The sequence below is a fragment of the Ammospiza nelsoni genome, chromosome 2, assembly GCF_027579445.1.
Source record: "Ammospiza nelsoni isolate bAmmNel1 chromosome 2, bAmmNel1.pri, whole genome shotgun sequence".
Classification (NCBI taxonomy): Eukaryota; Metazoa; Chordata; class Aves; order Passeriformes; family Passerellidae; genus Ammospiza; species Ammospiza nelsoni.
In genome coordinates this window covers 111,950,472-112,090,099 of record NC_080634.1, presented here as the reverse complement: position 1 = coordinate 112,090,099, position 139,628 = coordinate 111,950,472, and the positions used below count along the sequence as shown (strand labels likewise).

The 139,628-nt window shown below is 53.5% G+C and overlaps 2 protein-coding genes across 4 annotated transcripts; one reads left to right on the top strand and one right to left on the bottom strand.

The window, feature by feature from the left end:
* Positions 1–38,718: 38,718 nt before the first annotated feature.
* Positions 38,719–43,275, bottom strand: LOC132087619 (basic proline-rich protein-like). Its single transcript, XM_059493977.1, has 6 exons — positions 43,051–43,275; positions 41,504–41,797; positions 40,490–40,773; positions 40,148–40,354; positions 39,642–39,938; positions 38,719–38,992 (listed from the first exon to the last, which is right to left on the bottom strand). The coding sequence occupies exons 1-6, from the start codon at positions 43,273–43,275 to the stop codon at positions 38,719–38,721; spliced, it is 1,581 nt and encodes a 526-aa protein (XP_059349960.1).
* Positions 39,608–98,094, top strand: BCOR (BCL6 corepressor). 3 transcript variants are annotated; one of them, XM_059466462.1, is made up of 15 exons: positions 39,608–40,118; positions 58,674–58,803; positions 60,284–60,362; positions 61,279–64,110; positions 64,802–64,855; positions 65,326–65,509; positions 73,384–73,665; positions 74,055–74,408; positions 80,041–80,369; positions 80,700–80,963; positions 87,051–87,217; positions 94,082–94,227; positions 95,348–95,425; positions 95,638–95,788; positions 96,956–98,094. In XM_059466462.1, the coding sequence occupies exons 2-15, from the start codon at positions 58,718–58,720 to the stop codon at positions 97,248–97,250; spliced, it is 5,301 nt and encodes a 1,766-aa protein (XP_059322445.1). In that variant the 5' UTR covers positions 39,608–40,118; positions 58,674–58,717; the 3' UTR covers positions 97,251–98,094. The 3 variants fall into 3 exon arrangements, with proteins under 3 accessions (XP_059322445.1, XP_059322447.1, XP_059322446.1); XM_059466463.1 differs by lacking the exon at positions 39,608–40,118 and adding an exon at positions 55,621–55,697; XM_059466464.1 differs by lacking the exon at positions 74,055–74,408.
* Positions 98,095–139,628: the final 41,534 nt, after the last annotated feature.

Sequence of the window (139,628 nt, the reverse complement as noted above, 5' to 3'; positions counted from 1 at the left end):
CGCCGAGCCCCGCTGTGCCCGCGGCTTGGCACGGGCAGGCAGCGCCGGCTGCCAGCGCTGCGCCGCCCTCCGCGGGCTGCGATCGCGGCTTCGCAGGGCAGCGGCTGCACCGCGGGGATGGCCAAGGGTGGCCCGGGAGCCGGGCGGGGGCCGAGCCCCGCTGGGGACGCCTGGCAGGGCCCGGGGGCCGCGGCCGTGCGCCGGGAGGGGGCGGAAAGCGGCCGCATCCCGCGGGGCCGCCGCGCTCCGCCGGCTGCGAGGGAAACAGGATCCCGCTGCCGTGCGCCGCACGGGAGCCTGCTCCTGGCAGCCGCCGGCTTCCCGGTGCCTCCAAGGAAGAGGATACAAGTTGAATATTGTTTGTGCGGCCGGGACAAAATATCCAGGGCTGACGAGGAAAGGGGAAGGGGGGAGGGATTGTGTTCGTCCGCCCATGATGAATAATCCGGGCCGGCCTCCCGGCTGTGGCGGCCAAATCGCTCTTGGATCTGCCAAGAGATCAGCCGCTGCCTCTGCCCGCGCCTCGGGCGCCGTTGGCCTTTCCCCGGCTGGCTCTGGCAGCACGCACGGCGCTGCCTCGGCCGGGGGCCGGGCCGCAGCCCCGGCATCAGCCCGGGACGGAGGATGGGGACGGGCGTATCAAGCGCGGTTTGGGGAGGAGTGGGGGTTTCCCCGGCCTGGGGATGCCCGCAGCAGGTGGAGGCTGCCCGGGGCGGGGGGCGCTGCGGGGAGCGGAGCCCCGGGCGGCGCCGTGCGGGACCTGCTGACCCTTCCTCCCCCCGCCCGCCCGCCCGGCCGTCTGGTGGGAACAAACACAAGCTGTTCCGGACCGGGGCCGCGCAGCTGGCTCGGCGGTGGCGGCGGAGCGCTGCCAAAGAGGCCGCAGGGAAGGTCCTCGGGTTTCCCGCAAGCGCACACACGCGGCCGCCCGGGCGCGGCGCCGGGACCGCTCCCAGCGGGCGCCGTGTGTGTGTGTGTGTGTGTGTGTGTGTGTGTCTGTGTGTGTGTGTGTGTGTGTGCGCGTGTCTGTGTGTGTGTGTGTGTCCCGGGGGGGATCGGGCGTGTGTGTGTGGGTGACGTGCCCGGAGAGCAGCCGGGGACGGCGGGCGTGTGGAATTGTGTGTGGAATTGTGAAGCGGCGAGTGCCTGCGAGACGATGTGCGTGGGGAGCGGGAGCGCGCTGCGGGGGCGCGCGTGTGCCTGCGTGGGAATCCCTGCGCTGGTGCGTGTGCGGGTCAGCGTGAGCGTGTGTGGCTGTGTGACAGCCCGGGTGTGAGAAAGGGAGCGTGAGAGCTCCTCGGCGTACGTCCCAGCTGAGAGATGCAGAGAATGTGTGAGAGCTGCCGTGCTTTCCCCGGGGGATGCGGTGCCCGTGCGGGAGGGCCATCGAGTGTGCGTGGGAATAAATGCGCGTGTGCCACGGAACGTGAGTGTGCCACGGAACGTGTGCGTGACACGGCACGATCCAGAAGCGGCACTGTGTGTGCCACACGGAGCGTGTGCGTGACACGGTGTGCGAGAGGCGGCGTGCCCGTGTGACTCAGCGTGCGACCGTGCGAGTGCACGCGTGGGCGAGAGCTGCCGAGCCGCTCGGGGGGCGGACGCGCTGCGAGGCCGAGGGAGCCGGGCACAAACTGCTCCGCTGCCGCTCTGACGCCCTGCCCGCGCCCTGCCCGGGCGGCCCCCGCTGCCGGGAGTTTTATTTGCCACCGGCGGTGCCGTCCCTCGGCCGGCCGGAGCCCCCGGGCCCATCCGCCCCCGCGCTGTGCGGCGCCCGCCGGAGGAGGGAGCTCCCGGGGCAAGAGCGGCGGCTGGGCGGGCAGCGGGCCATGGAGGAGGGACCCCACGCCCCTCCCCTCCCGCTCAGCGCCGAGGGCCGTTGTGCCCGTCCCCACCTTGTTTATGTGCGGCAGGAACTGGGATTTTCCATCTGCCTGCTCCGCTGGTCGTGACCTCCGCGCAGAGCTCGCAGGCACCGCGCTGGGGAGCGGGCCCGGCCCGCGGGGGCGGCGGGAGGAGGACGCTCATCCTCGCACGGGCTCCCGGTGTGAAAAGAGGAGGGGGGAAGGGATGGAGGCGGCGGTGGGAGGCCCTGGAGACCTGCCCTTCCCGGGGAGCCCTGCCAGTCCTGTCCTGCCTCTGCACGTCCAACCACCTCGGCACAAGTTCGCCTTTTCCCGCCCCGGCCCGATCCCTCCTGCCAGGGACAACACAGGCCCTTAGAGGGGTTTCGGGGGCAGGGAATCCCCAGCTTACTTCCACCACAGGGAGCAGAGAACCCCGCTGCGGCTGCTGAAGCGCTGACGAGAGCAAGGCCCTCAGTGCAGCGCGGAAATCTGCTCCGCTGGATCCCAGAAACACGGGGAGCTGCCTGGGAAAGATGCTGCGCCAGTACGGGCGGTGTTCCCACTTGCGGTGGTGTGACTCCTGCCCGAAAGGGCTGGAGCGAGGGTGGGACGCGGACATCGCTCCTGCTTGCCCTGGCAGGGAGGGGAGAGGGAACGCCGAGTAGCCGCGGAGCCCCGGCCGTGTCCGGCTCTCGGATCCGCTCGCCCTCGGCCGCTCCCGGGCACGGCTTGCGGGCGCTCCCCGCCGCTGGGATCAGCCCCGAGGGACAGGAGGGGCCGCGGGCTCCGCAGGGAGGCTGCACGGAAGCAGCGCTGCGAGGGAGCGATGACTTCTCTCCTCCTGCGCTATAGAGCAGGGCTGGCTCTGTCTGAGCAGCCAGCAGTGATAAGAGCTGATTTACAGGTAGGGGTGAAACGTGCTCTGAAAATCTCGTGACACTTTCCTCCGGTGGATTCAAATATAAAGACCGTGAGGTGGCGATCTCCCGGGTAGCTCCTAGGATGTGTGGCGTTGTTGTTAACACGTGTTTCAATTTTGGATTGAGACTGTCAATTACCCGCTGAGCTGTGAGTCTTAGCCTCAGGCGGGCTGGGGAGAGGGGACGGGTGTATTTATTAACCTCTCAAGCCTGGCGAAGATGCGCTTCCAGCCTCTCGCTCGGCCTTTCTCGCACCTTCCCTCCGACCCTGCAGGTGCCACCGGGCTGCCCCGGCGGCTTCCTCTGCCCGTGGCAGCCGTGCTCTGCCTCCTCCGGCCCCTGCAGAGGCTCTGAGTCCTCCCATGGGCACAGCACCGCAGCTGAGAAGGAGGAGGCGGTTCGCCCCGGCTGTCTTGGCCAGAACAACCCCGGACGGAGCGGGGAAATGCACGGACAGCCTTTCCCCTTGCTTCCCAAATACATTCCCAAATAGATTCTCTTGCTCGGTCGGAAAAACAGGCCAGCTCTCCCCGGCGCAGTCGATTGGGTTTAAGGTTTTTATCCCGGAGCGGAAGAGATCCCCACGTCCCCGGGAGCATAAGCAAACAGCTCCGAGAGCCCGCTCCCGAGGCTGAAGCGGAAGGGCTGACAATTAACATTTCCTCCGGTAGCAGAGATCTGCAGGCAGATCGCTCGGGAGCGCATCGCCCCCTCCCGCGGCGTCCCCTCGCCGCATCGCGCGGTGCCTGCTAAGCGCTGTGCGCTGTTTGCAGAGCAGAATTCCTTCGGGAACAGCCCGCCCGCTGCCCCGGCCCTGCCCCGCATCACCCCGGGCACGCTGCGCTGGAGCAGCCCGGGAAGCCCCCCAGCACCGCCGTTTGCCCTTTGGCTTTCCCCCTTCTCCTACAACCACCTGAAAACAAGCCACCCTGACTCGCTCAGCGCAGCGCCTCTGCCGCTTGCTCTTCCTTTTCCTTTCCCCTTTTCCTCCCCGCCCTGACCTCCCAAACTTCGCTGGTCGGGCCCGAGTGGAGCCCCGCGACCCCCGACCGGCCCGTTCGCCTCTGTGTGTGCTGGGAGCCGCGAGTGCGCCTCTCCGCACCAAGCCTCCGTGACGAGAAAGGCATCGTAGGCAGCCTATAAATAATTTCCATTATGTTCAGCTGACAGCGCGAGGCGATTAATTTTAATAGCTGTATATTTGCCTGTTTCTCCTAATGCTCTGTAATGAGATGAGAAGCCATCCAACCCCAGATGGCTCCAGCCGCCTCGTTATTTATTTATTTTGTGTGTGCGTGTGTGCAAAAGAGGGGCGAGGGGAGGGGGGTGGCGGTTCCTGCGGGACCGGCAGCCCCCCCCGGAGCTGTCCCCTGTCCCCGCCGCTCCCGGTGTCACCCCCGGGACCGTCCGCGGGCCGCAGGAGCCATCGTGACACTGCACATTCGGCCGCCGGGGCTCCGCCACTCCTGCGCGGGGCAGGACCGGGGCCACCACCGGCTGGGTGTTTGGGGAATATTTATTTTATTTATTTATTCTCTCCGGTCGCGCAGAGAGCGGCTGCGGGAGCGCCGGGGGCCGATGGGCGCGGGAGTAAATGCGGCGGATCGATGTCGTTCGGGGTGAGGGGCGGGCGAAGGGGACCACGGATCAAAGCCCATCCTATTAACCTAAATTTCGGCTCTGCGTGGCCTGCGGTCCGGGGGCCGGCGGGAGGGGAGCGCTTTGTGGGAGCCGGGAAAGCGACCGCGCCGCCCGCCGCCGGCACCAGCCAGCGACGTGGTGGTGGTGGCGGTGTGTGTGTGTGTGTGTGGCGGTGTGACAAAGCCTCGCCGCGCTGAGCAAGCTGTCCCTCAGCCCAGGCGGCTGAAGGGCGGGGGAAGGGAGGGCGAGGGGAGGTTTCGACATGCAGGAACGGCGGAGCGAGTCCCAGATTTGGGGACTCCAAAGCGGGGGAGCGGGGGACGGGGCATTCCCTGGTAGGACGAGGCTGCTTAACCAGGTGGAACACTAGCGAGGCGAGCACCTGTGTCTTTTTCTAAAAGGCGTGTACTGATAATTAAGAGAGTTAATTGCATTGCTTTGAAGGTCATTTGAAGTTACGGGGCTGTGTTGGGTTGTTTTTTTTTTTTAGGCTAGCAGACAATGCCCGTGCACTGTTTTAAATGTAAATCAGAGGGTATCCGCATAAACCTGTATTGTAGGATCGAGGCGTAATGGATTCACTCCGGCTGTGCCTGAGCTCGCCACAATACAGCTGAGCAGCCGAGCTGCGAGCGCGCCGGGGTTTCTCTGCGGAAACGCAGTTGCCGAAGAACATGAAAAGCATTAAATCGTGACGGGAAGGGGGCGGCGGGGGCGGGGGGATGCATTTACGGTGCGTGGGGGGGAATCTCGGCACCGAAGGATGCGTACCAGCGGCGCAGCCACCCGTCGCTAGCAGCCAGGAAGTTTCTCACCCCGGAGAGACACGGGGCTGGCGTGTCACGCACCGTGGCACCGGCGGGGAGGGCCCTGGCATCGCTCCTCCCGCGGGCGTGGAGAGGCATCCGCGTCTCCTGTTCCCTGGCATGCCCCACCTGGGGCACGGCCGTTCCCGAAGGCTGCTCGCTCATGCGGAGGGCCGGGGGGAGAAGGGCTGAGGGAGAAGGGCTGGTCCCCCCCAGGCCTGGAGGACTTTATTCTCACCCTCCCCTGTGTGCGGCAAGTTCCGGCCCGGCCCGATCCAGAGGAATGTGGCATAAGGGAGACTGGCCCTTAGCCCATCCCCACTGCCTCTGAGCCCTCATTAATCGCAGCGCCCGGGGCCGAGGCGCACCGCCGAGCCGGCCTGCCGGGAGATTAGCCCTGCGCCCCGGGGTACGGCTCTTCCCGGCGGCGCTGACAGGCAGCCCGGCCCCGCTGCCCCGGCACCTGCGAGCAGCTCCGCCGGAGGCGAGGACGTGCGCAGGAGTCCGCGGAGAGCCTTTCTTCTCTCCCCCTTTCCCCACTAATAACAGGGCACCGCTCGCAAGGCGGCCGCGCCGCACGGAACCAGCGTTCATTGATTTCCACCGCGGGGCTGCCGGGGGGACGCGGGGCGCCGTGCCGCGCTCCCGGCCCGAGGGGGGCACCGACCGGGCAGGGACCCCCCCTCCGCATCCCAGATGGGAGGGAGTGTGCACATCCGCGGGGCCGCCCGTAGGGGAAGGCGTTCCTCTCCTTAAGAATGTGCCGGAGGTTCGGACGAGCGGAGGGGCCGCGGAAGGTGCGGCGTGTCCCTTGCCGCGATGCCGGGCCACCCTCATGCAGATCGCGCCGTGTCACCTCCCTGATGGCAACCACCACCCGCCTCCCCAGAAAAGTCGTCAGCCCGGTACCGCCGCTTCCCCCGTTGTCCACGGCAACCGGCGTATCTGATTGAACCTCGTTGTAGGCAGTGACACCCGCGTAATGGATCATCCTGTCAGTGCTTTTTTATCACAGGCATTTATTTTGGTCACGGCTGGTGATAACTTTGGTGTTTATCCCTTGTGTCGTTACGGGCCCTGCCGCGATCTCCCTGCCGCCCTCCCTCCCTCCTTCCCTCCCCGGCGGGCGGGCTGCTCTGGGACGGCGGCTCCCCCCGCCCGTCCGGGGGTGCCCCGATCCCCCTGGGCTACCGGTACCCCCCAGTACCGCCCTGGGCTGCCGTGGCCTCGGCCGGGGACGGATCGATCTGCTTGGTTTGGTTTGGTTAAGCGCCCTCCCCCGATCGCCCTGGCCTCTCCGGGGCCAGGTTATCTTGGGTCACGCTGGCGCGGAGCGCCGGGTGCGGTAAGAGGCTCCGGCGGAGCCCTGGTGCAGGAGGGAACCGGGGGAAGAAAGTGCCGTTCGCAGTTCTCCATCAATCCAGACACTTCAAAAGTAAATAAAGCAGGGCAGGGAAGGGCCTCCAGGGAGGGGAGAGACGAGGCCTCTGACAGGCGATTGTCCAGGGCGGAGCCAGGGCTATTTCCAGCCCGGGAATAACAACGCTTGGGCTGCGGTGGCTCCGACCCGCGTGTCCAGGAAAGACCGGATCGGGGTGTTTGTTTAGCTTTTAATTATTATTTTGACGGCGGGCTGACGCAGCGCAGGCAAACAATAACCCCGAGCCGTCCGAAAGGGGCACCGGGGAGCAGCGCCGCCCCAGCCGGGAGGGAGCGAGCGCAGCGAGGGGGCGGGCGCGGGGCCAGGTTCGCTGCCTCCCGCGGGGTCGGGCCGGAGCCACGGGGCCGGAGGAGCCACGGGGCTGGGGCTGGGGCGGCCGGGGACGGCCCCGCGGGGGGCAGGGGGACCGGGGAGAGCAGGACCGGGGCCCCCGGCGCGCTTGCGGGCGGGGTGTGGGGAGAGGCCGCCGCTCTTATCTGGGTCACTGGGGTTAGAGGGAGCAGCTGATAGAAACAGAGGAGCTGAGCTCCCGCTGCTGCAGAGATAGAGCCGCGATATGGGCCAAGCAGGCACCGAGCTGGAGGAAGGGCGGGAGGGAGGGAAAGAGGGAGGAGGAGGCGGCGGCTCGTTCCGGCTCCCGAGCCGAGCCCAGGTGCGCTGTGGTTTCCCTGCGCTCAGCGCTGCGCTCGGCGGCCCCCCTTCCCTCGCTCCCCATCCCCCGTCCTCCTCCCCGGCTCCCTCCAACGTTTAACCCTTTCCCACCTCCGCGGGCCTGGAGGCTGAGGCGTGCGCTGGCCCGGCCGCGTCCCCTGCGGTTCCCCACTCCCTCCGTGGCAGAGAATGATCGCGGCGGGGGAGAAGCGGGGGGGCCGGGGGGTTTGGCCTTGTGCTGCCGAGCACCGCCCTCGGGCAGCTCCCGGGACCCGGCTTTGTACACACACACACACACACACACACACACACACACACCCAGCTGCGCTGAGCCGAGCCAGCCCCGGGCCAGCCCCCGCCTGCCGCCGCCGCCGCTACCCGTGCGGCCGATCTCGGTTACAGCCAGCCGCCCAGCGGGGCTGGCTGCTGCAGCCGCCGCCTTCCTCCTCCTCCTCCCCGGTCCCCGCCGCCCTTTTCCTTCCTGCTCGGGCTGAGCTGCCCCGGAGCTGCCCCGGCTCGCCGGCGGCGGTCAGTCCCCGCTGCCGGGCCGCTGCCGGCGGGGAGGCGGATGCGGAGCGCCCGGCTAAGGGAAGGGCTCTCCGAGCGCCCCCATCTCGCGCCCAGCCCTTTAATCAATTTCACCCTATTAATTATTAATTTTACGCCAGTCAAGCTTGCCCAAGAGGAGCGGGGAGGGGGAGGGGAGGCTGATGTCAGTGGAGGCGGCGGCGGGGCCGTGTGCCAGGCTCCGCGCTCAGCCCCGGCCCTGCAAGTTTCGGCTCCGCTGGCTCGGGCAGCTCCGCTCGCCGGCAACCGGGGGAGGCGGCGATCCCCGTGCCGGGGAATGATGCGGTCCCCCCCTCGCACACACATCCCCACACGCTCTCCCTCTCTCCTTTCCGCTCCCTCCCCTTCTCTCCCCGCCCGCCCCCCGTGTAGACACATCCATACAAGGGCCCATTGCATCGTAGCGATGATGGATCGTGCCTAGCGGGGGTGATTTGGTGTTGATCGCATATTATCACGGGCAGGTTGGACTGGTTGCTGATGGACGGCTTTCTAGCAAGCCGCTCCTTCCGACGCTCGGGGAAGCAGCTCGATCGAAAAAGCAGCTTGCTTTTAACTCCTTCTCTCACCAGCACGCGTAGGGCAAAGCTGAGCATCTGTCACAACAGCTCTCCGGATAGCACTTTTCCCTCCTCCCGCTCCGTTTTCCGGCTGGCTCTCCCCGGCACCGGGACGAGCACCGGGCAGGTCGGGGGGGCTGCCGAGGAGGGAGGGATACCCCGGCTCCTCCACGGGCCTGCCGGGCGGCGCAATGCCCTGGCAAGGAGAGAGATGTACCTGGGGGTCCCCACACCCGCCCGCAGAGAGCTGCTCTCTGTCCCTCTCCTCCTCCTCGCCTGTTTTTTACGTAAGTTCCCGCAGATACAAAGGCAGTTTCGTAATGCCTCCCGTCTGCGAGGAGCGGGGACCTTGGCTAACCCTTGGAAAAACTGATTGCGAGTGCCGGGTGGCACCGCGCTGGCAGCACGGGGCACCGGGACAGGCTCGGCGTTTCGGTGGCAGCACCGAGGTAGCCATGGATCCTCTCCTGCGAGAGGCCTGCTCGCAGCCTGCCTCCTCAGAAACGCTTCGTGCGAACGCTTATTCTCTGGCGAGAGAGGAGGGCGGTGGAGGGGAGGCTTAACCCTTTCGCTCCGCGCCGCCAGCCGCGTCCCAGCCGCCCGCCCGCTCCGAGCCGAGCCGAGCCGAGCCGAGCCGTGCTGGTCAGCCCGGGGCATCTCCGCCAGGACCAGGTCGGGCAATGCCCCGGGATAAGCTGCCTCTTCTCCTCGTGATGGTGCAGGACAGGGAGCCACGAATTGTATTTTTATTTGTCTATTATTTATTTAAATTTATTTTTATTTATTTTAATTTTTCCTCTTTTTTCCCTTGTTTTTTTCTTTATTTTTTAACCACAGAACTCGAAAGCGATGGTGCAGCGAGCTGCCTCCTTATCTCGCTCTTCGCTGCTACTTTAACTCCTTCCGCCAGGCCCAGCGCAGGTTCCTCGGGCCGGGGATTGTTTTCTGTTTGGAAACTGGAGAAGGGGGGAGGCTATCGGCAGGAAAGCAATAGCTCGCTCTCTCTGGAGAGCTGCTCTCCAACAGGCAGCGCCTTGAAATCTATTTAAAGAGAGGGAAAGGCGGGGGGGGGGGGGGGAAGAACAAAGGGGGAGGAGGAGGAGGCCGAACTAGAGCCAGGCAGAGAGGGAGAAAGCGATGGATCAGCCGGTTTGCAGCGTACATCAAGCTATCACATCTGTATATGCTCCGATCGATGAAAAGGATGGATAATATTTGTCAGCTGTAGACCTTTTTCTTCTCACTTCCCAAAGAAAGGACGGGGGCTGGGGGAAGAGAAGTAATAGGGAGTTTCAAGGCCAGAGGCACTTTCTGGTACAGCCAAATAGGAAAAAAAAAAAAAAAAAGGCTGGGGATTATTATTAATTATTTTTATTATTCTTCAGCCGTCCAAAGGACGATCAGGGGACCGTGCAGCCCTCTCAGCCTGCTTCTTCACTCTCTCACTCCTTCCCCCACTCCCGCCTTTTTATTTCTTTTTTTTCCCCCTTTTTTTTTTTTTTAACTCTTGTTCCTTGCAGAGCTCCAAAGATTTAACCCTTTGCTTGAGGGTTAAGAGGCTTGAGGTGGGTGAGGCACAAAAGCAGACCGTGAAAGCCTTGGACTGAAAAAAAAAAAAAAAAAAAAAAAAAACAACAAAAAACGCACCCCAACACAAGCTCAGCGAGAAGTCAGTAAAACGCACCGTTACACACACAGCGACGTGGTTTGGCTTTAGGGAAGACAAGGGGGGGAGGAAGAGCGAGAGAGACGCAGCCTCGCTCTCCACCGCCCCCCGGCTCTGCCAGCCCCTCGCCTGGTGCCTGCAGTTGCACTCTGAGTAAATAGTTCCCACACATGGTCCACATTTTGCACAGCAGCAGCGTGTTTCCTCTCGGTCTCTCGTTGCTGCTCTCCGAGCAAAGGAAATAAAAAGAGAGGGAGAGAGCTTTAGAGGAAGTTAAAAATCAGACGAGCTGAGAAGAGGCTCTGTGTCACACACATCCTGAACGAAAGCGAAAGCCCAGCATTTCGGCCCGGTGAGGGCCAAGCTCTCACCTCCAGCGTACGCGTCGGACACACCGCAGTTCATCGCTCACACCCGGCCAGACGGGCTCACAGTAGCCGCGCTGGCCGCGGAGCCCTGCGGAGGAGCCGCTGCCCCATCACCTCCTGCTCGCTCCCCGAGGCAGCTGCACGCAGGGAGCGCCCCGGGTGAGCCGGGCTCCTGCCCCGCCACGGGGGGGTTCTTCTCCCCTGGAAATGGGAGTGCCCGGCAGCTCAGCCGTGTGTGCAGAAGCGGCGATGTCCTGCCCTCCTGGAGGGGCACATCCCTGGAGGGGCAGTGGGACCGGGAGGGTTTGGGATGGGGATGCTGGGTGTGCTGGGTGAGCTCCAAGGAAGGTCACCACTGTGAGAGACAACCCCACGGTTCCCTGCGCTGGGGTGCACCCCGGGCCTGCGAGGCGCTGCTCTCTCTCCCCTTGCTTGGGGAGCTGGTACAGGGCGCAGAGCGGAGCGCGCTGCCGGGAAACCATTATCCGGCGTTCTCCTTTTCTTCTCCCTCCAGGCCCTGGCCCCGTCCCCGCCCGCCCCTGAGCCGGGATCGGCCGGATGATCCTCCGGCCGTCGGCCGAGTGGCAGCCGCTCCGTGGGTAGCATTAGGGCTCGGCCACTCCGCGCTCCCGTGACCCCGCCGCTTCTCTCTGCCTCCATCGCAGCCTCTCCCGAAGCCCCGTACCCCATCAGCTCTCGCTGTGTGATATTTAAAAGAAGGGTTGCATTCTCCCCAATAGAAGCCCACTCGTTTCCTTGTTGCCAGGAACAAAGCGTACATTCAGAGGGGTGGCTGTTGACGGCTCCCTCTGTATAGCACTGGAAAGCGGGTGGCCTTTGGTTACTGGCAAGGAAAATTCTAATCAGGGTGCTTGTAAGCGGGGCTTTATAGAAGCTTAGTTACAAAAGGCTTACACCAGAGTAATGCAATAACTATAATAACAGCCAGGGAGCCCTAAAGAGGGTGGAATGTGCTTGTGTCTGGATGATTTTCCCCGCTCGCACAGAGAGGGACTGTTTACCGCGAGTGCCATTAAGTATCGCTGGAAACTCACCAACCGCAGACTTATTTCAATATACTTTATTGTTGTATCTGCTCTAAAAGCGACTTGCTTTGGACGACTTCTAGATCGTCCTAGAGGAGAAGAGAGGCCGCCCCCGGGTGTTGGAGGAGGCTCTGAGCACAGGGGTAGTGCCAAGGGTGAGGGAGCTGCGAGCCGCGGCCCGGCCGGGTCGGGCAGCGCCGCCGCCGAGCAAAGTGGGGAGGAGAAAAGGCCCCCGAGCCCAGCGGCACAAAAGCTGTCGGGTCCTGTCCCCGGAGGTGTGTACGCTGCCACGACTCCTCCGCGGGCCTCCTCGGCTGTCTCGGCCGATAAGGGCGTGGGGACCCCGAGGGACACGGGGGGAAGGAGGGGCGGGATCCAGCATGGCCCTCCCGCCGCTCGGTTCGGCGCCCCGGGGCGCCCCTGGCAGCGGTGACCCCGCTGTTCCGGCTCAGCCTCTCCGGCTTGACGAGGCTAATGGGATCAGCCGCTGCCCTCGGCCGCCGCTGCCGCGTGTTGATTTTTCCAACCTCTCCGCCCAGCCCCGATGCCCGCCGTCCCCTAGCCAGACCCAGCTACTGCTTGGCCGCCGGCGAGGGGCCGCGGCTGCGGAGGGCAGGAAATGGCTTGGCCGGGGAGCCGGGGCGGTCACCCCGCCCGGCCGCGATCCCGGCGTGCGGCGGGGGCTGAGCCGGGAGGCGCCCCGGGGACCGCAGTGGCCCCGGGAGGGACGCGTGAAGCGGGCAGAGCTCCACAGCCCCTCTCCCCCCCATTACCAGCCTCACCCGGCACCCCCGAGCAGACTTTGCAGCGCTTTATTTTAACGAAAAAACAGAGCGCGGCGAGCAAACTGCTGCTCCGCGCAGGGCAAGAGAAATGGGTTTTTAATAGGCAAGGTCGGCGTGCTTGGCAGCCGGCCACCGCGGCCGGGGAAATAAACAAACAGAGGAGCTGCAACTTCAGGTCGGAGCAGAAGTTGCGCTCCCGGCGAGACGAGCCCGCGGGGCGAGCGAGCGGCCCCGGAGGGAGCGGCCCCGGAGAGCACCCCCGGCCCCTGACCCCTCAGCTGCCCCCGGGAGCGGAGCGGGGCCGGGGCAGGCAAGCCCCGTGCGGTGCCAGGCGCGGTGCCCGCGGGCTGGCAGCGGGCGGAGGGCAGATGGCCACCCTTGTTTATCGCGTTCCGGCGGTGCTGCACGGCACGAAGCACTGCTGTGCGGCACGGCCGGCCCCGGAGAGGCGGGAAGGGAGAGCCGGAGGGAGCGGGAGCGGAGCCTCCCGATCGCGAAGCGGCCGCACGGCGTCTGCCGGAGGGTTTGCAGCCGTGCCCGGGGGTTCCCGCTCCCTCCAGCGCCGGGGCTCGACCGTGCCGGCCCCGCCGGCCGCACCGCGGGGGCGCCGCGCTCCCGCTCTGGCGGCGCGTTCCGGGCTCGGTGCCGAGCGAGCACTCCCGGCTGCCGCGCATCAGCCTCCCGCTGCCGCCTGCTCACTGCCGGCTCTGCAGGCGGCAGGGCAGAGCTGATCCCGCGGCTCCTCCAGTGGCGCTGCCCCCCGAGTGGCCTTCGGGTCCTCCCCGAGGAGCGAGCCTCCGGGGGTCCGCTCCTCCGATCGCTCTTCCCGAGCCTTTCTGCAGCGTCGGCCGCCGCAGGCCCACACGGGGGGAGAGCGGCCCCCGCCTGAGCAGGGCTTGTGCAGCCCCTCTGCTCGCGGAGGGCTCGGAGGGGACATCGCCTTTGCATCCAGTCGCTGACAGGGCCAGAAAAGCCTCAACGCTCTCGGGGTGAGGAAGGGACCCTGCCTGCCCGCAGCAGAGGAGGACGAAAGGAGCCGTGTCAGGAGAGCCGGGAGCGAAGTCCAAGCCTGGGGAAGCCGGACGAGAGCTCGAGAAGAGGCCGGCAGCACTCGCCCCGGCGGTCACAGACCTCTCCCTCCCGGCTTGGCGGTGTCAGGAGACGACCTCTTGCCGCTGCCATGGTTCCCAGCGCAGCAGCACGGCCCGAGCTGGGGCCTCGGCACGCCGGGGGGGAGAACGGAGCGAGCCGCGCCCCTCGGGTTCCCACGGAGCCGCGGCCTGGGCTCCCGGGGGGGCTGCAAGGCCACCAGCATCGCTCAGCCACATCACGGCACAGGGAGAATCCCCCCGGTGCCGCCACCCCACACCACTCCTGGCAGCTGGAGACAACCGGGGCTGCCACCGGGACGGGCACCGGGCAGAGCGGCGCTCCCGCTCCTCACTGCCCGGGCAGCTGCCCGGTTTCTGGCAGATCGCTCTGCAGGCGGCTCCCAAGGACTCCTGCAAGGGCTGCGATGGGGAATAGCTGATTAGTGCGATAGGCCGGGCTAAGCACGGCAGGGAGAGCGGGGACAGGCCAGGGCGGAGGAAAGGGAGAGGGGCAAAGGCCCGGGGTGAGGGGGTGGCAGGCAGAGGCACCAGCCTGCAAAACGCTGAGCTGGCATCTGCCCAGGAGCTGGGCAGCGCTGCAGCCCCGACAGCCAGGGCAAGGGGACACGAAGGAGCAGCGTGACTGTTTCTTACAGACCTGGTGTGACCTATCGTTTAAAAAATCTGGTTCCCCTTCTAGTGCCAGGGTGTACCTGCAGGGGAGTCTCTGCCTTTCTGTCTCTCGTCCCATTATTCCACTACACTCGAATCCTTCTGTTGTGACCTACAGCAGCGCTCTGATTTATTTTTAATGCGTTCCGATTCCTGTTCCGTTGTCAAGAGATGCATTGAGATTCATTTTCCATCCCCTGTTTTTCATACTTCTGTTCTGCTGGAGGGACCCGCCAATAGAGTTTAATTCGATTTGATATGATTTAATGAACACCTTTATCTTTTGTTTTTAGCAGAAGGATAAATAATACAACTGCATTCAGCTTTTGCTAAATCAGACATGTTTCCCACCAAAATCCTATCTGGTGACACACACTCACTGTAACATTTCATTAACAACCTCCCTGATTTATTGATTTTTAATATTTGTATTAAATGTTGTGTAAAATTGAACTCAGGCGTTAGAAGAGATTGTGCACGTCACAAGACATGACTCCTACTTAATTGTTATTTTTTTTTCTCCGGCCCTGGAACAACAGTTGGAAAGAGGCCAGCAGGAGGGAAAAAAATTAAAAATAAATTATAAAGGGCAGTGCCCGGGAGAGTGTGGGGGAGCTGGAGAGAAAGCGCAGCCCTGAGGGAGGGAGGGAGGGCATCAGGGCCTGGCTGAGCCCCCTCTGCCGAGCCCCCCAGGCCCCTCGGGGGCCGCCCCCTCCCGCCCCAGCGCCCCGGGCCGGAGCGGCCACCCGGCTCCCACTGCGTCCCTGCTCTCCCAGCTCGCTCGTTCCGTGTCGCCTCCCTCCCTCCCTCCCTCCCTCCTGCTCCATATGGTTTCTCCCCTCCTCCTCCTCTCCCCGCTCCACGCTGTCTCCGTGACGCTCCCCACTCCACGCTACTTCTCCCTTTCCCGGGGGAGTTTCCCCGCAGAGCGGCCCGGCCCGGCCGCAGGGTCAGAGGGGCTCAGCCGGGCCAGCGCGCAGCGTGGAGGGGCGAGTGGAACAGCAGGGGAGCCTGGGGGTCAGGAGAGGGCCGTGAGCAGGGGTGGAAGCCAAAACTCCCGGCCGAAATGTTTCCCGGGTGTGCGGTAGAGGAGCCTGAAGAAGTTCATCTCCCCCACACTCTCCTTCTTGTTTTCTTTTTCTCTGCTCCCCTTCTCCCCCCCGCCACCCCCCCGGCTGCCACCAGGAATACGAGGCATTCAGAGATCAACATAATTCACCTGCATCAAAAAAAACCTCGCGAGCTATAAACTAGCGGCTGATCCTCCGCTTAGACTAGTGTTTAGCCGTTCATGCATCATGAGTGTCAAATAAATGCCTGATTGAGGCCCTCAGCGGAGGAATTAGCTTTCCTTGTGCTGGAAATGCATAATAGAGAAAGTGCTGAGGCATCCTCCCCGGAGTTAGCTCGGGCTCCGCTCCCTGCTCTCCTCGTTTCGGGAGTTTTCCCTCCCTCATTCCGGGTCCGTCCCCCTCCCCACCCTCCAGCCCCTTTATCGCTCTCCCTTATCAGCACGCCCGGCTGGCCAGAGGCGAGGGAAGCCCTCCGGTGTGTCCCGGGCCGAGCATCGCCGCTGTGGCCCCGCGGGGAGCGCGGCCTCGCCCGCCCGAGGGCGGAGACGTGGGCGGGGGGAGCGGGAGCGGCGGGGGGACCCTTCAGCGGGCTCCGTGCCGCTTGGCCGCTCTTCCGCGCCGGGGGCCTCATCCTGCCGCCGGCTGCGACCCGGCCCCGCCGTTCGGTGGCGAAGGGGGCGGGGGAGAGGCTGGCGAAGCGCTCAGCCCCGCCGCAGCTCCGCAGCTCCGCGCCGGGCTCGCTGCCCAGCGGGTCCCGAGTCCCTGCGGGCAGGGCAGGGCAGGGCAGGCGGCCGAGGCACACAGGGGTTAACCGGGAGGAGCATTAAAGAGCACGGGCTTGCAGATGCTTTTCAGGCCTCGATGTCTACCGTTTTAAATTAAAAAAAATGCACCCGGCCCGACCATGCACCAGTGACCTGCAATTTCCCCTTCTTTTCAAACTGAAATATGGCCAAACTATCTTCAAGTTAACTTAGGGGCTGGGGACGGGGGTGGGGGAGGTGGGAATAGGGGGGGGGGGGGAGGAGGAAATCGCTCTGGGTTGAGATCTCTGTGTCAAGTTTCATCCCCTCCTGACATGTCTGGCTCCGTGCCAAAGTCCTGAAAATGGAAAATTGGGGAAGGGCGGGCTGTGAGGGGTGGGTGGAGGAGCGGGGGGGGGGTGGGGGAGCGGGCCGGAGCTCTCGGCGGAGCGGCAGTAGCGAGAGGCTCCGGCCAAGAGGGATGCATGAACGAGCCCGTGTGAGCGGAGCGCGGCGGCATCTTCCGCCATCCATTCCGCCGCCCAGGCGCGTGGAAAGCCGCCGGCCGCTGCCATTGTTACCGGCGGGCGATGCGGGGACCGGAGCCGCCGCTCCAGCGAGAGATAAATAGCCCCTGACAGCGCCTCTCCGCACCCACAGCTCGGCGGATCGCACTCGGTGGACGGCCGCAGGTCTGTGTCGCTCCCTTCGCGGGAGTTCCTTTAAATCACGGCTCCACTCCCCCCTCCGCTCTCGCGGGGGATGTTCCCGACCGTCCCCCCGCAGCAGCCCCGCCGCCCTCCCCTGCTCGCTCCCCCTCCCGCGGGCGGCCCCGGCGCGGAGCTCCGCCGGGGGAGGGGGAAAACTCCCCGGTGAAACACTTTGGGCACGCCGCGACTTTGCCAGGAGGGGTCTTGGCGTCGGATCTTTTGTCTCGGGGACTTCGGCTCCGTGCCCCGGAGTGGCTGGCGGCTCTCCCGGGAAGAGACTCTGGGCAAAGCGCCGGGGAGTCCCGGGCTGCCGCCGCGGGCAGCCGTGCCCCGGGCCCCGCTGCCAGCGCCCGGCCGGCACTGCTGCAGGCTCGCCCGCCTCCCGGCTCCCCTTTCCCGCCGCAGGAACCGCGGGGCTGGGGCTGGGACCGGCCCTCCGGAGCCCACGGGTGGTGACCGTGACCGTGTCCCCACGCGGGGGCTTGGGGGGCGTGTGTCCCTCACCATCCCGCAAAGAGGAGCAGGGCACAACTCCGGTAGCCAGGGCGCTCCTTTCCAGCTGCTGCCCTCCCTGCGCCCGGCGGCCGGGAGCGAGCGCTCCGGAGCCCCTGGCACCTCCGGGCTGCCTTCCCCGGGCACACCGGGCAGTGCCACACGAGCGGCTCGGCGTGAGGCGAGCCCGCACTTTATTATTTTCCATCATCACTTTCCTCCCCCGCGCCCCAGCCGGAGACGAGCCGGTGTGCGTGTGTGCAAGACGAGGTTATCGCCAGCTCCAGTCATTATTTCCAGGCCGAGCGCCGCGGGAGTCGCTCCCCGGTGGGGCCGGTGTGGGCGGCCGGTGCCCGGGCAGACAAAGGCCGGAGCTCCCGGTGCCACCGGAGCCCCGCTGCGCCGACAAGTGCGGGCCCGGCCGGTCCCGGGCCGGGGGGGCTGCCGGGACCGCGGGGCGCTGCCGCCGCCCCCGGGAGCGCGGACTGGGTTTTCCGAGCTCCATTTGTTACATTTCCGAGCTATATTTTCAGTTCTACGGAATCTACTTTTAGGCGATTGTTTTCCCTTTCCACTTGTTTGTCTCCTGCTAGCCTCGTAAACTGCCTCATGATTTATTACCTAGGCTAAGTGCTTAATTTGTGAATATGAAACAGATTAAAAGGAGATCGGCGTATTTTAGCAGTCAGGCCGGAGCAGAGCCCGGCAGCTGTTTCGAGTTTGTAGGCATCTCCAGCCTCGTGTAAGCAGCCCGCTCTGCGCTCTGCGAGTGATCAAGGGGTATCCCCGGGCTGTCTCCGAGAGGCCCCAGCGCCGCTGGCTGCCCGTGCGTGCTGCTGGAGCCCAGACCGCCGCGGGATGGCCGCTGTTGGGCTTTTTGGGGGGGACGAACAGGAGTGATGCCGTCCAAAGAGAGAAACGCGCGGCTCCGGGGTTCAGGAGCGGCTGCGGCCCCGCCACAGGCGGGCTCTGCCGGCGCAGGGCCCAGCAGGCACGCAGGGGGTTAACGACGGCGCTGCCCTCTCCTTCAAAGGACTCACTCGAGATAGAGTAAATACGGTCGGGGCGGGGGGGATGTGTGTGTGTGTGTGTGTGCCGCTCGGGCCACATGATGCAAAAGTAAGACAAGCACACTCCGGAGAACAAAGGCTTCCTACCCCCTTCCTCCCCCTCCCCCCGCAAATCTGCCTTAATTCTGCAAGTAAACTTGAGCGGCTATAAAACAAAGGCGAACGATGAAAGTTGTAACCAAGGGACAATCAAAATAAATACCTTTGATGCAGTCCAAGCACGCACTTGGTGTTTTCTGGAGCTCCCTGCTACCCCAGGCAGCCGGGGTAGGGACGGCTCTTCCTAGGACAGGGGTGACTGGCACGGCGGGGTTTTGCCGCGGGCTGGTGCAGGCCACGTTCCTCAGCCCAGAAATCCGCCCTGGGCGAGGCAGGCAGGGGCTAGGGCAGGGGATGGCAGCAGCGGGACAGGGCTCCTCCGGGTGTCCCCCCGAGCTAAGCTGGCCGGGAGGAGTGCGGGGCCGAGAGAGGTCCCGGTGAGACGTGCCCGGCTCCCCGAGGAGGATGTGGGGCTGGCAGCGGTGTCTGAGCTGTGTCCCTGCCCCCGGGAGCCCCAGGGAGCCGGGCCAGGGCAGTTTGTCCCCCCGGCCCGGTGATGGCCCCGGCCCCAGGTCACGCAAGCGACACCTCCCGCTCCCGACTGCCTTGTGCTGGCAGAGCTGGCCCGCCGCCTTCGGGCTCGTCACCAGCACCCTGGAGCGATGCCCATCCCGCGCACCTCTGCCTTCTCCCTCTGCTCCCCTCCACCCCCGGCCTCTGGGGGAAGTTTTAACGCTTCAGGGATGGCAGAGGAAGTGGAGGGGCACAGCAGCTGCCTGTGCAGCCCCACAAGCAGAGGTGCTGCTGCTGAGCCCAGAAGTCAGAGAGAGACAGAAATCTGTAACCTGCTCTGTACCCCTGAGCACCGCTTAAGGAGCAGGAGCGAGAGCACCGTGCCACTCCTGCTGGAGCACAGCACAGAGGGCTGGCTGGGAGGTAAAAAAATGATTCAGGTGCCCTTGCTGCACCTGAGCAGTCGCTCTGGTCCTCCAGAAGTGGCTGGTGTTGGCACAGTGGAAGGTGCAGGAAATGGGGGCAGACTCTGGGCAGACCATGGGGAAGAGGTGTGGTGTGGCACATGCCTGGACAGGCTGAGCCCTGGTCTGCCCGGGAGCAGGAGAGGAGCAAAAGATTATGCATACGGTATTCAGAGAGATCTGTGTGTGTGTGTGTGTGTATGTGTGTGTGGAGATGTCAGAGTAACTCTTGTCTGGGGAAAACTGAATATAAACTGTATTTGGGAAGCAGGTACATGTGAATGAGGCTTGGGGATATCTTCTCCCATGGCAAGGAAGCACCTGAAAGAAGATTGCAAGAATGAGACAACAGCAGATAGGTGTGTGTCAATGCAACTCTTTCAGGCTGGCTTGAGACAAGGTCCTTCTTCTGTATCTGAGAAAAGTTTTGGGGCAAACCAACACTAAAATTCATTTCCCAGGGGCCTGATGGGGTTTGGGTGTAGTTGATTGGTCCCTGCCTTGTGAGGGGAGAGAGATTGCACAGTTTTTATACACCACTACTCTTTCTAGCCCTGAGCCTTGCCGTTCACTGTCTGAAGGCAGGGCTGAAAATGTTGAGCAACCTGAAGAGCTGTAGGCAAGAACAGCCCAGGGTCTCTGCATCTCCCTGTAGGTTCTGCATGGAGCTGCTCTCTGACTAGGAACACCCAGCATTTTAGAAGGGAAAGAAAACACAGGCTTGTGTCCTGATGGTAACATACATCCCTCTTCAAGCAGTATGCTTGAATCAAGAAGCTGGAAAACCAGACAGCAGCAATGAAAAAGGAAAACAATCCTTTCCAACTTGTTGGCTTGGCCTCTGCAGCCATCCCTACCTCAGGGAGGGCTGTGGTCACAGTGCTAAGCCCTGGTTATGCAGCTGAAATTCACCATGCTGAAAGTCACCTGGTCCCTTGAGCGCTCTTGTGAAGCACTCCAAGGTCCCATAGAAAATGGCTTGTGTGTGCTTGAAACTATGTGGATTTGCTCCCAACAGCACATTATGCCACTCTCAGCCTGATCCTGTCTGGCTTCCACTGAATTAATGCCTGGATGGATCCAAGTCCCAGCCTCTCAGACCAAGGTGGTTCCAACAGTGTTCCCACTGCTGTCCCCTTGCAGCTCCAAAGGGAACTTAAATCCCCTTGGAAGTGCTGTTACATGGTGATGGCAAAGCCTCAGGAGCAAAGCAGTGGAGAACACTGCTAAAGCAGAGTGGGCAAACCCCAGTGGCCTGGAGCAGTTGTTTGGTACACCAAAGGGTGTGAAAGCTGCTTCAGTTTGGGTCACAGGTGTACCCAGGCCCCTCTTCCATCCCCAGCCCTTTGCTGCCTGTTGTAATGCTGCAAGAAAAGCAGCAGGCTGCAGGCACCCAGCCCCACCAGGCTGCAGGCCTTCTTGCAGCCAGGCTTACACCTTTGATGCTCTCCCAGTTACAGTTTGTCAAGTCTTGTCTCTCTTTTTCACTGCTTTGACATCTCACCACCCTCAGAACACTTGTGAGAAGGGGAAAAATGATTTCAAAAGTCCTGTCATCGAAAGTTCTCAAAGACCACTACATGACCACCTAAGTGATGCCTTCATATTCTTAGAAATTCTGTTTTTGCAGCCTGTCTTGTTTCTTTGGGGTAGATTCTGCCTTGCATCATCTAATATACTGTTCCTATTATCAAAATAGAACACAGTGAGGAGAGGTTTTGGACTAGGGTAAGGCTCAGGACACACAGAGATAAATAGGGGGATGAACATATGCTAAATTTGAGTAGTATTTCATCTTTCCAGCTTCACAAATGTTGTGTTATGTGCCAGGAACTTTAGGGTGCTGCACACTCTGTAGACACAGAGGACAGATTGCTCCTGCCTGCCCCAAAAATGGAAGAAAAACTGTAAAGTCTGTAGAGGCAGATGACCACAAGTGCTGTGCTGGTGGTACAGGGAGGCAGGTGAGCTCCTGGGCTTGGTCATGGGCTCCTTTGCCATGTCTCAGCAAGGCCACCACTCCCAAAGTCTGTGTGCTGTGCTTAGAAGGGAACAGTGCGTGTTTGTGTGTGTGTGCTCATGTGAATGTAATTGTGTTTCCACATAATGTGGATTATCTTTCTTTTGGCAGCAAAGCTGTCCAGGGGTTTAGATAAAAAAGATAAATCCTGCAGCCATTCCCTCCCTGGGAAAGGGCATGTCTTCCATCACTTTCTCTGCTCCCTCTTCTGAGCCATCCCCAAACACACTTTTTCCTAGCTCAGCATCTGACATCACCCTGACAGCCTGCTCTCTGTCTCAGCATGAGACTCCCACATCAGGAATGGGGGAAAATGCAAGGAATAAGGCACAGCAGGTGCCGTGTTGCTTGGATGAATGGGAAGAGAGAGGAACTGGGGTACAGGGGGTAGAGGGATCCCCCAGCAGCATTGCCCCACGTGGTGCTGATGTGAGGGTGACACTCCCACAGCTCCCCAGGAAACTCTCCTGGCAGGGGGATCAGGTGTGCCATGGGTGCAGGACACCCGATGGTCTCCCTTCTTTGGAACCCGGGTAGGGCTGCTTGGCTTGGTGTGAAGACAACCTTGTCAGGAAAGAGAGCTCCATTGATTTAAATGCAAAATTACCCTCCTGCAGTTCTAATTTCCCAGGCGAGGGCCACACAGGCTCTGAAAACATGAAAGTTGTTGATGTATTGGTTCAATTAATTTTTAAAATAAGTTTGAATGCCATTTGTTTCAAATTTGATAGGAAAGCGCTGTAGATTTTTGCAAGCAGAGAGTGAGGTGAGCGTGGATGGGTTGTGTATTTTGCATGGCCTTGAGAACAGGGCTCAAACGATGCATTCATTCAGTAGCAGACCTCTGCACAGGGATAAGTGCTGAAAGAAAAGGACCTGAACATCTGTATTTGCTGAGTGGCACCAGCAGCAGCAGCCAGCTCACAGGGAAGGGCAGGCAGACGGGTGTGGGGCCCAGCTGAGACTGCTGGGTCCCTGGTGCTTTTAAAAGGAAATAATAGCTGGTGGGGGAACCCTTTCTGGTGGCCTTGGCTCCCGTGACCCCCCTCTGATGTATGATATTTAAACAAGAAAATGTCAACATTGGTTTTTACACAGACGGCCTCGTCCTGCTCTTCATGAAAACCACTGGCAAACCCCTGAGAGAAGTGGAGGGGAGCAGACCCCAAAAGGGCACTTAGACCCCAAAAGAGCCACTCAGACCCCAAAAGAGTCACTCAGACCCCAAAAGAGTCACTCAGACCCTAAAAGAGTCCCTCAGACCCAAACATTGTTGGCTGCAGCCTGGCAAGAAGCAAGTGCAGGTTGTCATGAGTGGCTGGGTGATGTGTGCAGGTAAATTAGAGAGAAGAGAAGCAATCCCATCCTGCAGTGTGCAGTGCTTCAAAGCTGCAGGTCCAAAGCTTTGAATTTTTTTTTTTTTATTGCTTTTTAAAATTATAAATTGCATTTTTTGTAGAGCAAGCAAGGAAAATGTGCTGCTTACTAAAATGAAGTGCAACTTAAGGGTGTTTTGTTATAACAAAGGTGACTTTTCTGTACTCCCCTTTTCACAGCTGGGTGTAATGGAGAGGTTGATCTGAACCCCATGGCTATCCAGCAGTGGTTCTGGAAAGGAGTAATGCCCATTGTATGAGAGGATATCCATAAACTGGGCCATCAGTGTGTCCTCTGATATATGTGTCCTCTGAGGTAGGAAAGTGTAAGTCAGAGGAAGAGAGGGCAACTGTGGCTGACTCATAGTAAAACGTGGAAAGTACAAACCAAGGGAGAGCTGCTGCCAGTAGGATTTGAAGTGCTGTGTGTCATGTGAAATATAATTTAAGCTCATGGATAATTTATGATTAAAGGGGCAGATGTGGTGCAACTGCATGGTGCAAAATGTGAGATGGGGCATAAGAATAAAAGAAACTTAACCCTTGATCACTGTGCTGTCCCTGTCTTGGTGTTGGTTTGGCCCAGGCTGGGCCTTCACAGGTGTTGCAGTAGCAGCCTCTAGGTTCTGTAATGTAATGTGAGCTTCATCACAGATCACCTCAGCATAAAAAGTGTAATTACACTGGCTTTATGCTCTGCCACCACATTCCAGAGGTAGTGGCAGAATAAGTGGCATGCACGTCCCTTGAGCAGCTCTGTGCAAATGGAGAATCATTCCTGCATGGGGACCAGCCTTCCTGGGCAGGTCACAGCTGCTGTCCCACGGGGAGTGACCCTGGGGCAGGCACACTGAGCTCACCCATCTCCAGCATGTGCCACGACCTCTGCTAGGGCACAGAGCTCAGCAAGGACAGCCTGGCAAACCAGTCTGATACCAGTCCGATTGCCCTTGGTAGGAAAAGCACCTTTGGGCTGATGTGTGACCATGACCAACCTGAATCTCCAGCAGGAACCATGAAAAAAGACCCATAATTTGGGAGGGAAATAAATAAAGGAGTGTTGCTCAGGTGTGAGTCCTGCTAGGAAGCACAGAGATAGTGTAGGAAGCTGAGACTCAGCCATTTCCTAGAATGTGTCTATCCTACGTGGTTTTCTGCTTTTGAGGATACAAACAATATACAAAGAGATTGTTGGGTCAGAATATTTCATCCTTGCTGTACAAAGCCCGGGACAATGCAATCCCAGCTACTTCTGAGGCTTTTGGGAGCCTGTCTCACTCAAAAAATCCAGGGCATTTTGGCTTCAACTCAGGCCACCTCTCATGCAGAACAGAGTCCAGGCTTGCAGCACCTGATGCAATGTCACTCACAGTCTTATCATGCTCCATGTCCATCTTTTGGAGCAGATGTTCATGAGAAGGTGGATGGGCAATGGGCTGAGGTGTGAAAGCAGACCCTTTGACATGGTTGAAAAAGCCTTCATGGAATGTCTCTGTGAGCTACCTGAGGAGGAATGTCCCAAAACTGAGCCCCATCACTGGGGCACTGAAAGGACTGAACTACCCCAAGTCTTGGTGCAATTAATGAAGGCTTTGGTACCACAAGAGAGGAACAGGGAAAAGAGGGAATGGTGCAGTGAAGCTCTGCCCATGCTTCTCTGTCACTGTACATCCAGGGCTAGTGCCACTGTAAGAATATACAACAGTTGCTTCTTACAGACAAAAGAAAAAAATATGAAGCCCTGCTGAAGGCTAGGACTGATGGAGCACTGAAAAAGCCTCAGCCAGAAAATCTAAGGTAGCTCTGCACTTTGGTCAAGCTATGCTCAGCACTGTGATTGTGATGAACAGCACCAGTCTGCATGAGGACAGGTGACTTTTTAAATGGGGTTTTAATAAAGTCAGTATTGCTAAAGCTATCTATAAAAGTAATCTGCATAGGGTTTTAAACAAGTAAACTTAATTATGCCATTAGTGCTTGCGACATGAATGGGGCTGGGCTGCAGTACTGTGTCCGGCTCTGTTGTGGTGTTTGCATGTTAAAAGTGCATTGGCAAATTAATATGGGATCAGAAGAGAGCTGGAAGAGTGATTCAAGGTCTGGGAATCGCATCCTATTGCAAAAGACTAAAGAAATCCCATCTATTAATTTATCCAAGAGGAGGCTATGACTTGGTTTGATCATAGTCTTTAAGTGCCCTAAGTGTCTCTATGGGGAGATTTGTGATAGTCAAGATCTCTTTAATGTGGCAGACAAAGGCATAATGAGATCCTATGTTGGAAAATGAAGCTCTATGAATTCTGAGCACAAATAGGCACTTTTTAGGAAAAAAAAAACAGTGAGGGGACATAACCACTGGAAGAACTGAGGCAAGCAGTGGTTTTTCCTGTTACTTAAAAGTCTTCAGAGCAAGATTGGATGCCAAGTTAAAAGCTCAGCAGAATTTATGGGTCTGATACAAGAACGTCTGGCTGAAATTCACTGGCCCATGATATGTGGCAGGTCAGACCAGCTGATCATAACAGTCCGTTCTTGGTTTAAAAAATCTATGAATTAGGTATTTCCAGTCCCCTGAGTCCTAATATTACTGGCGGTCTCAGAGGAATGCATTATAAGCTGTCATCATTTAATTGTAAGCAAGCAGGGGCATTGCCTTTTTCTTTTTTTATTAATAAACTTATTTTCCAAGAGCTTGTTAGGCACTGGAGTTAAGCAGCTGTTAACAAACATGACAACATTTTAGAAACAGTTCAAATAATTCTCCTTCTCCCGTTTGCTCAGCTTTGTTTTGCAGCAGCACAATTTCACTCGTGCCACATCTACCAGTGCTTTTCTAGATGAAATAGCAAATTCCAGCAAAATGGAAAATGCAACCTCCATGCTTAGGGTGGGCTTCTTACACCCTCTCCCCTTTCATGTGCATCCCTTAGATACACTGCAGGGTTTCTCTCAGCACGGTGTAGGAGCAGAACAGGGGAGAAGTCCATCAGTTTTCTGGTGCAGGCCCCTCAGATAGGAGGATTCAGGTAGGAATCCATTGTCTGTCACAGTGCCTGGCCTCCAGAGCTCCTGGTTTGTCTGAGTAAATGGCAGAGAATGAGAAGAAGGCATTAAGGAGAGACCTGGTATTCCTGAAATTATGCAAGCTATTAACCTCCTTGAGGTTTCATAAAATGGCCTCCGGCAAATGGTCAGAATGTTTTTCTTACGGAGGAGTAGTTTTCAAGACAGCATAAACTTTCTTAATATCCTTTCAAAGGAAAAAAAAAAAAGAAAGAAAGAAAAAAAGAGAAGAGAGAAAATAAGATAACAGAAAATCCCAGCCACGGCTCCTGGGAGTCTTGAAAACAATATCCACAGTTGCGTAGACATTCTAAACCTCGGATACATTCAGTGCCTCGTTAGCCTCAGCCATCAAAACTGGAAGGGGAGGCGGTGAGGAGCGCAGCAGAAGATGGAGTTTGAAGTCGCTCGAGGACTGCTCTCCCGCTGCCGGGAGCCCTCAGCCGCCTCCCTCCGCCCGCCCCCCCGAGCCCCGGGGCGTTCGATAAGCGGGCAGTGAGTCAGAGGGACGGGGCCGCTCCGCCGGGCCGGGCCGGGCCGGGGCCGCCGCTCGGCTCCCGGGGCGCGGGCGGGGAGCGGAGCAGCCGCGGGGGGAAAGGTGAAGCCGGAGCCGAGCGGGGCACAAACCCATTAGTCGCACATAACTTGGGAAGACGCTTGGCCTCGCCATGACAACCGGCGGCCCGGGCTGCTCGCACGTCCCGCCGCCTCCCCCGGGAGCCCCTTTCCGTGCGCTTTGCCGGCGCTTGGGGAATGCGGGGCCGCAGAGACGGGCCCGGTGCGGGTAACAAAAGGGAATGAAAGGAGCTCTGTAGCTCACTTTACACGTCCGAGAGGCATTTTCATGCCCCGTAATGAGAAGGGATCGTTCCGAGGAAGTTCAGATCAAAGGGGAGAGCGTCCGGGACATTTGCATAATTGCCGGATTTCGGAGCACGGGCTGCAACCTGGGCACCTCACCGGGGCTGCCCCTCGCTCGCCAGGGAGCTCCGGACAGAGGGGAGGCTGCAGACCGTGCTCCGCGGGGACAGGAGAGAGGCCTGCCCCGGGAACGAGATACGGAGACACGGAGGCGGCCGGGCCCCGGGCGGGGTGCTGGACACGGCTGCGGTGCCCGACGGCAGGGAACCCTCGGGGCTCCGCAGGGTGCGGACCCTCCGGTGCTCGGGCAAGCGGTGCCCGGGGGCTGCTGCCGTGGTGGATGGAGGTGGTGCCGCTGGGGATCGGCTCCCGGCTCCCACCCGGCGACATCTGCGGCGCCGAGCCAGCACGCTGCCTCCCCGGTGGCTCCCGGCCCGGCGGCTCGCTCCGCCACCAGCGAGCGCGGATAAAGGGATTAAACGGCACGCTCGTTCCGCCGGGCGGGGCGGGGCGGGGCGGGGGGGGCCTGGCCGGCTCCGGGCTCCCGTTGCCCCCGAAGGCCTCCCCCGGCCCCGCGGCGCTGCCCCCGGCCGGCCCCGGCGGCGCGGAGGCACCGGGCGCGCCCGCGGCCGCTCATTGTTCCCGTAGCCAAGCGGGGCCGCCCGCGGTGCTCGGGGCGCGGGGTTCGCCGCTGCTGCTGCTACGGGGAAGGGGATGCCCGGGGACACCCTTTTCAGCCATTTTATAACAGCAAAGCTGGCGTCTCGCCGCGGGTGCCCCGTTCCCCCCCCCCCCCCTCCTGGAAGCCCGTTCTACGATCCTGACGGAGATGCGGGGGTTCCCCCCGCCCTGAAGTCAGCACCACCCGCGTACGCCCCGCACCTGCGGGCCCCGAGCGAAACTCCACCCTGCGGCGGGGACATCGCGATCTTCCGGAGCCCTGTCCCGGGGATGTGGCCAGTCCTGGCCCCTGCTCCCGCCCCCGGGCAGCCAATTCCCCAAACCGGGATGCAGGCGGACGCCTCCCAGCTCTGGCTTGGGCTGCTGCCAGCCCCAGGACGGGCTGCAGCCTCCCCACGGGAGTCGCGGCTTCTCCCTGCACGGCCGGGCCGGGGCGGGCTGGCGGGGCGCCAGGGAGGTGAGGTTAGCCTCGGAGCTGGCTGGCGGATGGCATGTTATTGTGAGAAGCGAAAAGCGAGCGGGGAAGGCAAATAGGAGCATGGCACCGTATAGGCTCGCCACGTGATCGAAATGTGTTTATCTCGCCCCGGAGAAGCCGGGCTGCCTGCGGAGGCAAACCCTGCCTTCATGGCACAGGCACAACTCCCGTGGCCGCGGACGGTTCTGGGCCCTGCGAGAGACCACTTCTGTTTGCTTTTGCTGTCGCTTCGGCTCTTATCATTTGCCTTGTCATTCATCATCAACCTCTCCCGGGCTCCCTCCCCCTTGCTCCCCCCCACCGCCTCCCCCAGGGTCAGTCGGGAAAAAGCTGAGAATCCATCTGAGGAGTGAGACGCGGGAAGAAGGGTTGGATGGTGATGTGGCTGGGTGGAGGGCCTCTGTGTGTGTGTGTGTGTGTGTGTGTGTGTAAAAGCAGCTGCATGCAGAACAAAGCTGCTGGGGGGTGGCTTTTGGTGCTGGAGCAGAACCTCGTAAATGGGAGATTTCCGTTCGCAAGACTCCGCTTGCACAGTTTCTGTCCTGCCCTTGAACTGACAAGTGTGTATCTGCATCGCAACTAGAAAGTAAATCACACCGCGCCTGGCTCGGGGAGGGCGCGCACGACGCCTCAGTCTGTTGCTAAGTGCGAAAAAGTGGAAGATCTCAGCTCCCCAGCGCAGCCCCGCTTCTCCGACACACTATTTACTTTGGGCGCCCGGCGAAACGCGCTCAGTGTTTATTACGGAGAGCGCCGGGGCAAGCTCGCATTTGCGTGATTAGGAGCAAGCGGAGGAGCGGCCGTGGCGCGGAATATCAAAGCGAGCCCGCCTTGGCAGGGCTCCCAGGCAGGGCTTTACTGGCACCCGCGGGATTCCGCGGGGCAGGGCGAGCGCGGCCCGGGCGGCGGCGGCGAGCGGGGAGCGGCGGCCGCCGCCGGGGCATGGGGGGAGCCGCCGGCGCTTCGCGGGAGGCCGGCAGCGAGCGTCGTTCGTGGCCCGGGCTCCGCGCTAACGAGGCGCGTTGGCCGGGCCGGGCCGGGCTCTGCCCGCCCGCTCGGCGCTTCCCGGCCCCAGGCGCGGCCGGCCGGCCGGTAATCTCATTAGCGCCGTCGCGTTTGGGGAGCAAAGCGCCCGGCGTCCCCGCCCGGCCTCGGGAGAGCAGACAAAGGTCTGCGGAGCAAGGCCCTGCGGCCGCGCCGCGCCGGCCGGCCCTGTTAATGTTCAATCGGAGCCGGAGAGCGCGGCCGCTCCGTGCCGGGGGGCGCCGATCCCCGCCCGCCGCTGCCGGGCAGCCCCCGACGAGGCCGCTCCAACGCCGCCTTGCCGCGACGGGATATTTTCTCCATGGAAGTTATGCTAAAATAACATTTGTGTGCACGTTAATGATTTATTTATGTGGCTAATAACGCTCACATTCTCGCTGATATTTGTCTAGGCGAAGGACCAGCTGCGAAATGCCCCGCAGCTGTAGCCAGAGCTAGAACAGAGTGCCTTGGAACCAGAAATCAATGCTCCTGAAATGAACAAGTGGACAACTTATTAGGCTCAGTCACTCCACGCGCCGTCCCCTGATAACGAATAGATGAAGTAGACGCCGGAGAAGGGACATGCCGGGGAGGGCTGCACATGCCGGAGTGGCTGGGTGACACCGCGGGGCACAGCCAGCCGCACGGACATCCCCGGGCAGGACAGGGGCCGTGACACGGCCCTCGCGGGCTGCCTAGGGTTAGATGGCGATAAGTCCAGCGAACGCCCGGCAGAACGGCTTCGGGGGTCACTGATAAAGGTGTCCGGTTTCCCTGCTGCTCCAGAGAGCACAACCGACAGGTTCAGCGAGATCACGTAGTCGTGGCTTCTCTGCCTGGAAACAGTCACGCTAATTTTGCATTTTTACCATCCACAGGGAGGAAAAATACCTGTCGTCCCGCAATGCAAATCCTTACGCAAATAGATCTGCGGGTGCACAGGGAGCTGCTGGCAGCCTGACCTGCCAGCCCAGAGTCGCTGGCCCCGAGTTTAGAGGTGCCGGCCGGCAGCGGCACGCCCCGAAAGCACACGGGATATTGAAGACTCCCTGTTAGTCCCTCGGAACTTGCTGCTGCCTCGGAAAAGTCCGAGAAAGAGTCTGCGGTTAATCTCCGAGGCCTTCTTACATCCCTGGCGAGCAGCGCCCCAGCGCTAAGTGCAATTAACATAACAGACACTAAAATAGGAGAGCGGCGCTGAATTTAATTTGCAGGCTTAGAGAAAAAAAAAAAAGATAAAGAAAAAAAAACCTTAGCACTTAGAGCGGTCTGGTGATGAACGCAAGAAGTGATGGGGAAGGCGGCAGAGTAGCCCTCCTGCCTCGGAGCGGGGCCGTGGCCAGTTCCAAGGATCCCCTCCGGGAGCCGGGCCCACCCTGGTGCGCGCAGGTTTCCAGGCAGGTAAACTCCTCCAGCGGAGCTGCCTCCCTCCCTTGCATCGCTCCAGCGCCGCTCGCCCCTCGGGCAGCGCTCCCGAGGCCACCAGGTCACCCGCAGCGCGACCAGGTCGCCAGCGCGGGCAGGCATCTCCCAGAGCCTCCCCGCTGCCCGCCCCGACACCCACGCACCGAGAGCCGGCTGCTTTCCTGCCCCCGGGGACCGGGAGGACATGGATGGGGGGCAGAAGCGACGGGATAACCCCCTCCCCGCTTTTTCTTCGCCCCTTCCCCCCCGCCTCCTGCAAACTGCCGCTGAAGTTCACAAAAGAGCGAGACATAAAGAGATCGAGGTTTCCGAGAAAAGGGAGAGGCGAAAATAGCGAGGTAAAGAAAAAAAGGAAAAAAAAAATATCGTCGCAACAGAGGGACCCACCGACCGGCTGGGAAGCTGGTGGTATCCGGCCGGGAGAGACGGGGGGGAAGGAAGGAGCAAAGAGGGCTTTAAAAAACTGGAAGGCAAAAGCTGTTGGGGAGGAAGTGTAAACCGAGAGGGAGGCTGGGGGAGGGGAGAGAGCGCCATCTTTTCATGTCACAGTCACAGAGACAGCGCTGGGCTCGGCCACAGTGTCTCGGTTTCTTTTTAACAGCGGAAAACGTGCGATTAGCAGGCAGACGGGCGGAGACTAGCAGCCCTGCGCGCACACACAGCCCGCAGCTCTGTCTCCGCGCCGTGTAATCCCAGCGCTCAGCCCTTCTGCACCCCCTCATTAAAAACCCGGAGATTTCCTCCTCCTCCTCCGCTCTCCGAGGAAAACAACGCCTGCCACCGCCTGAACCCTGGCAGCGCCGCCCGCCCCGCACCGGCCGCCCGGAGGCCGCCCAGGGGCCCCGCGCTCCCCGGCGCCCTGCACGCCGAGCTGCGCTCCCCGGCGCTCGGCCCCCGCTTCCTCTCGGGAGCCTGATTATCGCCCCCCATCGCAAAGGGCCGCCCCCGATGGGGCGCACAGCGGAGGCTGGGGGGATGTGGGGAAAGCTGGCTGCGGTCCCCTCTACCCCCCGTTTCCCGTCCCCAGGGGCTGCCGCTCCCCCGCTGCCAGGGCGGCTGCTCGGTTCCCCCCCACGCCCTCCCTTTATCCATCCCGAGGGCGAGGGTGGGGTGCTCCGAGCCGGAGCTCCCCGCACTGGGGCTGGCGGCGGGGAGCAGCGCCGAGATCGTCCGGGAGCCCGCGGTGGAGCCGGGCACCGCCGCCCACGGCCCCATGAACAGCGCTTTATTCCGCAGCGCTCAAACCCCTCATTGTGTTTGGCAGAATCACCTGCCTCCTCCGGAGCCGAGCGATTAATTTAATGCGATACAGAGTGCGCTCCCTCCCGGCCCCTCCTCAGCGGGGAGATCTCCGCTGGGCGCTCCGTGCCGCGGAGGAGGGGCACGGCACGGCACGGCAGAGCGGGCTGGCATCCTCCGAGCACCGGCTCTCCCGGCGGCGCCCGGGGAAACATTCCCCGCCCGGTAGCGGCGGAGCGTCAGCTCCAGTCGGAGTCGCACACAAGCATCCGCCGCGCAGACCTGCTCGGTGCCCGGGGGGGCTGCGAGGCGGGCGGGGGCCGAGCCGTGCCTGGCCAGGGGATTTGATGGGTCGTTGGCTGCGCCTGGGGAAAGGCGGGCGGAGGGGGGGGCGGTTGGCTGCGCCTGGCGATGGGGGATTTGAGAGGAAAGGGGAGGGGGGCTGAGCTCGGTGGAGGGGGTGCTGACTGCCGCGACTGCCGGGGACGGCGGCTGTTATTATTGTTATTACTGTTATTGTTATTTTTAGGGGGCGGCGGTGGTGGGAGCTCGGGGGGGGATGGGGCTGTCCGCGCTCGGCGGGGGGCGACGTGGTAGGGGGGCCGCCGGCTGCGCCCGCGGAGGGGGCATGAGGTGAGGGCGGTGGGAGGGAGAAGCGTCTCCTCTGTTTCTAATAAAGGAAACGACTTTTATTGAACGATAAATGCAGGGGAACGAAAGTCGTGTGGGTGCGCCTGGTGGGGGCGATTGATTTGGCAGGGGAGGGGTGGTGGCTGCCCGTGCCGGCGCGGGCTCCTCGGGGCGGGAGGGGCCGCCCGGCCTCGGCTGCTCCGGCTCGGCAGGGATCACGGGGAGGGGTGGCGGCCGCCCCGGTGGCAGGGACGGGGGCTGCCCCTGTTCTTTGGGGGGGCTGAAGCGGGGGAGTGCGGGATGCTCGTGGTGGGGGGTCGGTGGGCCATGGGGTGGTGCCGCCTGCCCCTCTCGGGCAGGGGGGGGCTGAGGGGGAGGTGTCGGCTGCGCCTTGCCAGTTGGGATTTGATAGGGGCGGTAGGAGACACGTCTCCTGTTTCTAATAAAGGAATCGGCTTTTATTGAAGGATAAATGCAGAGAACCAAAGTCGTGTGGGCTGCAGCCGCCGAGCTTCGTTAGCTGCCGATGTGACTGTGAAGATAAAACGCTCCACAATAACTCGAGCGCGAACAGCGCCGGGGATGGGGACGCGCATTCCCCGATGGCCTTGGCCTCCCGGGCCCCTCAGCCCCGGCCCCTCGGCCCCGGCCCGGCGGCGGAAGGTGCCCGGGGAGCCTCAGACCGTGTTAACGGCTCGGCCTTGGGACTTCGCCAAGTTTCTCTGACTTAGGGGAACTCTGGGGATGAGTAATCGCGCCAGGCTGGGGTTTGGGAGGGAGTTTTTTTCGCTCGCTCGCTCTCTCGCTCTCTTCTTTTTTCCCCTTGTCATCAGCTGCTGACCCACTCACTTCGAGAGCACGGCACCGACGGGTTTCTGAGAACGGCGGCGGGAGCAGATCGGGGCTGTGGCGAGCCTGGGGAAGCCCCCCCACAGTCTTGGCTCTCCGCCGAGCCACCCCTGCTCTGCTCCGGCCTTGAGCACATGGGGCAGCGCGGGGTCGCTGCTATCGCGTTTCCCCTGTGGTGCCCTCGATGTGTCTTTGCCAGGGGACAAGGGGACGCGCACAGCCCCACGCCACACACACTCCGCTGCCTCGCTTGGAGGTTTCCCAGGGCAGCGAGGACGCGGCGCTGCCGCTCCTTGCCCTCGGGAAGGGGTCGGGAAGCCTTTTCGACTCGGCATCTCGATTTATCGCAGGACGGGAGGGGGAAACTCCGGGCCTAGGGGGAGGCCCCTGGGGATTGGGAAGCAGCGCGGATCCCCGGCCGTGGCAGGCGCGCCGGGCCGGGGCGGAACAGCGCCCGCATCCTGCCCGCGGGCCCCGGGGCGGGCACGGCGAGGCCTTGCCCGGTGCCGCAGAGGGCAGGGCCACCGCCGAGGGCAGGGCCACCGCCGTGTGCACCGGGCACCCTGCCCGGACACGGCCTCCGCCTGAGCCTGCCGGGCAGCGGAGCGCGGGGGAGCCCAGAGGCTCCGAATCAGAACCGGCCCGATGCCGCCGGGCACGGCCCGCCCCCAGCGGATCCTGCAGGGGAACAGGCTCGGAGGGGGAGTGTCGCCGTCGGGGATGCTGCGGAGAAACGAACTGGGCAAGGCAGCCCGGTCTCGCTTTGCCTCAGCCCGCGGGGCTTTCCCCAGCGCGGGTCTGTGCCCGCTCTCCGGGCAGCGAGGGGCCGGGTCCCCCGCCCGCGATGGGCACGGCCGGGCAGCGGCGGGGAGCCACTAATCTCGGCGCCTGACAGGTTTCGGTCCTCTGATTACCTGCGTGATTTGGCTTCCGAGAGGCGCTCCATGAAGCGGCTGCTGCCCTTGTTTGGGTACCGTGATGGCGAGGGGGGGCGCGGGGGAACGACGATGTAGAGAGATGAAGTGAGGACGGGGTTTTAAATGGCACTTCTGAACGGAAAATACTTTTATTTTCCCTCGGATTTTTGAAGCTGTTTTCGAAATGAACATTTTCCGAGATAAGAGGTGACCGATCAGAATCGCTGGGGGGAGGTTGTAAGCAGACGTTTTGCCCCAGCTTACTGTTATCTTATCTTTCACACTTGCAGGGCGAAAAAGTGGCTTATCTTTATACCCACCCCCCTCTCGCCTTAATTGCTAAAAACACTGTGAAGTGTTAAGTACAGGACTAAAGAATCTCTCCGCGTGTCTGCCATGCGAGTGAAGGGGCGGGAGGGGGGGTTGGTGTCCGATTTTAAAAATTAGGGGCTTTTCTCTGGAAAGGTACACACATGTACGCACGGAGAGCCCCTCCCTGCCTCCGCTCTGCTGCTGCTTTGATGTTGCAGGCTCTCATTTCATATGTATGCACCCCAACGAGCTACCGCCGCTGCCGGGCTTCCAGCCGGGGCGCAAATCCCGCTCGGCACGCCGGCGAGCCCGGGGGCCGCGCTGCGGGGCGCGGGCGCGGAGGGCGGCGGAGGCCTCCGCTGTCACCTCTGGGGCGGAGTGAATAACCCCAGTGTTTATGAACCCGGGCTCGGAATTGGTATTCAGCGCCGAGCCACCGTCTCCTCGCTTTCTCTCCCCACCCCCTTCGAAACAAAACACAACACAAAAACAAAACCAGAAGGAGGACGGAGGTGATTCATCGACTGTATCCAATTATTAACATACAAGCTGTAGTCGGCACAAACACACCTTCAAACCATGGCGGTTCCCCCGGCCGCCGTATTATGTTTAAACTCGGGAGCACGGTGGCTTCTGTTCCTCCGCCAAGTCACCGCTCGCTACCGCTCCTCGCCAGGCCGCCGAGAGACGGGGACGGGCCGCAGCCCGCGCCTCCCGGGGCTCAGGGACCCCCACCGGGAAAAGGGCTCGTAGCCTCCAGCTCCCGCGCATCGCCTTCAAAGACGAAGGCTCAACCTCGTCCGCCTCTCGTTCCGCCGGGCCGGGGTTTTGTCTGGCTCCCGTTCCCGTTCGCCCCCCGAGCCCTGCACGCCGCCGTCCCGCCGAGCCCCACCGCTGCGCCCCGCTGGGCTGGGGGGAGGCGGGCAGAGCGACAACCTCGCCGCCGCTATTTTTACTCCTCTCCAGACTTGTGCGGCGCACGCCCCCTCCCCTGCAGGGCCTTGCCTAGCGGCTGCATCTCTCCGCTCTCAGCAGCGGCCGGGGCCGCCCGCCTTTCACCTCCGCCCGCCCCGCCGGCCCCACCGCCGGCCCGGCCCGGCCCCCGCGCCCGGGGCAGCGCCCGCAGCGGCCCGAGGGGACACGGCGGGGGCGGGGGACACGCACACGGGCGCGCCGCAAGCAGACAAAATGGCCGTGGTATGCAAGTGGGAGAGGTGGAGGGGGCAGCTCGCAGCCAGCCTGCCCTCCTCTCGCAGCTGGGCTGCCGCCCCCTTCCCCACACCGGGCCCGGGCCGCGCATCGAACCCCGGTGGGCTCCGCGCTGCGAGCTCCGACCTCTGCCCGGGCCCGGCGAGAGCTTCCCCGGCCGCGGCGCGGCAGGCCGAGCTCCCCGGCTGGGGGCAGGCCCACAGTGCGAGTGTTTGTCTGTGTGTCCCTGCCGGGCTGTCCCCTCCGGGCGCCGAGCGGGGACCGCAGGATCGCGGGCATCTCCGCTGTAAGGGATGCGGAGCGAGGCAAACGCAACCGGAGCGATTTGTCATTCGCCTTTGTAAGAAAGATAGCGGCGCTTAGTCCGTGAACCGAGCGCGTTTCGGGCTCTTCTGGGGAGACGGAAAGAAAATTATGGATCTCCTGTCAACGGAGTAGCCCTGAACTACGAAGTGAAATTATAGTACTTCTGCTATGCAAAAGCCCTTTGATTGCACGGGGAGTTTGCATGGCGGTGTTACAATATGCTGACGCCGTGTCAGGTCTGAAAGCGCTGCAGACCCTGTATAACGCCAATTGAGGCTTGTCTTGTTTTGTTATTCAGATTTCTACACTTCCATTAAAAACAGCCTTACAATAACCAATGATAAAGGTCTGATTTAAGACACACTCAACCAGGGCAATTCAGAGCTTAGGACAGTGATCTGTTATTTATAGGCTTTTCCTAGCACTCATCACCAGGCTGTCTGAGCACCTCGCTCGCATTAATTCATTCTACCTTCGCAGCAGCGCCCATCTCCCCTCTGTCTCATTTCCCGTGACCGAAGGACTCGCGTGCTCCGGTTGCCGTTTGGGGATCGGGCCGTGGAAGGGCCAGGGCCCGGCCTCGCCACTCCTGCGGTTTAACCCTCAACTTTCTGAGGTGCGCGGGCCGGGGGCGCGGGGAAGCTTCCAATTAGAGGCGGCGCTGAGGTAAATGAGAGCCGGCATAAAGCCATCCCACTTGGAAGCCTCCTGCGAGAAGCCTATTCTGCCATTAACAATGGATTTGTCTTTACGAGGAGGTTAAGTACTTAGCATTATCGGAGCAGCCGCTTTCGCGAGCGCATCCTCGCCCCGCTCCTCGGCGGCCGCAGCAGCAGCGACAGAGCGGAGCCCCCCTCCCCTCCCGGGGAGAGAGCAGTGTGCAGCGGCCTGACCCGGGGGTCAGCTCCCTCCGGGGCGTGTGGGAGGGGGGAGGCCGCCCGGTAATCCGCAAGGCAAGAGCATGCTTTGAATTTTCCGGGGTTAGCTCGGCGGCGTCCGGCGGAGCCGCGCTGGGGAAGGCGGCGGGGCGCGCAGCCGGCCGGGGCAGGCCGCGGGACGAGCGAACTGAAGCCCCAATGTGTTCTCTTCGGGAGCCGCCAGCCTCCCGCGGCAAAGCTCGGGGGCCCGGGGAACAAAACAGGCACAGAGGCGAACAAGCTCGGGTCTGTTCCTCCCCGCCACGAAGGAAGCTGCGTTCACAAAGAAAGTTTACGGTTAAAAATAAAAGCGGAGCAAGTTTACCCCGAGATAACTTTTAAGTCATTAGTGAAAAACAAAAACAAAAAAAAAAAAAAAACAAAACCCAACCACCCCTGCCCCAAGGATCCAGCCCCAGGCTGTAGGCACACAGTTGTGATCTGGACTTCGCAGCCAGGGGGAAGGGAAGCGGGCGACTTTTGTGATGCAAGTGCGGGCCGCTGGCACCGCAGATCCAGACCTGTGGGGAGAGACAAAGCCCAGATCAATGAAGCCGGGAAGCTGCGGCCACCTCTCCAGGAAACGCGCTAGTTCTGCTTTCATATAGAAAGAAGCAATTTTAATGAGGTTTTCCTAGGAAAGGGGAAAAAAAAATCCAACAGAGGCCTCCCCTCCAGCTGTGTGCCTGTAACTCACGTGTGTTCAATCTAATAACTTTTAATGTCTAGCCCTAAAACATCTTTATAAAAAATAGCTTTACAGCGTAATAGGCCAGGTGTCCTTCTGCTTGTTACTGGAGATTAAAAAAACGTGTGGGAGCCTTTTCAGATGCGTGGCCCGCCGCACCAGGATCAAACCCGGCTGCTGCTCGGGGCAGTGCTCCCCGTCGGCCAGCACGGTGGGACCGCTGCCCGTTCCCCATCCTCGGCGGCTTCCAGGGCTCCCCTGCGAGGAAGCCGAGCGGTTTCGGGTTTCATTCAGATGGTGGATATTTCACTTCTGCTTTGAGACGGGCGAGTTTTTTTGAGAGACGCAGTGAAACTCCAAAGCCCGTGATGGCAGTTTCATGAAATGCCAACCCTCTGGCCATGACCCGGCTGCGTGTGTGTATGTGAGGGGTGTGTGTGCTTTTCTGTGGACTCTGTGTCCTTTCCCCGTGCATTGGGCGACCCCCACTTTTTTTTTTTTTTTTTTCTCCAGATGTAGTGTATCTTCTCTATTATACGCTTCTGGATTTGGGAGGGGGGGAGCTTTAGTAGGGACAACTTCGGAGAACTCTCATGTTTCCACCTTCAGAGATAAGCAGCGGCGCAGAGCAGGCAGGCAGCCCGGGCCGTCCTGCTCCGCCGTTGAATTCCCATCGCCCCGCTTGCTGCTCCGGCGCCCTCGGCGAGGGAAGATTTGCAGCTCTGAGCGTCTCTCCAGTCTTTTCGCGCAGGGTCCTGAACGAAGCGATTAAAAATCCCCCCTGGGGCAAACTGTCCGCGTTAATCGCCTGGTGTTTGGCTGGCAGTCGCTCCCACACGGAGCGGCGGCGAGAAGGGCTCGGTGCGGCGCCGGCGGCGCTGAGGTGGCACAACTCCCGTTCCCGGGAAGGCGCCGGGAGGTGCGGGGGAGCGGAGGGGCCGAGAGCCCGCCCGGCCCTGGGGCCGCCCCGGGAGCTTCCACGCCGCGGGCTCTGCGGGACCGAACCTGGGAGTATCAGCGGGGATGGGCGTTATGAACGTGATATTTACGAGTGGAGCTCGCCGAGCCAAAAGTTGCCTTGCCAAAGTAAATAGATGCAGCCGATAACTACCAACCCGGAGATTAAAGGGCTCCACGATCCGGGCAGAAATCTTAAAGCAGCCCTAGAAATGCCAGCGAGGGAAACGGCGCTTCAGTCGTGACCCCACCCCGGGTTGCCACACTGCTCACACCGGGTAAAAAGCGCGTTAAGGGCTGCCAAAGCCGGATCAGGCGAAAACGCGCTTTAATAAGGTCCCCCTCGGCCCCCCCGCCCCCCGCAATGCAGACGTTGACAAACGAGTGGCTTTTTTTCCCCATCCCGATTCAGAGCTCGCAGAAGAGGACCGGTGGGAAGCGCGGAAATCAGCGCGGCCGAGCCGCGGACCACGCGAAGTTGGGGGCGGCGGGTGGGACCCAGAGAGGAGCGCCGGCATCGGGGGGAGACACATCCCCCTCCGCGAGTGTGAGAGGCCGCGGCCCAAAGGCTCCGCTCGTGCTGTGACCCCTGCGGGGGGTTACGACGGCTGCGAGCCCTCGGCGGGTCCTGGGGGAGCGGGGATGCCTCTGCGCGACGGGGGAACCCCGGAGCCGGCGGGTGTGACTGCGGGCGCGGGTTGCATCGCCGGGGGGTATTCCAGGCGCCGCCGGGATCGCGGGGAAAGCGGGCTGGGGGGGCCCGGCGGAGAGCCCGGGGGCGAACGGGGTGGCGGGGGGTGGCAGCGCGGCGCGACCCGCCGCGGAGGCTCGCAGCGATGTCTGGCAGCGCCGCCGCCGCCGGGGTTTTGACAGCTTGGCGGAGCGGAGTGAACGGAGCTTTATGGTAATTGCGGTTCTCCACTGGCCTTCTGGGTAGCGAGAGAGGGGAGTATCGGCGGGGCGGGGGGGGGGGCGGCTTTCCCCTCCTGCCTGCCGGGGAGCGCGGGAGCGCGGAGTCCCCCCCCGGGCGCCGCAGCTTGGCAGCGACCTGTGCCAGCCGGGGGGAGCGGGCGGGCGAGGGGCTGGCGGCGCGGCGAGGGGGGCAAATCAATTAGTCAGGGCAAGGGGGGGAGCGGGCGAGCGGCCGGGCGAGCCCTGCCTGTGCAGGGAAACGCAGCCAGGGGAGGGGGAAACTTGCTGAGGGAAAAAGCGGTGGCGGCGCTGCTGCCGCTGCTGCTGCTGGCGGCGGCTCCCTCGGTGCAGCGCCTGCCCGGGGGGAGGGGAAGGGAGGGGAGGCGACGGCTGGAGGAGGAGGAGGAGGAGGAGGGAGAGAGGGAGGGGGGATGCGAGGGGAGCGCAGCGTGCAGCAGACGGAGCCCGGTCTCCCAGCGGCAAGGTGAGGAAGAGCGGCTTTCCCGGCGGACTAAAGAGGGGAGGGGGGGGGCGAGAGGAAGAAAAAGAGAGAGAGAGAGAGGAGGAGAAGAGGAGGAGGAGAATTAAATCCCCAGCCACACACACACACAAAGCCGCGGCGGCCAGGGCACGGGAGACGGCGGCGCGGGCGAGATGTGGGGAGCGCCGCGCTCGCCAGCGCAGGAACTTCGCCCGGAGCAAGCCAGCAACATGGCGCTGCCAAACCAGAGCCGGCAGCCGGAATGAGCATCGCGGGCTGCCGCTCCCACTCCCGCTGCTGAGCCCGGTCGAGCCGAGGAGCAAAGCCCTTCCCGCGGGCACCTGCCCCGGGGGCGCAGAGGGCGGCCACGCTCCCGCGCCCCGCAGCTCCCTGGTCTTTCCGCGCCCCTTCCCCGACCCGCCCGCGCTGGGGCAAGCCGCGACACACGCACCCACGGAGAGGGGGAATCGGATCGTGAAACTTTTCTCGTCTCTTCTTCCCACCCCCGACGGGGCTGCCCTTCAGGGAGAGCAGCAGGGCCAGGCGACGGTGTGGGGACCCGCGTCTCGGACCGCGCACGGCATAGCCCCGCGGCGCCGTAGGAAGGTCAGTGCTCCGCTCCGCGAACAGCTCACGTGCGGAAGCGCCGCCGCCGAGTCCCGCCGTGCCGGGGCGGCTGCGGGCTCCCCTCGGCCGGCCGCGGGCAAGGCAGAGCGGCGGCGGGGCAGAAAGTTACGGCGCGGGGCTCGGGCAGGAGCGGCGGGGGCAGGAGGGTCTCGCGGAGCGCCTCCGGGGCTGCGCTGTCGGAGGGGAAGTTTGGACGCAGTTGCTGGTGAAGATGCCTGTTTGGGGCAGCGGAGGCGGGGGGAAGCACCGCATCGCGGTGTCGGCTCCGGTGCGCCCGTGTGGGGAGTGGTGGCGGTGTTCCCGTCGTCTCGCACTTTGTGACTGGGAAGGCGCCGGAGCAGCGGCGTTACGGGGGCTCCCGCGGGACGGGGCGAGCAAGGAGCGGCACTGCCGGCTCGCGGAGCGGGGAGAGCTCCCGCGCCGGGCGGGCCGGGCTCCGCGCTCCCCGCCCCGAGCAACGCGCGGTCCGGGGCGGCGGGCAGGTGAGCGGCGGGGAGAGCCCGCTGCCGGCCGCCTCCCGCCCGCCGGGAGAGCCCGAGGCGCTGCTCCCCCCTGTCCCTCCGCCCCGGCGGGGCGGGCGCCGCGGCGCACGTGGGACAGGGCGGCCCGGGGCTTTCCCGTGCGCCGAGCGGTGCTGGCGTGAGGTCCGGAGTGACACGGAAGTTTAGTCAGCCCGAAAATGTAGTTTGGAGTTGGGAGAGCGAGCCAGAGGGAGGCTCGGGGCTTGCCATCAATGGGGCGGCCGGAGGGGGACGGCCAGGCGGGGAGGCAGCGGAGGCTGCTTTGTGAAGGCAGGGCCAAGTGGGGCGGCTCTGCGCAGCATATGAGGCATGCATTTGATGTTCGCGGAGCGAGTCCGGGGGCGAGGGCTGCGGAGCGTTCACGTTCCTCTTTCTTTCTCGGTGTATGTATGTTGGGTGGTTTGTTTGTTGTGTTTATTTTTTTTTTCTTTCCCCTTCCTCCTTCCTCCCTCCCTCCCTCCCTCTCATTTCCGCGATGTCTGTCGGATCCCGGGTTTGGCGATCGCAGAGGGGGCGCGGGGAAGGCGAAGAGCACCTCCCCCATTTACCCCGACAAGAAAAAAAAAAACCGCCCCGACCATAGCGAGCGGTGTAAAACTGACAAGGTGTGGGGACTGACTTTAATGGTATCGCCTCGGAGCTCCTCACAGCATTAATTCCCACTAATGAATCTTTTCCAGAAACTCCGTTCATTGCTTTCATCTGCTCTTTAGAGCCCGCAGCTTTTGTATTCGTGTTTGCATTAAAAAGGGGGGGGGCGGGGGGAGCCCAACCCGCACCACGTAGCCAAGCTCGGATTTTCCAAAGGTTTCTATTAACTTTTTTTTTTTTTTTTTTCCCCGCCCCCTCCCCGTGGCCCTGCCGCGGGGGGCGGCCGGGAAGAGCAATGCCCCGCCAGAGCCACTTGGGAACAAAGCTGGGGGCGAGGGCGGGCGGTGCGGGCTCCGGGTGCCCCGGGCAGCGCCCGCTCCCCGCCGGTGGCTCCGCCGCTCCCGGGGCACCGCCGCCCGCCCGCGCTCCGCCCGCGGCCCCGTGCGCCGACACCGGCGTTCCGCTTCCTCCGGCCGCCGCTCTCGCCGACTTTCGTCCCCGAGGTGCTGAGGCTTGCCTGTCTGTCTGGAGCCCGGTGCTGTCGCCCTTGCGACACGCCGATTCATTTCCTTTCGGTTCTGCTGTTGGAGCCGCTGGGTGGTTTTTTTTTTTTCCTTTTTTTTTTTTTTTTTCCCTTCCCGAGAGGTAGCCAGCGCAGCGCTCACCCTAATTGCTTTTAGGAGGATTAGGAGCAAATTCCTCCTCCCCCAGCGCCCCCCCCTCCCGCCGCCTCCTCCCTCCGCCCCCCCCCCCCCCCCCCGCCGGGTTGCCTTCGCACGCCGGGGTTGCAGTTTATCCCTGGTGCAGTTCTTTGAATTGCTGTCACAAATAGGTGACTCAGAGTTAATTAGGAAGTATGCACCGGATCAATGGGCTGCACAGCTCATTAGTTATTCCCCAGCCTTTTGCAGCGTTGGACCTCCGGCTCCTCGCCCCGTATATACCTCTTTAATACGCAACCTGGAGGGCTGGCAGGGCCCAGGGAGTACTTCGGGTGAGGGGGGCCGGGTGCGAAGGGGGCGTGATGAATGCGGATATTGAAGCTTCCAGGGTGGGAGGTTGCATGTGGACACGAGTGACCGGGACCCCTCCTGCCTCCCCCAGTCCCTCCTGCCCCCGCTATCGAACCTGCCGTCACGCACGGGCGTGGTGGGCCCTCGCCCGCCCCGGGATCGGAGGGACGAGCCCGGAATGTTACCAAAAACAAACAGACACACACACAAAAAAAAAAAAAAAAAAAAAAAGAAAAAAAAAAGTGTGTGTGTTTATTGGAGCGTACGTTGAGAGAGCAGACAAAATCTCATTTGTCAGGCATGAAGGTGGGCTGTGTGGAAGGCTATAAATATACCGGGGAGGATTGTATCGCGGTCACTTTTCTGTTCTTCGCCATTTCTAAGGTGAGTGGCGGAGGCTGAGGGACCGGGCAGGGGCTTCTCCTGGTATTGTTTGTCCGTCTGTGATAGATCGGTCTAGACAGCCGCTCAGGCTCCCTGCGAGCTCAGGAACCGGAGCCTGAAAGAGAGAGTGGGGGAGACGGAAAAGGTCACCGCGATATTTTTTCTTTTTTTTCCTCCCTCTTTTCTTCCTTCCTTTTTTTTTTTTTTTTTTTTTTTTTTTTTTTTTTTTTTTTTTTTTTTTTGCGTTGGTGGTGATGGTTGTTAACCCTTCACGCCAGAGGGGATCGGGGCTGGCTATCCCGGCCTGGAAAGATGCGGCAGCGAAAGCAGGGATGATGTCGGAGCGGGGGGAGGCACAGGGTAGCGCGCCTCCGGGCCCCGGCGCTGCCCCGTCCATCTCACGGCTTTATACGAGATGTTTCCCACAACAGGAAAAGAGTTCACGAGGCGAGTGCCAGATGATTTCGTTCCCAGGAGTTTCCTCTCTGGAAACTCCGAGGAGGAGCGCTTGGAGCGGGAGCCAGGCAGCCCCAGGGCCGGGGCAGCCTCCGCAGCCCCGGGGGCTCGGGGGTGTCCCCGGGGCTCTCCGCCCCTCGCCGCCCCGCCGTGCGCTGGAAATCCCGGCATGGAGGTTCCCGGCCCGCGGGGGGAGCGACTTTCCGTGGCCGCCTTCAGGTTCCGTCAACTTCTCCCCCGGCAGCAGCTCAGCGCCCTTCGCCCCACGGGGCCGCATCTGTGCTCTGCTCGCAGCGTGGGGCAGCCCTCGGCCCGTGTGGGTGCGGGCAGGAGCCGGCCGAACCCGCCCCGGGCTCTCGGGAAGCCCACGGGAGCGAGCACACCTCGTGGAACGCAAGGGCAGGTGGGGAGCTGCCGTGCAGCTCGGGTGGGTCGGGGGCTGTTCGCAGCTCCTCCGTGCGTGTGTGTGCTTCCTTCCTTTTGTGCTTGAGACGTCCTCGGTGGATGAGATGCGATCCTGGCGTGCAAGCCTGGGCGGTACAGATTAAAAGCAGTTAAGGCTTTAGAGCGATAGATAAAAGCTGGTTTTGTTGGATTCGCCTGCAGCGCAGACCATTCCCATCCCTCTTTGTCTGAGCCCTGGTTCCGGGCGCTACAGCCTTATTGGAAATGCTCCCGAGCAGTCCACGCAGCCAGGGCAGCAGGCAGCTCAGCGCTTATTTACACGTCACATCTAAATACATCTCTAATTAGATAGAAGCAGCGCCGGAAATGGCAGATTTGTTGCATATCTAATAGAGACCAGTGCAAACAGACTCAGCAGGGTTTCCCTCTCTTCTCCCCCCACAAAAAACCCCCCCACCACCAAGACCAAGCCAGTAATGTGAGAGCGAACAGAAATGACTTCTCCCATTTGAGTGCGTTATGAACCACATTGGCGAATGTCTCTAATATTTAAAGCAATACTTGGGATGTGTGAGCTGAATGCCCAAATATGGACTGGGTCTTGAAACAATACTGGTGCCTTGGCTTTATTCCTGTGCTGGTGGACAATCCAGGCTCCGTGTCACACACTGTATTTGCCTTTACCAGAATGTGCCAAGAGCTTCTCAGGCAGTTCAGAATTGTCATCTCTCTTCCCTCCTCTTCCTTCACCCCCTGATAATACACGTTTTTGAAGACTGATGAGGAGGCCAGAGTCCCCTAACAGTGACTGAGCTACAGGGGTGCCCGTACAGTCCATGCAAGCAAACTTTCTGGATCTGTGCAGCTGGGAGAGTGCACAAAGTTGTTGGCATGTTTTTGTGTCTCCGTTTGTGGAGAAAACGGACCCAGGTCACCAAGGCCCAAAATAATGAGTTCTGCACATACCAAAGTAGCTTTGGCAATGTGTGGCTGTGGTTTACAGGGTCTCTCAACTTTGACCGATGAGTGGCCCCTGCAAAGACAGGCAGAGGGCCTGCTGCAGTTCAGGTCGTAGCTAAGCAGCCACGTTGCCCTCAGATTAAATATGGCTTGGAGTAATTCAGTGCTTAGTGTGGAGGACAAGTGATCTCCGATTTCCGCATGTCTGGGCAGAGGCCTGTGCTCTTGCTGGGACCCTGCAGCACAGTTGGGTTGCACAGGTGATGTGCGATGCGCTGCCTTTCCCCCGAACGCTGCAATACATCACATTTTAGTGCAGACTTAAAGCAGCGTGAAGCCAAGTTTAATACTTCCTCCTTAGGCTGGTGTTGCTTTAGAAATAATTGATGGCTGGAGCGGGGCTGCTCCCCTCTTCCTTGGTTTTGCAGAGAGCTGAGCAGTGGCACGGAGAGCCGGGCTTGCCCCTTTGGAACACGCTGGCTGCACGGCGTGTGCGAGCCGGAGGCAGCGCGGAGGCCCGGGCTGCAGGCAGGGGGAGTTCCCCTGGCTGTGAGCAGATCCCCGTAATCCTCTGGCCTTTCAGGGAACCGGCTTACAGCAGTCGCTGCTCCGGAGCGACCTTTCCCTCCGACCTGACCTGCCCAGGTCCCCGGGCTGTGCCAGGAGAGCGCATCCTTCCTCGGCTTTCTCTGGAGCACGATGCCAGAGCTCCAGCAGAATGAGGTGGGGATGGAAAGGAGGAGGCCAAGAACTCTCTGCAAATGAGGCTTTTGGAAAGTTCTGCTGCTTTACAGCAGGGAATTCATTTTTCCTTGTTTGCTGGACAGCAGTTCTTGGCTAAGGGGAGATTATTTTCCCCTCCTCTCTTCCATTGCTGGAAAAGTTAGCGAGTGAGAGCATCACTCTGTACCAGCCTGCCTGTTTTCCAGAATTGTTGTCTGAATGATTTGGGACTCTTCCTTCACTCTCTGCACCCCAAAACTACCTCATGAGCTGGTAGATTTGGTGCCATGTGATTAGACATGCAAGGAAGTCCTCTTGGAGAAGATCCTGACAGCATGAAATATAATTTGTGATCTGAAAGACAGTTTCCAGTATAATCTCATTATGCACCACAGACTCCCGGTGTTATTTTGTAGAAGGCGGACAATGATCAATTTACATTGACCTAGGGCTGGGTGAGCTTTTAGATGGTAATTGCCATATTGATTTGCATGCAAAAAGAAGACCTGCTAAAATTAAAGACCGGAAGCTAAATTAAACTAAATTTATTGTCTAGGTGCAAACTAAAAGACTTGTTAAAGTCTACGATAGACTTGGAAAGCTATGATATTGAGAGAAACATGATTCTCACCCTGATAACTCTGTATAAAATGAATCTACATGACGGGACAAGGGGCAGCAAAGCACCCATTGTGAGTGGAGGCACACAAGCCGGGGCTGTTCCGTGTAAGCCCCGGCTCCCTAAACAATCAGAGAATAAAATATCTCCTCTGTCCAATGAAAATCTCGGTCTGAATGTTGGGATTGTCGTGCTAAGGAAAACAAAGCTTTATTTGGATAAGACAATTAAAGTGGAAAGCGCAGAATCCACCAGCCACACTGGGAACAGCTCGTATAAAGAGCTAAGTGTGTTCAGCAGAGCACAGGGGAAAGGGAGGCTTGGGGCTGTGCTGTGGCTGAGCCTGCATCAGGAAAGCCTGTCATTGTGCTTCCTCTGCTTCCTTCTCAGAGTGCTCCCAGCCTTGGTGCTCTCCTTTCTGTGGCTCCTGCTGCCTTTGGAGTAATCTCCCACATCCATGAGCTGCAGCAGCTTGGTGCTGTGGTGGGCTCCTTCCCCGTGCACCCCTGGACAGCCCATGGTGGGTTGCAGTCTGCCAGCTCATTTTTTCTCACAGTGTGGTTTGCTTTTCGTTTTCAGCTGGAGCAGCTCTTGGTCTTACCCCAGTACCTCACCTGGGGGCCTTGTGTGCCTTTCAGTATTTGCATATTACAAAACATTTGGGCCTGTAGTGTCAGTTATAAAAGTGAAAATTCCACATTTGGGAGTACTGGAGTAGCTGGCACTTGGCACAGTTGACAGCAGAGGGAAGTACACCTGTACCTGCACAGACTGCATGCTTGGGGCAGCCTGGTTGGTGTCCTTGTCCCCGTGTGAACAGGTGCTGTGGGGCTGTCTGTCCCTCTCCCACCGCTGCGTTTCCCCTGTGTTCCCCTGGGGTGGGGTGGCATTGCATCTGGGAGGCTCCTGGAGGGCTCAGACAGCTTTGTGGGGCTGGTTTAGTCATGGTTTGAGTATGGCATTTGTGTACGGTGACAGGTAGGGACAGAGAAGTGAAATCAAAGCTGGAGGGGCGTATTCTCAGCTCTCCTTGAAATTCACAGAGAACTTGTTAATGGCACAAGAAGGGATGGGCTGAGCTCCTCTTTCTAAGTGTAAATTCCCTCCCTGAGCCAAACTTTCTCCATGTGAAAGCTCCTGGCTATGGAGAGATCCTGCAGGGATCTCTGATCCTCGGGCAATCCCCTTTGCTCCCACGCCCTGCCTGGTGTGCTGGGTTGTCCTTTAAGCTTCTCCGACTTGCCCACAGCAGTGGGAGGCTGAGCTGGGTGTTGAGGAAAGCCCTTCCTGCAGCCTGCAGTCCCCCAGGCTCACCTTGCTCTGGCCTGCTCGTGCTCCCCCGTGCAGTGTTTTCCTTTCCTCCTGTTTCGGTAGTCGAGCACAAAGTGGATTAGCAAAGCCCCGTGCAGAATTAAGCAGCCCGGTGTGAAGTTATGTGGATGGAGCTCTGAGGACTGGCCCGCCTTGCCCTGCAGACCTCCTGTGCTGTGCCATGTTGTGCCGTGCCAGGGCAGGGCTGGATGCTTTGCAGGGTGTCCAGGCCTCGCTGGTCAATTAGAGAAATACCTCTGGCTAAAGTTGGGAGCAGCAGGGGAAGCTGGAGCAGCACTTGTGCAAGCAGGAAGTGATCTCCCAGGGTAAACGTTTTAATGGAAGTGTAACCTGGCATTGCACAAAACCCCAACCCAGGGCGGCTGCTGCCAGCTGGGGATGATGCAGGGCTGGAGGAGACGCGTGGGAGGCCGTGCTGTGCCGTGCTGTGCCGTGCCAGGGCACCCACAGCCCAGCCCTGCGTGCCGTGCTGGAGGCGGCTGTGGCGCGGCCTGCCCTGAGCAGGTGGCTGAAGGTTGTCTTATTTTAGCTACAGAAGTATCTCTCTAGATCCATTACTGCGAGATCTCGTTTGCAATAAACTATATTGGCTCCCCTCTTTATACAAATTGCTGGTATGAAAGAAAACCCAGCCTATATGCATGGAGGCAGGCATGAGCTAGTGAGATCAGGTTTCCTACTGAGCTCCCAGAGGAGAAGTCAGCATTTGATTGAAGCTACACTTGGTTCTTGGTTCCCAGGGGACAGCAGCCCTGAAACACGAGAGCCCTCCCTCCTTTTTCCCCCTCTTCTCTCTCTTCTTCCTCTAAAAGCCTTTGTGCTGAAAGAGCCTCAGTAGGCACGAATCGCCTGTCTCTCACAAGACTGTGTTGCAGCCTTTGCTGACATTGTTCTGTTAGCAGTGGTTTTTACCAGGCCAGCAGATTTCTAGCTACGTATAGGCAATGAATAGTCGATGATACTGACCTGTGAATATGTACTGGTGTCTTTGGGTGGTGAATCTGATTCAGAAGTCGATTGGAGACTTACCACATGAGTGTGAAGCACCATACCTGCCGGGGTAGTACTGCCCTTTGGCGAAAGTTAGGCCAACATGGAGACATGCTTCCAATAAAGTCAGCGATTTTTCCTTACTGGTGCTGTCTCCCAAGCTGCGTATAGGTACATAGAAAGTGTTATTTCAGCTCCTGTGGCCTCGTGAAGAGTTTGTGCGGGACACAAATTTCAGAGAAAGTTGCTGTGTCCTGGTTTTCCCTTAAGAGATGCGCAACTTGGGTAATGCCAGGAGTCAGAATGGGCAAGGAAAGGTTTCCTCGAACAGATTTATTTTCCCCATGCTTCTGTAAAGTAAATTCCACGTCTCCTCCAACTTTGCTGCTGATGTAAAAATAAGTAAGGGCAGGGAAGGAGCTATGAGGATTTACACTCAAATTCCAGCTGTGCCCAGCAAAAGGCCCTCTGAGAGTTGGAAGCAAAGGAGTGTGCTGCACACTGGTTGTATCATGAACGAAGCTGGTTATTGGCATTTTTCTTTTCTTGTTCTTTTTTTTCCTCCTTACGGTGGAAAGGAGATGTGGAAAGGAGAAGGTGGCAGCGTGTCTGCCGCCCGGCTGAGCGGAGGGGCCGCGGCTTGCGGGGTCACCGCCCCGGGCAGGGGTGGCGGAGGGGCCCCTCGGCGGGCGGTTCGCTGCCGCAGCAGGTCGGACGCTGCCACAGCAGGTCGGAGGCTGCCGGCGGCGGCCCGGGGCCGGGCAGGGATCGGGGGAAGCCCGGCTTTCCCGGGGCAGGGCTGCTCGGAGGCGCGCCGCGGCGCGGGGGCGAGCTCGCCGTGTGCCGCGGAGCGCTGCGCAGCTGCAGGCGCGGCTTTCCCCGCTACAGCGGGGTTCCCCCTCGCCTTTCCCAAAAGCCAGACCGAGAGCGGAGCTCAACTTGCGATTGTGCAGGCGTTTCGTGGGGCGTGAGTGCTGACTGGAAACGCTTCTGTGCTGTGGGGGAGAGCCCCGCGGCGCTTGGCACCCACCGGCATCGGGCTGGCGGAGCAGCGCCCGCAGCCCCGGCCCGGCCCGCGGAACCCCCCGGGCAGCGCGGCTCCGCCCGGCCAAGCTCCGGGAACGAGCCCGTTTGTGGCCCCGGGGCGGGGGAGGTGGGTAGAGGGTGTTCCTTGTTTCGAGTAAACCAGCTGCAGTAGTTGATGGTAAAGCAATGAAGGCAGACACAATGCTGCTGTTGTTGGTTTGATCTCTAACTGGGGATTGTTAGTCTGGATTTAACTCTGTGGCAAGGGGGGCGGCGGTTTTGAGGGGAGGGGGGAAGGCGAAGGCTGTTTACAGCCAGTGCAAATAATGTGACAGCTGTTGGAGCGCGAAAAGCCCGCGCCTCGCTGGCACTCGCACACAAAAGCTCTCGCTGCGGCCGGAGTGGCCCCGGGGCCGCCCCGCCGCTCCCGGAGGCACCGCCCGGCGCTGCGGGGCCCGGCGGGGCGCCCCGGGGCCCGGCCGCATCCCGGGCGGCGGCGGCGGCGCCCAGCCGCGCTCCCCTGCCGCCCGCCGCGACGCTTCGGCGAACGCCGCTGGCCGGGGAGCAGCGTTCCGCCCCCTCCCCCCGGCCCCTCTTTCCGCCTCCGCTTGATTTACAAGCGCGGGGAGGCAGCTGGAGGAGCGGCCGGCTCCGTGCCCGGCCCCGGCGCTGGGAAATCCCTCCCGGCGGCAGGTTCGCGCCGGCCCCGGGGGCTGTGCGGGCGCGGTGTCCCGGCAGCCCCGAAGCAGGAGAGGGCGGCCCGGCTGCGAGCCCGGCCGGCCCGGGGCACGGCACGGCGCGGTGCGGGGGCTGGCAGCACGTTTCCCTCACAAACACGTGTTGGCAGAGAAGTTGCCGCTTGAGATGGCAGCGTACGACCCCTGATAACCTGGATGTGCAGGGATCCCTGGAGTAGGTCTTCAGTGAAAAACTCCTCGTGCATAAATTCCCCGAGTGGCTATTTTCTGCTCAAAGCCTCCGCATCTAAGGCCCTCGGTGTGTCTTCTGAACGTAGGATATAAAATGCTGTCTGTTCTTGAAGTTTGCTCCGGTACCCAGAGTGATCTCCTGGCCCTTTCAGAAGAGCCTCTGGAAAGTCGAGGAAACTTAGAGAACTGGGTTCCAGCCTATATTTGTACCTGACATAATTTCGCTACCTACGAGAACCGCTGTGTTTTATATAGTAAGTGACCTCCACGTACTATTGTCTTTTTGACTAGGCGTCTCTGGGGTGGAGAGCAGGTAAGAAGGGGGGAGATGCTTATTTCCTCCCTCACCCCCCTTTTAGTCGTTTTGGTCGATGGGTTGTCTTTATCTATTTCTCTCCAGTCAATCTATTATGTTTTTTTTTTTTCTTTTGGCCTTGACTGTCCGTCCCCTTGGTCCTTTATGGATTACACTGTGCTATTAGTGGCAAAAGTACACCAGTAGTCATTCCACAATTTTAGCATCAGTTCCTATAAACTGGTGTTTTATATGACATGTGCCATTTTTCTGCAAGAATACTGCTTGCGAAACTAGTTGCGCCTTGGAGCAAAGGCAGAAAGATAAACAAGCCTGCATAGCCAAAACACTTGCATAGCCAAAACACTGGCAATTGCTGCCTCCTTCCAAATCTTTTAAAGTCACGGAGCAGTGTTTTAAGGATTATGCTGCTGCCTCTGAGGAGGGAATGTCGGCGGCGTTAAAAAAAAAAAAAAAGAAGCTAATGCAAATTAGAGAAAAATAATTTTCTTTCAGCGATATGCAATGTATTAGTCACTTGTTATCATGCTTAGAGGCAGACCTCATTTGCGCGTCTGCCAACTCGTTCACATCTGCTCAGAGCTGTTCAGGGCATTTTAACCTTGGCGGTGTCGTGTCGTAGTCCCACGGATCAAGAACGAGTAATTAAAGCTCTAAGCAGCAGCAAAAAATTCATAGCCGCCCATCTGCATCGCAGTTGATTCGCTGCTTTGTTTCGGTGCGGAGCGCCGGGATGGGAAGGCAGGGCCGGTGGCGGCCTGCACGCTGCCTCCTCTACACCGGGCCACCGCCGCTACCGGCAACTTTATGTCCTTTTAATTTCCTTTTTCTTTTTTTTTCTTTGTAATTTTTGTATTTTTTCACGTGGTTTTGTTTCCTTTTTTTTTTTTTTTTTTTTTTTTTTTTTTTTGCCCCCGGTGAGTTCCGCACGCAGAGTCGGGCGGTGTTTGGCGCTGGCTGTGCCCACCCTGGACTGACCTTTCCTCTGAAGGTGGAGAAGGTGGTGGATGTGAGGTCGGGACACATTGCAGAGATGTTTAGTCGAGGTGCTCGTGATGCAGCTTTCGTAACTGAGGGCTCGCCAGCGCTTTCCAGAAGTGCTCGGGAGAGCGTTTCCCATTAAGGAGAAACGTTAGCGCCATAAACCCGACATAAACTTTGGGGCGAGGCTAATTTTTATGCATTGTTTAGCAGAAACCAGCTTGTTTATTTGTTTGTTGTTAGGAGTAGGAGCAGGGAATTAAAAAAGAAAAAAAAAAAGGAAAACCCCCCAACTTCCCAAGCACTTTTCCTTGCGTGTACTCGCCGAAGGTCCCCGTGCCCCTGCCCTGGCCCTGGCGTGGCTGCGCAGACAAAGCCCTGCGGGAAGCTGGAGGCTTCCATGCTGGCCGCGCTAGGTACAACGAGAGACGGAGGCATCTAAGTTTAATATTTGCCTCTTGTGCGCGGCCATTTGCTGCATGAGGAGCGGAGCCGCCGTCCCCCGGCGGGGCTGGGGGAGCGCAGGGAGCCGCTCCCCATCCATCAGCCCCGCGAAAGCTGTTGCTCCGTAAATGAGGGAACCACAGGCCCTGTCAGCCGCAGTTATGCAAAATGAAGTCGTCCGTGATCAATATCTCCCAACGTCCCCGACGGATGTGTGGGGGGGCCGCCCCCGCCCAGCGTGCCGCGGCGGCTCCGCGCCGGGGAGCGGTGTGCCGGGCTGGCCGGAGGGAAACCAAGGGCGTACGGCCCATTAATCACTCCACCCCCCGGGGGTGCGGCGGGGGCTGGGGGAAGGAAACGGGGGCCGTGCTCCGGTATTTCTGCCAGGATAACGTTGCGGAAGTGAGCGCAGGCCTTCGCCCAACTCTCGCAGGAGCGCTGGGACTTTTGTATTCAATGTGGGGGGGTTCCCCCCTCCCACCCTGCCTCCTAAGTTTCCCGAGCTATTTGGGGCAGGGGAGTGCTCGCCGGAGCCCGGCTAATAGCGAGCCCGTGGCGCTGCGCTCTCTCAGCCTCCCGCGGACGAACAATGGGGGACGAGCGGGGGGAAGGGGCTGGCTCGGTGGTATTTTTCGTTTTTCCCCTTCCTCCCCCCTGTTTTTGCTTTTTCCTTTCTATCCCCCTCCTGGAAAGCAAAAGCCATAGGGAATAAAGGCAACAATGAAGGGTTCCCGGGATGCCGATTGCGCGGCGGCTTAATGGGCTGGTCGGGGCGCAGGCCTGCGCTTTTCCTTCCCTGCGCCGGGAATGCGGCCTTAAATTACCTGAAATGCACATTTCTGCCTGGCTCGCGGTGCGTGGGTGTGTGTGCTTGCGTGTGTGTGTGTGTCCCTCTCTCTCCCACTGCTGCCGCTGCTCCGCCTGCGCAGCCCGGACTCGGCTGCTGCTGCTGCTGCTGCTGCCTGTTGTCTCTGGCAGCGGCAGCGGAAACCTCGCTCCCGTGCGTGCGCGGTGTATGTCTGTACGTGTGTGTGTGTCTGTGTGTGTTGTGTGTGTGTGAGAGTGTGTGTGTCCGCGTGTGTGACTAAAATGGCGCGGCCGGCCTCGGTATAGGGAGATGCCGTGGCGGGTGGGCGACGTAAGGGAGCCCGGGCTCTCTCCTGTCTGCGCGGGGGCCCGGGGGCTCCTGCGGCTGAGCCGGTTTGTGGCTCCCTGCGCCGCCGCCGCCTCCTCCAGCAGTAGTATCCTTGTTTCCCGGCACGGCCGGAGCGGCGGCAGGAATCCCCCGGCCCCCCCGGAGCGCCCGTCCCGCCCGGCCACCGCGGAGAGCGCCTGGGGGGGACGGAGGCATCACCCGCTCCGGGGGAGGGACGGGGGGCCCGGGGGTGGGCGCCGTAGCGGCGGTGCGGGGCTGCCGGTGCGGCGGACGGGGTCGGTGCTTCCCGCGAATCTCTGGGAAATCCTTCGTGCGGTGATGCCTCAAAGTTGGGTACCAGCCGCCTCACCTCCCCCCGCTCTGTGTGTGAGAGAGCCTTTGCAGCCACTCTATCGCACCCCCACCATGTGGTTTAACCAGAGGGAGGGGGGAGACGTGAGTGCCCCCGCCATACGAATGTCCCGTAGCCTTCAGGTATGGGCATCGCCGTGTGCGGAGGCAGCCTTGGCCGCCCCAGGCAGCTTTGGCCTCGGGGAGCGTGTGCCTGGGCGCCCGGGTCTTCCCCCGGGGCTCCGCGGCAGGCAGTGCCGTGTGGGCTCCAGGGGAAGGCAGCCAGGGTTATTTGAAGGATCGCCAGCCATTTTAACTTTCCCTCATTGGCCTCCTCCCCCGCCCCCTTCCCCAGTTCCTAGGCTTATCATTAATTGAAAACTTTTTTTTTCCTCCCCCCTTTTGGCTGTCGCCGGCAGCAGCTGAGAGCGATGCAATGATTCGCCTCGCAGCATATGGGAGAGGGGATCGCGCCGCTGCCGCTCCGGCGCAGCGCCTGTCTGTGCAGGGTCCGAGGCGTGACAGGCGGCGCGGGGCCGCCTCTGCCGGGGGGTGACCCCGCCGGAGCCCCGCCGGAGCCCCGCCGCACCGGGGGTGTCCCCGTGGGGCAGAGCGGCGCTGCCCGGGGAGGGGAGGATGCCCCGCTGGCTCGGCAGCCCCGGGTGCCCCCGGTCGCCTCCGCCGTGCCGTGTTTACACGGCAGCAAGTCCCGGTCGCTGTTGACACGTGACGGTGTGGGAGCCGCGGGAGGGGGGACACGGGGGACACGGGAGCGATGGGGGGTGGCTGCGGCAAGAACCTTAAAATAGGGGCCGACCCCCTCGTGCTGCCTGCACGCTGCCTAAACCGAGATGCACTACTGTCGTGCATGACTCTATATGTATTTTAAAGCGGTTTAGCGATCTCGCTGGCGCATTGTGCTTAGCTTTATGGTTAAATGAAATGCCACACGTCCCGGGTAAAGGTCAAACTTCTTCTCTAATCCGCGGATCCGTGCGGCGGCTACTTAGTCTGCAGCTTCCTCCTCTGGTTTACAAAACGTGTCACTAGCGGTGATGTCGTGTGGAGATTGCTTAAAAAAACCTCACAGTATATTTTATTTTTTCATACATATATATATAAAAAGCGCAGCCAAGCCTATTCTTTTAACACTTGTCTAATATTAGATCGCTGGCTGCTGCCAGAGCTTTATACGGCGCATTGTAAACGGTGCAGCAATACGGTGTCTCTGAAGTCTCCTTTCTAGCCGTGGCACAGGTCGTTGTTCCTATAAGTCGTAAATATATAAGTCGGAGGTACAAGATAAACGAGGTACCTAAACACATTCATAAGCATCAGCCCGTATTTAAGCTTATAAATACCATGCGAGCGCTGCCCTTTAAATCAAGCTCCAGATGATCGGGGCTGAGGGCTAATCGAAGTAGATCACTACAAGTCCCCGATTGCTTTTCACTTCTTTCTCAGGGATTTTCACAAATCTAGAAATGATCCTTCCAGTGGCCTGGAACCGGGCGGCCACAGGGCGGGGGGAAGAGGGCCCGGGGGGGGTGATGTGGGGGAGGGCTCTGAGGCCGGTACTTTATTGCATCGCTTTTAATATCCCAAAGGCTAGGTTGTTTGCCGAAGCTCCCTGCGCTCCGTCGGTGCCATCGGCTCTCGCAGAGGTTTTTTTTTGAACCCCGCGCAGCCCTCCCCGCCGGCTGCCGCTGCTTTTGCTGCTGCCGGCTCCGTGGCTTGTGCAGTGGAAACTGGCAGGCTGCCAGGCGGAGCTCGGAGGTGGAAAAGAGTAAAGGCGCCAAAAGGGAACTCGTGCGCCGCTGCAATTCTCCTCCCGAGCCGCTTCCTGGCTCGCTGCAGCCGCCGGCCCCGCCGGGCTTCCTCCGGGCGCCCCCCCCCCCATCCCCTCCGCCCCTCCACGCCCCTCGCTGGGACTTTCACCTCGCAAACTCGCCGGCAGGCACCCCGGGGTCAGGGGGTGGAGAGGGAGGGGGAAAAGAGCTGGCTGCCCTGTCCCGGGTGGCGCTGCCATCGCCTCCTCTTTTCCCCCGGAGGCACGGAGAAGTGGAGTCTTCCTCTTCCTCCTTCTCCCCCTCCCCGCGGGCATCGGGTTTTTCTCGTTTCCACGCCAGCAGCCTGTTAACAAAACTTTGCTGCTGCTGGCGTCAATGGCTGCCAAAAGTCTGTTGACGTTGCGAGGGAGACCCGAACGTTTCCCTTTTTAATCAGCGGCCCGAGCGGTGCGGTGTGTGCCTGTGCCTGCCTCTGCGGCGCGGGGCCGCCGGGGCGCGGGCAGCCAGGGAGGTGGGTGGGTGTTCCCGGCACGGCTCGGCACGGCTCGGCTCGGCACGCCGGGTCCCCGCTCGGCAGCACGCCGGGAGGCAGGTTAGTGCTTGCAGGCGCTTTTCACAACTGGTTTCACACGGCGGCATCGTTGCGGAACCGTGTGTGCGTTGCGCGTCTCACTCTCTTCCACCCCCCCCACCCCGCGCCTCCCTCCCTCTCTTCCTCCCTCCCTCCCTCCCTCCTCCGTGCATCACCGTCTATATTTAGCCGCAAATGGCTTTATCGGCCAGACACCTCCCGGAGGAAATGCCGTGCGCGCTCCGGCTGCCGAGCCCCGCTCCGCGCCCCGCCGCGCAGCGCAGCGGGGGCGGCCGGGGGGGCTGCGGCGCCCCGGGGCGCGCTGGCGGTGGCCCGGTGGGTGACAGCAGGAGGGAGGGAGGGACAGACGTGTCCTCGGTTTCGTCGGTGCGCTGGGGCGCTCAGCCCGCCGTCGGGGTTGCATAACGGGAGCGGCTGCGCCCACCCCCGCGGAAGCTGGGTGTATAAATAGGTGCGGTGCCCCCCACGCCCCCATCGCTGTCCCCCCCGTCCCCGCAGCGCTGAGCGCTTGTGGCGCTGCCCGCGTTTGGCCGATCCTTTGTGAGCCGGTATCCCCCGACAGGCAGCTGCTGGTGGGGAGGGAGAGGAGGGGGAGGACTTCCCTGGGGTGTGCGAAGAGTTAAAAGTCTGCTGCTTGTTGCAATGAAATTATGGCTGGCAGTGGCGCCGCTGCTCGTTCAGCAGACCTCCACTTTTAAACAGTTCACAAGAAGTTCATCTGGGCGGCGATGATTATAACTGCACACACGCGCGCACCCGGGGCGCACGGCGACAAGGGGTGGCTTTGGGGAGGGGGCTGGCAGCCCTCGGGGCGCGGGCTCTGACCTGCCTGGTGGCCCCGGGACATCCCAGCACGTCCCTGCGGCCGGGCGGGTTTTGCCATTGCTCGGGCGGTGGTGGCTGTGGGACATGGGGCCTCCAGATTACCCGCTCTTGGCTGGCGAAGCTCTCGCTCCCCCCATGCAACTTCAGCATTTCGCTATCTGCACGTGTCAGGGGATTGATGGGCTTCAGTTCAGGCACCTCGCCTTATCTTAATGATACATTTCCAGCGGGGAAAGCAGGCGGGGAGGGCGCAGGCAGCCCCTCGGAGGAGCCTGGCCCCAAAGGGAAGCGGGGCACAGAAATCGGGGCTGTGCCGTCGAGGCCCTTCCCTGCGCCGGTGTCTGTCCCTTGGAGATGAGGCAGCGCACGGGGTGGCTCTAACCTTACGTAAAACCCTAAATCACTCTCTCCATGCTGCTGCTGCCTCTACTGAAAACATTACGAGCGGCGCATCTGGAAACCAGTAAATCTGTCCAGAAAACGTCTTTCCAGCGAAATAACTCCTTTTGAATGATAGCGCGGTAACTAAACCTCCGTGGATTTTTGTTTCCTCGCGGCGATTTGTGCGGACTTCATTAGGAAAAGCTAACCGTTGTGGGGAAAGGAGGGTCAACGCGCCGTTTCATTAATATACATTTGTTCCAGACGTGGAGTTTTGCACAAAAGGCCTCTCTGAGGGGAGAAAAAAGTGTTGGGGAACAAGGCTTTCCTGCCGTTTCAGTTCTTAAACCTCTCTGAACGTGTGTGAAGTATTGTGTTAAAGGCCCAATCTGGGCTTCTTCCCTATTAAATGCCAAAGTGATCATTTGCATATTTTGTAGCCTGACAAAGGAAATGAGTTTGCTGGGGAAGCATGGATGCTTTGGGGGACGTTAGGCATTAAACTCCCAGTGGTCAATCGCCCGTTACTGGCTTGTGTGTGTGTAAAAGGAGTATCATGCCTCCTGCTTAAAGGCTTCTATTTTTGTGAGAGAGGAAGAGCTGAGGGATATCCTGTGCATTAAAGGCTCCCCCTACTTATTAACCCAGCATTTAGCAGCAGGATGCAGGCTGAAGCTCAGTCAAAAGAAACGACTCAACCTCCGAAGAGCAATTAAAATCTTGCACTGGAATAAATCATGCGCCGCGATAATCCTGTTAATAAAACGCAGCTTGTCCTGACACTTCGCTCATGCAGCAAACTAGAATTTAATGCGAGCGGAGGTGGCATTAGGCAAGGTAGAGGGGAGGAAAAGCCTTTCCCTCTGTGCCACTGGACGTGAAAATGTGGTTACCTTTCACCTGCCTCTCTGGCTGCACACAGCGCCGATCCTCTTGGACTGCTAATACTTCTCCAGTGAGCCCGCTAATGATTTCTTTCCCTGGAGTGAGCAGGCATCATTGAATTACTGAAAGCACTCGCAGCAGCAGCAGCAGCAGCAGCAGTGGCAGCAGAAGCGCAGCAGCTCCAATGCAGAAGCCACCAGGGCTCCTCGCTTAATCAAATCAAGGGGTGGGGAGCTCGCCAACCCACTTACTATTTTTAACCCCTTTCTCCAAGTTAGTCATGTGCAGATGCTGAAAGGGAGGGTTTTATTTAGATGCCTTCTGTAGCAGTGTCTCTTCAGTTTTAAGTCCTCGTGTAAAAGCCTTATCAGCAATCAGCGTGGCTAATACACGCGGTATGTGGTTGTTCTTGCCATGCTCTCCTGCTCCTGTGTGTTCCTAATGCAGGGCTTTTGTGAGCTCCTGTGGGTTGTTTAAATGTCCCCCCACGCTCACGGGGTCTCCCTGCTTGGTTCAGTCTATGTGAGACGAAGATTTGGGGACTGGTGCGTACTCGGCCGGCTGAGTCATTTCTTGTGAAAATGAAATGCTGCGGAGAAACTTTTATTTGTCGATAGTCTGGAATGATTCTTAATTTTCTGGATGTGCGCTGGGGAAAAGATCCATCTCCTCTGACCTATAAATGCCCTCAATTTGCTCCTTTATTGCCGGGTATCTCCCTTAGCGGTTAACGTAGGCAGCTCACTCCCCGCACCAATCCTGCATTCATTATTAATTACCCGGAGGGAGGCTGGCTGCTCCGCCGTGATGTTTGCACTTCCTTCTAGACAAATCTGCTCAACTTATTTTTTTTTCTTTTTTCCTTCTTTTCTTTTTTCTTAATAGAATATAAAACCTCGAAGAAAAGCGTTGATTTTTAAGGAGACGTCATGCTTTCTGCAACTCCCCTGTATGGCAACGTTCATAGCTGGATGAGCAATGAAAGGGTCCGCATGTGTGGAATTAATGAAGACAGGTAAATATTTAAGCTTCTGGCGAGTTAAAGCACACTGTGGTTCTGCAGAGCGAGGTCTCGGAGTTTGCTACTTCCCTAACACTGGAGCAGAAAGCTGCCACCTTGAATCGAGATCAGCCCAGCTTGGAGGGAGGGCAAAGGAGAGAGTCAAGACGTGCCTGAGAGCAGTAGAGCAGATGCTGATTTACTATGGAACAGGCAACCTGGGTCAGTGAAGTGGGGACGTACCCAAAACAGCCTTTGAATGTGCTTTTACAATTAATTTATTGTTCTGCATTTGTGAAGGGGGATTAAACCAAATAGTGCACGTTTCCTCTGCAGCAGAGGGGCTCGTGCCTGCAATTTGGTGTTCCTTGCCTGTGGACCAACAGCTTGTCATGTGGAATAGGATCAGTAGTGTCTGTCTCCCACAAGTGAATTTCTCCTCCTCCTCACCTTTTTTCCTGCTGAATATAATTCAATTGATGATCAAAATCACAGTTTTTGATGGGATGACACAAGCACTGGCAGGTGTCCCCTTCCCTTAAATCCCAGCTCTTTAAAAAGCAAAATGATGCTGGACAGAAGCTGCAGATGCGCGTCCAGTTCTCTGTGCCAGTTTTGTGTGGTTTTAGTGCTTTTCTCTCTTCTCATTCTCTGTTCTCACTGTTGTGTGAACAGCCTCCAAAAAGCTGGTGGAAGTTTTTGGTCTTTGCAGGGAATGCTATTTGCAAACATAAACTGAAGGAAAACAGCCAAGCATATCACTTTGCTTTCTCACCCTCCCTTCCCACTTTCCTCCCAGTTGTTCAGGGATAATAACTGCATGTGCTGCTTGCAGGGAAGGTGAATCTTTTAAAAACAAATGGATTAAAATTGCATTTCTGCTTTATGGTGATGATATGCCTTTAAGCACTTCGATTGAAAGGAGTTCTTTTGGGTAATGCTGAAACTTTCCTTCTGCTGCATGTCAGTGATTTTTATCCCTGGGATTTGAAATTTGGCACTAAGGTATATTCTTTATTGGTGATTTCTGTGATAACAAGTCCCAGAGCTGCAACACTGCTATGGCACAGATGTGCAGCTCCCTCTTAAGCATGGAAGAGCTGATGTTCATATGATATTAGCGTGTGTGTTTTAATTTTATCCTCAGCAGTCTTTATGGATGGTATATGAGCAGAGTATGTTTAAAATGGGATATTCTCCCCTTGGAAAAAGGAAAGGGAAAGGAGCAAAAGAGAAGACCTTGACAAAAACTGCTTGCCTTGGAAGAGGTTGCTCTGAGATGTACTTGGTGTGTTCTTGTTGTCAAAGTCCTTTATGCTTATTTTCAAATGGTCCTTGCTTTTCAAAGTAGTCAGCATGTATGGGTAGAGAGAAGGATTAATATGTTATCTCATGGGACTTCCCTAGGGGAATCAAAATATGGAGGTGATCTGATATTGCATTGATCTGAGATGCACAGGATGTTTTCAAATAGTAAGCTTCTGTTTTTCAATAGGAAAATTCCCGTTAACGATGCTGATGCACCGAAAAGCAGACTGGAGTTGAGGGAGGAAAATCACCTGAACCACAGTGTGGTAAGAAGTTACAAGCTTCATGCTGCAGATGAATTTGTGCCTGTCCTCCCCACCACGACTGACTCCTGCTCCTGGCTGTTATTACATGATCCATTTGGAGAAATGATTAAAACACCTTCCTGTTGCAGCCCTAGTGGGCTTGGGCACATTCAGGTTGTTTCTGTGAAACAGTGAAGTTGGGGCTTTATTTATATTGTTAATTTCTTGATGCTTTGTGATGTGTGTTCTTGTATGACTTCAGATTCTTGGTTTTGCTGTTACGTACGAATAATGCCATGCAGAACACCGGCATGTGTGACAAAAATAGTTCATGTAAGCATGAAGAACATCAGTGTTCCAGCAAAGCTGGTGGGGTTTTCCTTTCTTTGAGTCTACATGGGGAGCAGCAGGTGGGAAGGAAATTTGATGGCAGACCTTTCTTCATGCTGCACCCTCAGATGCCTTGCCCCATGAATCATGTGGCAGTGGTGAGCCCCAGAGCAGAGAGAGGTGGAAGGAGAGGTCCTGGAGGAGGATGAGGAGGAGAGGCACTCAGTCCTTCTCTTTCTAGTGTCCATGCCACAGCCCACCTCTTGTTCTGGGAGGGCTGGGACTAAGGGCTGATTGCACAGGAGCAGTGCCTCTGAGCATTGTCTCTGGGCCACTCCTGGCTGCTTGAGTCCTCACACCTTTGTTCTTGGCTGTTTGAATTTTGTATTTGGAGAGAATGGTGTTGATGTTTGTGGTGGTGTTATACATATTACCCTGTAAGTTCCTGTTCTCCCGTTTTCCAGTGTAATCAGCCTCTGTACGTTTTCACAACAAACAGCATGTTTGCATTGTTACTGTTTCTCGTCCAAAATGCTGATCTATGTGTAGCTTGAATGGTAGTCGTGTCAGTGAGATGTGAAAGTAACGTGCTTCTTGTTCTGTAAAGGTGGATGCAACTACAGCACATCGCATCGACAGCCTCGCAGCTCTGAGTATGGACAGGACTGGGCTCATGCGAGAAGGACTCAGAGTGCCCAGCAGCATTGTCTACTCCAGCTTGTGCGGACTTGGCTCGGAAAAATCGCGGGATGCTACGGGTTCCATAGCCAGTCTGGGATTTACTCCTGAAAGAAATCCAGAGATACAGTTTAAGTCTAATCCTCCCGAAGCGGTGGAAAGCGCAGCTGTCTCTGGAAAAGCCCCGAACGGCTTCAGCACTATATACAAAACACCACCTGGAATACAAAAAACCTCTGTCCCCACAGGGGAGACGCTGGGTTTGGACCGAGCTGCAGGTGACAGGCAGAGTCCCCTCGGTGTCAATGGTGCTAGTTACCTAAGGCTCCCCTGGGTAAACCCCTACATGGAGGGTGCAACGCCCACCATATATCCTTTCCTTGACTCACCAAATAAGTATTCGTTGAACATGTACAAGGCATTGCTACCTCAGCAGTCCACCTACAGCTTACCGCAGCACCTGGCTTACTCGCCCGTGTGTACGAACGGTGAACGTTTTTTATACCTGCCTCCCTCCCACTACGTTGCCCCTCACATCCCTTCGTCCCTGGCGTCGCCCATGAGGCTCTCGACTGCTTCAGCCTCTCCAGCAATCCCGCCTTTGGTGCACTGTCCGGATAAGAGCTTGTCGTGGAAGATGGGTGTGAGCCCGGGCACGCCTGTGGACACGCACGCCTACCCCCACATCCAGAGCAGCAAGCAGCCCCGGGTCCCCGCCGCCAAGCCAGCCCCTGCCAACTTGCCAGGAGATCCTGCACTCCTGCTGCCGCACTCGCCCCGGCCATCTCCCCGCCTCCCCCTGCCCGCCCAGGTCGGGGATGCCTATGCTGATTTCCACAAACATTTCCCCAGGATCACCACCTCGCCCTCCTCTGCTGTTACGCTCCCAAAGCCCTACGTGAACATCGGCAGTGAATTTCCACCTGCTCGCCTCTCCAATGGGAAGCTTCCCAAAGGCAGTGATGCTGGGGAGGCACCCCTGCCATCTGCCCCCCATGCACGGAAAGCTGGCCACGACAGGAAGGACAGCAGGTCGCCCCCACTCCTGGAAAAGCAGACTCCGACCAAAGATGTCACCGACAAACCGCTGGACTTGTCGGCGAAAGTGGTCGATGCAGAAACCGCTGGCAAGTCTGACCACAGTAAAAAAATTATGCCAACAGTGCTGGTGCACGGAAGGGCAGGAGGGGGGACACACTTGCCAGGCGGTGACATCGTTCAGAAAGAAACCATTTCTCCCGGGAACAGCTGCCCCATCTACAGGCCTGAAATTATCAGCACGGCGCCATCCTCATGGATTGTACCCGGTCCCAGCCCCAATGAGGAGGCTGGGAAGAATGTCCAACTGAAAAACAAGGCACTGGACTGGGTTATGCCACAGCCACGGAGCTCCTCCTGCCCCAGGATGGGTGGCACGGAGGCTGTGGTTGGCAGCGTTTCGGGGACGGTGTCAGCAGGGGGACGGCCAGCGTCGGCGTCACCAGCTCCCAATGCCAACGTGGACTGCGCCAAGACGGCGCGGAGCTCTGCAGAAAGCACGGCCTCGGTTATCCAGCACGTCGGGCAGCCTGTCGCCGCCCCTGCTGCCAAACACAGCAGTAAGGTGGCCAAGTCCTGTGCTCAGGAAGCCAACTTCAAAGCGACTGAGACTGCCCTGGCCTCCAGCCCCATCTTCCTGCCGCCCAACGAGGCGTTTCGCTCCCCTCCTCTGCCCTACCCCAGGAGCTACCTCCCATATCCAGTGCCGGAGGGGATTGCCATCAGCCCTCTCACCCTCCACGGGAAAGGACATGTCTACCCTCACCCTGTCCTGCTGCCCAATGGCAGCCTCTACCCCACCCACCTGGCTCCCAAACCCGGCCTCCCTTACAGCCTGCCAGCCGGGAGGGGGGAGTTCATGACCTACCAGGATGCTCTGGGAGTGGGAATGGTGCACCCCATGCTGTTGCAGCATTCAGCTCTGGAAATCAATAAGGAGGAGAAGACAGAACGGAGGTCACGGTCTCACGAGAGGGTCCGCTACGAGGACCCGGCTCTGCGGGGCCGATTGCCAGAGCTCCTGGAGAGCGGTGGGAAGATGCATTTCGAAATGCCCAATGACAAGAGCGTGAAATTGCACCAGAACTCTGGCCATAGTAAAAACTCTGCAAAAAGCGACAAACACCTATTCCCGGATCTTCTGCGAGACGAGCAGGAAGCTAAAGGCGAAGCAAACGTAACGAAAGCCAGCTTTGCTACAGAAAGCAGTAATCAGACTAATGACCCTACAAAGCACAAGGTAGAGCAGGCGTCTCAGCACAGAGATTTTATTGTAATGAGAGAGGAGTTTGGAAGAAATAATGATGTTCACGAAACCTATAATTTCAAGCAAGCCCAGAGTTCATCAGTGTTCGGCTTAAGGAAAGAAGATTTATCTGTTAGCCAGCCTAAAGAGAGAGTGGCGGTCCAGCCTTCTCCTGTTTTCTTGGAAGGTGCGCACGAGAGCGATGCTCCGGCTCTGGCTTTTGGCAAGGTGCAGGAGGACGCGAAGCCGTTCTGCATGGGGACCGCACCGCCGAGCATCGATGCCAGCCAGACCTATACCAAAGAGGGAGCCGACGAGGCGGAGTCTGCCGACGGCAAAGCGCTGAAACCCAAGCCGTCCAAACTAGCCAAGAGGATCGCAAACTCTGCCGGTTATGTAGGTGACCGATTCAAGTGTGTGACCACGGAGCTCTACGCCGACTCCAGCCAGCTCAGCCGGGAGCAGCGGGCATTGCAGGTGAGCCCGCGCGGTCCAGCACCCGCTGCGCTTGCTGTCGGTATTTATTTCTCTGTTGCGAGCCACAGTTGAGTTTTTAAAGTTGAGAGAAGCGACGCAGGTGGGGAGACCAGAATGGCTTTTTTGTTGGGGCGTACTGGCCATAAATTGGTTTTAAATAGCAAAGTGAGTTTATTAATGAGAGTGAGGAAATGTAAAGAATATGTGTGGCTTGTAGGTATGTATGGGCTAGCCAGCTTTAAAGGGCTGTTACTAAAATCTGATACAAATGTTAATGCACGTTAATGCAATGTTTGTGCAGTTTTGAGGGGAGTTGGACAGGCATGCATGTTACCTTGGCTGTAATTTCTGAGCTGGCCTGTGGTGCCAGCCAGCACAGCATACCCAGAAGTTTTGATTAGTATGCCAAACGTGCCATTGGATGGTGAGGAGCTGCAGTCATGCATTAGTGGGTCTCAGGCAACGTTGGTTCCAAGTGAGCGCCTAGGGAAGAGTAGGAGTGGTATTGAGGTTGATGCTGAGGGATGATAGACAGATATTGTGTAGGAATATTCTTAGGGTGTTTTACTTTTAATGAAGGGATGAGTTAAGCCAAATTGTTTTGCATTGTTAAGAAAAGAATTGGTTTATGCTTATAAAAATGGATGAAATTATCTAAATGATCCATTGAGTGCCCATTTTAATTACATAGATGGAAGGATTACAAGAGGACAGTATTTTATGTCTACCTGCTGCTTACTGTGAGGTCAGTTCTTCAAATTTTTATTACTAGACTCTTACATAAACCTTTGAGTTAAATTTCATTTCCAATACACAAAGGGAAGTTTGTGGGCCATGGTCGTCTTTTATTCATTGTACGGTTTTGTGTTGTTGTTTTTTTTCCTTTTTAATTTTATTTTATTTCTTTTCGTTTTTGTCTCTTTTTACCTCCAAAATGGAATGTTTTTGTTTTATATATAATATACATTTATATATAATCTTTTATATATATATATATATACTTATATATGAAAGAATTGTGTGGCTATTTGCTTATAAGATGCTAGAACACTTGTTTTACAAGTCAGGTGTGTTAAAATCCTACCCTTAGCTGTTTATATGAAACCCTGGTTTTGAGTCAATTTTTCTTTGGAAATGCTTTCATATAAGGTAAGGTGTAAATGAAGTAGTTTTTATTGCAAGACTTTTTTTTTTTAATATCAATTCTCTTTCTAGCGTGCAATGATGCGCTTCTCAGAGTTGGAGATGAAAGAGAGAGAAGGCCAAACAGCTACCAAAGACTCAGAGGTCTGCAGATTCAGCCAGGCAGATTGGGAAAACTTGAAAGGAAACAGTGAAAAGAAGCCAAAGTCTGTTGCTCTGGAAGATGCCATTGCTGACCAAAATGACAATGACAGATGTAAGCGAATTTAGATGGCTTTCTGAAGCGTGTATGTGTCTCTTTGCCATGGCAGCTTGCAGCAAAGCAAGCAAATCTTCGTGTTCTCGCTGTGTTGCTGGTGAAAGTCACTGACCTCATCCTCTGCAGATGCTGAGTTGCCACGGCTGGTACCCTCTGTGCTTGTCTTGGGGCTTGCAGGTTTCTGGTTGCCATTGCACCTGCTTTTCGGGAGATAGTTAACTGTCTGTCACTGCCTTAGAGAGATCCTCTTTTAACTGAGGGGGTACCACACCAGCCAGTGAAGGCAAAGGCCCGAGGTTATGTTTTAAATACAGAAAGGATATGGGGGAAGACAGGAAAGCAAGGAGGAGTTCAGCTTCCTGAAGTTGCAGTAGCGCTGAGAGATGCCAGTGTTGCAGTCTTCAGAGCAAGGATGGAGGGCAGAAGAGTGAAGGGAAGTGGGGAAGGATGTGATCTGCCAGGCTTATCCATAAAAGCTGGCAGTAACAATTCCAGATGATAAGAAGTTATTTTCCTGGTGACTTCTGCAGTGGCTGGGAGGTGTGTGAGGCACAGGTTCTTGCAGGCAGAGTCTGTCAAACTCCCAGTGATGCTGTCTGTCCCCTCTAGGCTGTTAAAGGGTGTCAGAGGACTATGGAAAATGCAATGTCCTAGAAGTAAGATAAAAACTAAAAAATTATATTAGGGGACTTTTTACTACATGCAAGAGAGATTACTTCTTTTTTGTTTGCACTCTAGGTAAGCATATGGCTTCTGTCAGTTTCCACCTTTTCTTTGTTTTTTTGATTTACGTAGGTATTTAAAGAATGGATCAGTTCCTTCTGTTGTTACTTTGTTTTGAACAACTCAGAAAAAAAGATCGGTGCTGAAAGTATTGCAAAACAAGGGGAATTGTACTGCAGACTGCACTGTGTGTGTGTGTGTGTGGCTGTGTAACTCAGTGGTTAAGTGTGCTCTTTGTTGGTAGGTGGAGATTCATGAGTAGGGCTAGTAGAAAATTTCATTCAGGCAATTTAATAACTTTGAGTTATTGTTCTGGTCTCTGGTTAATGCTTTTGGCAGGGAGCATGCTGGTCAGTCGTACTTGCTTGGTTACTCACCTAAATTAAAGTTACTGTGGCATTGCTATCACTGAAACAGCCTCCACCAAAACTGGCATGGCAAAACAGCAAGGGAAAGTTTTAATTGTGGAAGTGGAGAGGGTAGCAGGGTGGGGAGAGGCAGGCTGAGCCTTTTCCTTCCCCAGGCTGTACCGAGGCAGCTGCGGGGAGGAAGGCACAGCTGCCTGTGCTAAAGCTGAGAGCTGGGCAGGCTGCTGCCCTGGCTGTCCCCCCTGCAGCCTCCCTTGCTCCTCAGGGATGCCCTGGTGGTGCCCTCTGTTAAATCCCACCCTGGGTGTGCAGGAAAGCTAGAAGAGCAGCAGCAGTCCTGCTGGCTGGTTCTGGCTGCAGAGAGGGTTCAGCAGAGGGGGGATGATGGGCTGTGGAGTTGAGAGGGGGCACAGGGGATGAACAGAGGGAGGGAAGGCTGGCTTGCTCAGAGACATGGGACTGTGGAGAGTATGAGTGTTAGAGCACAATTGCATGCTGAAACTCCTCCCCCATCCTTGCAAAAGGCTGATGATATGGTTTGTCTGTAAATTCACCATTTAGTGAGATCTCTGGCACTTGAATCTGCTGGCTAAAATTTGTTTGAGACTGTTAAATAACTGTTGGAAGCAGGGAAAGTATGTTCAGTCTTATGTTAGTTCATTCCTCTCCTCTGCTAATTAGCTCTGACTTAACAGGCTATTTCAGACTTTGGCCAAATGTCCTAACTCCTAAAAGCACGGATCTGTTCTGCTGAGGGAGCTCCTTTTTTTTTTTTGTACGCCCGCCTGGGCAGCAGCAAATACTTACTGGTACAGATTCAGGTCTCAGTAAAAGTTTTTTATCGTGGTGGTTCACCTCCTGCCCCTCGGGATAGCAGCTGATAAATCAGGAAGCCGAGTTTCACACCTCTTGAATGCCTCTACTGTGGTGGCTTGGGCTGTGTGTTGGGGCTTGAGCCACCAGCAGCCTTACTGCATCTCTCACTGAGAGACTGGCAAAGGGGAGATGAGCTCTGGACCTTCCCTTTCCCTGTGCTGGGAGCCAGGGATGCTGATCCTTTGCCTTCCCTTTGCCTTCAATTTCTGACCACGCTGTTGGTGTGTTTGGCTTTAAAGCTCCTGTTGGTTTGCGGCCTCTCGTGTTTCCTTTCTGCCTCCTGTGAGCGATCTTGCTGCTAGAAAAGTTTTCCTGTGTTTGGTGTTTGTCTGGCGCTGGCTTGAAAGCGAAACAGCCGTGCCTTTTCCCGTGTGAGGAGGGAATTTAGGAGTGAAACCGACAGGCTGTTGTGCCTGCACTGGCAGCGCTTCACCTGCCTGATGAAGGAGGAAACTGCATCCAGAGCTGTGATTGTGGCACGCAGCCAGCTCCAGGGCTCCCCTGCTGCCGCCGCGGCCGCGCTTGGCACGGAGCTCCAGCGCCGATCGGGCCTGGCAGCTGCCTGCCCCCTTGGCTCCTCTAAACCTGCCCGTGCAACAAAAGCCTAAACAACACAGGCAGGTGATGCTTACAGAGGCATTGCATGGGATGGAAACTGCTTTTTTTTTTTTTAGCTTGTCCTAGGAATTGCTGGTTTTCCTAGCTGTGTTACACATATACAGACTTTTTTGGAAGCACATGAAGGCACAATATCCGGTTCCTTAAACTTTTCCTCTGACTTGGCAGTGTGTGATTTTCTGTGCTGGGAGTCTCCTTAAGTTTGAGCATTGAGAAGGGTAAAAGAGGTGGGCTTTTGTTTTGTTTAGCTTTTTGTTTTGCCTTTTTTTTTTTTTAAGGCCCAATTTAAGGCAGGTAGCCATGTTAGCTAATTAATGAGCAATTAAAGCCGATCAGTAAATTAGAAGTGCTTCAGTTCTCTCCCATCTCGTCTGGGTTTTGCTGGGCATCTGAGAGCGGGCATCTGAGAGCAGCCGCAAAGCTGCTTTGTTGCCAAGGTGACTTGTAAATGTTGCTGAGGCAATGCTGCTCCAGTGCATTTTCATAGCACAAACATGATAAATTATGGGATGCATATGTCATGAGTCATAGGATTGTTCAGAGATCAAGTGATTTAAGCTATTGGCACGGACACACACATCAATACGGGCATGTGATGATCGCATTTCGGTTCATAACAAAGCTCTTCCAGAGGTTCTGAAAATCATACCCGAGTGTGAAAGAGTGAATGAATTCTACAGACTGTGAATTTCTTGGCTGGGGGAGCATGACTTCACCTGTTTATTTAATTTTTTAGGATGGGAGACAGTGCCTGTTTAAGCCTTAGCTGGTCAAAATCACTCCAATATATTAGAAGCCTGATCTTAAGGCAGGCGTGAGGTCATAAAGAAGAAGTTAAAGCAGTTGGTGTGTGTGAAGGTAAATGGTGCAATGTGCCAAAACACGTTGCACAATTGATCTCAGCATTGTAGTGAGGTACCAGTGTCCCTTTGCATGGTGATGCCCTGCTTTTCTTTTTTCTTGCTGGGCTGTGTGTACCCTGGAACAAATGAAAGATGGAGGCAGTAAACATGTCCTTTGCCCTGGTCAGTTATTACCTTCCTGCCACAGGACGTAAATGGAAGAAAGAAAAAAAGAAGTCTGTGCACTGAGAGTGGTGGTTGCTTGTTTGTGCAGTGTGGTAGGTTTGAGCTGAACGCAACAAATGCAGAAAGTGCCCAAGCAGAGGTACCTGGAGGGAAAAGTGAGATCAACTGGATTCCCTCTGCCCCATGGGATACTCAGAGTTGAATTCTGAGGATCTCTTAGGGAATTTCTTACCGTTGTTGTGATCTCCCTGCTGAATACTGGGTTTTAGCATTTGGATAGTCATTACTGTTCTTGGATGAATAAAGGCTGCCTTGCATGTAAGTGAGCGCAATGAGAGGTTGCTCCAGGGAAGAGGAAAGGCTGTTTTTAGCTGCCATGTTATTTGAACAAAAGAATCTGCAGCTTGAACACTAAGATGTGTTTCCTTGTTTGCATCGAATGGGAGGGTCTGGCCTTGTTGACAGCAGTTGACAGCGACAGGAAGATGGAAAAACGAAAGAAAGTTTTTTGGGTAGTGTGTTTGTGCATGTCTGTAACTGCTGCTTGTGAGATTGTAACCTGTGCACTGAGAAGATGTTGCTTCAGACAGAAACCAGCTGTGAAGAAGCATCTCTCTAAGTCTTCCTTGTTTCTAGGTTGGTAGGACAGTGAGAGATGGTTTGAATTGTTGGTGCTGGTTGTCACAGCTGGTGTGACACTGGCAAATACTGGAGGCTTGAGGAGGGAACACATTTAAGAGTTTAATCTCCTTACTCATAGAGGTGTGTTGCTATGAGAACTCAGCATTTATCCTGTGTTTCTGGCTACCTCACCACTGTTTGAATAATGATGATATGAGAACTCCCAAGTATTTTGTTGTTGTTTTCTTCCTCAGGCAGAGAAAAGGATGTTGTAGATACATGGCACGGGAAGGGGGGTGGTGGGAACAAAAGCAGATAGATTCTCCTCATCCTTGTTGGGCACGCACGTTATGCTTACGTTGCCGTGCTTCTTGTTGACATTTGTATCTTAATTTGGGGAGATGTTGCGTCTGATCCCGGTTGCTTGCAAAACAGTTTGAGGATGGAGCGGAATCCAGTGGTAAAATATTAATAGAGCCTGCTCTCCGTGAGGCAGCCGCAGCTGTGCCAGGGGGGAAAAAGGAAAAACCTCTGGGCTTGAGACGTGTCGGGGCAGGCTGCGAGGAGAGCCTGGCGCCCGTGGGTGTCCCCAGCCGTGAGTGAATGAGTGAGGGAGCGAGGGAGGGAGTGACCTTTGTGCTTTGGCACTGAAATCCGGCTGCGGGAGCGCACAGGCAAGGGCACGTCCCGCGGCTCCTGGGCTGCTCCCGCTCGGAGCAGGGTGGTTACACAACCGGGATTAGTGTGCGGAGATGGAGATGCCGCTTCCCTGATGGCCTTACTGCGGGAGTGGGATTGAACAGCCAAGGGCTGCACAGCCACGGGCTGCACAGCAGGATTGCACAGCAGGATTGCACAGCTGCATGTGCAGTGGGCAGCCCTTGAGAGGGATTTCTGTAGCTCTGTCCCCAGCGCGTCCCTCTAGGATGTCACCCGGCCAAGGTGTCACGGAGCTGCTGGCAGCCGGGGCTTTTTGGATGAGCCGCAGTAGGTGTGTGCTGTTCTTCCCAGCACGTGGAGCCCCGGAGGAAGGCTGGCAATGACAAGCTCTTAGCAAGGGCTCTCCCCTCTTTTATTTTTCAGCGCAGTCTGAGTGAGCGGCGCTCGACATCTCCGTGCCAAGTCCTCTTGCAGATAGAGCAGGAATTAGTCTGCAGCAGGTTGCTTTCGGTGGTGGCAGGCTGGAATTAGCTTGCTGTTTCCTGCAAGCCGTAAAGATTAAGACCATCACCCCCCCTGCCCCCCCCTACAGCCTGCTACTTCCTTTGACCCTGCAAGAGCTTCTCTGGGAATTGGTCAGGATGTGCCTGCCTTTTCTCAGGCCAGACAGTGTTAGGAGCAGGAAAGCTATCCCCAGTGTAGTGACTCTCAGCGTGAACCATGGCGTGTGGCTGTTGGTACTGCTGGAGATGAGAGGGCTCTAAGACAGCAGGGGTGTGGCTGAGAGTGCCCTTACCTGATCTCTTCAGGGAAACTGACCACAGAAGTATAATGTTTCCTTATGAAAGGAAGAAAATAGCAGATTGCATTAAAAATGTAAAATGAAATCCGATAGATGCGTTTATTTCTATTGTGATACTTAAAACGTGGCTGGGCCAGCTGCTTTTATGCTGTGTGAAACAGGACTGCTGGTGCTTTTGGTGTGGTTGTAGGGCACAGCTGTGGGGCGGCGTCCTCGTGCCAGATGTGCGAGCACAGGGTGCTGCCAGATTCATTCTGCTCTGGGGGGACTCTGCCACTCAGAGGCACGGCCACAGTAAGCTGAGATACCTGTTCTCTGGAACATCTCAGCGCTGCTGGCTGGGAGAAGTGTGACAAAGTGCATTTTAAAGTCTTGGAAGGAGCATGTGTTGGCCAGACGGCCTTGTGGAGCATCGCGTCGCTGAGCAGCGGAACAGCCCGCGCCTCCCGCCCGCTCGCCTGCAGAAAATCAGCTTTTGTTTTGATTTTTCTTGGCCCATATCTTGTGCTGTTTTACAAGCAGCCCTGCAGGCAGCTTCCCAAGCAGTGTAGAAATTATGCTGGGGTGTCTTCTGGTGCCGACAAACATTTCCAGAGCCCTTGGTGCTACTTGGAGCCATTTCCAGATTGTGGTGAGGAGAAAACTCATCAGGGAAGCTTCCCCTCGCCACACCCCCAGCCTTCCGTTGCTGACAAAAGGTATTCTGGGGACAGTCACGAAACCAGGAGGGGTTGGCAGAGCTGTAGGAAGGTGCTGTCAACATAAAATGGGACAGTTTGGCTGCCTCCAGATGCTGGCAGTGGTGGGTCTTGGAGGGCACGAGAGGGGAAAAGGGGTTGCAGGGCAGCAATTTCAGCCCTGATAAGGGGGTAGAAAAGTTGAAGGCCAGGCTGGACAGGGCAACTGTAAAAAACTGAGTAAAAGGGAGAGAGGATCTGCAGGAGGGAAGGGCAATGGAGCTATCAGTAGTCCAGGTAGGAAAGCAGCAAATGTGTTTGCAGGAAGGGTGGTGGGAGAAGGAGGAAGGGCGGGAAGGAGGAAGAGGAAAAGGGACAGTGAGCCATGGGGAGGTAGGATGGACCATACAGTTTGCCAAACAGCAGCAGAGGGGTGGAGTGTTGGTCAGCCAGGAGTGCTAAAACGTGAGAACCGCAGCTTGTCTGTGGGAGTTGTAAATAGGAGCCGATTGTCTGTGTTGAAGTCTGTACTGCATCTCTGCCTAACCTTGCCTTTGCTAGCTTGGTTAAACCCAGGAAAATAACGTTACTCAAGATGGTGATTAAGTGTAATTTTAAATCAAGCATCCATTTAAAATTGCATAGGCTGTCTCTGAATTTGAGAAAACAGTATTGGAGGGGAGCTGAAGTTGGTGAGGGCAAGGCAGCATGGGTGTTTTTGTGGCTAATTTGTCAGACTAGTTTCTAGTAAGCTTTTCAGAGCTCACCCTCTTGCTATTGCTGGAAATACTCCTAGAAAAAAGTGAGGTCTGTTTTAAAAGGAGGTGACAGAGATCATGTGAGGTACAGTGACTGGTTGGTTACTTGAAGTGAGGAAGCCTTTTTATAACCTTGGATTCAAGTAGTGCTTTTTTGCAAAATATCACAGCTATTCTTAGTGGTATTTCTGTGTCCGTGTGTGCGTGTTCTGTATACCATTTATATCTCCAGAAAAAGGGATGAATGCTTTTAAGCCAGACTCTGCAATTTGATGGGAGAAGTTAGTGAAAGATTAGGAATTAAGGGAGGACTAATACTTGGTTGTCATCAGAAAGTGTTTTTGAACTGGATTGCTACTTGCCACAGTTTAGGGGGGTGAGGTTGCTTTCTGAAAAGGGTTTGTGCTTTCAGTATCTAAAGATGTTTCTTTATTTAAAAAAGCATATTGTGATGTTTCTATGGATACAAGTATAGTGAATATTGTGCTTCTTAGATTAATGTAAAAACAACACAAAGTAGTGTTCATTTGGGAGTTTTGTGCTTAACTGTTGAGAAAACTGCTGCCTTAGGCTGGGCAGAGGAGACTTGTTCCCAAGTACAATTTTGTGTTTATTTGCATGCCTCATGAGCTGTAATTCACTGGAGATGACATTGAAGAGATCAGAGAGCAAAGCCTTCTCACAGTGAATTGTGTCGTATTTATTAGGTCTTGTGGTATTTGTTTGTTTTTTATTTTTAGGTAACTTTTCTAGTACAGAAAACAACCGAGGTCACTTTCTTGAAACTCCAGAGGAAAAAGATCTCTCAAATGAGAAATGTTATTTAGAGAGACATTCTGTATATGAAAAGGCAGAAGACCAGCCAACAGAAGATTTTGGCCAACATTCATGTCCACGTCTGGACAGGAAACGTAAACACTCTGGTGAGAGAGTGCAAAATGATGGCAGCCAAAATGAAAGCTTTGTGGATGAACTGCAGGACGAAGTTGTATCAAAAGCAAAAAAGAAAAAGAACTCCAAAGGTAAGACAGCATTTTGCTTTGGTTTCTCTCAAGGAATGTCTTGTGAAAGGAACGTCCCTTTGGCTTAATGTGTTTCCATTTTTGAACTTGCTAGTTACTAATGTGAGCACTGTCATTTCACTTTAAATTATATATATGTATATATATGTATGTATATATATGTGTATATATATATGTATATATAAAAAACTTGGAATGTAAGGATAAAGTCATTGGCCCTGTAGCCACAGCAGTGCAAGTTACTGTAGTGCATGTAACCCGTAATGAGCGAAGCTTTAAAATGCATAGTGTGGTGCTAAAGCTGAGACTATATGCCCCGAAAGTGAAATGTAGCTTTTGTTTTAAGTTGAGGGGGCTTTTTGATTAATTTTTAGTTATTTTTCCATTAGATGACTGGCCTGAGAGGGAAATGACAAACAATTCCTCTAACCACTTAGAAGAGCCCAATTGTAATGAGGTGACCAACCTGAAGGTGTGCATTGAATTAACAGGGCTCCATCCCAAAAAGCAGCGTCACCTGCAGCACCTTAGGGAACTATGGGAGCAGCAGGTGTCACCAGAGAGATCCCCGTCCGGCAAGTTGGGCCGGCAAAGCAGGAAAGATTTAGCTGAGGCTGTTCAGCCAGAGGCCACTGCAAAGGTCAAAGACTTCACAGAAGAAAGGCACACCAAGAAAAGGTCAGAGGCCAAAAGCAATAGAAGTTGGTCTGAAGAGTCCCTCAAAACAAGTGACAATGAACAAGGTATGCAGAGACTACTAGGGAAACCAGCTGGCTTTAGCATTTACAGTGACGCATGCTGCCACCGATGTGAAGGAATTGTCGAGAGTTTTTTTTCTTCTTTCTTTTTTTTTTTTAACTATATATATATTTCTGTAGATGTCCATTTTTGTAAGGACTGACACCTCCTCTTTAAGAATTGCACTGTAGCTGATATTTGTCAGACCAGAAAACGTGTTTGTGTATGTGTGTGTAACTCTGTGTTTGTGTGTGTGTGTGCGTGTGTGTTTTGGCTTTAAATATTTTCATAGATGATGTGAAGATGAAGTTTATCTCTAGAGGAGAGCTGGGGAGGGCATAAAATGTGGGCATGCTTTTGGGTGAGAGAGGGAGCAAATGGGCTGCTAGTTGGTGTAAGGGTGTTTAACCACACGTAGGGTTTGAGGGGCTGTGAGCTTCTAAAGCAGCATCAGCACCGCTACAGCTGCACTTGATCTTGGGAACCCAACTCCTCCAGCACCTCAGCACTGCTGCCTTCCCCTGCCTTTCCCAGGCCATATGCTCAAGAGCAGATCTCATCCTCCTCCTGACAAGGATGCTTTGCTGGTTTGTCCTGAGCACATCCTTTAGACCCCTTGCACCCCATTTCCTGGCCCCTTGGCAGAGGTCTTCCAGCAGCTCTCTCCTAAGGGGTTGCTTCCTCAAAGCATATCAGCTTCCCTTGACTTGTTTTTGGCTTCTTCTTTACCTCTCACTCTGCTTCCTCTTTTCCCCATCCTCCCTCCCATTTCTGTTGATTCCCTATCCTGAGGGAAAGGCTGTGGATACAATCTGCCAAATTTTCACTGGGATGTACAGGTCACTCTCCTGTCCTCATTGTTCTCAGCCCCTGGGCACATTTTCTGCTCTGGTGCTATTCTCCTTCTCTGCAACATTTTGCTGCTGTAGCTTGGCTGGAGAACTGATAGGGAATGGAATCACACAGTGCACAGGGCACTTTTCTTTCTCTTTTCCTGCTCTTACCTCTCAGAGCACTCTGCTTGTTTTTGAGGATAGACTGTTTCTGGGAGTGGGAGCTGCATGTATGGCATTTGGGCTCCTTGCTCCTTCACAAACCTGGGAGCTTCATTACCTGGAACACATTCACATTCCAGCTGGCCTAACCTATAGTTCAGCTGAGATCCCCCTGAAAGAGGAGAGTGGATCCTCTTGTCCCATGCCATGGAAAAGACTGAGTCCAGATCGTCCTGTGCCAGTGAAGATTTTCCTTGGTAGTGTCTCTGAAAGTCACAGGCAAAAGTATCAGCTTCCCTTCCGTCCTAAAGCTCCTCATCTGTCCTTCTCCTTGGTAGGATTGTCTGAGGGCAGAAACCCCCAAACTTTGATGCTTACTGATGGGGAAGGATCCATCCAAAAGGATTTGTGCAGTAGGAGAACAAAACTTAGTTTAACAAACCAAGGACAAAAAGGAGCTGTGACTCTTAGTTCCTTTGTTTATGTGCTGCCTTGGTGAGCATGGTATTGACTCAAACACCCCTGCCCCTCACCTTGGTACTTTCAGAGAGAGATACCTTGTAGAGATCAAACCAGGGTCACTAACAAGAGGCTGTATTGTGTAAGGATGCTCTCACTTTGCCCTGGAATCCCTCCCATGCCAGTGACAGGCTCATGGCCTTGGGAAAGAAACAGAGGTGGCTCCCAATTTATGCATTCAGGTTCACTTGCCCTGTGGCTGTGAAAAAACTCTTGGGTTTGGAAGCTACTATAAAACCATAAACTTGATTAAATTGTGCTTTGCTGTTTGTTGTACAAAGACAGTGGATATCATTCAGATAATTTTGCTGGTGCTTCTCCAGGCCTGTTGAAGTGTAAACTTTTGAATTTCCTCGTTCTTAGTAGACTGGGATGAGGACATTTTTCCCCATTGTGTGACAGAGCATCCTCTGCATGACAGTCTCGTGGGGATGGAGACTTCCAACTTGTTTGTCTTGCTCAGGACTAGTCCTCAGACTTTCCTTAAACAAGCAGAGACTAACAATATGAGAATGTACACTGTCACTTGCAGCTTTTTTTTTAGTTTGGGGCTCGGAGCAGCTGTTCTCTGTGCTCAAGCACTGCCTGCAGTTGTGGCAGTCTCTGCTGCTGGGCAGCTGGTTGTATCCCAAGGAGCAGCCTGTAACAGGACATGAGGGTGCCTCTGTGCCTCTGAAGCCTCAGTCTAACATTAGCAGGATGATTTGCCACTCCTGCCTGCAAATCTCTGGGAATGTGGAGGCTTCTGACTTCTGGGTTTGTTACTCCACTTGTGTTTATGCAGAGCAGTGTGGGCAGCAGGTCAGGGGAGGTGATTCTGTCTCTGCTGTGCTCCTGTGAGACCCCACCTGCAGAGCTGTGTCCAGTTGTTGGGCCCCAGCATGGGAAACATGGACCTGCTGGAGCAAGTCCAGAGGAGGCCACAGACATAATCAGGGGGCTGGATCACCTCTGCTGTGAAGACAGGCTGATGGGACTGGGGTTGTTCAGCCCAGAGAAGAGAAGGCTCTGGGGAGACCTCATAACACCTTCCAATACCTAAAAGAGGGCTCTAAGAGAGCTGGGGAGGGACTTTTGACAAGGACATATAGTGATAGGACAGGTGGTAATGGATTTTAAAGGGGGTAGACTTAGATAGGTTATCAGGAAGAAATTCTTGTCTGTGAGAGTGGTGAGGCACTGGAACAGGCTGCGCAGAGAAATTGTGGCTCCCACATCCGTGGAAGTGTTTAGGGCCAGGTTGGATGGGGCTCTGAGCCTCCTGATCAAATGGAATGTGTCCCTGCCAATGGCAGAAGGGTTGGAACTGGATGATCTTTAGGGGATGGTCTCCCTTCCAACCCTGAACCATTCTGTGATTCTGTGATCCTGTTGCAAAGTGATGTTGCTGTGCTGGGGTGCAGCAGGTCCATGAACATGGGGATGCTGCTGCCTCAGGGCACCGCACTGCCTGCCCAGCCCCATGACCAAGGCAGAAGCCAGGGCCTGTGCTGGGGTCCCAGCTGAGCAATAACCCTGCGCTGCTGGAACATCTCCTGATGCTCCCTTGGGAGCCGCAGCCGCTCACGCCGTGTGAGGAGAAAACCAGAGCAGCGCGGAAAGAGCAGCCCTGAGGAGAGGAGCCAGGAGGATCTCACCCTCCGGGAAGCATGTGCCAGCCCCTGGGAGCTGCCTGGGCCTGCAGGCAGCCTGGCTTGGCAGGCAGGAGGAGAGGAGGCAGCTGCCGGGGGAGCTGAATGGACAAGGAGCGTTCAGGTGACGCGGCAGCAGCTGCGGCTCCGCGCGGACCTCGCGGCTCCTGCGGGAAGGGAGACAGGTCCTGCTCTGAGTCAGACTTGCCACAGCCCACATCAGGCAGAGGCCTGAGTTCTTTAGGGATTTTGGTTTGGGTTTTCTTTTTTTCCATGGATGTTTAGGTGTATTCCCACTCACTCTTGTTTTTCTTCTCTCTCTTTGCGTGGTAAGGAAGATGGGGTGGGATTCCAGGATCAGTCACTTGCTGCTTTTCTGCTCTTGCTGTCTTGCATTTCCCAGGCTCATGCTTGGCTTTTTCTGTCTAGTGCTGGTATATTGCAGTGTTACTGATCCTGAAGCTCCTGGGTGCACAGCATAGCTGCTCTCCATCTCTCAGCTCCAGTGCACATTTAGCCTGGTGCCTGCTGTCACCACTGTGGAGGGTCAGAGTGAAGCACAGAGTTGGTGTGGAGTTTGCAGGCAGGAGAACACATTTTCTGTGGTGATTAAACTTCTGCTTTCAATGCCTCGGCATGTCTGCATGGGAAAGCCTGCAGTTCTTTGAGATAAGCTTCCTGTGGTTTTTTTTCCTGCATCCTTTCAGTATCTCTCTCCTTCTCCAGACCTGTGAGTGTTTCATTCTATTGTAGTTTTTCCGCATGCAGCTGTTTGTTCCATTTGCACTCACCAGAGCTCCTCGCTGTTGCTTTCCATCTTTTCCATATTTTTTTCCTTTAGTAAGTGATTAAGTAGGTAATGATGGTACTTCTGTATTGGAATTGGGCTTTTCATATGCTGCTCAATTAGGTTAGTTGGGAACATGAGAATTAAGTACTCCTTACTTTGTGCTATCTACAGAGTTGGAAAGACACCCTTGCATCCATAGGCTCAGCCTACAACTAGGTGCCTTCCTTCAGTATTGCAAAGCCTGAAAAACTTAACATGATTTTTGCTGAACAATCTGCACATCATGTCTCCCATAAATTCCCTGACATCTGCTTGGCAAGCCGTGGTATGTGTCTTTTTCTAGAAAGTGGCTCAAAAGAACTGAGGGATTTCTGTTTTCATCCTTAATCTAGAAAGCCTTCTGTGATTTGCTTTCACAGATCTATTTAAAGGAAGACTAAAGTGTGAAACTGCCCACCAAGAGGATTCTAGATTTTATTTTCTTTTTTACCAACTGGTTCTGGACCGAATCTCTTTAAGTAGGGGTGTCTCTACCCTGAGCACCTGCTTATTGGCTCCTGCCATCTCTTCTGTTCTGAAAGTAGCATCACTTCAGAGATTTCTCAGAGCAAGGGAGCCTCTTTCAAGTCCTCAAAGTTTTTTCCACACCTTCCCTTGGTGGTGTGGTATTATTTGGCTGAAGTGTCCCTTCCTTTCTAGCAGCCTTTAATTTTTCTGCAAGCAGTTGGTTCTGAGGTCACCTCAATTCTCTTCCCAAGGGAAATTCAGGCTATAAAAAGTCAACTTTCCTGTCCTTGTTTTGTTGTAAGCCTGCTTGCACTGCGAAAAAAACCCCAAAACCCCATGCTTTTTGCATGTGGCCCAGGTTGTGGGATCCAGCTTGTTGGAGCTAACCCCCAGAGAAAACCCAGCCCTGCCAGTGTCCTGCCACAGGCAGCAGAGCACTGACCTTACTGCCCCAGTGTCCCAGAAACACTCACTTCTCAATGCAGTTCTTGGGGGAAAGAAACATCTGATTGCTTTTCCTGCAAAATCCCGTGCTTTTTGATGGAGAGGTTGCACAGAGCTTCTGTAGGGACAGCTCCTTGAGTAGTTTTTCTTCTCTTGGCTTGATTTTGAAGTCAAAATGCTGCTGAGGAGGTGTTCCCTGTCTTGGGACTAAGCTCAACATTCCCACCTCTCCCAAAACACCACTTCCATGATGCAAAACCAGCACACTGTCCCAATAAATCTGATCCATGCTCCCCCCTTTCTTCCTGTCCCCTCTTCCCTCGCCATCCCCGTGTCTGCACTGAGACACACCAGGCTGGCCCAGGCTGCTGGAGGAGTTGGTTCCCCTTCAGATCAGGCAGTCCTAGGTTAGGAGGGGAGTTTTTCCCTGCTGCTGTTCCACTCTGCCCGTGGTGGCCGGGCTGTGGCACTGCCAAGCTGGCCTGGCACGCATCCCCACAGCCCTGGCACTGCCCAGCACCTGCGTGGGGCATTTAATTCAGGGGTTTTTATTGTTGCCCAATAACCGCTAGCGCAGCGTCAACGGGCAAGATGCTATTTGCAGTTTGGATGTGGAACGCTTAAAATATTAACGATTTGAAAATGTAATTGTAGATCTCTTAAGCATTGGAGGAGCTTGTGTTAAGTGCTAGCAATGCGTTTTGCTTTTAACGCACCATGCGATGTGTAATGCCTTTCCCTTCCCATTTAGGCTTGCCCGTATTCCCGGTGTCTCCGCACATGAAGAGCCTTTCATCCACCAATGCAAACAGCAAAAGGCAGGCTCAGCCAAGCTGTACTCCAGCCTCGAGGTTGGCTGCCAAACAGCAGAAAATTAAAGAAAGCCGGAAGACAGATGGGCTGTACACAGACGAGGAGGAGGATTTCCAACATGCATCTCTGATGCCGAAATACAGCGAGTGTGAGAAGCCATCAGGGAAACGTCAGTGTAAAACAAAACACTTGGCACTGCAGGAGAGGAGAAGGAGGTCATCTCTGACAGGGGATGACACCACAGATATCGAAAATGCTGAAGATAAGGTATCTTTATTTAGACTTAATTGTCCACCAGCCTCTGAGAAGGCAGAGCCAGCTTGCTTAAAACTAACGCACTGTTGTGCATGCAGGGTAGCGGGGATTGCGTTCGGATTTATCTGTGGATGCTTTGCACATTTTGTGTTTGCTTTTATTAACCTTACTTGAAGGCACTGTTACAAGGGTGAAGCATTTTGTGTTTAAAAGCTGTAGCGGGTCTTCCTTTAAAAATTAAATACCGGTAGAAAAGTCTTAATTCCTCGCTGACAAAACACAGTCCCATCACAGTACTGTGCAAACAAAGATAAAAACCCCCTGGTGTCACGGTTTTGACAGGTACCGGTAACGAGGAAAGTCAGGAAGCGCCCGGAGCCGAGCTCAGACTGCGACTCCTCGCCGGCCAAGCCGTTTGAGCAGAAGGCCTATGAGCGGCTGCCGCAGGTGCCCGCGCTGCTCCCGCAGCCCCCGGCGCTGCCCCTGGCCAGCCCCGGCCCGGAGAGCACCCCCAGCCGGCCCATGCCCCCCGAGGCGCGGCGCCTCATCGTCAACAAGAACGCGGGGGAGACGCTGCTGCAGCGCGCCGCACGCCTGGGCTATGAGGTGAGGCTCCCCCGGCGCCCCGGGATGGGCTCGGCTTTCGGATTCCAAGAGTTAGCGGATCTCGGTTGGGTCGCTGGAAGTTGTAGCCCCCGTTCCCCTGCTGCTTTCCCCTCCCTGGTGTGGGGGTTTGGAGGCAGGTTGATGTGGGAATGACTCCCCAGCACTGCTGGGTCAGCTGGCAGGGGTGCAGGGTGAGCAGCATCCCGCGGGAATGAGCAAGGGTAAAGTTTTATTGGTAACCCTCACTTCCCTTTAGATATAAACCATCTGCAAACAGAACAAATGTCTTTTTTTTTTTTTTTTTTCCTTTTTTCCTCCCAAGTAATCTTTATGGTGATCTTTAATGAGCTGTATGTTTTCTGCTTTTGTTGTTTGTGAAGAGCGCGTAGTTTAGGAGAAGGGCTTTATTTTTGTTCTTCTCTCCAAGGAGTATCTGGTATGTGACACAGGATGTAGCGCTTAGAGTGTCCTCTTGCATGATCAGACACATCATAGGAGCACTCTGCATGCTTTATACTCGGCGTCTGGAGCTGCTTGGTGTAGCTGGAACAATGTTGTCTAATGAAAGGGGCCCCCTGTTGCTACAAAAATCAGAAACCGATGAATCCCTTAGCTGGGCCGTTTTGAAGCGCGCTTTTATTGGGGAAGCGTGGGCATGTAGGTATGAGCGTCGTCGCTGCTCGGTTTCAGATCTGTGCAGAGGTGTTTCATTGCAGAGAGCAAGTGCTGCCCTTGGCATGGCTGTGCTGGGGTTGCTGTGCTGCTGAGGGGGCTGCCTGCACCTTGGAGCTGGGCTTGAGCCCCACGTGGGAAGGTGGCATCAGCCCAGGTCCAGGTGGGGCCTGCCCAGCCTTGGGGATTTGCTGAAACCTTGAAATGCCCTTTGTACAACTGGAGAGAGCTTTGTGTGGAGCAAGGCCTTGTCCAGCTCCGGAAGGCAGAGTTTATTGGGAAGGTTTTGTTTACCTTAGACAAAGGCTTCTGCTAACCCAGGGCACTTCAGCTGTAGCTGGGAGAGGTGGTTGTTACAACACTGCTATGGAATTCTCTGTAATTTAAATGGTTTCATTTTCTGTGGGTCCAGAATCAAAATGTGCTGTAGCATGTGTTCCCAGCTATCAGTGTGTATTTTCTTCCTGAATGGGGTCTCTCAGGGTGAGCATGCTTGGGCACTTGGCTTTCTGTGGCCAGCGCCTCTGCTGAGCACAGCTCAACGGGAGCAGCTCCCAAACTTTGTGATGGGCTGGCATCCTGCTCAAGCAGGGGCCCAGGGTGGTCCATGGAGCTCTCTGCTGTCAAACTGGCTGGTTGCAGATAGCTGGGGATACCCAGGCTCACCAAGGCATAATTGTGGGTAACATTGTGTGCTACCATGCCTTCCCATTATCACCTGGTTGGGGATTTTCATTTTATGGCTTGAATTCACCCAAAAGTTCAAGTGAACACTGTGTTTTTAATAGGTTTAAATATTCAGCTCATTTGATTTGATTGTTCAGGTGGTGTTGACAGTTGGTTCTGTTGCTGGTGGAATGCAGGGCAGGGAAAGAGCCCAGTCCATGCACCCAAACTGCTGCCAGGATCTGATGTTGTCTGTGTTTTCTGAGGCTCGGTGGTGGGTGGCTGTGCCACCCTGTTGGAGCTATGTTTGGCCCATGGTGAGCTGGGATAGTTGGATCATCCATGGAAGCTCCATAGCTGGGGTTTTTTTTCTTAATAGTGATGGGACTACTGCAGTTAGCAGAAAGTTGAATTGAATTTTCTTTGCACAAAGAATGAGAATGATCAAGAAGTAAGACATTCCTCTCTATAAAAGAAAAAAAGGAAGAAAAATCTGATGAGTCAAGGTACCATGCTGGTCTGTGACCTTTGGCAAGTACACAGGTCACTTTGCTGCCACCCCTGTTAGCAGGGCAGCAACCTGTGGTGGGCACATGGGGCTTCCCTGGCTGCTGTGATGGCACAGCTCCGTGGCAGGGGAGGCAGATGAGTTTGCATCATCAGGCACAGCGTGCAGAGGGAGCTGAGTGCTGATTCAGGCCTGGGAGCTGGAAGCGGCTGGCACCGCAGGGCACCGCGGAGCCCTGGCAGGAATGCTGTGCTGCCCTGGGACCGGATGAGCTCGTGCCTGCCCTTGGCAGCCTGCCTGCCTTTGCAGCAGGGATGCCCTGAGGCTGTGCAGAGATCCCACTCCAAAGCCTTCAGCATGCAGAGGTGCTGGCAGAGGCTGTGTGTGTATCACTGCTGGAGCCGTGGGGAGCCCCAGTGCTGCGAGGCCATGAGCGTGTCCTGCTGCCAGTGCCACTGCTCTGTCCTGCTGCCAGTGCCAGTCCCGTGTCCTGCTGCCAGTGCCACTGCTCTGTCCTGCTGCCAGTGCCAGTCCCGTGTCCTGCTGCCAGTGCCAGTGCTCTGTCCTGCTGTCAGTGCCAGTCCCGTGTCCTGCTGACAGTGCCAGTGCTGTGTCCTGCTGTCAGTGCCAGTGCTCTGTCCTGCTGTCCTGGTGCAAATGTGCCCCAGGTCACTGCAGGAAGCAGGACATGATTTTGCGTGTAAAGCTGACCCGAGTGTGAAATGTCGAAGGAGAAGTGTGGCTGGTGTCTGCTCAGATAAATTGCAGGGCTGCAGGCAGCAAGACTCCTTAAAGACAGAGCAGCAAATGGTCTTCAGCCCTGGAAATCCCTGATAAAGCTGGTGGGAAGCTTTGTCTTTCCCTTCCTAGGCTTCTGCATCAGGCCATGCCTCAGCAGGATGTTACCAACTCATCCCAGTGTATGGCCGCTCCAGAATCCCTTCTGTTTTCCCCATTTGAAACAAATGACTTGAGATAATGGTAGTCTTAAAACTGTAATTTACTTTTTGTGAAGAGGGAATTACAGGGAGCGTAGAGTCTTTTTGGGGAAAAAAATGACAAAAGGCTTGTGTAATGAATTTGATGCGAGAAGAAACACTGGCTGTCTTTCTGCCTCATGTTGCTTTTTGGTGTGTGTCTGGATTTGCTGGTTTTGGCTGGGATAGGGTTAATCTTCTTCTCAGTGTGGCTGGTATGGGGCAGTGTTTTGGATTTGTGCTGAACACAGTGATGATAATATAGGGATGTTTTTGTTACTGCTGAGCAGCGTTTACACAGATCCAAGGCCTTTTCTGCTTTTGCTGCTGCCACACTGGTGAGGAGCCTGGTGTGCATGGGAGGCTGGGAGGAGACACAGCCAGGACAGGCGACCCAAACTGACCAAAGGGATATTCCAGACCCTGGGACATCATGGATCAGAGTATAAAGTTGGAGGAGAAGGGGGGGGGACGATTGGAGTGATGTTGTTTGTCTCCCCAAGTCACTGATAAGTGGGATGGGGATCTCTCCTGGAGATGGCTGAACTCCTGCCCAGCCATGGGAAGCAGTGAACGAATTCCTTGTTTTGCTTTGCTTGTGTGCATGGCTTTTGCTTTCCCTATTAAAGTGTCTTCATCCCAGTTCATGAGTTTTCCACCTTTGACCCTTTGTGCTTCTCTGATTCTCACCCTGGTCCTGCTGCTGGGGGAGAGTGAGTGAGTGAGTGAGTGAGTGAGTGAGTGAGTGAGTGAGTGAGTGAGTGAGTGAGTGAGTGAGCCAGCCAGCCAGCCAGCCTGCCTGGGGCTTGGCTGCTGGCTGGGCTGAAACCACCACAGTGGGCTTGGGAAGTTCCCTGTCAGTTTGTTACTAAATCCTTCTGGGAAGGCAGAGAAATTAGCAAAGTGAGTGGTGTATGATAGGGCATTTAAACAGAGGTGAAGGCAGGGCTTACCCAGTGTCACTGCTGCCGGAGCAGGAGCTCCAGAGCCCCATCCTGCCCTGCACAGCTCCTGCAGGGCTCCTGCATCCTGCTCAGGAATGAACACCACTGCAGGGGTCTGGTGTGATGCTGGGGAAGTGTTAAGGCTCAGCATATAATACGTGACCCAAGGGCAGTGTTCTGAGGCTGGGGGTGGGGGAATAGTGCTTCTTGGGGCCTGGGAGATGCTGAGCTCTTCCCCTGGAGAAGGAGGAGTAAATAGGAAGGGCAGCTCATTGCATATGAGGATGGATCATGCATGTGTGCATACTTTGACGTGGCTGTTCGCAGTGTGGCTAAGAAACTGCAAGAAGCAGAGGTGGAGGTGTCTGGTTATGTTCTAGTTTGACTCTTTGGATTAACTGTGAGTGATTTTCAGAATGCTGATTTAAATAGAGCACCTGAAAAGACATTAAATTGCCCTGTGGCACTCTCACAGACTTCCCCAGACCTTAGCGAGAAATGCCTGTGAAACCAAAAGTGCGTTTGTGGCACCACATGTTCCTGTATTTGGCAATGGTGGCAAATTTTTTTGTAAATTGAATAAACCATGTTAAAAAAAAAAAAGTTAATGAGGCATTTAATTAATTAACAATGTAGAGTTTTATGGTCTTTATGGTTACATTTTGTGGTTAATGACATTCTTCTTATAGCCTCTTAACACAGAATTGCCCGACAAAATTAGCTTTTTTGTCCAGTAGTAGGTATTCCACCCTAGGAGGAGTCTTTCCTTTTCACAAAAATAGATGAAACATCCTTTATTTTGAGTTGCAAAGTCTATTTTAAATGGTGACTGCATGCTAAAAGTGGCGCTGAATACAGCAGCTGCTTCTGCTACCTATATCCATCTGCTAATTTGCCTGGCAGGGTGGTCTGCTTTGAAGGAAAATTCATGCCTCCAGAGTATAATTTTGCACAGCCCTTTCTTATGGGCTTGGGCATGTGCAGGGTAAAGAGGATCTGTTCTGGAGTGATTTTTGGCCCTTGGGCTGATTAGCAGGAGTGTTCAGAGCCCCTGTTTGGTGGGAGGTGGGACTGTGGGGGTCCTGTGGGTGCACTGGGGTGGGTGGGTGCATCCCTTGTGGCAGGGGATGCTCTGGAGCCTGGGACAGGCAGCTCATTAGCTCTCAGCTCTAGCCTGGCTGGCGAGGGCCTGCTAAAAGAGCAGCTTCATGCTGTATCCTGGATACCAGCTCTCGAGTCAGGTGTACCCAGAGCACAGATTATTGCGGGCTTTCCGGTTTATTTTGAAACGGGAGGAATAAATGTGCTGCGCCCGACGTCGCTTTATTCTCCTGCTTTGGCAAAACAAGCACTCGCCCCCTCCGTGCCGTTTCTGGCTTTGCAGGAATGTCACTCAAATGCAAAATTAATGGTTTACCACTAATCTGGGAACGTGGGGGCTATGTTATGCACTGAACATCTCTTAGAAATGTGTTTTGTTTTGTTTTGTTTTGCCTCCTTTTGCATCCGGCACGAGTCGAGGAAGACTCTCACCATCCCAAATTTTGGGTTGAGTGATGGAGCAGTCATTGTTCCAAGGCTGCAGGGCAGTGCAGAGCTGAGCCTGGCCCAGGCTCTGGAGCGTGGTGGATTTGACTGCAAGATGAATTGTGTTAAATTCACACGGCTTCCTGCGGCGCCGGGCTCCTTATTGGAACCCAGCTCCTGCCTTTACTTCTGCATGCAGAAAACTGGGGTGGGTGAAAATGGGATTTCCCCAATCTCGATAGAGCCAGGCTGGTTTTTGTTTGCTGATAGCAAACCATCCTTTGTGTGCCTTAAATGTGTTTTGTTTCGGGTCATGCACTTTTTCTTTTAAAATCAAACTGTTGTTGTCTGTGTTGCTGTTGCACTCACAGAATTTTCTGTTTAAAAAATGCAGATGTAAGAGTAACAACCTTCCCACTAGCTTTACATGTAGAAGTTCTCAGAAGTGGAACAGTGTGAGTTTTGTCTGTGAAATTTTTGTGTTCTCCTTGTGTGACAGTTCCTGATGTTGGGGGTTACAGGGTCCTGCAAGGCATGGAGCTCTCAGTGTCACTTTGCCCAAATTAGTCTGCTCGGGGAAGTCTCTGCTGTGTCTCCTGAACAGACAGGACTGTCAACAGCTCCCCCTTTTATTTCCCTTTTGACTGACCCATCTCATAGAGGGTAACTTAACATATCATAGAGATTTTGACTTTAGCATCTTCCCCTCCACATTTCCTTCAAGCAGTGGAATCCGCGTGTTTACGCAGGAACCAATAACTTGATGTTCATCCGTTTTCCTTGCCGTTTGCAGGAGGTGGTTCTGTATTGTTTGGAGAGCAAGGCGTGCGACGTGAACCACCGAGACAACGCGGGGTACTGTGCCCTGCACGAGGCCTGTGCCCGGGGCTGGCTGAGCATCGTGCGGCACCTGCTCGAGTACGGCGCCGATGTCAACTGCAGCGCCCAGGATGGGACCAGGTGAGCAGCACCCCTCGTCTGTCTCTCTGTGCCCCCCTTCCCTCTGATCCTCTCCTTTGTGCTCTCCTTGTCCTGCCTGCCCACCCGAGCAGGGCACACATCATCCTTGCTGCTGCTCCTTGGCCATGCAGGGCTCCGTGACCTGCTCTGCTCCCCGGTTCACAAAGCGCTGGGGACGCGCTGCTGTTGTGGCTCGGGTTCGGGGTAATTTCTTTTCGATTCTGGGAATTTTAATAAGTTGTGCTGTTGGTTGGTTTTTGTTAGTCGGTGGAATTGCCAGCTGCAGGGCAGGAAGGAGTGATGCTTGAGCTGCAGCCCTGCTCGTGTGCCCTGCAGGTCCTTTGAGCTGTGCCAAAAGAGCGGAGTTAGCCTTGTTAGCAGGGTTACTCTGGAGAGCACTCCAGGCTTTTGTGGCCATCGGGTGTGCGAGTCCTGGATGTGCTGTATAAAAATGTTGTTTGCTGAACTGTTAAACAACTGTTAAACTATCTGCTCGTTTGATATTTTGGATTTACCGTTTCTCTTTTTTTCTTCTTTTAATCCTGAATTAGCCTTTTTTTAGTTTCCTTCACAGAATAGTAGGGGTGCTTAGTTCCTGTGCTGGCAGAATAGATAGTGAGCTTTTCTTTTTAGCTTTGTGAAGAAAAAAATGCTGCTCTGGACCTTTTTTAAGCTTCTTGTGTATCTCCTAAAGCACCTCTTTGGCCACCTCTGCGAGGCTGACCTTGGGGTAACTTGTCCTGAGCATATGCAGAGCTGTTATTCAGTCTGTGCATTTTGGGGACAGGTCTTTGTATTCTGGGAATCTCCTGCAGCTTGTTATCTTAAATGGTTTATCGCCTTCCCTATCACCATCCAAATAGCCAGGGAGGTAAAATTAGCGTAACTAAGAGCCTGCTTCTTTTGTTTTTAAGCTCTTTATTTATTAACTTGGGAAGGGAGGAGTCAGGAAAACAAAAAGAGGTCTGGTTAGGATGGTCCATTAAAAGTTCATGATGGTCCATTGTTCCCGGCCCATCACCAGCCCATCACAGCCCAAAGGAAAGCTTTTTGGAGAAACATTAAAACCCCGACTGGATTGTCAGATTCCTCCTCTGTCGCCCACGTCTTTGTAAAGAGTTCTGAGCTCTCCCGGCTGACAAACAGCCTCGCATTTTCTGCTGCCTTCAGCTTTCATATGTGAACTGTGCAACAGCGGTGAGTTGCCGTAAAAAGAACCCTAAATTATTTTTGTCTCACTCGCTGGAACAACCTATATAGAAAATTATCCCTGGGAAGCGTCTGAGCAGTCTTAATCACCCGCCAGTTCAGAGCCCACCTTTGATTTCTAGTCACAGACGGAGCTGATTTTCAAGAAAGAAACTTGGCCAGTGTACCCTGAAAAGTTGTTCTTGGGAAAATGGAATTTAGAAACGAACATAATGATGATCTGATCATAGATGGTAATGTCAGAACTCAGCGTGCTGTTGCCTCTCTTTTCTGAGGGCAGACTTACTCTTCATTTGGAAAGCTGCCCAACAGACAGCAAGGATCCAAAACACAGCTAATACACAGAGGAAAGATGGTCTGAGTTGGGCAGGACAGAGAGCAGAAGTTTGTGTAAGGAACTTTGGAACTGTGTAATGCGTTGCCTTTTGGCAGGGTCAGGCTTCTCTGTTTCTGTAGAGTAAGTCAGGACATTTGTTAAGACATGTCCCATTTCTCTTTTGAAGGTTTTTCTCCTTAAACTTTTAGGAGGAAAGATGACTTCCTCAGCTGTGTTGCTTTTAAAATTAAAATCCAGAATATGTTAAACACGTAAAATACAGTAAAGTCTTAAAAATAACAACAAAAGCCCCCAAAACAATCCCAAAAAGTGCACCATCAGAGACTTGTCCTATTCCCTTGCTTTTTTAATGACTCTGAATTGGCTTTTTATTTTCCCCTCTGCCACCTCACTTATCCAGAGTACTTTTGGTGGTGCTGTGGAAGCTCTCAAGCCTGCAGCCGGTGGCAGTGGATGTGTGTGGTTCTGTTCAGCCTGTTTTAATGCAAAGCAGCACGGAGGAGTGATGTAACTGCGGTGGGTGGATACAGCTGCTGTGCTGTGCGAGCACAGCTGTGCCGGGGAGGCAGCCTGGGGGTCACCTGCAGCCCTGGGCTCTGCTCCTTGTGCCTCTGACATCGGCTTTGTGGAGGGAAAGTTGTGGCTGGTGAGGGTATGGCTTTGGTCTGTGCAGGGTGTCGGTGTGAACGTGAGGGATGCAGGAAAGTTCTGTGAACGTGGAGGATGCAGGAAAGTTCTGTGAACGTGGAGGATGCAGGAAAGTTCTGTGAACATGAGGGATGCAGGAAAGTTCTGTGAACGTGGAAGGTGCAGGAAAGTTCTGTGAATGTGAGGGATGCAGGAAAGTTCTGTGAAGTCTGTGCCTCTCTCAGATGCTGCGGGTGCTCTGATCATGGTGCTGGCTCTGTGTGTGTGTGTTTTGGGATGAGGCAGGTGTCCAGCCTGGTATCAGACATCTCGGTGAAGCCAGAAACAAGCAAAATGCCAGTCTGGTGTAGGGGCAGTGAGGAGACAATGTTTGGGAATGGTGCAGTCCTTCATTCACCCAGCTCGGCACAGGATGTCCCTCTCTGCCCTTTTCACAGCACATCTGGCCAGGCTAAATGTGGTAGGTCTTGGATGTTTTTCCCCTTAAACTCTGTGCTGATGGACCACATGCAGTGCCTGCAGCCCCTGAATACACAAGCACTCTGCTGCTCAATTAGTGCCTAATCAAAGATTATTGTAGAACCCGGAGATCTTTAAGACCTGTCTCCGAGGTGCTGCAGTCACTAAGGGCTCTTAATCGTCTTACCTATAAATAATAATAGACCGTGCTTAAGAGGTGAGAGCTTCCCTTCCCGACAGGACCCCGGTGAGTGCAGAAGCTCCACCAGGGGTGTTGGGGCTGACATTAGCAAGGCTGCTTGCCCCTGTATTTGGCCTTATCTCGCTGTTCTCCTCCTCTTACCTCTGCAGCATGCCCTAGCTGAGCCCTTGCCATTATGGCCACAAAACCACATCCCAAAACTACAGACATCCCCTGACTCCACGTTGCTTGGGAGTTCTCTGGCTAGATCCTCTCTCCGCAGCCAGTTTTGCTGTATCCTTCCCGCTGGCAGCCGATGAGCTCAGCCTTTTTTTATTTTTTTTTTTTTTTTTTTTCCCTGCGAGGACCATGCCAAGATGGCTCTCTTGCTGTGTCCTTTCAGCTGGTCTTGGCACAGCCATACCTTCCAGCAGCTAATTGCGTTCGAGGAGAGGCAGCCCAGCCTGCCCTCCTGCCACCGCTGCCCTGCCCCTGCCCTGCGTAACAGAGCGGCTGGGAATGCAAACAGAGAGCCAAAATATGGCATTGCTCCCTCTCACTGCTGTGGGGAGAGAGCTCTGGTGGTGCCTGAGAGGCTGAGAGCGAACCATGCCTGGTCTAAATAGTTTATAATTTTGGTGGTGGAATGATAAACCCCCAGTGAAATGTTTCCCTAACTCTAGTGGAAGTAAAAATAGTGGGGAGGATTTGGCGGTACACGAGAGAGGGTTTGAGATGTGTGCCTTTTGCAGGATACTGCAGCTCTCCAATGTCCCCCGCTCCTTCTGGGGCCTTTTGAAGGGTTTGTTTTAGAAACGAGCTGTGCTACGCTAACTGTACCATTAGGGATAGAGAGTGTTTATTTCCACGATGCTCAGTGTGGAAGAGATTGTATGGCAGAGCAGCCCAGGAGAGGACTCCCAGGGATCTTCTTTTATTTTCACATCTGAAAAAGTTGCCTATTCCAGTAGTTGCTTTTGCATCCTACAAAGAGGATGGTTAAGCCCTGCCAAGACTGAAGAATGCTCCCTCCTCTACTGGCTCTGCTGGGAGAAGCAAACAAATAGCTGTGCCTTTGCATGGTCTCGCTCGTCAGCTTGCCAAAAGCTGTTCTAGCCAGTAAAAGAGTCTGTTGGTGCTCTGTTTTGGCCTTTTCTCCCTTAACTTATCTATGGGGAATCTCCTTCCCCGCCCACCCCCCCTATCCCCGCCAGTGTTTTCTTTGCTTCCTTCTATTTATTGTTCTTCCTCCTTCCGCACTGCCTTACTACGCCTTTCCTTCCCCGTGCCTCTATAAATTCCCTCTCATGCCCAGGCAGCCTCCTGTGTACTCTGGGATGACAAATCTGGTCCTGCCTGCCTCTGTCTGCAGCCCCACATTGGGCTTGGTGGCCTGCAAAAGGCAGAAGGAGGCTCCATCATGGGGTTACAGCCCGTGTGCTGCAGTTTTGCCTTCCTGGGGAATGCCCAGGCACCCTTTAATAAACTCGTCCGAGTGTCGTTAAATCAATGGGAACACTGGGCCGTGATTTAGATGCTGTTTTTAATAAGTTAAGGGATCATCTTGAATTCATTACTGCTTCAAAAGCCACTTAGGTAAGTCAGATTAAAAAAAAAAAAAAAAACAACCCAAACTCAAACAAGAAAACCCACAAACCAATAATCCCACAACACTCCTCAACCCTCTCCCCAAAACCAGAAAATAGCAATTCTGAAATAAAATTTAAAAAGAGTTCAGAATTAAAGACTCCAGCAAAGCGAGGGAGTGGGGGAGAAAGAGCATTGCCAGCACTTGGCAGCAGCCTCTGATCTGCTCATGCCTGGTGCCAGACTTTGAGCCAGGGATGCTTCATGCCCCGTGGGGGACAGGAGGGTTTGCAGCAGGGCTGACCTTTCCTGCTGCAGATGCTCAGAGTGCCGTGACCCAGCAGCTCAGGCCTCAGATGCTTGCTGACAGCAAGGAACACTCAATATTTCTGCAGCCCCCGTGTCAGCACCCCTGTTATTTGTTGGGTGTCACCTGGGATGTGACACTGTGATGTAGCACTGGCCAGATCCTGGATGTGATGCTTCCCTGTGGGGAAGCGCTGAGTCAGTAGGTGGAGGTGGGAGGGTGAGACTTGCAGGGGAATCCTGGGAATGCTGGCTCCTCCAACACTGTCTGTCTCAAAGGCTGCAGTTTCAGTGTTATTTTAGAGGCATTCCCTCAGAAACTGATAAGGGATATCCTGATGCTTTGCCAGTGATCCTCATGGACCTCTCTGGTCTCAAAATGTGTGAAGGTGGCTTTCCAAAGAGTGGTGTGTTGGGCTTTGAAGGTGTCCACATGTTGTGCTCTCTGCTGGCAAGGGTCTGAGGACTGGCACAAGCTGGGCTGAGGATTGTGCTCAGCAGCTTGAGGACCACCTGTTTCTTCCTCTGTTGGTGGCATGGGGTGTATGGGAGGCAGGCAGCATGGGATGAACCCTCTTTCTGTAGGGAACAAACCACCGTGTCCCCAAGTGCACCTCCTCATGTCAGTGCATTGTGCGCATGTCAAAACTGATAGGACATGCAGCTTTCCAGCAAGGTGGATGCAAGCAAGAGCATCCATGTAGCGGATATTAGTCACCCTAAATCAGAGCCTACTGGAAATTGCTTGGAGCAAATACATCTGGGACATCTTTCTGAGATGTACCACAGTCACCCTCCTCCCTCTCCTACCAGCAGTGCCATGTGATAGATGGGAAAATGGCGGTGTGCCATCCTCTTCTAACTGATCTGATCCTCCCCTCCTCTGTGCTGAGCTTTCGTGTGTGCCAGGTGATGCCAAAGCAGTGGTGACCTTGAGGGGACATTGCCCTGAGAGGCAGCAGTGGTGGGGTGTGCCCTCCTGGCAGCAGGAGGGATTGAAGCCCTGTTTGTCAGCCGAGCGCTGCTTGGCAGATCCGGAGATGGAGCAGAGAGGATCACTTGGCTGTGCTTCCAAACAACTTCCCCTGCTAACATCACTGTGAAAGCTTTCCAGGAAGGCAGTGTGTTGTGTGATCCTGGTGAAAGTCCTTCCTTGCCTCTCCTATTAGCTCCCTTGACAGCCTGGTTGGGGGCAGCAGTGTTGACAGCCCAAAGGAGGAGCAGCGTTGTGCTGGGTTGGGCTGCCATGATCACTGCCCATGCACTGGGCTCTGCTGTTAGTTCCCTGCTCTTGCTGTCTAAGGAAAAGATGGGATTTTAGCACATCTTCATTAGTCTGAAGGGTAATATGTTCTACTTCCAGACAACTCCCCGTTACGTATAATCAATTTTAAAGGCAGAAGTTAATGCGATTTATAATTAGCGATAAGGAATTCTAAACCTGGAATTGCAGGCCTGTGTATTAATGAATAATCCTTCTGAAGGCTCACAAAATCTATGTGGAGCTTGTATGGATTGCTCACGCCGCATGAAATGCTTTAATTTCTGGGTGGACTACAACTTAAAATAACATGTTTTTCTATTCTCTGATTAGAAGGGTTGAATTGTGCTGCAAATATATTTACAAGTACTGTTTAAAGAGGATGTTCTGCACGGAAGTTTAATTCCTAGCAAATTTTCATAACTTATTTCTGTGTACATAATTTAGGAGCTTCGGGTAACTGATTTCCCTGCTTGCCCAGAGGCAGGCTGAATGAGCCTTGCTCCACAACACGCTGTTATATGGCAGAGATTTGGAACGGTAGAGTGACTTGCAGCAAAATGATGTTTGTGAGGCTTCACACAAACTCCTGCTTTCTGTTACAGCAGTGTAATTATTTTACTGTCCCTCCAAAATGTGTACAGCAAGGAGTAGAACGTAACAGAAATATGTGCCCTGAGCAGTCTGACTGTGAACACAGGAGGGGAGGGGGAAGATGTGCAAGTAAAACTGACAACAAGATGATTGGCAGCTGTATTAATAGTGTTACTTTCTATAAATAGCTTTGATCTACAGTCAAGTTTCTTGTAAAAAATATTTGCATAAAACTGTCGAGTCAAAGTGTAACTCTGTGGTTTTTATTTCATTTCACTCCAGACCAATCCACGACGCGGTGGAGAACGACCACTTGGAAATCGTGCGCCTGTTGCTGTCCTATGGTGCTGATCCAACACTTGCAACCTACTCTGGGAGGACCATTGTGAAAATGACCCACAGTGAGCTCATGGAGACCTTCCTCACAGGTCTGTGCCCACCCTGCTTGGGGCTTTTGGTTCTGGCACATGGGGGCTGGTTCCCTGTCCCCCAAATCCCTCCTGCCTGGCAGGGGTGCCTTCATGCCAAGGAGATGTGGGCTGGGATGGGCTGCAGAGCTCTCTCTTTGCCTGCAAAAACACAGAGGTTGCAGGTGGGAAGCACAGCCATGCTCGGGGGCTCCTTCTAATTGAAACTCTTAATAAGTCATAAGGATTATTGCACTGTCAGGTTTGATAGGTGGGTGGGAGGTCAGCGGTGCCTTCAGATTTCTGCTTGAAATGAAAATAAGAAACTTGCCAATTCAAATAGCTGTTTGTTAAACATACTCGTGTTTTCCCATGGTTTTGCTTTTTATCTTGGACTATTTTTGGTTTTGCCAGTTCTGCCTTGTTTTATATCTGAAATACTTTAAAAATACGTTAAAGGCTTTAAACATATCCATGTTATAACATGGTTTCAGGGTTCTTTTTCCTCTTAGTTTTGGATGAAGGCACTTGCACTCCCTAATAACTTACCTCTGAGCATGTTTGCAGTGCTCATAGTCCATGAGTTTAAGAACTCATCTGTTTACCTGTTTAAATGGTGCAGTACAGAAGGCACACAGGTGTTTCAGGACTCCAGTAAAGTCCAGTATCTTTGACTTCTAGCATCCTGGATCCCAGTATCTTTTCACCTATTCAGCTTGTAAATCTCCCATATCATATCTGTAGAAAAGAACTACATCTTCTGAACACACCTGTGTAGAAAAACCTTTTTAATCTATTTATTTGGGGCCACAGATTCACCCTCAAGCTGGTGTCCAGAATAATTGTGAAGGTCAAAAAATGTGGTACACACTATCTCCACAAAAATAAGATATTGCTCTCAGCATCTGAAGCTTAATGTTGGGTGTATCCCTGTTAGACCTTATGTGATTATTTGATGTGGTGGGTCATTATTTGATGTGGGGGAATGGTGTTTATATGCTGCTGTTTGCAGCATGTGTGCCAGGAGAATGGTGTGGGATTTTTTGATGGAAGGTGCTGAGGCTCTGTGACGCGCAGTCTCCTGACTTGCCAGCTTTTTGTTCTCATCAGTGTGTTTTTGTTGTTGTTTTTTCCTCTCCAGAGTATTTAACTGACCTGCAAGGTCGAAGTGTGGATGACCCTGGTTTGTACTGGGATTTCTATGGCAGCTCTGTGTGCGGTGAGCAAATGTTGCCCTTTATTTCTTTGTATGCAGAGACTTTAAAAACATGGGGCACGTGGGGGTGGGGGCTGTTTTGTTCTTGTGGTGGAGGAAGCTGGGAAGGAAGCAAACTGATTTTGTTTACAGATCACGTTATTGGGGGGAAAAAAAGCAAGACCTGCAACAGTCTTTTCCTTGCTGACTTAGCACCTTTATTCAATTTTATTTAGATCCAAAAGATGAATCTGGATTTGATGTCTTGGCAAATCCTCCCGGCCCAGGTGATGAAGATGAAGATGGCTTCAGTGATGTGTTTGAATTTGAATTTTCGGATGAGCCCCCCTTACCGTGTTACAACATCCAAGTGTGTCTCTCTCAGGGGTAAGAACAAATTCAGATTTTGGGGTAAAACCAGCTGGGATGATCTGCTTCGGCTGGTGGCAGTTTGTGTCAATGAGGAAAAGTGTTTGTGTTTATGTAACATAAATGAGAGATCAATACTGTAACTGCTGGTGTTTTTTGGAAATAAACGAATAGCAAGTGAGAGGGGAAAAGGCTGGTTTGTGAGGGCTGAGTTTTTACTGCTGTATTCTAGAGCAGGACAAGTGATGTTTGAGCAGATTCCTTTCCTCATCCCAGACAGGCATCTTGTTTATAACTTCCCAAAATAGAAGTGCTGCTAGCACTTAAATTTGGGTATGATGTTTGTACGGTGTTAATTTTATTCCATGGGTTTTTCTGTTCTGCTGCTGAGTGGACACGCTTTTGTGGATGAGAAAACGACACCATTACTGCTTTTCTAGACTTTGTATCAAAACTGGTTTAGACCTCTGAACTGGAACAAACAAATAAGTATCTTAGGGAAGATCCTATGATACTTACTAATAAGCAAAGACCTGGAAAGTTGTATTATCTATTATATTCAAGATATAAATTAGATTTGTTAGTGGCTGTTGTTTACCATTTGCACCAATTTTGATGACAGCTAGCTTTAAATATTGATCATGCAGGAGTGTGGGTTTTAGTATGCTTTTGTTACATGGGTGATGGATCTAACTTAATTCCCTAAAGTGGACAAGTACAAAGATTGAGTTTTAAAACTGTGTTGTTTATCTGACAAAAAATGAACATACTGTTGACTTCTATTTAATATTGGTCTCTCTGGAAGCCAGGGGTGCTGAATTTTGCGGTTGTAACTATAAGCCATCTCCTTATTAGTGAAATGAAAGTTGGGTTCAGGTGGGCTAACCCTCTGAGCTGGGGTGGCTGCTGGCCCACATGGGCACTGAGGAGCCCAGGTTTGATAGGTCCCAGTGCCCCTACATCCTGGATCTTCTCTTCCCAAAGCTGCAGGTAGCAGTACTCTGAATAAACACACACACACCTGCTCATGTGTTATTTTGGACCCCTGGGCACCAGCCTTGCTTTCGGAGGGATTGTTTGTGGGTGTGGGATCGGGGAGGGTTTGTCACACGGAGATGTGGGGACGAGTCAGCAATCCTGTGTCCTGATGTCAGTTACTGGAGCCTTTCTCCTGTGCTTCCACAGCCCACGGAACTGGCTCCTGCTCTCGGACGTGGTGAAGAGGCTCAAGATGTCCTCACGCATCTTCCGCTGCAACTTCCCCAACCTGGAGGTGGTCACCATCACGGAGGCCGAGTTCTACAAACAGACTTCCCTCAGCCAGTTGTTCTCTTGTGCTACGGACCTCGAGGCTTTTAACCCAGAGAGCAAAGAGCTCTTGGACTTGGTGGAGTTCACGAGTGAGCTCAAGACTCTGCTGGGCTCCGAGCTGCACTGGCTGCACCCGCACGAGGAGCCTCCCTTCGACATCCTCTGGTGAACCGCCAGCCCTTTCATGTACAGCGCTCTGTACAGCTCCTCCTGTATGTATATGTGTTCAAAGGAAATTGTTTCTGTAAAGAAAGGACACTATTAAATATGAAAATATCTTTCCTTTATATAAGAGATCTGAATTCCAGTTGGATGGATTTTGGAAGAATTTTTTTTTTAACTTCAATCAGTTTTTACACAAAAAAAAATTGTTATATAATGTTTCTTTAAATGCACACAGGCTTTGGGATAAGTTTGTTATTACTCTGAACACATTTTTTTTTAAAGAACACATCCACACACATTGACTTTGTTTCATGCAAAGCACTGATTACACAGAACATACTTTTTCTAGGTGATGTGATCAAAGTCGTGTGGCTTGTTTGGGAGATAAAATTTGGTAAGGCACTTGGTGATATTATTTTCGGTTTTTTTGTTTACAGAATTACCTGCTTTGGCCAGGTAAGCACTATTGAATATAATTCAATAGTTTGTAATATAAATTAAACCATATCCATACGCATCAACTAATTGTAAGAACTTTTATATCCTAATTTAAAAGCTGTGAAATTTAGTTTTCACACATCAAACCGGATTGTTTATATATGTTTAAACATTTTATGCTCTTTATTTAAAGAAGACTTTGAACTATTTTTTCTGTACCTTGTAAAATATTGAAAAACTAACATATGTTGAAGTTGCTTGAAACTGTACATAAACTAAATTTTCTGAATTGTGTGTTTATGTTTGAGATCTGTGTTTTAACTTTGTAAGTAAATCTTCTGCCTTTGTATTTATATTTTACAAAAATTTTCTTAAAGGCAATAAAACTGTTGAGAAATGAAGAGGCTAAAGTGACTCCCATTAACTCTGTGCCTGGTTGTGACATGATCTTTATCTCATTAATGTTCATTAAAGAGGGGTGGAGTTTCCAAAGTGGGGCAGGGCTGGTAGAGGTGCAGGCAAGCAGCTGATGAAATGTGGGTTGCACTCTGTGTTGGCTTTCTAAATTCCTTGTTTGCAAGAAAACATCAGGTTTGTGCTTTTGGTGGGACAAGGGTTTAAAAGTGGTGTTGACAATACTTTCTTCACCATCTTTTAAAGAACTGTGAATAGGTTCCATCATTTTCTCTCCTTTGACATCCTTTTAATTTCAATTGGCTGAATTCTCTTTTCAATGGAGTCTGCAGAGTGGAAGTTAATAGTACCAGGGAAAATGCTTTGGTTTTAATGTGAAGCATTAAACCTATGAGCACATTTTGGGAGGATTTAAAGGGACAAGGACCAGAATGTCACTTCTGTGCAGCTCTGGAACTTCTGTCTATGAGACTGGGCTCCCTGGGCTTGGGCAGACCTTCTTGTCTGCCTTCCCCTTGTGGAAGGAAATTCTAGCTGTGAACTCAAACTCCTGAGTTGTAATTAGGGGCTGTTATTAAGAGTACTATGTTTATGACAGCAAATTGCCACTGGGGTGTTTAAACTGCTCTGCTCTTCTGATGGGGGCCAGCACCCAAAGGGTGTTGAGCAGAGCACCTGCTCAGTCTGGGAAAAGCATCTGGGAAGGAGTTTCTGCATTGTCATGAAGGCTGAAGGTAAGGGAGAACATTTCTGAGGGTGTCCTGAAGGCAGAAGGTAAGGGAGAACATTTCTGAGGGTGCCCTGGAGGGGAGGACTCAGAGCTGCTGCCTCTCTGGTGCTGAGTCTTTTGCCGAACATTTGTATTGTGTGGCTTTACAGTGGGGCTGTTCCTGTGGCTTAGGTGATGTTGTAGCTGAGCCAGGAGGTGAGAGAAGGGTCCAAAAGCTGTCTGCTGCTTGATGCTGAAGTCTTATTTTTGCTCAGGACAGGAAATTTTTAGTCCTAGAGCATCTGCCAACCTCCTTTTCCCAGACTAGGGGTAAGGAGGAGGAGGAGGATGGTCTCTCCTGCACAGCTTTTATGTGCACGCTGGATTTCCTTTTCATACTGTCTCCAGCTTTGGAGGGGACTGAATCACAGACACCCCTACTCTGCAGTGCCATCTGCTTGCACCGCCTGATTTTCCCAGAAAGAAGGGGGCCAGAAAATGAAAGGCAAGGCACAACACTAAAAGCAGCTGTTACAGTCACCTTTATCTGTGTGATCCCAGTGCTTGGATGGCTTGAGCTGGGTATAAATCAGCTTGGTGCCACTTCCCGGAATGTGTGGCACACGCTTCATTCTCCCCAGCCCCTTGGGCAAACAAAAGATTGTCACAGCTTCCCCTTTTGGCCAGCTCCTGCTCAAGGAATCCCGAGCAGAGCATCCTTGCTTAGTCAGCTTTCCCTGCTTCCACCGGGTACAGTTGGGATTTCTCCTGCTGGTGCTCAATACAGGAACAGCCTCATGCTGCTGTAATGTGTGTGTGAGCCTGCCCCAGGCGCCTGTGCTCTAAAAATAGGGCCGTGGCAGGGGACACCTGATCCCAGCGCTGTCCCTTGACATAACACAACCCTTTTATACTGTGGGGTGTGCTTTTTTAAAGGGACATCGCTGTGTGAGGGTTCAGAGGAGCAGGAGCCTGGCCTGGCTGTCCCTGTGCTGGGTGCTTTGGGAGAGGTTGTCACAGGAGAGGCTGGATGAAGGTGTGATTTTGCAGGAGGCAAGCCCAGGGAGAGTTATCTTGGGAGAGGAGAGATGGCAGTGTGCCAGCAGGGCATGAATGTGTGACAATGTGGGCAAGGGAGTGAAGCACTGGCCACGCTGGGGCTGTCAGGGTCCTGCAGGGCACAGAGCTGGGGCTGGGTGAGATCCAGCCAGCCTGGGGGCTCTGTTCAGCACTTCAGTGTCTGATCTCACACTGTTCCCCTTTACAGCCCTTTCCTGTGCATCCTGCTTGGGCCAAACGTGCTTGCTTCACGCTGCTGGCTTTGCTCCAGGTTAATAAAAAAATAAGGAAATGGAAACGCAGCCTTTGGGGATGGTAAAAGCCTGCTGATCCTGTTACTTGCCTTCTGCAAGGTGAAAGCGCAGTGTTGATGCTGCTGGGGACAAAGCCAAGGTGTTTCCTTGAATTTCCCCTGCTCACAACTCGGATTTGCCCAGCTGGGAGTCTGTGCTGCCCTGTGGAGGTGTTGGACAGCAGTGGTGCAATAGGGAAAACCCCATTTCCAGCCAGAGCAGGCAGATGAGCCTGGCTTCAAAGAGGTTCCTCTGTCAAACTTTCACTGCTGCTGGCTGGGAAATCCCAGGGAATGCCCAGTTCCAGGCTGGCTGCCTGGCAGCGAGGGTGAGGGGGAGCCAGAGCACAGGCAGTGCTGGGAGGGCTCCCCTGAGGTAAGTGAGGCTGCTGAGGAACAAAATATTGAACCCTCCTTTGCCTTCCTGCCTTACCCAAGAGTTCTGCAGAGTGGGGTCAGCCCTGGGGGTTTCTGTTTGGGTCTTCTCTCCCTCCAGCCACTCTCATTTCTTCTGCTTTGCTGGGGAGGCTTATCGCCAGCTGGGGGCTATGTATAAATCACAAAGAGGACAGGGCTGCTGTGGAACGTGCCTTGAGCTGTTTTATTTTTCAGCATCAGTCTCATTACATGGTTATGACAATGGGAAGATGCCAGCAGCTCACATCTCAGGCAGCAGACCAAGAACTTAATGTTACAACTCACTTTATAAGTTTTTTGACCAATCACACAAAGCAAAAGCACATTGACAGTAGCTCTATCCAAGCACTATAAGCACACGTACCTTTGGTTGAAACAATGCTGCTTATTTTCAATATAATACCTGCTTGTGAGCCTTAAAACAGAATGCACAGGGCTCCATTATTAAGCTTCAAACTTCCTAATATCTTCCTAGATAAACTTTTCTGTAGCTTAGAGAGTTATTCTAGACAAGCGTTAATACACAGACCATTGTTCTATTTGTCCTTGCTTTTCTACTTTTTAAATAATTTTCCTATCTCATGGCTGCTGCTTAGCTCCAATCACAGTTCTGCTGTCTCTAAATCCTTTCACAGCTTTCCCAAAACCCTCTGATTTTGTAGATTCCCACAGTGGCTGAACTGAAGCCCTGTGCCAGAGACACTGAGGCAGAGAGTGGCAAGCAAGGGTCAGAGAAGGGGAGATGTGGTGCTCAGGCACATGGCTCAGTGGTGGAATTGTCACTGCTGGGTTAACATTTGGTCCTGATGATCTTGGAGGTCTTTTCCCAACCTTAATGATTCTATGGTTTTAGTTAGCAGGAGCAGAATGGAAATTATTTTAAAAGCTACTCCCAGGAGCCAAACTCACTCCATGAATCAAAAGAGTTTGAAGCTGGCTCCTCCCTTCGTTTCTGTGCTAAATAATGAAGCTATAGAGGAGACCCATCATTTGAGCATTAATGTATCAAGGAGTGGTGAGTGCAGGCAGTGCCATTCCCAGGCTCTGTGGGGATGCTGGTAAACATTCAGCATCATCAGCTTCCACAGGGAAAAGGCACACATTATTGCTTTAAACTTGCACAGATCTAGGGTAACTGGAAAAATTGCATTTTATCTGTTAAATTTTTTTGCAGGACATATTTTTATTTCAATATGAGGCCAGTGGTGGTAGAAGAGGGCTCAGCACCACCACACAAGGGAGAAGAGTTGAATGCCATAATTGTAAAGACACAGATGTTTTCCCAGTGTGCTCATTCACCATTGCACTTCTGCTAGAAGGAGGAGCAGAAGGAGATGACAAGAACCCAAGTTTCACTTGGAGTGGTGGTCAGGGGCAAAAATCTCCAAAGAGATCTGAAGAAGATGAAGTTTTAAGCATCCCACCATGATGTGTACCTGCATAGCCTTGCTAGCTCTGCATTTCACCCTTGCTTGGGTTCCCCTGATGGCACAGTGCAGTGTGATGGATCCTCAGGAGCAGCACTGCCTCCTGCCCCTGGGGTGAGAGATCCATTGCTTATTTCTGGTTTGCCACTCCTGAGGAAAGCCCCGTCCACGCCATGTGCACATTTCCCTCCAGCAGGCTGACGTGACTGTAGATGGTTGCTCTCTTGAGCCAGGTAGGAACCACAAATCTGTCACTAAATAGATTTTCCTTTTGTTGTCACATTAATTTGCAACTCATTAATAGTGACAGCAGTGAGGTATTGCATGGATGCAGATTTGCATATTCATGGTTAACTTATTATTAAACAAATAAGATTTCCCTAGCTTAGGGAAAGTACCAGAGTAATGCCACATTGTGCATTATAACAGCCTGAATGTTTTATTTTCTTTTTAATATGTTAATAGATGCAAGGGGCGCTCTTTTTTCAAGTAAATATGCATCTATAAAATAACGTGTAATTTAAAATATCACAATTGTTTAAATAGTAATCTACTAACAAACCTGCCAATAATTGAGCACAAATACCTATTTAATGTACAAATCAATTAGTCAATTCTAAATGCTGGCTTTGTTGCCTGATGACCGTGACACAGGCAGCACCAGCAAGGCACAGCCAAGCACTCTGCTGGCGAGGTGACCCAGAGGTGGAGAGCTGATCCCATGTTTTATGGTTCATTACAGCCAAATTGGGTGGTTTTCAGGCGCTTTTGTTTCTTCTCCCCAGAGGAGGAGTGGGAGAGAAAGAAGGTGGGAGAGAAGGGAGACTGAGCTGGCTGTGGTGCCCAGTGGCACCCTCCCGTCCTGCTGGGCATGGCTGAGGGAAACGTGGCCATCTCAGCCCTGCAGGTGCCGGAGCTCAGCGCATCTCTCCGGGTGTCAAGAGTTGCTGAAGACCCTGTCGGGGGGCACTGAAATCCTGGCACTCAGCTTAGAGCACTTGCGGGTTTGATTCTGACTTGTGGAGCAAGTTGCCAGCTTTGTAGGAGGACTTGAAAGTCACACAGGTTTGAATAGTATAATAATAAAATTATCACAGGGTGAAAATGTAGATTTTAGGATTTTTGGTATGGGGGTTTTGGGGACAAGATGGAGGAACTTGGGCGTGTTTAGCTTTTCTTCTTCTTTTTGGTTTCTGTTTTCTGCAGTGATGCTGGCACTTTGGGATTGGTTTAGAATAGAAGTGCACTGTCTGACATAGGTGATAGGTACTAGAAAGTAATTGCAAATATGTTATATGTAGTGTGTAGTATAAAAAGACAACACCACTTCGGGAGTGGTCAGAGTGCCTGTGGCTGCTTTGCTGAGCAGATCTCAGTAGGGCAGAAAGAAAATTTTATAGGTAAGAATTAATAAACAACTCCAAGATTGAAAACTGAAGAGCTCTGACTCTTTCTTCGGATGCGCGGGCTGAAACAGAGACATCCTGCACATCTCGGGGCAGCCATTAACAACTGAAAACTCGAGATGCAGGGACCTCCCTGCTCCCCCTTTTCTCTGCCAGCAGGATGCCACCACCTGGATGTACCACCTAGGCACCAGCTTTGGCCAGCCCTGGTGAGGAGGAGGAGGAGGAGGAGGGCAGAGCTCTGTCCCCAGCACGTCCCCAGCAAACTCCCCTGGCACCGTGGGTTTCTTCCCCTGTGCTGAAGGAACCGTGGTGAAAAGCCCTTGAAATTCAGCAGGCACTCAAAACCTGCAGGTGAGAAGAATGGGAGGTGTGGAATGTGGGGCTGTCCTGCAGGCAGGTGTTTTAATTCATTTGCTGCTAACAGAGAATGTCCTTTGCCCACAAGGTAGCACAACTTTTTTCTACTTGGCTATTCAAGACTATCCAGTATGCACTGCAACCTCCTCTTCAAATCCCTACTCCCACATCCACTTTTTCATTCCTTTCTGGCTCTTTTAAAAATTTTCAGGGTAGTGGGCATAATTACATGTGAGGAAGCCTGCTGGTTATTGCAGCTCCCCTCAGTCCTGCAGTGAGGTTTATTCCTGACCTGACTTTCCAGAGTCTTTGACGGCATTGCCTACCTGCAAAATGTGGTTCTTACCCCATCCTGCTGTTCCCTTGTGAGTCACAAGGCAGCCCCTGAACCCCTGGCCTGTCCTCCCAGCCTGCCCAGCTTCTGGAGTTCCTGTTCCTGGCTAATTGCAAAGGGTGCAGATAAAACCAAGGATGCTGAAATGCAGCCATCAGTCACCCCAAAGACTCCATCCCTGCAGGTGCAGAGCAGGGTGAGGCTGTTTTTAAAAGCTGTGTGTACAGCAAGCTCAGAGTGCCCTTCTCCAACAGGGGATAATTTCATTTTCTGATGTGGGATTTGCTTTTATCTTCATCTCCTGGCTCGGGTCTTTCCTTGGCACAGCGAGGAGTGTCAGTGGGACGGCAGCCCAATTTCCACTGCTCTGGGGCTGAGGCTTTTCCACACTCGGAGCATGTAGAGGGTTAGGCAACACATGTGGCAGATGCTCATGATGTCAGAGACAGTGTTTAGTATTTGTAGCTGTCAAAATTTCAAGGAAAAGGCTACCTAATGAAAACCCTTTTCAAATATGCCATGAAACTCCTGTTTAAGCAAAGCCTTCGTGAAGGCAAGTCCTGACAGGCCTCCTGAAATGAAAAGGGCAGATTATTTAACAGCTGATCAACACTAATAACCCTTGGCAAATACAGTATGCAAATTCAGGGCTGGAGCCAGCGTGTGCCAAAGGGACTCTGCTGTGACAGCCTGGCCTGGCTGCTCTCAAAGTGCTGCTGGTAACCACAGAGCCCAGCCCTGGGAGTGGGGAGACCTGGGCTGCCACTGCCACGTGTCCTGCCCGTGGTCTGTGGTGCTTGTTGGGGAGAGGTTCCTCCAGCACCACAGGAATTTGGTGGGCATTTGGTGTCTGACCACTCCATGAGGCTGGGCTGGAGCTGCTGGAGCTGATGGCATGAAGCACTGAGGGAAACAAGGAGTTTGAAGCTGGGTACTTGTCTCCCCACTTCAGGATATTTCTGAGTAAATGTCGCATTTGAGTGTCTTTGTGACCTGCCAGTCTACACAAATGTAATTCTTCTTTCTGATTTGGCCAGCCCCTGGGCAGTTAAGCAAGGGATGGAGTCGGGTTTCCAGACTGAGCTCATCCTTCTGCCCCCTGGCTCCATGTCATGAGGGTGGGTGGCTTTGTATCTGCCTGGCTGCCCTGCCCAACCCAGCTTCCCCAGCCCAGGGACCCTCTCCGTGCTACCTCTGGCTGCTGTGAGCACATGTAGATCCGAGTCACCTCCCTGCAGGGCCAGCCCAGCTGGTGGCAGTGCTTGGGAATGTCCCCACAGGGGCTGGGTGCACTCACTAAGCCAGCAGACAGACCCAGCAGCCTGTCAGGGAGGGATGGCACAGGGTGGGACACAGCCCATCCCCTGCAGGGCAGGAGGCAGCGCTGCCTGGGTCTGGGAGCAGGGCAAGGGGTCAGGGAGAGCCAGGGAAGTGTTGCCCTTTTGGTGGCAGTGTGGCATTACCTTGGCTCAGAGAGCTGGGTGAGCCCGTGCCTCCCAATTCTGGATGCTGTGCCCATCCAGCACAGCCCTGAACGGCCTGGTGGCCAAACCTGCCTGGTCCCCAAGGGGTTACCTCTCCTGAAATGGCTGCCATGCCCAAAGAGATGGAGTGCCTTTGAGTACTGCTGCTTTCAAAGGCTCAGGAGTGAGCTTGATTAGCAAAATCAACAAAGAGATGCAAATGGGCTGCAGCAGCAAGGTGCTTTGTGGGGCCTGGGCGGTGGGAGGCAGCAGCTCTGTGAGCTGGGAAGCCCTGGAGAAGGGAGGGTGTGTTTCTGCCCAGAAAGCAGCAGCTCACACCAGCACAGGCTCTGTGGACACAAACAGCGTCTCTGCCTCCAAGGTTATTTAAGAGTAAACAAGAGCAGCCAGGAGGGAAGGAACCCATGGCACTCCCAGGCTGTCCTGTGAGCACAGCGCATGGGGCACAGGCAGGGCAGGCTGGGGAATCCAGAATCAGCCTTGCCCAGGCTTATTCTGCAGCTGAGATCACTTCAAACACAGCCCATGTCGGACTTGCCAGGGCTTCAAACACCCCACCAAGTTAAAGCCTTTCCTGCTCAGTGTTTGCTTTCACATCACCTGTGGTAACTCCTGGTGTTCCTCAGCTTTGCTTTGGAGGCAGCGCAAGGTGAGTCAGCCCCATCCCTCACCCAGCAGTGCTGAAGGATGAGGATGTGGGGGATTAGCAGAGCAGGTCTGCTCAGCAGCTGGGGCTGAATCACAGCGAGACAGCCCCAAGGATGGTCCCTGTTCTGCTGCCAGTGGCTCCCCATGCACAGGAATGCAGTGGCCCAGGCAGTCTGTGAGGGCGCCAGGCAGATTTTAAAACACACAACAGAGACTTCTGCAGGGCTTGGTCCTTTATAAAGTAAATTTATTTGACAGGTTTATTTCTTTATCAGGTATTTGTTTAACCCCGTGACACTGAGAGACACTGATTTCCTGGTACAAATGTTAAAATGTAAACTCCCAGAGATGTGGCCTGTCACAACCAGTGTCCAAAACTCCTTCACACTGGTTTCTTGTTGAGGGTCCTGGTGTGACAGCAGGAGACCCCAGAGGTGCTGGATAATCTGTGCTATGATCACACCAGGAGAAGAGCCCCAGGAAGAGAACAGCAGACAAGTTTCTGGCCCGTGCTGGCTGAGTGGCTGGTGGATTCAGGGGTTAAAAAAGGCCTTTTACAAGTGGTGCCTCCATCCAACAGGATGGAGAGATTAGAAACACCTAAAGCGCCTGAAGGTTTGCAGCACCACTGACTGATCAAATAAAAATATGTGAATCATAAATCAATGTAATTTAAAGCAGACTTATTTAGAAATTGACATTGGGCACTGAGGGACTTACTCAAATCACTCTGGCTCGCCATTGGCCACCCCCTGCAACTCTGTGTGTGCTCTCTTGGGGTGGCTGGGGTGGGAGTGCAGATGTGCTGCACCCCACGTAAACCCCACCTGGGCAGGCAGCTGGGACAGGGAGCTGGGGAGGTGCCCAGGGGGGAGCAGGGACTCGGCTGCCTGCTCAGCCCTGGCCCTGCTGGCCACCACAGCCGAGGGACAGACGGCAGCAGCAGCCTGTGCTGGCTGCTGCAGGGTGACAGGAGGTCCCAGCACAGCCCAGCGTGTCAGGGAGCACAGCCAGGCCCAGCAGAGACAGACCCTGGTGAGGGCCTTCCCTTGCCCTCTTGGCTGAGCAGAAAGCTTTGGCTGTGCTCCTGCCAGCATCTGCCACTTCCCCTCCTCAGCATCTCCAGGGGTACCCTGTGTCTGTGTGTCTCTCTGTGTCTGTGTGTGCAGGGGGTGCTGGCTGCTCCTCCCTACCCCAGCTATGCAGAAAATCCTATTACCTGACCCACAGCAAGATCCAGGAGGGGGAAGGTTGGCTCTTGGCTCCCATCAGGCTTGCACCCACCCCACCAACACATTAGTTTTCCTAAAAAGGCACCGGAGAGCTGGAACAGCAATACCACCGTGGCATTTATTAATTTTTTAGCATAGCTCTCTCCCCCACCTCCACTGTGATTTGCATACCTGTTAATCCTCTCCCTGCTGCAATAATTCTGTGAAGGGTAGGGAAATGATTTCTGAGCAATAACTCCTTGGCTCTGGAGCTATGGAGCCCTGTGTGCCATGCTGATCAGAGCAGAGGCTTCCTGTGAGTGCAAGTAGGAGGTTTCACCTCCTGAGAGATGCATCTCACCTACAAGGCCCTAGGAAAGCCATCCATCCCGATTCTGTGGATCCCAGCTCTGCCATTCCCAGGTGGCTCTGCCTCCAGGAAAGCCCCTGCCCTTGGCAATATTTTACCTTTAGAAAATCACTGCTCCCTCCTGGCAGTGTCCCTCCTGCAGCAAAGTTGGTTCCTGTGACAGAGGGGAGGAAAGCCCTGCACCCTGGAGGTTTCATCACTCCTTGCAGCCCTGCCTGGGGAGCTGGGAACACCTCCAGCTTCCTGCACGTGTTGGGATTGACCATCCCATGGCAGGACTGCTGTGAGGCAAGCTCTGGCTCAAGCACGTTGGATGGCTTCTGGTGAGGTCTGTGACAATTTTAGCCAGCAGGAAGCTGCAGACCCTAGAAGCTGCACTAAATCACTTTTCTCACTGCTGTCTTTATCCTCTTCCCCCCAGGTTTTTATTTCATTTGGGTTTGCGGGTGCCTAACTCCTTTTGCAGTAAAAATCCTAAAGATGAGTCAGCCAGGTCCAGGTCGAAGTTGAGGTTGAGGTCCAGGGAACAAATTCCTCCAGAAATCCCTGGAAAAGTTGAGCCAGTTTTTCTTGCCATCCCACTTCCTCTGTGACCAGGAGGGGACAGGGCAAGCAGGCAGGAAAGGAAAGGAAAGCAGGGGGATGAGTGGGTGGGGGAGAGCTCTGGGGATCTCCCTGCCCTTGCTTGGAGCCAGCAGTGTGGGTGGACAAGAGAGGGAAGCACAGGAGAAGAGCAGGAAGCTGAGCTTGAGGAGGACATATCTATCACATGGTGATAAGTCCCCAAACAGCAAAAATCTCTTGGTGAGGGGGTGACTAAACCCCCAGCTTGCTGCAGCTTTCTTAAAACTGTGCTACTCTCTGTTGGGGTCTCTTGCTGCTCAGAGCGACCCCAAGAAAAGTTTGAAAGTCTCTTTTCCCAGCCCAGTGCTTGAGGAAGGAGTCAGAGCCCTTAATTTCTTGGTTTCAAGGTTGTTTATTGTATCTTATCTATAAAATTTTCTTTCTCCTGCCCTGCCAAGGTCCATCCAGCAGGACAGTCCAGGCACCCTGCCTGCCTTTGGGGCAGTGTTATGTCTTTGTACTAAACTACATATGCAATATTTACAATTACTTTCCAATACCCATCACCTATGTTAGACAGTGAGCTTCTACTCTAAACCAATCTCTAAGTGTCAACATCACAGCAGAAAATGGAGGCCAAGAAGAAGAAGGAGAAAGGCAGGACACGCCCAGATCCCTCCATCTTGTCCCCTGAACTCCCATTCTAAAACCCCCAAAATCTACTTTTTTACCTTGTGATAAATTCACTATCATTCTACTTAATTTGTCATGGCTTACAGATCTTCATCTAAGGGTCATAATCAAAACCACAGGCATTTTGGGCTCTGTGCCAGGGTCTCTGAGCCCCCTGGCAGGGGTCTTGGCTGCTCAGGACAGCCAGAGGGATGTCCTGGGTCCTGACAACACTTCAGCTCTGCTGGAAAAATAAATAAAACTAAAATAATAATAAAATAAAAAAAAATCTTAAGGTCTGAAGGATGGATCTTCGAGGGATCCTTGTGTGCTGTATGTGCCCCCATGACTACAGTGTGCAGCACAGGTGATGCTCACCACCACCCCTGTCCAGAGACCATGAGGAACTGCTCTTACTGATTTTTGGCAAGCACAGGCAGGGAGAGCCAGGGGCACCAGGACAGCAAACCAGGGTGAGGAAAGGCTGCACCACTGTCCTGTAGGGCCACAGGGAGTGTCCCTTGGCTCTCCAAGGCTGCCACACTGTCCTCTAGGGTCACAGGGAGTGTCCCTTGGCTCTGTAGGGACAGAGGCTGGGAGGGTGGGCAGGGCACACCTGGAGCAGCACATTAACACAAACAGGCTGGGAGTCCATGCTCACACCATGGCAGTGACTGAGACAGGGCCTCCCCAGCCCTGCCGACAGCGTTTGCTCCATCACTGAGTCTGGGAGGTTCCTCTTTCTGGGCTATATTAAGGCACACACAACGGCTGGAGATGGGTGAGAGGACAGTGAGGAGTTGTGAAAGAGCAGCAGGCAGGAGCCTGTGAGCAACTGAGACCTTTTGGCAGCATTTCAGAAAATGGGGTGGTCCAGTTAGGGAGTTCAGGAAATTGTCTGAGTTAGATTAAACATTTTCTAAAACCTTCTGGGTTGCTTGAGAGCTGACTTGAAAGTTGGCAGAGCTAAATAAAACAAAAGTTAACACATTCCCCTCGAATTATACTATTACAGGTCTAGTATAAAATCAGACTATTTTTCATTAGTTTCAACATCTCCTTCCATCTGAAGGCAGGAGAATCTGCACAGTGAAATGCTGAGAATCTTGCACAGCCACGCAGGGGGCCACATGTGACACACAAGAGTTTTAGATCACATTCCAAAAGCCATAAACCACATAACTTTCAGGCAGAAAACTGCATTTCTTCCTAGTTGAAGCCTGGGTGTAAAAGAGTCTCCGTGGGTCTGAGGCTCACTGGACTCTTCCTTCAGCCCCAAGCCCCTGGAGTGCCCAGCAGCAGAGAGCTTGCTCTGGTCGTGCTGCTTGTTCTCCAAAGCTGCACTTTGTCCCTCAGGAGACAAGGATGCCACAGTTTGGGCAAGAGAAGCATCACCTCTCACATCAGTAGCAATGGAGGCAACAGAGGGGTTTCTCTCTGGAGAGGATGGGAAATGCACGATGCCTGAGCAAAACAAGAGCTCCTCTGTTCCCATTATATTGCAAATGTTCTATTGCCATTATATTGCAAGGATTCCATATTGCTAGAGTTCCATACCTCCTTTATGTTTCTTGTAGGCAGCTCCTCTAGGCATTGACTCTTCCTCATCCTCACAGCAGCCAACTGACTCCAGTTACCACCAATCCACTCTTTTATAACACGCCTCTTATTTGCTACAGGTGTGGCCTGTTAACATCAGGCCTGCTCCTAATCTTTAGTAACTGGCTCAGCTGCAATTATTTAGGGGGTAAGAATACTTTCTTATTTTCAGTATAAGAATATTTTCTTATATTGTATCCCCCTACACTCCTCTGCCCTCAAGCCCTCTGAGGAGCCTGACTTCAAGCTGGGTGTCTCCCTTCCCTTCCCTTCCCTTCCCTTCCCTTCCCTTCCCTTCCCTTCCCTTCCCTTCCCTTCCCTTCCCTTCCCTTCCCTTCCCTTCCCTTCCCTTCCCTTCCCTTCCCTTCCCTTCCCTTCCCAAGAGGAGCTGGAGCTGCCTGGAGCAAGGGATTCCCAGTGCTCCTGCAGGCTGTGTGCAGGCAGGAGAGGCAGAGCACACCCCCAGCCTGCACCCATCCATCTCCCTGCTGGAGACACAGCCCCTGATCCCAATCCCCACCAGCCTGGGAAACTCCTCTCTCCATGTCTCTCGGGAAGAGTTTCTGCTCGTGGGATGGGAAGCGGTATCAGGCACAGAGCAGATGTTGGGGCTCCCTCACGCCATGGAAATAAGGAAGTAGGGAGCCCATTTAGACAAACAGTTCCACATAAATCTTAGCCTGATGCTTCTTGCCTGTGCGATCCCTGCAAAGGGTAAATGGAACTCTGCCTCATTGATGAAGCCCAGTGCTATTAGTTATACCTGTCTCCAGTGCAGAGCTGCTCTGGGTGAGAAAAGAAAAGCAGAATGGCCCCAGGAGAGAGAAAGAAATCAGAACATAAATGCAGGTATCAAAGCAGAAAAATGCAGAGAGTGGTATTAGCCCAGGGAATGCTGGAGAAGAAAACGAACTCTTATCATAGCGAGAGCAGAGGAAGCCATCCCACCGGAGGGAGGGGACAAGGAGGACGCTGGGCATCCTGTGGAGAGCAGATCGGAGCTCTGGGGGAAGGAGAGCACAGCCCCAGAGCCATGGCACTGCGAGGGGATGCTGCTCTTAAAGACACAGCTGCCCTGCCGGCTCTGAGAGGCAGCTGGAGCCGGGCAGCCCAACAGGAGCAGCCCCAGGGAGGCCCAGGGCAGGGCTGTGGGTGCCCCTGACCCCAAACCATGGGGCTCACAGGCTCCTGGACACCCCCACAGCCCCAGGAGAAAGCGAGAGCCTGAGCACCCACTGGGAACCTGGTCAGATGGAAATGAATTATTGAAAGAAGCGAAGATTTATTGCCTTTAAAAATTTATTAACAGGACAAGGAGAACAACTTTCTGCAGGAGCAATGCTGGGAGGCAGCAGCAAGGAATGGTGTGCCTTTGAAGGTGGCCATCTCCAGGGGGGAGCTGGTGGCTGGTCTCTGACCAGGGGGTCAGAAAGGGTCAGAAAGGGATCAAAAGTGGTCAAAAGCACCCCAGATCCCAACCAGTGCCCAGTCCTTTTTGAGAGATGTCGAACATCCCAAGGACAGTGCAGGAGGACCAAACAGAAAGAAGAAGGACACCTTCCCTTTCAGTGTACAAACCCCTGAGTGATGGCACCTTGGCTGAGCTCTGCAAGAGCCACTTCTGTTTGGAAATGCACAAAGCCTGCAGTTATGGCAAATGGATATCACTGAATGCCCTTCCTTTGGTAAATTTAAAAATATTCATGTTTCAGTGGACACGTTCTCTGGTGCAATTTTTTCTTCTCTTCACACAGGTAAGAGATAATCATGCCTGTCATCATTTTTTGCAAGTTTTGCTTCATTGGGTGTGCCCCAACAAGTAAAAACTGACAATGGTCCCAGCATATATATCTCAAAAACTGGCCACCTTTCTAAACAGAACACATTTCTATTTGCTCTGCCTTTGGGAGGAGCAGTCACCAATCTGCCCTCAGGCTCTGGATTTCCAAGATATCACCTTTTTTTATAGTTAGGAATTGAGAAGTGCTTCCTGTTCTGACCTCCTCAGAGGAGGAAAGGAGGAATGATCCAGGGGAGGATTCCCAGCAGTGAGTCAGAGGGGAAACAGACTGAGGTGGAACTCGTAAAAATAGCTTGGGAAACAGGGACAAGTCCTGAAAGAAAAGAGTCTTTGTGCAGGGAGGATAAAATAGAATCAGAAAGGGTTGGAGCAGCCCCACAGAGATGGTGATGAAGAAAAGGCAGGAGGGGAACACAAGAGAGGTTCCTGTCGATCCTCGTGGTCAAATTTTAACACCATTGTAACATTTTGTAACACTGTAACACAAAATTTAAGATTTTAACACAGGGTTTGTTGGTCATTGCTATTTCTGCCATCGCCAGTGTTGTCTGCACTGAAGACACATTCCCTGGGGACTTCAGCTTCCTAGTGTGTTCTTCATGTCCAAAGGGTGGTATTTGGGGCAGAACAGCCAAAGGAAGATCCTGTTTGTGCATTTCTGATTTTAGTCTCACCCTGGTAAGTGTTTTCTGATGAGTTCACCTCATGCTGGAGTTGGTAAGGAGTGAAAATTCGTCCTGGTGCTCCTACCCACTGAAACACTGCTGCTCTGCCAATCTGGATTCCATCCCTCGGTGCCCAAACCCATGAAAATGAATGCAGCCATTTGTCTTGTCGCTTCCCTTCCTCTCCAGGGGTTCTGTCACACAAGCAAATCACAATTACAGTGAAGGGATCTAAACCCAGCATGGACTTCCCACAGGTCCCTCCCTGCTCTTCCCCTCCTGCCCATCTCTGGCCATCCCCTCCTGTGGGCCTTGGTCTGCCTTCCTCATGGATTTCCCTTTGAACTTTTATTTTTCCTGCCTGTGGTTGAACATCCTTTCCATGCACACAACATTTAATTTGTGTGCATGGCAGTGACGTTGGCCACACCAGTGTTCTCCATGCAACAGAAGCAATTAGCTCACTTGATTTACTTTTTAGTAAAAATCAAAATTTACTTTTTACTTTTACATTTGCTGACTGAGATGTGATCTTTTGCTCATTTCTATTGAAACACACAAAGAGTACTACAGCTCAGAGCTGTGGCCCAGTCCTGAGGAAAGCATCTTGGAGCCCTGACAGAAGTGCAAGGGAAGTCCCCCTCTGCTCCCTGGGCTGTGGCTTACAGACCAGATGGTAACTTTTATGTATGTATGGCCTTTTCTAACCACACTAGGACACTTATTTGCAGAAGACCTGGCCTTGATGATAGAGGCTCCTTATTTGTGAGCAAACAAACCTGTCAAGATAAAAACAAAGTCCTGCTTTAAAGTGTGTTTCACTGGGAACAATACCAAACAACACCAAACCCAACTCCAGCCATTATATTCAAAAGAGAAGCAAACTCTCTGCCCCTAAGCCCCATATCTTGGAAATCCCTTTATCTCAGCACAAAGAGTGTCAGGGCCCCAGCTCTGTGTCAGAGCTGAGTCACAAGGAGTCTGCATGGGGTGTTTTGTAGGTGGGGGAATACCACTGCTCTGTACTGGCAATGGCTTCTACCTGGAATACAGATGTAGCAGCAAAGCTGGCTGGATAAAACTACAAAAACAGCCATGCCAAAGAGATCAGCAGTATCTCCAGCAGCCCCAAGCTGGCTATGCCTGGTTATTTTGGTGTGAGTTGCCTGCAGGAGGCAGGAGCACAGGGACACTCACACTGGGGTGGCTGTGGTGGCACAGCCACCTCCGTTACCAGAGCTCTCTCTTGTATTGTTCCCTGCCACGGTGTGTACAAATGCTTGTTTATAAAGTGAGATAAAATAACAAACTCTGTGGTGACTCCTGCGCATGTGATGTGAGAAGAGAAAATGGGATTTTGCTGCATTTTGCTGCAAAGGAAAATAAGGCGAGATGCTAACTCATCAATATTTTTATTATGCTAGTTAACCTACCTCAAACAGGTACACAACAAGGCCAAGCAATTGTGGGGTGTGTTTGAGCTGAGAAAGAAAAAGGGGAAAAAAAGAGAAAAAGTTCTCCAAAGGAAAGTTCAGATACATTTCAAAGTGCTGCAGCTCTAAAAACACCAAAGGAGTTTTATCAAACTTACCAGCAAAACTTTTCTGTGAGAGGAAATAGGGCAAGTGAGATTTCAAAGGGAGACATCTGAGATGATGACTGAAAAACCTCCAGCCCTGAGCCTCCTGAACGTGCATTTGTCCTGAGCTGTATGAAGCATGGCTACTGTCAGCCTGTAATTAAGATGAGAATATGCACCAAGCTCATTGACTAAAGTTCTGGAATAATCCTGCCTGTAGTTGAGACCTTAGAATCACCCAAAGCAGCTAAGTTATCACAAAGCACTGATTCACCAACCCTTAAAAAGAGTGCAGCCTTTAAAAAAAATATTATTATTTAATTTCTCTTCTAATTAACAGCAGGTAGTGAATAGGAAAGTGTTTATCCTCCCCCCACCTCAGCTCACCACCCTGCTGTGTTATGACAGATGGAATGTTAATTAACGTGACCTGGCATAGAATATTTAATTCAAGACAGAGTATCATGGAAACATCTGAGTGCCTCAGGGCTGGTCACCTCTCAGGTACACCCTGGAAACCCTCCTGTGCACTGTCCCATGGGCACCCATGGCTTTCTGACCCAAAAGAGGGTGAGAGGCTGTGCTGACACCAGGCTCCTGAGGCTCTGGGGGCTGAAGGCACACTCTGAGAGGAAGAGGCTCCTCAGGGAGGAGAGGTTTGTGACACTGCCTCTGGACAATCCATCCCTGGGAGACCTTTCCATTCAGCACCTCAGCAGCGGGAGCGCTGTGTCCCTGCTCCATGAGCTGTGTGCCGGCCTCCTGTCCCTCCTGCAGGGGCAGCTCTCCTCCTCCTCCTTCACCAGGAGCTTCACTAACACTGCTCACTAACCCTGCTCACTCCCTGCTGTACCCACCCAGTACACCCAGCATGCCCAGTACACCCAATGTGCCCAGTATATCCAGTACACCTAGCATGCCCAGTACACCCAGCATGCCCACCCAGTACACCCAGTGTGCCCAGTACACCCAGCATGCCCACCCAGAGTGCCCAGTACACCCAGTGTGCCCACCCAGTGTGCCCACCCAGCACACTCAGCATGCCCAGTACACCCAGTGTGCCCAGTACACTCAGTGTGCTCTCCCAGCACACCCAGCCTGCCCAGTGTGCCCAGTACACCCAGACTGCCCACCAGTACACCCAGCATGCCCAGTACACCCAATGTGCCCAGTATATCCAGTACACCCAGCATGCCCAGTGTACCCAGTACACCCAGACTGCCCACCAGTACACCCAGCATGCCCAGTACACCCAGCACACCCAGTGTGCCCACCCAGCACACCCAGAGTGCCCAGCCCACCCAGTCTGCCCAGCACACCCAGTGTCCTCAGCCAGTACACCCAGTGTGCCCAGTACACCCAGCATGCCAACTCAGCACATCCAGCCTGCCCACCCAGTACGCCCAGCATGCCCAGCATGCCCAGCATGCCCAGTACACCCAGGATGCCCAGTACACCCAGTACACCCAGTGTGCCCAGCATGCCCAGCACACCCAGTACACCCAGTGTGCCCAGCACGCCCAGCCTGCCCAGTACACCCAGGGTGCCCAGTACACCCAGTACACCCAGTGTGCCCAGCATGCCCAGCACGCCCAGTACACCCAGTACACCCAGTGTGCCCAGCATGCCCAGCACGCCCAGTACACCCAGGGTGCCCAGTACACCCAGTACACCCAGTGTGCCCAGCATGCCCAGCCTGCCCAGTACTCCCAGGATGCCCAGTACACCCAGTGTGCCCAGCACGCCCAGCCTGCCCAGTACTCCCAGCGTGCCCACCCAGCACCCGCAGTGTGCCCAGGCAGAGCCAGCCTGGAGCCACAGCTCAGGCCTCCCGTTGGCCTCAGCAGCTGCCAGGGGACGTGACCCCAGCCCTGCCCTGCCCTGCAGATCTCCCCCTCCCTCCCAGCCAGCCTGTCCCAGCACAGCCCGAGGTCTGCTCCACACAAGCTGCAGGCAGTATTTAAAGAGAGACCACACAGAGCATGACTTTACAAATCCTCAGACTAAAGCTGATGCATCCACGTGGTTGCAGAGTAAAGCAGCAAACAAACAAACAAATAGTCAGTGGAGGCTTTTTAAAGGTCTGTGTTTCTATAGCAGGAATTGAGAGAGGATATGACAGAAAACTTGACGTGAAGAAAAGCACCTGACTGACTCCACTATTCTCAGTCAGTCGGCTCCAGCCCAGAGAAGGCAAGGAGCAGGCAATGCTGAATTAGAGGTAATCCTGTTATTTTTGTAGTACTTGATGTGAGGTTATAAACATGAGTAAAAGGAGAAACTTGTTGCCCAGGCCTGATTTGGGCACCAGGACAGCAGCTGCTGGAGACTGAGGGGGGCTGAGCCACTGTGTCCTCAGCATGCTGAGCTCAGTGGGAGCTGTGCACACAACATAACACCCAGGAAGTCACACGGTTTTTACACCAGTGTCAACATGTGAGCACCTCAAAGTGAGATGTTGAGTCTGAGCAACTCAGCTGTGGTTTTTAAAATGAGGGTATTCCTTTAAAACAGTGCCATTTCTTTGCAAATACAGAAAGATCCTGACATGGCGAAGAATCCTTGCCAAGCTGCCCCCAGCCCTATAAGTGGGAGATTAAACTTTCTGTTATCTTTAAAAATACTAATTTAATAGATGAGTTACCAGATGCTATCTCTTAAGAGATTTGGGACAGTGATTTCTAACAACTTTAACAAATATAAGCAGCACCATGCACGCACGCACACACAAACGTGTCTTGAAATGTAGGAATCAAAAAGCTCCTCTAGCTGCAAAAAACTACATGCTGTTATTGCTAGGAGCAGCCTTCCTGACCACGGATATCTAAAAGACAGAGTGGTCTTTGGGTACTATTTAGTTCCAAAGGGGCTATAAAAGGCAGATGGTCTCATTAGAAACAATTTATGCATATATATTTCTAGGAGTTGTGCACTGCCAGAATAGGTTTAGCTCTTTCACCATACTGAGGAAAATATCACCACTTGCAAATGTTTCCAGTTTGCAAAATAATGACCTATCCAAAGTAGCTAAGCAACTAATTACTCAAATACTAGAAGGTTATATGCCAATATTATCACATTGTTGGTCTCCTGGGCAAACAACTTCACATTCCTCAAACTGCCATACAGTGTCATTAGATTGTGCAGGAAAGTCCTTTCTGAACAGTACAGCAAGAGCAGCCCCAGTGCCCCTGTGCTTATGCCATAATTTCAACTATTATTTCCAATCTCCAAGTCAAATCACTTATTAATTAGAGAGGCAACTCCAGCAAACCCAATTACCCGCAGGCAGTTTCTTCCCAGATGTGAAGCCCTTCTTGGAGAAGGACCATGATGACAGTTGCTGGGGAATGTTTGTGATTTTTCTTTCCAACATATCAACTTTTACACTTAACTCTGGCAGTACTCCTTGTGGCCCCTGCCTGTGACGTGTCTGCTGGATGCATTCCTCCCCCGAGCCCCAAATCCTGGAGAATTCAGCCCATACAGCCTCAGGAGGTGTAGACACAGCCATGTGCAGGCATGTGTGCTTTCAAGGCTGTACTCAATGTCTCTGAATGTTTCTTGGGGGTAGAGCAGGCAGAGCACAAAGAAAGCAATGATGAATTGTGCAGAGAAGTGGGACTGGCTCAGGAAATTGCAAAAGACAGCAGTTTGAAGACTTGGATTCTGGATTCACTTAAAACAAATAAATACTTTTGAGGATGGATTTTTCACCAAAAAGGCAGAGAAGACTTGTTTTGGAAGGGGAGGGGAGACAGTGCATGTAAACAAGTGTTGGAAGATTGGATGTGGTGTCAACCTACGGTGTGTCTCATGCTGCATGTAGGGTGGCAAATGCTGGGTCTGTCCTGAGGAAATAATAAATACTTGGGATTGTGTGAGGGATGTTGCATATGGGATGTGAGGAAGGAGGAGGGGGATTAGGAGGATGTACCTGTTTGCTTAGATAACCTTCTCCTGATATTGTGTCCCCGGGATGGCTGAGTTCCAGTTCAGACTCTCCCTTGGGAGACAGTCACTGGCACTAATTATGCCCATACAAAACAGAAGTGTGCTTGAGACATGAAACTATAGAAAAATCTGTGTCAGCAGGAGCAGTTGCAAATTATGATCTAGTTTCCTGAAAATAGCCTTGCCTTTCCACTTGTGTGGAACCCATCCCTGCAAACAGCCTCAGTTTGTAGTGTGTGTCTGCGCCACCTCAAAACTGTAACAAAATATTTTGCCATCACTTTCTCTTCCACTCATTCCCAGCCACCTTCTGCTCACCCTGCTGCTGTGGGCCAGCTGATGCCCTTGTAAAGAAGCTGGGATTACCTGGCTGAGGCCATGTGCCTTCTTTCCTCTCCCCTTGCCCTGAGAGTCAGGGTGATGCTGTTTTGCAGCACAGAGGCCAGTGGCCATGTTCGAGGATATTCACGCATCAGCGTCACATGGAAAATCTGCAGCAAGCAGATACTCAAATCCATATCTCCTAAATCCAAGGTTAGTAGATTAATAATTTCCTTTCAGCCATCTGTCCAACAGCAAAGTGTTGCTGAATTTGTATTGGATTTCTCCAGGAGGAATTAACCACTGACATACTTTTACCTTACAGGTATACAAAACCATAAAAAAACAAAGGGGGGAAAAAAAGAGAAGAGAGTAATTACATCATAAATATGTATAGTTTAAACCCTTGTCTTAACCTGAGCTCTTCAGGACTGATCCTCAGTTTGCTCCAAGTTATACTTGCTAATAGAAAACAAAACCTATGGCACCATTGAAAATCAGTAACTAACTTAGAAAAAATTACTTTTGCCAAACAATACAGGAAAATAAAAGGATGTGAGTTGGAGGTTGATCTCCTGTGTGTTAGTGAATCAGATACCATATTTCTGTGAGCAGTTCCCAGTGGCACAGGTGCAGCATGGAGCACCCAGTGTGTCTGTGGGTGCAGGTTCCTGCTCCCACCCTGTGAGGTGATCCCCAGAGCAACCTGCTGCCTCCAAAGGTCACTGGGAAAACAACAACAACAACAACTGCAGCAGCAGCAACACCACCACCACCAACAGCAGCAGCAGCAACAACAACAACAACAACAACAACAACAGTGTTTCACAAAACCTCTGAAACAAACACCACTCCATTTCAGAGGGGTGGAAATGAAACACACTCTAAATTCTGCCAGACTGAGGATGTTCAGGCCTCTTTTCAAAGTGTGGCAGAGAAATCTCCCCAGCCTTTCTGTGCAATGGAGAATCTACCTGACAGACACAACCCACAAGTGAAATTTCTGAGTCTTAACATTTCTGAGACTCATAACTGAGCCCTTCTTGCTGCAGGTCTGTCTTATACTTGGTGAAATAAAAGAATCATGCAGAAGACCTTCACCTACAGTTCTGCAAAGCAGATAGTGCTTATTCACAGGAAGGCCAGCAAAAATGCAGCTTGCAACTATACCAATCCTTCCTCACACTGAGCACATGAAGGAAGACACAAAGTTTTTATTTAAAATTAGGAAACCATCTAAGTAGTATTTATTCCAACGACTATAAACCAGTGCCATTTACAGAAAGTTCATATCTCTTTTAGCAATTGTATCAAGGGGACTTTTTAGCTATTAATGGACCATCAGTCACTGCAGCTCAGATATCTGAATGAATGGGAGGGGCAGGGGTGGGCACACACAGGTGGGGAACACAAACTTTCAGCCTTTCACTCACACAAACCTCTCCTGGCATCTTTGACCTATGATCAACCATTCATATTCCCACAGAAATGCTCTCCTCTTCAAAACTCTCCCCTGGTGCTGTGGCTGGTTGGGGTGAGGAAAGACAGGAATGAGGAGCTGTGGGAAGACCAGCACAGCATCTCTTGGTGATTCCTGCCCAGGTAGCAAACCTGATGTAAGCACCTAAGAGGAGAGTTTCTGAAAGCCTGTGTGTTTGAGCTCTGGAAAAGTGAATGCTCTGGAGGGAGAGGGCGAGATTCACACACCCATCTTGCACTGGAGGGTTATCTCTAGAAAGGTGTCCCATCTTTATTCTTTCTGCTCCTGTCAGATCTGTCTCTGTTAAATCAACATTGCTGATTCCAGACATGAGATAAACCCAGAGGCAGGGGCAGCAAAATGAGGTTAGGACAATGTAAAATTAGTACTCATAAAAAAAAAAGAAAAAAGAAAGAAAGGGAAAAAAAAGGGAAACCCTCATTCCTTTGAGCTTGAGCAAAAACTATTCCAGGGAAAGATTCTTTACCTTTTCTTCAGCCTTTGTATTTCACCTGGGTGTAGTGCAGGGGCTGTGGAAGCTCCAAAGCCAGAATTTGAGCCCTCCCCTGGTTAGAACATCACAGCAGGATGCTGCAGCCCAAGCTGCTCTTCTTTTCTTCCCCTCTACCCCCAGGCCCATGAGTACTCTGGGACTGAGGAATTTCTGCACGGTGCCTGGGGATGAAAACCCCATTTATATTGGAGGAACTGACTTTTATCAGAGGGCTGCACAGTTCCTTACTGTGGCCTGGTATCACAAGACAAAATCCCTCCTTGTCCCCCCCTTCACTTCAACTCTGTGCCCTTTACTGCCATTCCCAAAGTCAGAGAAGAGAATTTTGGCCCAAGCCTTTACAGAAGATAAAGTCTAAATGTCAGGTGTCTCCCTAGGCAAGCAGCAAACATTCCTTTCACCACAGAGCACTGGAGGATGAAAAATTAAATCCAAAAGAAAGCATGAACCATCCATATATCACTCCCTAGGCTTCGCAGTACTAACCTCTTACCAGTGCAACAAACATCCTGTGCTCAACCTGAGGAACAGGCAAAGCACTAAAACATTTAAAAGGCAATAAACCAGGTCAGGGAAAACAACCTTGACTACAGCAGGTTACTTTTAAGGAAGTGACCTGACCTTGGGACAATGGAAAGGGCATAAAATGGGGTGAAATCCCACCAAAGGCACCATCCATGGCCAGAAATTGGTGATGGAGTCCAGGGAAAAGCAAGGCAGAGCTGATTATGCCGCCAGTATGACAGACAGAAAAAATCTGTTGTTTGGGGTTTTTTTTTCCTAGTGTCCAAAGTGCAGGAAGGCAAAAAGCAGTGTTAAACATGAGATTCTGAAAGTAAAATCATGGGGTATATCCAGCAAGAGGAGAAAACAGAACAACTCTGGATATTGCCATCATCTCTATTATTTACAGGTTGTTGCGGCTTCTTACTTAGGATATATTCTGTTTGGTACAAGGGTCAGCCTGTGATAGATCTATTTAAAATAGATCTGTTTTCATACGACATCAGATGCAATGCTGCAAAAATAGAAGTAAAATTACATTTAAAAAATAATGTGTTAAATACAAGCGGACAGATGAATAAGCTGAATAAAGCCCTAAGCAATCCCAGCCTCCATTCCCAGCAGACTTCATCCACCTCTAATGATGAACTGAGGGATCTGTTTCTTGGTTTGGCAACCACAGTGTAACTTGCCCTGCCAGGAGACCTCTGTTGACTTGGATAACATGGAAATCCATATGGAATGTGTAGATGTGTTGGTGTTGCTCAGGCTGCATGGAGAGTTTGGAGAGCTGCTCCTGTGGAAGTGTAGGGTTGTGTTTGGGATGCTTGCAGAAGAATGCTCTGTCTGTAAAGTGCACAGATATTGAACGAGGTGGGGATTTCTTGGGAGAGATGCAGCACAGACCTGGAGCCAGGACCTGTGTGTGTGCATGTGCAGAGCCAGGCTGGTGGAGGAATATTTGTGATTCTGAGCATTTGCTGCTGCCATAGGGTTTGTCCATTATAGCAGTGCTGGAGAAGTGCTTGGAAGATAAATGTCAGTGGGGCACAGGCAAGTGGCGAGCACAGATGAAACCTTGTGACGCTGTGGGTAACGGAGCTGGTGTCTCACTGAGGTGGATGCAGCTGCAAACGTGGTAACAGCATTTCCTAAAAGCAGCACGCTGGCTTGTGACAGGCCCTAAAGGTCTCCTTCCACTGATCACACCTCCTTGCTGACTTCCCACTCAGCCTCCTGCCTGTACCTATCAATGATTTGTGCCTCTGCAGCTCTGGATCCACAGGTGTGAGCACGCTCCAGGTGTCTGTGCTGCATTTGGGAGTGAAGGGGTCTGTCTGTAGGGTGTGGAGCGAGTCTGGAATGCACAGGAGGCCAGAGGAGAGGGAGCAGGGGAGCCCTGCGTGGTGTGAGGGGCTGGCTCTGGCAGTGTAGCTGAAGGGTATGTCTCGTCTGTATTCTGGGGAGGCTTGCAGAGGCTGGCCCTCGTGTACAGGGCTGTCTGAGCCCTGTGTGAAAGCAAGGAGGGCAGATGGGAGCCTGCAGAGGGGCTGCACATGAGGGGAAAATTGTGTTTGGCTGCCGGTCCGTCTGGCCAGGTGGGTTGTGCCAGGCTCTGTGTGCGGGTGTCAGCACAGGGCAGGCACTGGGGAATGCTGGCTCTGGGGGCTGGCTGGAGAGGGGCTGTGCAGAGCTGGGGGCTGTGGGGAACAGGCGGGTGAGGGGCACTCTGTGAGCCTCAGGGCAGCAGCACTGCAGGGCTGAGCAGTGCCACAGGCAGGGTGGGCAGGTGTCAGAACTCAGCACATCCCTCTGGGTGTCCAGAGTTGCTGGGGCCCCTGCCAGGGGGCTTGGAGACCCTGGCACACAGCCCAGAACACCGGTGGATTTGATTATGACCCGTGGAGCAAATTACCAGCTTTGTATGAGAACCTGAAAGCCACAGAAGTTTGAATAATGTAATAATGAAATTATCACAGGGTGAAAAGATAGATTTTGGGATTCTTAGAATGGGGGTTTTGGGGACAAGATGGAGGGACTTGGGTGTGTCCAGTCCTCCTTCTTCTTCTCTACCTCCATCTTCTGCGGTGATGCTGGCTCTTTGGGATTGGTTTAGAATAGAAGTTCACTGTCTAACACAGGTGATAGGTGTTGAAAAGTAGTTGTAAATATGTTGTACGTAGTTTGTGACAACACTACCTCAGGGGCGGTCAGAGTGCCTCTGACTGCCCTGCTGAGCAGACCTCTGCTGGGCAGGAGGAAATTTTTATAGATAAGATTTAATAAACAACTTCAAGCCCAACAACTGAAGAACTCCGGCTCGTTCTTTGAATGCGCGGACTGAAACTGAGACTTTTCTCATATTTCGGGGATGCAATTAACAACTAAACTCCTGAGAGGCAGGGTGGTGTGGGCTGGGCATGGGCAGAGTGGGCAGGGTGGGCAGAGTGGGCAGGGTGGGCAGGGTGGGCAAAGAGTAGGCAAAGTGGGCAGGGTGGGCAGTGGGGCAAGGTGGGCAGTGTTTGGGGTGGCACAGGCAGGCCAGGCAGGGTGTGGGCAGAATGGGCAGTGTGGGCAGGGTGGGCAGTGGGGCAGAGTGGGCAGAGTGGGCAGTGGGGAAGGGGGGGCAATGGGGCAGAGTGGGCAGTGGTTAGGGTGGCTCAGGCAGGCCAGGCGGGCAGCAGAGGCAATGTGCAGGCAGGGTGCAGGCAGTCCCAGCACTGTGCTCAGGCAGCAGAAGGGGCAGCAGGACATGGAGATCCAAGCCTGCTCTGCCCATGGGCTGGTGTGTTTCCCTGCAGGGACCCTGCCCTGGCCGGGAGCTGTCCTGTGGCTCAGCCCTGTTTGCAGAGGCGCCCTGCCAAGGAGGGGTGGCCGTGCCGTGTGCCACGCATCCCTGTAACACTTGGCAGGGCTCTAATTGCCACCTCTGCAGGCTGTGCCCCATCCCTGGCAGGAGTGCAGGAGGCTTGGCACAGCAAGGGGAGCACTGGCTGTCGTGCAGCTCCGCAGTGCAGCCCTCACCTCTCGGGTGCTGTGGGCATTAATCCTGGCATTAATCCTGGCAATTAATCTGATTGCCATCAAGAGCTGCTCCCCTCTCATAAAGGGGAGCTGGGAGCTCCAAAACATTGAATGACCTGTTCAAACTATTGGGCAGAACTGAGAATGGAACCTAAATCTCTGAGGGTCTCCTGCTGTGCTTTAACCACAGAAGGAATCCATCCTTTCCTGGTATGCTTGTGCAATGCATTGTTTTAAAATTATGTCCTTACGAGGTTGTACAGATCTTGCTGGGGGTTGCTTTAGGCCTCCAGAGCAATCTCTGATGGGGAAGATGTGTGGAAAGGACAGAATGCAACTTGGGTCTCCAAGTCTCAATGTGTTTGCAGGAGCATGGAGTGGAATCCTGTAAATGCTCCAAATGCTGGACTCATTTCCTCCAGGAGTAAAGTAAGGCATAGGGAGACCTAGTTTGGCTTTAAATCATATCTGTAAATCTGTGCCAGAAATTGAAGCAAAACATACTGAGGCTGATGTTCAGTTGTTGTCACAAGCCCACCTCCCTCCCCAGATGGTTTAGCCTCAGGAAAGAGCCAGAGTCCCTTTATTTGGCACACAGGAACATCCCCTGCTGCTACACACTGCCCCTTACAATCCACAAGCTCTCTGGAAGGTTCCACTTGGAAGGTGCTGTCAGTAGAAAGACACTTTGGTTGTTACCTCTTTGTCTGCTGACCTTTCCTCTTTAGGTGGATACCAACTCACCATGAAAATTGTATGTTCTTGTCCACCAAAAGGAAGAGAAAGGGATGAAGAAAATTAGAGAAAAGTGAATGCCCGTATAATAAAACAAATAGAAAAAGGGACTTGGTGGGGGTGAAGACATCCATCCTATAAGAATAAGAATTTAGCTCCATGGGGGTCATGGAGCTCTGCTCCAGGCAGATGGCTTGGGTCAGCACTGCTACTGTCTAAAATTGCTGAAGGGTCTGTAATGGGGCAATAACTGTGAGCTGCTGGAGGCAGGAGTAGCAAGAGAATAGATGGGGACTCTCATAAAGATTTCTGCTGGTGTTGTGGATGACCTCCATTTGGCTTAGTGGAGGATAGGGAGGAGGTTCTGCAATTGTTTACATTTGAAGTATGAATATTCCTCCTCTCTCCTTGGGATTGTACCTTTTTTTGAACAGTATTGTAGCAAAGCATTCCCCTGAGGAGCACTGACTTTCCCTGGAAGCTTGTTCAGCTCTGGTGGAACGGGATGATCCTGATCTTCTCCTTTGCATTTGCAGCCGTTCCAGCCACCTGTGAAGCTCATTCCAGTTTCCACCAGGGCATGCAGGGCCTTGTGCTGCTGGAGTTTGGCTCTCTCAGAGCAGCAGCTCCTGCAGAGCAGGGGCCCTGTGGCCATGATAAACTGCAGCCCAGCCAGGAAGAACAAACTTAGCCCAGAGCCTTGCCTTGCTGCTCTGCTCTCCCTGACCCCACATAATGAGTCACATTTCCCACTGCCCCTGCCTGCATGGGGAACCTGAGACCAGGGGCTGGCTTGGAGGGGCCCTTGGTCTGACCTGCTCCCAGAGCCATTTATGTTCTTGCAGGCAATGCTAAAGCAGCGGCACCAGGTTTGTAAAGGCTCCTTCTACGCTTTTGACATTTTTGACTTGTAGTTCCCAAGGCAGGGAAAGTGATTATAGCCTTTGTCTTGCCATTTCCATCCATTCTGGTGGAATTATTTCTAGTGTCATGGTACTGGGGCCCTATGGAGACCCTCCTGCTCAGATTGTGTTTGTGATTTCTTTCAGACAACAGCCAGACAAGAGAATGGAAAGACAAGAGGTCAAAACATGATTTGGTGTATTCAGTTTTGTGGAAAAGTGGGAAGACCAGCCCCAAACCCTATGTTGTTTGCAGTCTGTTTTAGTTTTGACTTCAAGGCCTGTTTGAAATCCTCCTGCAGAAAGATGTATCTTTCAAGGAACTCCAGTATCTTGAACAAGCTGAAAAAAGATGGTATTCCCCATTCCATGTTCCACACTTTGTCAGTAAAACTGTGGGTACAGAACAGTAATCAGAGAGGTTTTACTTTGGGGTAGAGCATGCACAAAGCACGCAAGATCAGAAAGCTTTCTTAATGTTGAATTTGAAGTCTGCCTCTGTGGTAAATTAAAAGAGAACTGCCACCCAAAGAAAAGCAGATAAAGAAGCCCACATTTGTCTAGTGTGTTGGTCTTTACAACTCAAGAGTTCAACACTAATGAGTTATGGGTTGGCCCATGAAAACATAATGTGTAAATTAGGAATTTAATGATGTGTAAGATTAAAAGCTGTGCGGGGTTGCATTTATTTAAGGCTGCCATCTTGTGTTCAAAGAGGAATTACTTTATCAGACAATGTCCCTTTCACTGGGTTTAAATTGATTCCGTTCCGCGTGTTATGGAGGGTGCTCGAGTGCCCGAGACTGCCAGCTGACAATATTTCCCACTAAATGCCCTTTCTCCAGCTCCGTTTGCAACTTCATAATAGCAAACATACTGTGCAGGCCATAATGACTTCATCCTGATTTCCAGAAATAAATAAGTGTAGATTTCCCTCCCTACGTCCCTACCCATAGATTTAGCTGCAGGAAACCTGGGATTAAAGGCAAGAGAGGTAAAAATGGAAATCCTGCTTGTCTATTTGGCTGGCTGTCCTGGTGCTTCACTGCCAAGGCTTCTACACCCACCCAAAACCTCTTTCCTTTCAAAAAAATAAAAAAAAATCCTCAAATCCCAAACCCAAACCATACTAAACAATGAGGGGGACCTCTGCATGTCCATTTGCATTGCAATGTGTGTAGTTAATTTCTAGCTACTTGCATGGCAGTATTTTGCAAGCCAGGATTTCTAGTTATCAAGTCATGCCCTGCCAATGCTGGTAACCAACAAGGGGCTCTTTTAGGAGCTTGGCACTGAGCCAATGATGCATGTTAGAGCTCCCTGGGATGGCAAAAGGAGTCTTGGTGGGAAAGGCTCAGTCTGTTCTGTACTCTCTGATCTGCACAGTTTTAAGTTGCTTAACTCTTTCCTGATGCGGCAAAGAAAAAGAAAGGTGATTGAGTGCCCTACAGAGCCTTGGTGGAGAACAAATCTGGTCTGATTCAGGTAATGTATGTACCAAATTTTTATGCTGAGGCCCAAATCAGCTGAGGCAATTCAGGCTCCTCCTTAGGTAAGCTGAGAGGCCCATGTTCCCCTCTTAGCTACTTCCTGAGCTTGTGGGCAAGTTCCACCCACCATCCATTGGTTAGAGCAATCTTTCAACAGATGGAAAACCTGTTTTCAAAGCCTCACCCTGCCTAATTTGGGCAGATCTCTGTGTTTCTCCTAGCAAAGTGACCTGGCCATCAAGCTCAGGACTGTGTAACTGACACTAGAGCAAAGATGATTGCTAATTCTGTGGCATCTCCCTGAGCTATGGCTGAGGAAGGTGTCAGTCACTGCTCCAGGGAAAGTGAAGTGAAACAGCAGGAACAGGAGATGTTGCACCAACAGAGATTCAAGCCTGGGCCAAGTGGATTTTTAAGACAAGTGTCCTCTACCAAGGAGTGTCCTGAACCCCTGGATATTGAGGAAAATATGACAGATATTATAGATAGATACAGACAGATATTATATGACAGATATATAACGGCAAGCCGGTGGAGTAGTGAATCTCTAAAGAGGATAACTTCTGCTGCAAGTCTGAAGTTGGGAAGTTGATGCCCTACAAGACGTGGTTTACGTCCTCCCCCTTTCATTAGCATTCCCTCTTGAGATAAATGAGGCTTTATATTTAACATTTGAGCTACTGTGAATGCACAATACTGTGTTTTTAAAGTTGGGTTCGGATAAGACAAGTTTGTATCTATCTTTGTTTTCAGCGGGTCAGATATGGATGATCCCAGCCTGAAACTATCCCTGTGACTGTGTGTCATGTTTGTGTGCAATTTATTCCTCACTGCTTATTTACAAGAGCAACTTTTACAATTTTTTTAGTAGCTGGATGGTATAGATTTTCATACTTTGTCTTCTTTAACTGGAGTAGAGACCATCCCTATCTGTTTACGCAGTGTTTATCATAGAGCTGCTCGGAGTCCCAGGGGCAAGTTCAACAGAAATATTAGCAAGAGATACATCTGTAAACATGGACATAGTTCATATTTCTGTTTTCAGCCTTGTTTCCTAGGGACACAGAAGTTACACAAACACACTGCTTATCTGCTAGTCCCCAACTATGAGCTTTGGGGCTCCGCTGGTCAGCCCGGAATCAAATCTGGCAGAGGGCCAGGGCCATGGCAGCACTTGGGGAAGAAAGGCACCACTTAGTGCTTCCACCAAAGGAAAGCTGGAGAGAGGATGCTGCCCATGTTCACTGGCATCCGACAACTCCCCCATCCAAATCTACACACTTTTGGTTGAGTCACGGCATGAGCTGTCTCATGCCAAGCTGCAAGGCTGGAAAAGTGACGTGAGGGCACATGGAAGGATGGTAGAAACGGGGCAGGGGGAGGGCACTGCAGAGATGAAAAGAAGACTGGGTTTAGGTTTAAGGAGGAGTGTTTAAGACTGGGTTTGGGTGTTTAAAGTCGCTTTAAACAGAAGAGACCTAAAGCTAGAACAGCCTGGAGACTATGGGCTAGGGAAGGATTTGGAACGTTACTGTGGAAATTTCTTGGTGAGAGAAAGTTTCAAGTGTCACAGACAGGATGTTTTGAGGTCTACAACTGAAATTTGCAAGGTTTTATTGGTTCAGCATAAGAGCAAACCACATGTGACTGACGCACTTAGCCTGTAGCTGTAAGTGTTGAGAGGATTTTTTTGAAAGGTTTGCTTTCCCGTCTGTAATCTAGCAAACTGTTTTATAGAAGTTCTTATGAGGGAGGGAGAGTTGCTCCAGAAAGCTCACAGTAATATTTGTTTATTACCTGCACTCTGGGAGTCTGAGCCTCCAATGCAGCAGGCGCCATGCAAATACGCTACTGGTACAGTAAATGCAGGAACTCTGCTGGAGGAGGTAACTTTTCCCCTTGAGTACTTTACACAAAACAAGGATTTGGTGGTAAAGCAAACACATTTAAATGATGCCCACAGGGAAAAACTCGATTTTGGCCAAAAGAAGCTGGCTGCAGTACCTGCTATATACAAAAACCAGAGTCAACCAAAACATTCTTCTGGGCTTTCTCCTGCCAGCTCTTGAGGTACCCAGAGGAAATTCGATGTGTACTGAAAACCAGGTTACTACAGAGGTTGTTCGCTTGCAAGAATAGCCTGAAAGCCTGTTCTGAAGCTGAACGCCAAAATGCCTTGGCAGTTCAGTCATTGACTGGCAATCCTCCTCAGCCAATGCATGTGCCTGCTGCTCTGCTGCCTATTTTTAACAGGATGCAACTATTTATCATGTTTCTGGCTGAGATTTTTATAGTTGAGCCTCCTGCCATCCATCAGCTGCAGACGATTTATGTGGGATAAGGGTTTCTCCCAGGATGGCTTCGAGCTCTCCAGGCTGACAAACAAACTGGCACACGGCTCTGTCATCAGCTCTGGGGACAACTCGAGCCTTGCAGTGCAGCCCAAAGCCTCCATCTGGCCCAGGCACCGGTGTGTGTCACACAGCCCCTCTGCTGCTCCTGATGGCACTGACAGGAATGTCCTACCTGCTGCCTGGGCTCATCAGCATCACAGCTTCGCCAGGGGGTAGGGCTGGGAGCAGGCCCACGTTTCCTCTGTGCCTCCAGCCCTTTGATGCTGCATCTCTAATGTTTTATTTTAATTTTTAAAAAGGTTTGGGTCAGAGGTGAGAGGAACAGAAACATCCTGGTTGGTGTTTCTAATGTAAGGCAGTGTCAGGGGACGTGGTGAAATCCAGCTCCTGCTTCCTGTCCCTCACTGAGAGCTTTCCACTGACTTCAGTGGGGCTACGGTTTTCATCCCCTTTGCTTTTAAAACTTTGCTGTGAATTTAACAGGCTTTAAAATCCATGGGATGTGCAGGGGTTGGGGTATTCTGTTTCTTATTTTGCTCCAATTTCTTTTTAACACATGTAATATTGCTACTGTTAGAAACACAGGGAAGAAGCAAAATCAAATAATGTTGTCTCTGCCACAACAGACTGAAATAGAGCTTTTAGCAAGCATGAGCAAGAGAACCTTATCTCTTATGCATTATAAGACCAGATTCCAATACCTTTACATATGTCTTTTAGGCCACAAAATAACCTGCCCTGCTCATGGCACAAAACATACAGATCACATGAAAATAGGAAATTCTGTTTTATATCCACAAGCAAAAATAAAAATGCATATTTATTTTCAATAGGACTCCCCACTCAAAGGTATGATGATGGAAAATACCATGAATTTCTCAGCTGCTTTAACAAGTCAAGTACAACCCCCTTTTATTTTACTTCATTACTCTTCCAGACTCTCACCACAACACTCCAAATACAACAGAAACTTCTGCTGACAAGCCCTTCCTTCAGTGCTCCTCACTGTAGCAAACTCATCCCTGCCCCTGTCGTGCTGTCTACACATTATTTTCATGTATGGATATTAATTTATATGTTCAGTAGAATACAAACGCTCCCCTGTCTCTATAAGTTATAGAAGCAATCATCCAAGGAAGCATCAGAAACTCTAAAGTCAATTCTGGTGTCATAATTTCATCCTTTAACCTGAGATGCCAAATCATGGGGCTTTATAGATGAGGAGCGGGTGTGTGAAAGCGCTCCCTTTTCAGAGCTGCAGACTTTATTTCTCTATAAAGCATATTTATGCTGGGAAATAATAAGTGGCTAAATGGCAGCAAAGAGGGTGATCTGTGTCCCTGCGATAGCTCTGGGAACTTGCTCTGGTTCTGGGGGGAAAGGGAGTTAAACTTGGAGTTCTCTTGGGCAGGGGCTGCTCCTTCTCGCTCTGCATCCCGTGCACGTAGAGCAGCGAGACTCCCAGGATCAGCCACGGTCTCTAATACAGATGCATTAATAAATAAACAACAGCAACAGCAGTAATAACATTGAGTAACCCTCTTAGCCTACCCTATAATGTTATGAGCAAGCTCAGGAGGGAGGGTTCATCTGAGTCTTCTCAGCCACATAAATCAGCCGGCCTGGCAGAAGGTTTCTGATGCATGCAAAACCCCCATCCAGTAAGTCCTTTGGGTTCCTGATTTTGCAGCAGCTGTCCCTTGGCTAAACCTGACCATTTCTTGGGCTGCTTCATCCTCTCTTCTCAGCTAATTTTACACTGCACACTTCTGCACCTTGACTTATGATACCTTTCAGAATTTTCCTCCCTAAGGTAACACAAAGCTCCTCTAGAAAGGAAGTCATAGAGCAGTAAATACCATCTGGGATAACATTTCGGTAAGAAGAACTCTTTTATGGACCACCTAAAACTATGCCTAATGTGACCATGGTCAACCCCTTCCCATATTTGATTTGCGCATCTGGGAATGCAATTTTTTGTAGTGGTGAGAAGGAAATATCTTCTGGGATTTTTGTGTTTCATTCCTTTCCTCCACACTGAGCTCCTGAAGATGACCAGCTCATCATGCTTTGTCTCCAGGTACTTCTGGAGTTACTCCAGCCACTGGCCACAGCTGGGGGCTCCTGAGAGTTGTCAGCATCTCATCTTGCTCCTGGTATAGATTACACCCTGCCCGAGGCGCATCTGAGTCCTGCCAGCCGAGGGTGCTTGGGGCTGACTCAGATTTCCAAACTCAGACCCTGATCCTTTTAAAAACTGTGCTCTCTCTGGAAACATGCACCCATAGCTCCCAGCACCCACAGCTTTTGCCTATTCCAGGATTTGCTGCAGTGCTCCTGAGTACCAAGTCATTCTGGATAACAACATATTACTCCTCTTACAGAACCTGGTTTAATTACCCAGTGTGTGTGCGGAGAAAGCACGGGGATGGGACAGAAGCAGAATCTTTCATGTAAGGCAAATTCCCAAGCAACCAGCTAATAGGAGAACATTGAGGATGTTAAGTAGATTAGACACATCAATAGAATCTACATAAGTGATGCCAAATTTAGTAACAGCAAAGGGGAAAACATTTTTATTTTAAGTCAGACTCTGCTAGAGTGGTGGCACCAGTCTATTCAGGGTTATGTTCTGTGTTTCTTTCTAGCACACAAAATATTAAGTGCCGAGGAAGAGTTAACTAAAGTAAATGGGGTTGAAATTCCTGCAAAAAGAATGATGTACTGTACCTATGCATTTTATAGCACGAGGTAAGTAGTTTAATGTCTCAGCCAATATCAAACACTTCATTTGCAAATCTTACTGTGCTGGGCTCCCTGGTGATTTGTGTAATAAAATGGGATGGTTAAAGGGCATGTCCTTGCATTGACTATTCCTTCTAAATTTGAAGGGCCCAGCTGTTATGTAAATATTTACTATAATTAACTGCTGGAGTTCACTAGTTCCCAGTTTGCAAGAGTTGCCTGAAGTTGCTGTTACCTATAGGCAGGGAGATGCTGTCTGTAAATAGTCACTTTTACCTTACCATGTCAGAGTGTGGCAGAAGGGGAAATTTGACTTGTCCTGCTTGTCACACTTGACCACAACCATAACCACCCTCTTTCAGCACCCACTTGCTGTCAGCACTCACTGTAGGCAGTCTAATTGGTGGTGGGTTATCCACAAGATGTAGGAACTGCCTTTGTGCATAACAACCTGACTGGACTCTGTCCCTGTGCTTTGCTGTCTGCTCCCAGACCAAAAGGGACATGGGCCCCTTGTGTCCCCAGAGTGCTCAGTCTGCACTACTGATCCCTGCCAGCCCAAGATGGTTTTGTAGGCAGTGCTATTGGGGTGTCTCTGCGTTGTGCTCCTAAACCCACAAATTTGGGCTGGAGGACAGAGGCACTGTATAAAGCCAGATAGGTTTAAACAGCTCCATCTCAGTGCGGGCACAGCTGCAGCCAGGTTGTTTTCTGGAGAGTCCCTTGGATACCTCTGCATGGTGCTCTGCAGGGCTCTGCAGCCCTTCCCCTCGCTCAGGGACTGTGCTACCTCGAGCCACAGTGCCAGCAAAGGCCAGGGCTGGGCTGGTGTGGTGGCCTGGAGCCCAGAGCACGGCTCGCAGACACCTGGGAGCTCCAGCTAACCCAGGTCTGGAGAAGTAGCCCCAAGCCAGAGCTAATGAGCTCTGCTGGATCTGACCAATTCTTTGAGGACCGTCTGAGCTGTCTTCATGTCATGCAGACTAACATATTCGGAGGATTCTCATTACTTATATTTCTTCATTGCCTGGGGTGATCCAGCCCCTCTGACTACACTGCTCTGTAAAGAAGAGAAAGAAATCAATCTTGAGCTTACAGGTGGAAACAGGAGAGGCAGGGAAGGCCAAAGGGTAGCAGATGTTGCATGTGGTGCCATGCTTCTCTTCGCACTGCATGCCAAAACATTCTGGCTGTGCTTTTTATTCCCCCATTCTCCCTTAAAATCTCCTTTGACGCATTTGGCTGCTCGGCTGCGCTGGTATATTTGTGTGGGCTTCTGGAGCTGTCTCGGAATCTATGCCCAGGAGGGGGAAGGAGTCTTTAAAAATTAATACTGCGAGGCAGCTTTAGTGGCAGCGTTGGCAGCGCAGGCGGAATCGCTGGCAGGGAGAGCCCGGGATCTGCAGCAGGGAGCAGGACCCTGGCTCTGAGCCAGCAGAGGTGACACCGCTGAGGGGAAACTGCCTGCAAGCCATGCTGGTGATTGACCCTTCTGTGAAGCTGTGAGGGTGAAGGCTCTGAAAATAACCACTGAAACGTCCCTTGCCTGCCCACCATGATGGAGGCCCTCTCTGTCTCATCTGCTGTGAGATCAAGCACTCGACAGCGTTTCCTGGGGTGCTTTGCCTGGTGCTCCTCAGTGTGTGCCGCAGTGCCTGGGAACACGGGCTGGGGTGGACAACATGACCTTTTCCTCCTGCAGTATCATCTGGATTTGGTAGTCTGAAGGATTTAAATCTTGGCCCTCTCTCTACTTCATGTTCAAACCTTCCCTCTGTGTCTGGACACCAAGCCCAGAGCAGCACTGGGTTGGCCTTGCAGCTGCAGCAGTGGGTGATGTCTGTGCTGTGCCAATGCTGGTGGTTGATGTCTTTGCTGTGCTAATGCTTTGGCCAGCCCTGTTTATTCTTTTCCAGCTGGAGGTGCCCTTTGGCTTCGTGGATGGGGTCAATGTTGTGAGCAGGGCTGGCTGGGAAGGCAGGAGGAACGTGACCACTCTTTTTTCCATTTCCTTTTTTTTTTTCTTTTTTTTTTTTAAATCTCAGGCTTTATTAAAGCTTCTAGCATTTCATCTCGAATACATCTAGAACACCTTTAGCAGTCCTGGCATGCAGCTAAAGCACAGGGACATTGAATTGTCTGTCTAAAGGATTTTGGCTGCTGTGACCCCTGCATGTCTGATGACTAGGCTGCGGAGGGAGACGCGGTTTTATGACATTAAATATTAACAGCTGGATATTAATAATGAAGGCTGACAGCTCCTTTTCCCAGCTCCTGAGGTTGTTCCTCCCCCAGCTGCAAGTCCAGCAGGATTTGTGTTTTTTCACTGCTTGAGCATTATGGTCAGGGCCCCCTGATCTGGAGGGGCCAGGGGAGGTGGGGAGGATGGCAGGGAGGGGTCGGTGCTGTGAGCAGGAGTGGTCACTGCCTGCCTGGGCTGGGGTCACTGCAGGGCTCTGGCTGCCTCTGCTCAGCCCTGCCGTGCCATGCTGATTGCAAAGCAATTTACTGGCAAAGGCAGGGAAAATGTAGGAGGTTAATAATGGAATAGGGGAGGAGGAAAGTGGCACTGGGAGACCTAACAGCAGATCCTTCCTGTTGTTAGATCAGAGGAGAGTAAGCTATTCCAACAAGTTTGTACTTTGTTGCTGTCTGGCCTGCACAAATAATGCAGTCAAAATTTTCACACTGAGTCCTCCGAAATTACATTTTTCTCTCTTCCTTCCTCCTTTCCATTTCTTGTTGTCAGCTGTAGCTTCTCCCCAGCCTAGGACAGCTGAAATGCTGCTTCAGTCTGCAGCTGTATCAGTCTCATTCCTAAGATAATTTATAGGAGATTTTAATGCCTAGGGCAGACAATTCCTTCCCACCAGCAGCATCACCACAGCTGAGGAAAGCCACGTCCATAGCTCAGATCAGGTGGCTGGAGGATAGAGGAACACAAGTCCTTTCTTGAACTTGTGACCCTCAGGCCCTGCCCTGCAATGTGCTAAATGTTGCTGAAAAGTCACCTCAGAGGGATCTGAACAGGGCTTTATTTGAATAAAGAAATATGGCACAGAGCACACAATGGTTGCTAATAAATCACAGGTTGGTTTTATTTCGCTACTGCAACTCTGCCTTATTTTTTTCCATATCGGACTTTTCTCCAAATTACATTTTCCCAGTTGTGCACTTTTGTTCTTTTTACTATGTGACAAATGGAGGTTCTGTTTATTATTTATTCTTTGGCTTTAATGTTGTGCAAGCTAGATCAATTCAGTTTTTGATAAATAAGTCTGCTTTTTGCAGAAATTACCTAGTTGGATCAGTACTCTTTTGTTCTTTCTCTGCAAAGGCTGACCTCTAACCCTGTCTACTCTACAGTGAAAGTCCATTTATCCAGACCACTTTTAAATTCTGTCTTGGTCAAATCTAGACCATGTCCTCTACTCTTACCCCTCTATCAAATACCAGCCTAGCACCCTTTTATGGAAATAATTCCTAATGTTCCCCATGCCCATAGTTAAAGAGAGCAAGTTGATTCTTTGGATTGACTCAGTTTTATTCTGAGTAAAAGTAACTTGCAGAATATTACTAACAATTCATGCAGAGAGAGCAGGACAGAAGGTTTGGGCTGCATGAGGTACACCTGGGCCACGGTGTGAGGTGCTGGGAATGAGAGCAGACCTTAGAAAAAGGTAAGGATGCTTTCAGCTTCTTAACTCTTCTGTGTGCTAAGGTCTGCCTTCGGTTTGGTGCTTTCTCACATCTGAACACAAATGTGTTTGCTGTGGTTTTTGACAGAACATCAGACATGGATTTTGGGTCAGTCAGAAAGCAAAAGGCATCTTGGTAATTTGGTAATAATGCTGTCTGTATTTGAATTACTGTGCTTATAGCATTGCTGAGTCCAACTAATTTAAAATCAGAAGTCCAGTTGCTCCCTGGGTAATGAGATAAAAAGTCTTGGTGAGGAAGAGGGTGTCCCTCTATTTTTTGGAACATTAAGGTTCACAAAATCAGGAATGTATAAGAGAGACAGGAAGACACAAAAAGTGTATCTGGAAAAGGTGTCATTCTTGTATACCCAAATCTTGGAACACAGGCTGTAAAGAGCATTGGGTATCACAAGGTCCTCAGTAAAATGATGAGACTTAGCAACACAGGGGTGAAAATTGATCCTGATTTGCTCTTGCCTGAACCTAAACCCAAGATCTGTTCAATCATAGTGATGTCCTGGTGGTGATCATGTTTGAACACAGTTACAGGCTGTAGTGAGACTCATCCTATGCACTCCTTTTTTCTGTATTTCCCATCCATGTACCATTGCCCTACTTGGGAGAGGTACAGGCTGTCATGAATAAGCCCTGGCCTCAGCAGCTCTCTCTGAAGGGAGGCCTTGGCTGTGGCCTGGCAGGGATGAGAATGCTGGGCAGGGAGAGCTTTTGGAGTTCTGAGTGCAGCTTGTGCCTCCCCACTCAGCCTGAGGGATTGTCTCCCCACTCACCTCTTTCCCTAAACAGCAGGAGCTGTGTGCCCTGCTGGCAGGAGCAGCCTGGAGCCTGTTCCCTGAGGCGCAAGGGGCAGAGGCAGCAGGATGGGCAGCGTGGGTGAGGGTGACACCCAGCCCTGGTGAGACTTGTGCTGGAGAGCTCAGCCACAATAGTGAGACCCCGTGAGAGAAGGGTGACAGGGCAGTCCCTGGGGGAGGACAGGAGGAAGGGGACAAATAGTCTGATCCTTCCCTACCTAGGAGAGCAGTGATTTTCTGGGAAAACCCTGGCACTGTGCTGCTCTTGGTCAAGAAGATTGGCAGGGAGGACAGGTGCTGGAGCAAAAGCAGTTTTAAAATGAAATGGAATTTAAAATTAAATTCCCTTCTGCAAGGGAAGCACGCTGGGTCAATCTGTGTGAAGCCAGGGAAACCCAAGGGCTGGCAGACCAGAGGGTGACAGAAGTTTCTTGCAATCCAGTATCCCTGAAAGCTGCCTCTGCTCTGGTTCAAGATGGGAAATGGCAGCCCCAGGAACTGTGTTAGAGGTGTTGCCCTATGATCCCCTGCAGGGAAGGGGTGATCTCCTTCCTGACAGCCCGAGCCATTTCACTTGCCTGTGTGCAAATGCTTTGATGCCCAGGGGCTGCAAGAGTGCAGGCACCATGTTACAAAGGCACAGGGATACAGGGATCATGCATCAGAACAGAGATGGCTGTTCTGGATTTCTGTTCCAGTGGCTGGAGGTTAGGGATGAGAGGCAAGGGGAAGCTAGACGTGTTTAATTGCCTGTAACTAATCAGGCATGTACACTCATCCTTCCCCTCCTTGCTCCTCTGAAAAAAGGGCCCCCTCAGACTCTCTCCTGATTCCTGTGGAGCCAGCAATGAGGCAGCTGACACTGACATGGACAGTGAAGCTCAGAGCATCCCTGGCCTTGTGCTCAGTCCCTGCACTCAGGCTGCATCATTAGGACTGGCAGCATCAGGATGGTCATCCTTCCTGTGGCCTCTCAGCAAAATGAATAGCAGCTGACAAACCCCAGAAATTGTTAGGAGAAGGACCTAGATCTATTTATCATGAATTCATGTAGTGCTGCTGTGGTATGGTGCTTTACTGAGACCCTGAGGTGGGAAAAGGATGTAGGATGAAGGGATGTTTGTTCATAGCAGGGGCTTAAAATGATGTGCAGTGAGTTGCTTCATACATGGTATTGGTTTTGAGCATCTTGGCACCTGGATTTTCAGTGGAAATAATTAACTTTGACAAACTGGAAATTTTAAATCAAGTTGGACAGAGGTAATTTTGGATAAAATGGGAGCTGTTCTTCACAGGGAAAATGTTGATGGGACAATTCCCAGTCCTTGTAGTGACAGTGAGCAAAAGGCAATTAAGAAAAGTTCTGGGGAAAAGCTTGTGACTCCCATTCACTTATTTAAAACAATTATTATTATTTTATTCACTTGATTAAAAAAAAAAAATAAATCAGTTTCTCAGTAGAAGGGGTGTCCCTCCTTAACTTGCACACCTTCCTCAGGAACCTTCCACCACTGCTGCTGGCTGGCAGCTCCCAGCAGGAGAGGGAAACTGCCTGGGATGAGGCAGTGGGCAAATCCCTGTGCATTGGAGCTGGCTGTTTGTCTGAGTCACCGTGTGGGGAGGCTGAACCCCTGGGCTCAGAGCAGTGATCACCATCCCTGATTCAGGGTGAGACTCTGGCTTAGGGACAGACACGAAAAGCAAACACGCAGCGCTGCCCTGGGGAGCCTGGCTGGCTGGCAGCATTAGCTGTGAGGTGGCTATATTAGCATTTTAATCAAATAACTAGATATCCTAGAATTATATGTTTGAATCTCTGTAGGCTAAACATAGCTTCAGAGGCAAATAATTTCCATGTAATTTTAGGGTGGAGAACGTCCTTTGGGTAACAGCTGCCTGCTCTGCATGGGCATTAAAAATCCTGTGGCACTTTATTGAAAGCAGAGGTTTGTCTCAGAGGCCTTGCTTCAAACATCCCTCAGCGCGCTGGCTGCGTGCCCAGCTGCAGTCCTGACACCCAGGAGGGTGAGCAGCTCAGGGGGAGCTGCTGCAGCTCCCTGATTGAGGGGTACCACAGGAGCCTCCACAGAAACACAGAACAGCTTGCCCAGGTCACAGCAGCAGCAATGACCTCCCTGGCATGTTTGATTCTGTGGCGCAGTGGGTGCCCAAGCCCTGGGAAGAGGGAGATCTTTGAGGACAGGGAAGCCCAAACCCTGCCCTGTCACCAACATCCAGGGGTGGTTCCACTGACCTGGGGCAGCCCACTGCTCCCTGCAGTGGACACACACCCACAGCCCCAGGCTCAGTGTGAAATATTTTCAGTGCTAGAACTGACCACACAGATTTCTTCTCTTTCCTGTTTTTTTTCATAACGTCGGAGATTAAAAAAAAAAA

Bases quoted from the DNA above. Each gene is read 5' to 3' on its own strand.
- BCOR (XM_059466462.1), top strand. From the start codon at position 58,718: ATGCTTTCTGCAACTCCCCTGTATGGCAACGTTCATAGCTGGATGAGC. The intron at 60,363-61,278 runs GTAAGAAGTTAC...TGTTCTGTAAAG, and splicing joins ATCACCTGAACCACAGTGTG to GTGGATGCAACTACAGCACA. The intron at 94,228-95,347 runs GTCTGTGCCCAC...TTTCCTCTCCAG, and splicing joins CATGGAGACCTTCCTCACAG to AGTATTTAACTGACCTGCAA.
- LOC132087619 (XM_059493977.1), bottom strand. From the start codon at position 43,275: ATGCCGGGATTTCCAGCGCACGGCGGGGCGGCGAGGGGCGGAGAGCCC. The intron at 39,939-40,147 runs GTGAGCTGTTCG...GGCTTGCCCCAG, and splicing joins CGGCGGCGGCGCTTCCGCAC to CGCGGGCGGGTCGGGGAAGG. The intron at 38,993-39,641 runs GTGTGTGTGTGT...CGCTCCGCCAAG, and splicing joins GCCCTGGCCGCCGCGGCTTT to CTGTCAAAACCCCGGCGGCG.